Here is a 103,303-nt window from a genome sequence, read left to right as displayed (position 1 = left end):
CTCTTTACTGCTGTACTGCAAGTTGGAGTGATATCACCCCCTCCCTTTTTCCCCCCAGCAGCCAAACAAAAGAACAATGGGAAGGTAACCAGATAGCAGCTCCCTAACACAAGATAACAGCTGCCTGGTAGATCTAAGAACAACACTCAATAGTAAAAACCCATGTCCCACTAAGACACATTCAGTTACATTGAGAAGGAAAAACAGCAGCCTGCCAGAAAGCATTTCTCTCCTAAAGTGCAGGCACAAGTCACATGGCCAGGGGCAGCTGGGAAATTGACAAAATGTCTAGCCCCATGTCAGATTTCAAAATTGAATATAAAAAAATCTGTTTGCTCTTTTGAGAAATGGATTTCAGTGCAGAATTCTGCTGGAGCAGCACTATTAACTGATGTGTTTTGAAAAAAACATGTTTTCTAATGACAGGATCCCTTTAAGGCTGGTGACACACTCGAAGATTCGGGGAGATTAAGTCACCCAGCGACAAGTCGCTTCTTCTTTGGGCGACTAATCTCCTCTTCCTGCCAGCTAGAATCTAAATTGCTGGTGGAATGGCACTCAGAGCGCTTCATTTTCCGCACGAGGAAACTTCGAGTGTGGTCCCTTTTTCTATTTACAAAATGTTGGGAGGTATGTATATGTGTCCTGCTGTTATTCGTTTTGTTCTTTGGGGCCCAGTATAGCACAGAGGCTACACCTCCATTATAAAGAAGACCTGCAACTGCTCAGGGTGGCCTTAAAGGGATACTGTCATGGGAAAAAATGTTTTCAAAACACCAGTTAATAGTGCTGCTCCAGCAGAATTCTACACTGAAATCCATTTCTTAAAAGAACAAACAGAACTTTTTATATTTAATTTTAAAATCTGACATAGGGCTAGACATATTGTCAGTTTCTCAACTGCCCCTAGTCATGTGACTTGTGATAAACTTCAGTCACTCTTTACTGCTGTACTGCAAGTTGGAGTGATATCACCCCCTCCCTTTCCTCCCAGCAGCCTAACAACAGAACAATGGGAAGGTAACCAGATAACAGCTCCCTAACACAAGATAACAGCTGCCTGGTAGATCTAAGAACAGCACTCAATAGTAAAATCCAGGTCCCACTGAGACACATTCAGTTACATTGAGTAGGAGAAACAACAGCCTGCCAGAAAGCAGTTCCATCCTAAAGTGCTGGCTCTTTCTGAAACCACATGACCAGGCAAAATGACCTGAGATGCACCTACACACCAATATTACAACTAAATACACTTGCTGGTTCAGGAATGACATTTTATATTGTAGAGTGAATTATTTGCAGTGTAAACAGTGTCATTTAGAAATAAAATCTACACCATAAAAATCACTGCAGAATCCCTTTAAGTACTGATGCCCAGATTCCCAGATGGATCTTCAGCAATTCCTGGGGGGACTGTAAGTTGAACCCCTTTATTCATCAGTTATATGAGTAATAAAGATAATGAGGCACTTAGTCGTAATGAGGATAATTACTTCTGTCACGGTGCTTTAATTAAATGAGGGGGGGGGGTCATGAAGAACAACGTGGGCTCATCACAGAGAAGATACTGAAGAAAGTAAAGGTCACGGCACATTGCTGCTCCCACGGGCAAATCGTGACCTTATTTACTGCACAAAACTCCTTCGCTTTGTTTACAAAAAGGCCCGTTTTTGTCCCTTCCCAGAACATCTGGTGCTGCCCACGGTGAGGTCCAGACATGGTGAGCCCAGTCCAATGCACTTAGGCTGAATAGATAATTCATGGGAAATGCAAAACAAATTACACTATATATTGATAGTGATATATATTGATATATGTATGAAACCTGTTATCCTGAATGTTTGGGACTTGGGGTTTTCTGGATAAGGGATCTTTCTGTAATTTGGATCTCCATGCCTTAAAAGATAAGCTAACTTTTAACTTAATGAGGGGGCTATTCTAAGTACTTTTGTCATTTACATTGATTATTTTTTTTTTTTTTATTCCAAGATATTAAGGGATACGTGTGCTGTTAATATGAATGAATTGTGTTACAACAGCGCCACCTGCTGGTCAGTTTCCCACCAGTCTGACCAGCAAGTAGTCAAGGAAGTTGTCAGGAGAAAGAAAGAGGCTGATGTTCTTCTGCTTAGGAATAAAATTAGAAACCTTTCTCACATCTTTCCTAAGCAGAAGAACATCAGCCTCTTTCTGAAGTGTTCCATTAATACATGCTTCCCATGAACACAAAGACTCACTGATCTTAACATTCAAAGCTGTGCAGGACCATGTCCTTAAAATTACATATACTTTAAAACCGCATATTGTGTTCATGGGCAGCATGTATTAATGGAACACTTATTAAAGTTCATGTAGATGGGTGCAAGCAAATTTGCCCAGTGTTGATAAATAACCCCCTGTGTCTCTTGTACAATGATAAAGCTGCTCAGGGTGCTCATCAGAGACCTAACTACACAGGAAGCAGACCCTGAGGCTGCAGGGGGCCTAGGAGGTATAGGGGCCCCATGAGGCCCTACATAATGAGCAATCTCAACATATTTTGGTAAAAACAAGACAACCTCTGGTTTTGTTGGGGCCCTAAAATGAATTTGCTATGAGGCTCAGTTACATTTAGTTACACCACTGGTGCTCATGTAGATGGGTGCAAGCGTTACTCCTACTTTTCATAAATTAAACCAGTTATTGCTGCTACACCTCCCATGTCATTCTGGAGAATTTGGGGGGGGGGGTCATAGTGCAACGTGCTCAGTGCAAAGAATGGATGCAATCTGGTGAGTTTTGCACTTTGTGGATGTAACTTAGTAACATAGTAACTTAGGTTGAAAAAACACGCGCGTCCATCAAGTTCAACCTTAAGTCTATATATAACCTGCCTAACTGCCAGTTAATCCAGAGGAAGGCGAAAAACCCATATGAAGTCTCTCCAATTTGCCTCAGAGGGGGAAAAATTCCTTCCTGACTCCAAAATGCAATGGGACCAGTCCCTGGATCAACTTGTACTATGAGCTATCTCCCATATCCCTGTATTCCCTCACTTGCTAAACACCATCCAACCCCTTCTTATACCTATCTAATGTATCAGCCTGTACCACTGATTCACTTCCCAGCTCTCCCTGTAACACCCCTTTCCCTCCTCGAATCTCATTGGCTCCCTCCTGTCTGCTGGGAGGAGCTACTGGTGAATAAAGCATCCGACCCTTCCTTGTACCTATCTAATGTATCAGCCTGTACCCCTGATTCACTTCCCAGCTCTCCCTGTAACACCCCTTTCCCTCCTCTAATCTCATTGGCTCCCTCCTGTCTGCTGGGAGGAGCTACTGGTGAATAAAGCATCCGACCCTTCCTTGTACCTATCTAATGTATCAGCCTGTACCACTGATTCAGGGAGACAATTCCACATCTTCACAGCTCTCACTGTAACAAACCCCTTCCCAATATTTAGCTGGAACCTCTTTTCTTCTAATCGCAATGGGTGACCTTGTGTAAGCTGGAAAGACCTACTGGTAAATAAATCATTAGAGAGATTATTATATGATCCCCTTATATATTTATACATAGTTATCATATCTCCCCTTAAGCGCCTCTTCTCCAGAGTGAACATCCCCAATTTGGCCAGTCTTTCCTCATAGCTAAGATTTTCCCTTTACCAGCTTAGTTGCCCTTCTCTGTCCCCTCTCTAATACAATAATGTCCTGTTTGAGTGATGGAGACAAAACTGTACGGCATATTCTAGATGGGGCCTTACCAGTGCTCTATACAGTGGGACCCCCTCCTCCCGTTACTCTCTGCCCCATTTAATACAAGTCAAGACCTTATTTGCCCTTGATGCTGCTGACTGGCATTGCTTGCTACAGACAAGTTTATTATCTACAAGGTCTCCAAGCTCTGTCTCCATTATGGATTTGCCTAGTGCAGTCCCATTAAGGGTATAAGTGGATATTGTTACATCCCAGGTGCAGGACTTTACATTTATCAACATTGAATCTCATTTGCCACTTAGCTGCCCAGATTGCCAGTTAGTCAAGATCCTGTTGCAAGTGCCACATCCTGGATGGAATTAATTGGGCTGATAGTTTTGTGTCATCTGCAAACACTGATACATTACTTACAACACCCTCCCCTAACTCATTAATGAACAAGTTAAATAAAAGTGGATCCAATACCGAGCCCTGAGGGACCCCACTAAGAACCTTACTCCAAGTAGAGAATGTACCATATGTAGGGTTGCCACTTTTTCTTATATCTTTTACCGGCTGGTGGGGGGACAGACCCATGAAGTCTGGTTTGCCCTGTATATACTGGTCCTACAGACACCAGCAGACTACCCATAATTCCCAGCAAAACAGACAGTGCCGCTAGTATTGTGGCCCCAGTGGGGTTCCTGTTCCCTCTGTTGCTCCTTTTCAGCAGCCTGAAGAATCCTACAGATAAAAACACATTTTCCAGTTCAACCCACGGCGGGGAGCAGCCGGCCTCAAGCTGGAAATTTTGAGGCAAATGATTGAGAAAGAGGGAGTACTGGAATTTTTCTAACGGTGAGGGAACAAAGGGGTCATTTAAGTATGAAAGTAGCGAGTACAGCCAAGGAGATGGGCTCCAGGAATAACAATGTAATGGCTATCTGGTCCCATTACTACTTAGGCCTCATTCACAGCTGCCTAAACTAGTTCCACTGTAGCCTTATGCCTAAGCTTGGCCTGGGTGAAATGCTGAGATTTCTTTTACTAATTTAAAGGTGAACTAAATCCTAAAAATGAATGTGACTACAAATGTCCTATTTTATATAGTGAACTTATTGCACGAGGCTAAAGTTTGAGCTTGTCAATAGCAGCAATGATCCAGGACTTCAAACTTGTCACAGGGGGTCACCATCTTGGAAAGTGTCTGTGACACTCACATGCTCAGTGGGCTCTGATTGGCTGTTGAGAAGCTAAGCTTAGGGCTCGTCACTAATTATCCAGCAGAAAATGAGCTTCCCTGGCTGTTATATAAGCGGATGCTACAGGTTTGCTGATTATTCAATTCTGATGCTAATTGCACTGGTTTCTGTGCTGCCATGTAGTAATTATGTGTATTAATTACTAATCAGCCTTATATTGTGACATTTCTATTCTATGTGTACTGTATATTGTGAGTGGGTCCCTAAGCTCAGTAAGTGACAGCAGCACAGAGCATGTGCAGTGAATCAGCAGAAAAGAAGATGGGGAGCTACTGGGGCATCTTTGGAGACACAGATCTTTACTGCTAAAGGGCTGTGGTTGCCTTGGGCTGGTACAGAAGCACAAAACATCATGTACAACATTTCTACCTACTTCTTTAGTTAAGCTTTAGTTCTCTATTTTATATACTGTACTTATAGTACCTGCCCGAGGTTCAGCAGCCCCATAACAGTAATGAACGAGTCCTTCACATTTATCCCCAGCAGCCCTCCATCCTGGATCTCACTAGGCATCTTTTATGTGTCAGTGGCTCTGCACATGCTCAGTGGGCTCTGGGCAGCTGTTTAGAAATTATCAGAACATTAGCAAAACATGATTTAATATATTTCTTCTGTATTTAGCCATGGAGTAACTGTGGAGTATCTGTTGAGTATCCATGGAGTATAATTGTTATTATTGCTCTGTGGAAAACTGAGGAGGAGAGGAGGGACATAGAGGTCTAATTTGGGCCGCAAAAAAGGATCTGCAGGCTGTTGTAGTAGGGATACAGTAGAAACATGGTTTTGGTCCAGTGATTTGTAGTATGTTCCCATCAGATTAAGGACTCTATTTATTCCTTTGTCTTTAACAGGTTTATGTCTTTATGAAACATTTCTCCTCTGCAGCTCTCCACTTTGGAATTGAAGCTGCTATCTTGTTGCTAGGGTCCTACTTACACAAGTAACACATGATTTAAATAAACCGTCTGCCTTCTGGGTGCCGGGGTAACAAGGTCTAATGATCATTTGGGGTTTTACTTTGCACCAACAGAAGGGAAAGTAGAACCGAGTCTCTGAATAGAGCCGACAGCTTGTGAAATGATCAACTTCCCCTTTTAGTAGGTTTCCCATTGCAATTGGTCCTTATGTTTTTTCACCTACATCCTAGTGGAACCTAGAGATTCACACGCTAATTCTTTCTTCAATGTTACACTGGTTTCCCCTAAAATAATTAAAACCACGGAGAACTTTGAGCCTGGGCCTTTAATAGAGATTTGGGATCTGCCCCCCCTCCCTCCGTGCTGTTCCTGCCAGTCTGCCTGGGTCTGTGCCAGGGCTTCAGTGTAAATGTGCCGGGGGTCATATAAGAGCCTGGGGAGGGAACTGAGGGCTGAAAGGTTTTTGGGGCAGGATATGGGGGTGTGAAGTTGTAGGGAAAGGGGGTGAGGGCACATACAGAGGTCAGGGGGGAGCGATGGGAAGGGGAGAAGGATAAGAGACCCCTGGCTGGGAGGGGAAACAGGACAGATGGGGAGGAGGCAGTGAGATTACGGATAAGGGGGGGTGCCAGGGTCTGTGGGTGGGAGAGAACTGAGAGAGAAAGTGTAAACAGAGTCAGTAGTTTGGTGTTTCCTAATGTGCCCAGACAGACAGACAGACGAGCCCAGAGAACTCACCCAAGCGCCCGCTCACTGCTGAGAGACACCCCTCCGACACCCTCCTCTCCCAAAGACCCTGGTGAGATCCCTAAACTCGATCTGCTGTGTCTGTAAATATTGTCTGTCTGTAATGTATATATATACTGTATACTGCCTTACCCGTTATGTGTATATACTGCCTGTCTCTTACCCATTATGTATATATATCTATATATGTTGTTTGTCTCTTACCCGTTATGTTTATATACATATATATATATATTGTTTGTCTTATACCCGTTATGTATATATATATTTATTGTTTGTCTCTTACCCGTTATGTATATATATTTTGTCTTATACCCATTACGTATATATATATATATATATATATATACACATATACAGACATGAGCCAAACAAATGAGGTTATTGCTACGTCCTGTCCCTTTCAGCCGGGCGTTTATAGAGCAAACTGTCACTTTTTAGAAACGTTTAATTGATTATGATCTTTAAAAAAGTGCCTTTAATTCTGTAAGATAAACAAAATCAGAGATGAAAACTAAGAAAAGAGAATTCACCCGAGGGTGAGAGAGGTTCCTGCATGTTGCAAAGTTGATTTGGGGATAATATTGATGAAGTAACATGTGACCGGCCATGTGACCCATCATTCCCATATGGGGGTACAGAGGAAGAGCAGTTGATAAAAGACACATCTAGTTCAATGCATATGTTCAAGTGTCTGCGTTATGGCCTCGATGTTGCTGAACTACAACTTCCACACCACCAGACAGCCCAAGTCTGATAGCAGGACCCCCAAAGCTTCAGGTCAGTTGGTGTTCAGGGTTTAGAATCCACCATGAATATTATTCTTGTCATTTGCAATTGAGCAGCAGCAGCAGGACACAATTTCACACCGGCTTTTTAAAGTGAGGAGAACTTATAGTTTGCATATAATGTAATTTAACTGTTTGTGCTTCTGGTTGTTAAAAGGAGTTTAATGTTTAGCTTTCATTTCAGGATACAGTTCAACCCCTGTTTTACGTTTTTCAAGGGACCAGAAAAAAATTGGCGTAAAATCCAGGAAAATGTAAAATCAGGGAATGTCAAAAATCGTGTAAAATCCTGGAAAATGTATTATGCATACTATATAGGTGGGACCACAAAACAACAATGTAAAATGAGGGTAAACTTAAAATCAGGAGATGTAAAATTGAGGTTTCACTGTATATCCTGGTTATGCTTTGTTGCCATACTTGCTATGGCCAGTGAGCATGGCAACCAGCCACCGCAGACTGCTGTTTCAAATCCAAACCAGAGAGCAGCAACATAGAAATAAAGTTAGAGATGGTTGCTTCCTACATCAAACTTAAATGACATGGTAAATTTCCCCTTTAAAGTGAAGAAGTACGGGTGCTGCAGGGATACTATTCCCAGTGAGAGCACATTCCCCACTGGGAGAAGCTTCAGAAGGAATTCCATGTCTTTGCTTTATCAAAGTGCATGTAAATTCCATCTCCTGCTAGGGATGCAACTGCCAGTCTCCTCTTGCTATAACTGCCATCTGACCTCACACCTACTCCAGCTAAATGCCAATATCTGACCGCAGTCACATGCCAGACCTTGGCAAGCAGCGGCATTGTAATGAGGGCACTACTGCAAGTAAATAGAGTCCTGAAGGGGTGCTACTACATACAAACATACATATTTTGGTTGCCTCTTCTAATATAAGGAGCAAACACAGTTATTGTTTCATCATAGTGTTAATTCTTTATAGCTTTTCTAAATAAAGGGTCATTTAAGCTGCATACTTTCTAAATAAACCAAAGATAAAGGAGGTGGTACCGTTGGCATTCCTGGACATAGAGGACAGTCTGTGCTTTATTCAGAGCCTTTTCCATAGTAGACACATGGCTTCCTGAAGTTAAAAGTACTATGGGTGCATGGGTGCACTGAAATCCGTTTTTCAAAAGAGCAAACTGATTTTTTTATATTTAATTTTGACATCTGACATGGGGCTAAACATATCGTTAGTTTCCCAGGTATCCCCAGTCATGTGACTTGTGCTCTGATACACTTCAGTCACTCTTTACTGCTGTACTGCAAGTTGGAGTGATATCTGCCCCTCCCTTTCCCCCCCCCCAGCAGCCAATGGGAAGGTAACCAGATAGCAGCTCCCTAACACAAGATAACAGCTGCCTGGTAGATCTAAGAACAACACTCAATAGTAAAATCCAGGTCCCACTGAGACACATTCAGTTACATTGAGTAGGAGAAACAACAGCCTGCCAGAAAGCAGTTCCATCCTAAAGTGCTGGCTCTTTCTGAAATCACATGACCAGGCAAAATGACCTGAGATGCAGCTACACACCAATATTACAACTAAATACACTTGTTGGGTAAGGAATGAAATTTTACATTGTAGAGTGAATTATTTGCAGTGTAAACAGTGTCATTTAAATCTGTCCCTGTATAGCTGCCTTCCTTCAGTTACTTGCCTCCCATCTCTCACATAACCAGGAGAGTTAAGCTGGCCATTCATAGAGCGACCTTGCCAAATGAGTGGATCTCTCCCCAATATGCCCAGCTTGAGTTGGGAGATATGGGGTTGATCCAATCATGGGCCCCAACCATTGGATCACAACAACCAGAATATGGATGGTCAGATCGATGACGGCATCAACGAACCTTGATTCGATGGGATCTTTAAACCTGCCCGATCAACATCTGGTCAACTTTTGGCCCCATCTGCTGCCTGTGTCTCAGGGTTACAGATAAGGAGCAGTTCGTTATACAGTGGGGCTTAAACTTGAGTTGGAATGTGAGAGTGACTGCCTTCTTCATGAAAAAGGAGTTTGGATCAGGTGCAGAATTAAAGTACTTTCAGTTTCACTGTTCTGCACTTTTGGTGAAACATAAACCAGTAATATTTTAATTAACATACGGTATGGCCGCAGGACTCTTCTGCACAAGAAGCTGCTTATTGTGCGTATTGACACTGGGTCAGGTACAAATGCTTTGTGTATGGGGCCCCAAGGGGTTATAATTCTGGGCCCTACACTTGCACCGAGCCCTGGATAAATGTGTGTGTTCAGAGAGACGGCACGTATTTGTCTGCTCACTCCCAGCTCAGGGTGTTGCCTTTTACACTCACTTTTTCCATTTGGAGCGAATTCACTTGGCAGCTGGATCCGGCCCATTACTTCCATGCTGGGAATGTCATTGTGCAGCATCCATTGCACTGAACAGTGGAGCAGGGAAGATTTTCTGGTTTTCATTAGAGTATTGAGTGTTCTCGTTTAGATTTCAGCAGTGCATTTTAAGGGTTAGTCTGATGAGTAAGTGAGGCTCTGATTAATTGGAGATATTCCCAGTTCTAACTAAGTAACAATTGTACAGTATTTGTGCCTAAAATTTCTCTGATGGGTATGGCCTATGATTAAGTGTCCTGTTGATACGAAACGCGTTAGGCTGTGTCCTAGTGCACTTCAATAATCACTTTTTAATTGAAAAGTCTGCCTGGAAGATTGGTTCTTGGAAGTGCCTGCTCAATTTCTCCCTAAAATTTCTCTCTTTCTCTCTCTATTTCCCCCCTGCAGCTCAATGATGGAGGTTCAGCTGCTTGTCTTCTGCTGCTCTATTGCCATCTCCGCGGCTATCGGTATGTGCTAAATATTATGGTTGGATGGAATTTTATGGGTGGAATCAAGAGAATGCTTTATGGTTTGGAAAAGGTTTGGCCTTGGTTAAAGCACAGAGTATCATACATATTTTAGAACCTTACAAAATACATATTGTACAACAACAGAAACTGGCAAAAATTGCCCATTCATTGGATGATGGGATAGAGTGCAGGTAGAAAGGGCACAGGGATCATGTAAGGATTGGGGTGGAAGGGGAAAAGGACATGGAGACGAGGGTATAAGTGGGAGGAACAGGGCACATGGATTAAAGGACAAGTAGGTAGAAATGTTGTACATTATGTTTTGTGCTTCTGTACCAGCCCAAGGCAACCACAGCCCTTTAGCAGTAAAGATCTGTGTCTCCAAAGATGCCCCAGTAGCTCCCCATCTTCTTTTCTGCTGATTCACTGCACATGCTCTGCGCTGCTGTCACTTACTGAGCTTAGGGAGCCACTCACAATATACAGTACACATAGAATAGAAATGTCACAATATAAGGCTGATTAGTAATTAATACACATAATTACTACATGGCAGCACAGAAACCAGTGCAATTAGCATCAGAATTTAATAATAAGCAAACCTGTAGCATCAGCTTATATTACAGCCAGGGAAGCTCATTTTCTGCTGGATAATTAGTGACGAGCCCTAAGCTTAGCTTCTCAACAGCTGCTAAAATCTGGGCCCCAAGTGGTGGTTTTAAAAAGCCCTGCTATACTACAAGGGGGGCAATATTTTTAATGGTGGCCCTGATTAATAATGAGATCAGCACCGCCCTGTGTAGTCAAGGGATGTTTTTTTATGAATTATTGAGCCTTTCCACATTCTTCCTGGTGCCAATGACAAGGGTCCAAGGGAATTATCTTTGCTTTGTATCTTTATTGCTGCCGGCGTCCCCATAATCACTTTTCTATGCACCCCAAACCATAAATTCCTTTGCCCTTCCACACTGACCCCAGTGATACCCCCATTACATTTCCTCTCCCAGCCTCTTTCCTAACTGTTTCATTGAGATCCCAGAACGACTGACCTCTGACTTTATACACTGTGACCTCTCTAAAACAGAGCTAATTCTATTTCCGACCCCCTCCCCACACACCCAATGGGTCATGCACCTTCCATTATCAGGAATAATGATCCCATTCATGCAATTCTTAAAATATCGCTCACCCCCCCCATTTTTCCTCGAGTTCCTTCATCTTAAATTATATCACATTTCCAAAAATAAGATATCCCCACTTTAGCCCCCGCAATTGGTTTCTTGCCTTCACTGACGCAACTGCTTTTTTTTACTGGTCTTCCAATAATTAAATGAATTTGATTTTAGACATTTTTATCTTTTGTAATTATTATCCCTGTGTTCCATCACCAACCTAGAGTCATGAATCAGGTCAGGTGCCACCGGGTCCTACAGAAAACACAGAAAATAGATTAAAAATTCTCCAATGAGTCTCCAGTTAAAGTTTAGTCCCTAACCTGAGGAATTAGTCCCATACTCAGAAGAAAGAGAGGTAACATCTGTAACATCTATAATGATCAGGATAGCCACTTATGATCAAACAGAAGAAACCTCTACTTGCATCTCTGGGTTTCCCTCAAGTCTGTTTGGAGATAACCAGAGTCAGATGCTCTGCATTTAGCCAAACAGCTCTACAAAAATGCTACCAGTGTTTCATGAGCTCGTCCTGAGCAAATCCTGATGGAGTTTTATGACTGTTTATTACTTCACTTTTCTGCCCCCCCTGAGGCCCTTGCTGCTCTGCAAAAAGAATCCCAATTTTGACACTTATTTTTTGTTACCCCTATTGGTAGGAACTGTAAGGTATGACGACCCCCTCTGAATAACAGTAGCTACCTTCAGGCACAGGTTGTTAAACTGCAATTTCTGGCTTGATAACTAATGACAGGGAATGTTGATAGATGTTCCCTTTTATGGTTAGTGACTAGGGACGAATCTGTTAAGGAATCCGGAAGATGAGCGCAGGAAATATTCAATTAAGGATACATATTTATTACCCACCTATGATATGTCTGCTGAGAAAAAGCAGCAGCTCCTTGTGCCAAACTCATTCCAACCTCTCCGATCCAACCTTTTTTACCCGTGAGCAACATAAAAAGATTTTGGGAGCAACACAAGCATGAAAAAAGTCCCTGGGTGCCAAATAAGAGCTGTGACTATTTGGTAGCCCCTATGAGGACTGATAGCTACAGGTTCTGTTTGGCAGTACATCTGGTTTTTATGCACCGGAACTTGCCTCCAAGCCTGGAATTCAAAAATAAGCTCCTGCTTTGAGGCCACTGGGAGCAACATCCAAGGGGTCGGTGAGTAACATTTTCCTCACGTGTCACTGGTTAGGGATCACTGCTGTTATTCTTGGCAGTAAAGCTGGTCCTGATTAAAGCAATTCATATCCCAATTCATTGACCTCAAATTACTTTTTGCAGCATTGGGAATACTACAACGTAGTGGGGGAAAAGTTGTAATTACCCAGCCCCTACTCTGAGCGGAGAAGGTTTTTCTAGTGCAGTGCTGTCTTTGTCTTTGATATGTCTAGGTTCCGTTTTCAACTATACCTTATGGAATCTGGGGGTCTGGATTAATGAAACTTTGATATGCCCTTTATGTTTGTAAGTTTAGGAATTATTTGCCATGGTTGGGTTTCCTGTTTCTGGCTGGTGAACTGGTGAGTTGAGTCCATCCTTCTCCAGCCTTGAGCTGCGGTGGGCCTATGTTGAGATGGAGCAGTTTAGGAGAGGGCATTTCTTGACTGCTTGTTCATCTCTCCTGGATACAATTGATACAATTCACTCCCACCTCCCTCCACAATCTCAAGACTCCCCCAGTGTCAGGCTTCATTAGATAATTTAAGGAATCTTCAAGGCTTCAGGCTCACCAAGTTTATTGCAGTAACCGTGGGTTCCTCATTGATTGTGCTTCCATACATCTACTTCTAGAAAGAACTTATTTTCCAAAAAAAAACCCAAGCTGCAGGCGAGAACATTTTCTGAAGGAAAGTTACACTAATGTCAGTTTTTTGTGGGAACTGGGTAGCAAACTTCAACTCCATGCAATTTGTTTGGTCCAAAGAAATGATGTGAGTAATGGGAGTGATGAACTCTACACAAGACCAATGGCTCCTGTACTATACTTCCATACCACTAAGATATCATATAGAACCCCTGTATTGATGTGAGACTTAGAATGCTGAGTTGGGTGTCCATCTGATAGCAGGCAGGGGCTATTGGGAAAAGCCGTATCAGTGCAATGGGGGTTGGTAGTCCCAGTAGGGATGCACAGGTCCACACTCAGCAATTCTGGATCCTCCTGTTGACCTCTAGGTATTGATTCCACTCATGTGTCATTAACCCTGTGATACCAAGGAGAGAACTGCAGCTTTCACAGAAAGAGAAGACCAAAAGAATAGATAATGACCTGTCTGTAAGACTTGTTTGCTAAAGGGGAAGCAACAGAAGGAATGGTCTACTAGTGAACCCAAGGCAACATGTCACGTGTCGATGATTTCCACTAAATGCTCTAGGTTCATGGATCAATTCTGTCTTCAGGGCTCAGATAACCATTGCTTGTTCGAGGATAGAGAACCGAAGACAACATTTCTCCACAAACCCTAGTGGGCCAAAAGTTAAATACCTCCATCTTTCAGCTCTTTTGCAATGCACAGCCCCCCCCTGCTCTTCTCTAAAGGATAGACATCTTACCTTCTTGCTTAATCCAGCAGACACCCCACCACCACCACCATGTCATCATGTAGTCATTGGTGATGATCTTATAATGCTTATCTTCTGGGTCTGAACAAGAAATCACGAGGAGGGCAGATGTTTGTTGTGGTGGGTTAAGTTTTAAGTGCTCACCACCATGTTTCTTTTAAAGGGGAACTATCGCGAAAATTAAAATGTAATATAAGCTTTGTCTTACTGAAATAAGAAACTTTGTAAATACAATCGATTATATATTCTGCATTGTTTCTGAAATAATCACATTTCTCACTCTCTCAGCATCTGTTTCTCTTCATTCTGTCTTCATGCAGCAGTTGGGTGTCAGATATTCATTGATAGTTAGATCCAATATATAAGGGGGCTCCCTTTCCTAGCAGATGAATTAGAGCTCACTCAAATAACTGATTCCAGTCAGGGTCGGACTGGGGGGACCGGGGCCCACCGGGACTGCTGGTCCAGGGCCCCCGCCCCCCTACTGCGCGCATGCGCGAGCGCACTTCTCGGCGCGCAAGCGCCGATACGCATGCGCAAGCGCCGATGCGCATGCGCAAGCGGTGATGCGATGCGCATCGCCGAAAACTTTTTAAAATTTTTTTATACTGTTAGAGGGGGTCTGGCCCGGCGGGGGCCCACGAGGGTCGGGGCCCACCGGGTTTTTTCCCGGTGTCCCGCCGGGCCAGTCCGACACTGATTCCAGTACAAACAAAATCTAACAAAATAACTGCCTTTTGCACAAATCCTGCATGTAGAGAGACAGGATTTCTGGTGATTTTAATAGTGAGCTCTAATACATCTTCTAGGCAATATAAGATATATTGGATCTAATTGTCAATGATTATCTAACACCCAAAGAGAAACAGATGCTGAAAGAGGAATAGTGAAGACAAACATGATTATTTCAGAAACTGTACAGAATTTTTAATTGATTGTATTTAGAAAGTTTCTTATGTCAGTATGATGAAGCTTATATTGCATTTTATTTTTCACGATAGTTCCTTTTAATCTTCTCCAAAGTTTGCTGTGTCCATGCAATGTAGCTATGTCTGCAGAATGGATCAGACCTTGCAGGGGGAAATACAAGTGGCAGTGAAATCAGAACTTATAAAGCTGAGAAGAAATAGTGGCTATAGATGCGTCTGTCAGACACTCAGAAGAGACTGCCATGTTGCTTTTCTTGCACCTCCAATATGGAAGGTGCAAGAGAAATTATGGTCTACCAGCTGCCCACACTACCAGACATCCAGGTTTATGTCCACTCATCATTACAACTGTCCACTGCTGGAGATTGAAGTGAATGGTCCTATATATATATATATATATATATATATATATATATATATATATATATATATATATATATAAAAGAGGGGCCTCACACAAAGCACCGTCCCAACACCATGAAACACAGCTTTGTGCCTCTCCAGCTGTCACTGAACTAAAGTGCCGGCATCACCCAGCATCTCCCGTCTTCTGCAGATCACAGGGGCTTTGCTGTATGAGAAGAGATCTTCCCAAATAAGGTGATGTTCCCTGCCAGAGAGATTAGTGCCTGGGGGCTGCCAACAGCTCGGAAACAAAAGTCTGGCACCCAGACCAGGCCCCTCTGCTCAGCCAGCTTCCCCTGCCATTAATGTGGCTTTATTCAATATTCCCACTGCCGGAAGGTGCCACTGAGATCTTCATCAAAACAAGCGTCAGAGAACAGAGATAACGGCAAGGCCTCTTGTCTGTGTTTATTGTATGAAGTCTTTTAACCTAGATTTTAGAAAACGTCCATCCAGGATTCATGTAGCTGTAATTTTGCTAAATGCCCCAAATATCTGAACAAAAATAGTTTTTTGTTTATTGTACTGTTCCAATTATATCCGGGTGTCATATACAAGCTCTATCAGTACCATTGTGACCCCTCTCTCCCCATATACTGAGCCTTCTTTTGCCACTAGCAAGATCCAGAGGTTAAAGGGGTGACGCCATTAATTGTAACGCAAAGGAGTTTTGCTTTTGGGACGGTGTCAGTCCCTAACATTGTTGCATAGGACATTGTGGTACGGGGCTTCTGTACCAAACAGTACAAACTTTTTCTCAGCTTTTAATTGTATCAAACAGTACAAACCTTTCCTCTGCATTAAGCAGTACAGTTGAGTCTTGTGTATGAAATAGTACAAACTAGTAATGTGTGGGTCAAGAAAAACTTGACAAGCACCTGAATCTGCCCGCACCTGGCTTCCTGCCTCCATTTATAGACCTGCACCGCTAATGACATAACAAAAGAGGCGGGGTGGGGCAGGCATGCCTATAGAGCAGTGATCCCCAACCAGTAGCTCATGAGTAACATGTTGCTCTCCAACCTCTTGGATGTTACTCCCAGTGGCCTCAAAGCAGGTGATTATTTTTGAATTCCAGGCTTGGGGCCAAGTTTTGGTTGTATAAAAACCAGATGTACTGCCAAACAGAGCCTCAATGTAGGTTTACAATTCACATATAGGCTAAAAATGGCCAATCACAGCACTTATTTGGCACCCCAAGAACATTTTTCATGCTAGTGTTGCTCCCCAACTCCTTTTACTTCTTTATGTTGTTTACAGGTTCAAAAGGTTGGGGATACCTGCTATAGTGTAAAACTGGAATTTAGAAGCCGGCAATGTAAAGTCATGGGCGGGGAGAGTAGATGGGGCCATGACCCCCAAATGGAGCAGTGAGGTCGTCTGAAGCCAATAAACCTTACTTCAAATTTTCTTCTCTTTTTGTTAGACTCTGAAACTGAGAATAAACAAGCGGAGAAGGATCCTTTTCATTATGGTAAGACTCAATATAGTAAATTACAAATATCTGTTTTATAGAAAGTATTGGAAATAACTGACTTAAGTATTCCAGGCAACATATTATTTGTGCTTAGCTGGGCATTCTGAGAGTTCTGATCATAGGGCTTCAGGTTGATCTTTAAAGGGGTTGTTCATGACGTAGAGAGTGATATTCTGAGACAATTTGTAATTGTTTTTTATTATTTGTGATTTATGAATTATTTAGCTTTTTATTCAGCAGCTCTCCAGTTTGCTATCCAGGTCCCTAGCAACCATGCATTGATTTCAATAAGAGACTGAAATATGAATAGGAGAGGCCTGAATAAAAAGATGAGGAATAAAAAGTAACAATAACTATAAATGTGTGGCCTTACAGAGTATCTGGTTTTTAGATGGGGTCAGTGACCCTCATTTGAAAGCTGGAAAGAGTCAGAAGAAGAAGAAGGCAAATAATTCAAAAACTCTAAAAATAGAAAAAATGAAGGTCAATTGAAAAGTTGTTTAGAACTGGCCCCTTAGAGGAGAATTCAATTGTAAAGAAAAAAAAAACCCTACCCCCTCTACCCTACATAGACCCCCCTCATCCCCCCCATTGCCAGGCAATTGCCCCTAACTCTTCACTTACCCCTCAGTGCAGATTCTGTCCAGTGGAGTTCAAGGCAGCCATCTTCTTCTCTTTGGTAATGTTCGGGAAGTAAGTGCCGTTGGCGCATGCGCAGATGGAGCAATTATCTGTTTTGCAACAACTGCACAAGAGCTGAAAATCACAGATTCCGAAGATTACTGAAGAGCTGGAAGATGGCTGCCGTGAACTCCGCTAGACAGAATCTGCACCGAGTCGAGATTTGCACTCTGAGTAAAGAAGTTGGTGTCTCTACACCAGGAAGACAGAGTGTAATTTAATCCAGTAGGTCTTTCCAGCTGAACTGAAGTCACCCATTCCGATTAGAAGAAAAGAGGTTCCAGCTAAATATTGGGAAGGGGTTTGTTACAGTGAGAGCTGTGAAGATGTGGAATTGTCTCCCTGAATCAGGGGTACAGGCTGATACATTAGATAGGTACAAGGAAGGGTCGGATGCTTTATTCACCAGTAGCTCCTCCCAGCAGACAGGAGGGAGCCAATGAGATTAGAGGAGGGAAAGGGGTGTTACAGGGAGAGCTGGGAAGTGAATCAGTGGTACAGGCTGATACATTAGATAGGTACAAGGAAGGGTCGGATGCTTTATTCACCAGTAGCTCCTCCCAGCAGACAGGAGGGAGCCAATGAGATTAGAGGAGGGAAAGGGGTGTTACAGGGAGAGCTGGGAAGTGAATCAGGGGTACAGGCTGATACATTAGATAGGTATAAGAAGGGGTTGGATGGTGTTTAGCAAGTGAGGGAATACAGGGATATGAAATTGGAGAGGCTTCAGTTTTTTGCCTTTTTCTGGATCAACTAACAGTTAGGCAGGTTAAAATAGAGTTTAAAGGCTGAACTTGATGATCGCGTGTCTTTTTCCAACCTAACTTACTATGTTACTCTGTTACTACGTTACTACGTAATTTTGGCAATGTCTCTCTACTCTAATACTAATAAAACCTCTCTTCTCAATGCCAGATTACCACACTCTCCGGCTTGGCGGCCTTGCATTTGCTGGCATTCTCTTTATCCTGGGGATCCTTATCATTCTAAGTAAGTGCCTTATTGATATAGTACCCTGGAGTAAAACAATGCTGGGTTCCATGTGGCAGAGAACCATTTAAATATTAGCAGGGCAGAGACTCATACCATCTGTCCCTCTCTATGTTCCTCTCCTGCTCCTCAAGCTCAGACCTGTCCAACAAGTCCAGTTATCCCTTAGTTGACATGTTCAATGATTTATTGAGCCAGGAGCAGGCAATGCACCATGGGATTTCTGATGCATCTGGACTTCATTTGGACTCTGCCCTGCTCTCCACATTCTCATTAATTAAAATCCAAAGCAGGGCTGTATTTGGGTCCAATGCCACCCTAGGCACCGCACCTCAACACACCCCTATGCCGTGCGTGTGATGCCAGCAAATTGTGTGTGTGATGTCACAAGTGCTCATGCTGCAGAAGTGACGTCACAAACTGTGCACATGAAGTCACTTTCGCCAAACAACCCGACCCCCTACCCCTCACCCCCCCCCAAGCTCTGTCACCAGATTAAAAATACATTTATAGGCACCCCAAGAGCCGCCCCCAAAACCTGCTGCCTAGATACAGGCCCTGGGTGCCTTAATATAAATATGCCCCTGATCCAAAGTGTTTGTTGAGGAGGGGTAGTCTCTACAATAGAAGCGTTAGCATTTCTATTTCCTTATAATAACTACACCCCAGTGTACCCTAACTTCACTTCAATGTACAGTAATCACATTTCAATGTAAGTACATTAACATTTTTTTTTTTTGCATCTACAGGCAGAAAATGTCGCTGTAAATTCAACCAGCATCAAAGGTAATGCATAAACTCAATTACAAAAATTAATTGTCCCTGTATTTTTAAAGGAGAAGGAAAGGCTAAAGTGAAGTAAGCTTTATCAGAAAGGTCTATATAAATACACCAGTAAAGCCTCAAAGTAATGCTGCTCTGAGTCAAGGGTCAAAAGAAACACCACTTTTCTTTCCTTCTATTGTGTACTCATGGGCTTCTGTATCAGACTAACTGTTTTCAGCTTAAACCTCCAGGGCTAGGGCTTGAGCATGCTCAGTTTGCTCCTCTCTCCCTCCTCCCTCTCTGCTGTAATCTGAGCTCAGAGCTGTAAGTGAGGGAGAGACTCAAGCAGGAAGTGATGTCACACCAAGCTTATATGGCAGCTTCTATCCTAAACAAACAGAGACAGTGTCTAGAGCTGTTTAGTCAGGTATTGTAAAGCATTCTGCAGAATAAATAGCATTCTAGCTTGCACTTTTGTGGCTAATCTATAGGAAATAAACTGCCATGGTAGCTTTCCTTCTCCTTTAAAGCATGATAAAGCCCCTATGCCAATGCCAGGGGTCTCCATGAGGTCTTATGCAGGAGTCCCAAATCTTTTTACTTGTGAGCCACATTCAAATGTAAAAAGAGTAGGAGAACAACACAAGCATGAACAAAGTTCCTGGAAGTGCCGAATAAGGGCTGTGATTGGCTATTGGCAGTTCCTATGTGGACTGGCAGCTACAGGAGGTTGTGTTTGGCAATACACATGGTTATGAAACCAAAACTTGCCTCCAAGCCTGGAATTCAAAAATAAGCCCCTGCTTTGGGGTCACTGGGAGCAACATCCAAGGGGTTGGAGAGTAATATGTAGCTCACAAGCCACTGGTTGGGGACTCCAAAGACAGATAAAGTCAGTTGAAAAAAAAAAAACCCTGAATAGTGATGGGCGAACTTGCGCTGGCTTCTCGTTTTTGACAGGCGAATTTTCGTGGGTGTTTCACAAATTTTCGCAGGCGTTTTGCGCATTTATTCGCTGGTGGCAAATCGCGCAAATTCGCCCATCATTACCACTGAATAACCTGGTTGCTTTTAACATAGTCATCATAACACAATAGCTGTGTAAATGTTCCTTATAGCTCAAGCTGCGTGAGGGAACTCTTGGATGAGATCTTTTCCTGTACATCTAGGAGCTGGGCCTTGTAAAGTAGCAGCTAAGCATAGGAAGAGTAATGGCATAGAAAGTATGGCAGGGCGAGATGGTGAGAGTAGGGAAATATGGCAGCAGTTGCACAAGAAGGTGGCAGTATGACTAAATATTAGGGTTTCCCACCATGCAGCCCTTTGGGTGATTTTGAAGTGCAACTCCAGAATCCATGATAGTTTGATGTTGTAGCTCAACAAAGGGTTTTATATCATGGGGCCAGTGTCGGACTGGCTCTCCTTCCCAGCCACAAAGGCCTCACCAACCCCTCATCCCGAGTGGCAAACCTCTTTGGCACCCCCACACCTACCTTCTCCTTCTTTTGGCACGCGGAAGGCCAGAGAGAGAGGTCAGAAGCTTCACTAGCGGCTTTGCGCAGGGAACAGCTCTGGGCCCACCAGGTTTCTTCCCGGTGTCCTGCCGGCCCAGTCCGACCATGAATGGGGCACCACATAGTCTGTTTTGTCCACCACTGAACACAGTCCCAATAATACATTCAGGTCAATGGAAGGATCTTAATATTATTGATTGGAAGAGTTGCTATGGAGTAATGAAAGGTAAAACAAGGTCTATGATTTTGGTGGATTTCTGCTTTGTGTGTCAGTTACTGAAAGGGTAAAGGATTATATTTGTTTTTGTGTTGTTCCCTAGGACAGGGGAGCCACTTGAAGAAGAGGGAACTCTCCGGGCATCAATAAGACGTAAGTACTGTTCAGTGATAGGACTTATATTACGTGAAAACCATCAAGAGTTAACCAACTCTATTCAGCCCTTAGCTACAAGGCAGTTTATTGGGATTAACCATTTGGAAAAACACAGACCAAATATTCTGGATTCCTGGCCAGTTCCAAACTCCTGGCCTGTTCGCTGACAATCAGTCCATTGATGAGATTTAAATCAATTGCTTTGAAGGTATAAAGGGACACTATCCCTTTAATGAATATCCTTTATACAATTTGGAGTTATTTTTGAATGTCCATATTCCAGTGGCCAATATGGTTGTAAGGGCACAATTAACTTTCATCATGGAGTCTAGTATCTGCCAATGGACCATTCCAGGGCCCTCTGGGTAGTGAAGGTGAAGGAGAAGGGAAACATTGTAGAGAACATCAGGGGTTCCTTATGCTGCCCCAATTTTCTCTTTCAGGAATGTCTAGTAGAAGACTATAGGCTGGTCTCTGTGAGAACATGGTAAGTAACTGATAGGATCTTCTATACAGACTAACCAGTCATTAGCTGCCTGAATATTAGGAATTGTGTGTCTTTCACCAGAGCGGAACTGGGACCACCTAGAACTGTAACAGGAGGACTGTTAAAGGGGATTTAGCTGCTTGTTTTTCTTTTTAATCTGGCCACCCTTTTCCCCATCTCATTCCCAAACTCATGATCCCCACTGCCAGAAACTCAATGGTTGCACAATGGAGCAGAAACAATGGGTATGATCCTGAACCTCCATGGAGCCTGGAACAAAATTTAAAGGGATGGTTTACCTTTAAGTTAATGTTTAGCACATACCTCCCAACTGTCCAGTTATTCGCCGGACAGTCCCGATTTTGGCAGCTCAGCCCACAGATTGTTACTGAAATGTCCCGACTTTCTCTTTGATATCCTGCACTGAACAGCAAGAGATACAATGTTTCTAAAACGTAATTGGCTTTTGGCAGAGAGCACAGAATAGTGGCAGGTGCACTTAGATACATTTGTAACAATTTAAGATAAGCAAAGGAACAATTGTAAAAATGTAAGATAAGCAGGTCTCTTGGGGAAACTGTGACTTGCAGCTTAAAGGGCAATTCACCTTCATTAGCAAAACTGTTATAACACATAAAAACCACAGAAATGTGTTCAAAATTTCATAAACTGCCAAATTTTGTAAAATGAAAATGGTAATCAGGGGTCATAAAAATGGAAGTGCTCAAAAAATGTACACCTCGCTACGAGCGACAACTCTTTTTGGCTCTCTTTCTATTTCCAAAATGTTGGGAGGTATGGTTTGGTATGTTATAGAAAGGCTAATTCTAAGCAGCTTTTCGTTTACCTTTTTTATATTGTTTTTAATTATTTGCCTTCTTCTTCTGACTCTTTTCAGCTTTCAAATGGGGGGGGGTCACTGACCCCATCTAAATACAAATGCTCTGTAAGGCTACACATTTATTGTATATTACTTTTTATTACTTATCTTTCTTTTCAGGCCTTTCATATTCCAGTCTCTTATTCAAATTAATGCCTGGTTGCTAGGGTGATTTGGACCCTAGCAACCAGACGGCTGAAACTGCAAACTGGAGAGCTGCTGAATAAAAGCTAAATAACTCAAAAACCACAAATAATAAAAAATTAAATGAGCCCAATTTGAAAGTTGGGAAGAGTTAGAAGAAAAATATATTATCTAACTGCCTTTGCTTTGATTTTTAACAGTTCTGCGGTGAGGCCTCTGCCTGGAACATCACATTGACTCCCCTATGCAACTCTCTCACCTGCAGAGGAACAAGAAGAAAATTACACCAAAGTATTCAGTCTAAAGACAGCCAAAGTCATAAAGCCACTTTATATGTGTATATATATATTGTATTTTATTCAAATACCATATGCTGGTGTTAAATGAGCATTTGCACGCCTGATCTTACACACCGAATTCTATTGCAGTCTCCCTTAGAAGGGATTTTATTATAAGTTTACTAAAATGGGGGATTTTGCTGCACCTTTCAACTCAGTTCTTGACTTGGGGAGCCTGAAAGAATTTACTGTGTGCCACCATTTTGCACATGTGCATTTCCCTACCTTAAAGGGATTCTGTCATGATGTTTATGGTGTAGTTTTTATTTCTAAATGACACTGTTTACACTGCAAATAATTCACTGTTCAATATAAAATGTCATTCCCGAACCAGCAAGTGTATTTAGTTGTAATATTGGTGTGTAGGTGCATCTCAGGTCATTTTGCCTGGTCATGTGCTTTCAGAAAGAGCCAGCACTTTAGGATGGAACTGCTTTCTGGCAGGCTGTTGTTTCTCCTACTCAATGTAACTGAATGTGTCTCAGTGGGACCTGGATTTTACTATTAAGTGCTGTTCTTAGATCAGGGAACCCCAACCTTTTGAACCCGTGAGCAACATTCAGAAGTAAAAGGAGATGGGGAGCAACACATGCATGAAAAATGTTCTTGGGGTGCCAAATAAGGGCTGTGATTGGCCATTTGGTAGCCCCTATGTGGATTGTCAACCTACATTGAGGCTCTGTTTGGCAGTGCACCTGGTTTTTATACAACCAACACTTTACTCCAAGCCTGAAATTAAAAAATAAGCTCCTGCTTTGAGGCAACTGGGAGCAACATCCAAGGGGTTGGAGAGCAACATGTTACTCACGAGCTACTGGTTGGGGATCACTGTCTTAGGTCTACCAGGCAGCTGTTATCTTGTGTTAAGGTCACCAACGAACGACCGATTTTAGCGAAGTCCGACCAATCCTTCGAAATTATCGTGTGTTTAGTGGGATTTGAGCGATCATACATCTTACGATTTTTTGGCCGACATCTGTCAGAAAATTGATCAGCCAGGTTATAAATTCTCTATCAGTCCCAGTGCAATGTATCTATGTTTGCAGGGACAAGCAGGCAGCTCCTCTTTGTTTTCCTGGGCAAATGGTCTTTTTAGTTGATGGACAATTCGTACGATCGTCTTGAGATAATCGTGGTCTCACGATGACGATCGGATCTTTTAAAAATCTTTACATCTATGGCCAGCTTTAGGGAGCTGCTATGGTGGTTACCTTCCTATTGTTCTGTTGTTACGCTGCTGGGGGGAAGGGAGGGGGGTGATATCACTCCAACTTGCAGTACAGCAGTAAAGAGTGACTGAAGTTTATCAGAGCACAAGTCACATGACTGGGGGCATCCGGGAAACTGACAATATGTCTAGCCCCATGTCAGATTTCAATATTAAATATAAAAAAATGTTTTTCCCATGACAGTATCCCTTTAACTGACCTGCGATGGTGCCTACACACCAATATTACAACTAAAAAATATATACTTGTTGGGTTAGGACTGACATTGTAGAGTGAATTATTTGCAGTGTAAATAGTGTCATAAACTATAAAAATCATGACAGAATCCCTTTAACCTTTGTGCAAGTGAGTTAATTGTGGGAGGTGAGGAAGGGCAACAGCAGACAAAATCCACAATTGCCCAATGGGCGCTACGTTTGCTTGTCACTACTAGAATACCCTTCAAAAATATATTATTTTTACCATGGTCATTTTCTAACCAAGACTCTGAAGCAGGGAGTCATTGGCCAATGTCCCGTTGTGTAAAACATCACAACCATTTATGTGCGTGCGTTGGTCACGCATCACATTGTCGCAAGATCACACCTCCCGCCAGGCCACAAAAGGGTGGGGATTACTACATTTAACTGGGTGTAAATGGTTTGGGTAACCTGGGAGTAAACTGGCCATTCTGTATTCCCAAAGTCATGCTTTTTGGATCACATCAGTGCACTTTTGATACACTATTTCCTTTTTTTTATGTTTAAAAATACTATAAATATCAATTTGAGATAATATATAAATGTGATAAAAGTTATAAGACTTATATGTCAGTCCTGTGGCACTGCCGGGGGGATTTTCCCTGCAGAGATGCAATTGCACAGAACCCCTAATCACTTGGGAAAGGCTCTGCCTATGACACTGCTCAGAACCCTTTGCTGTGAGGCCTTCCCCACACTTTCCTAAAAGGGTTAGGGGCCCTAATGTTGCGATTTATTTTACGTTAGTGCCAAAGAAAAATACATTTTACCAATTAAACACGGTTTCTTTAAATTAGGGATGCATCAAACCTAGGATTCGGTTTGGGATTCGACCAGGATTTTGCCTTTTTCAGCAGGATTCGTATTCGGCTGAATCCTTGTGCCTGGCCGAACCGAATATGGATCCTAATTTGCATATGTAAATTAGGGGCAGGTAGGGAAATCACGTGACTTTTTGCCACGAAAGAAGAATTGTTTCCACTTTTTCCTTTCCTGGCCCTAATTTGCATATGCAAATTAGCATTCGGATTCAGCTCAGTATTCGGCCGAATTCCAAATAGTGTATTCGGTGCATCCCTACTTTGAATACTGGTATACGTTTGACGGCTGCCTTACTGACTCACATTCTCAATACTTGTAGTGCCTTATATTAAACATTTGTAATAACTTTTGACTTTGTGAGTGAGTATTATTTCTTTTTATTTCACTGGAAAAACTGAAGGAGAACTGTTGACACATACAATTAATATCCTAATAAATGACCAGAGAATCTTATCAAATATTAATACATTGACTACTCCCCCTTCACATCTTTTTCCTTGAGTCTCCATTTTGTGCTGTTCAGCTGTTCCCTCACTGACACCTGACAGGACAAAATGGAGCTTCTAACTGTAACAGGAAGTGTGGGAGGAAAAGACACAGCTCTGCCCACTCATTGGCTAACGGGAGCTAGCAAGTATGTGCGCCGTTGGTTTGTGTGAGAGCACAGTGCCTCATAACAACAATAGGAACTGACTTGACTGTAGTTTTTATAGTGACATTATGGCAGTTGCCCCCCACCTCTACTTTATTCCCAATTAACTATGAGCCAATCGATTCATTAAGGTTTAGATTTAGATAAATGATGGGGGTTTGTCACAAGTAATTTATTTAGCAATACACTCTTCCCCCAGTTGTTAATTTGGATTCATTTGCACCATAATTAACATAGATTTCTTTGTAATGATTCTCAAAATATGTTTCATGCTGAAGTGTAATTGTCTCATCAGTACCAATAGCTGACAATTATCCCACTGATTAAAGGGACACTGGCACCAAATAATTACCCACATTACCCATAATCCTATTTCTTATTTACACAAGATTTTCTTGCAATTTTATTTCTGTCCAGTAAAGGAAGATGTTGGGATCAGTTCAGCCTTAGATATTATCCTTGTGCCGTTATATGGTCACAGAACAACCCCTCGGTGACTTCTAATATCCTTATCATTTACAGTAGGGGGTACATTATCCCTTATAATACATGAGTGATACTCAGAGTTCCCTGTATAACTCAGCCTGCAGCCTTGTGCCTTTATATGGTCACAGAACAACCCCTCAGTGACTTCTAATATCCTTATCATTTACATTAGGGGGTACATTATCCCTTATAATACATGAGTGATACTCAGAGTTCCCTGTATAACTCAGCCTGCAGCCTTGTGCCTTTATATGGTCACAGAACAACCCCTCAGTGACTTCTAATATCCTTATCATTTACAGTAGGGGGTACATTATCCCTTATAATACATGAGTGATACTCAGAGTTCCCTGTATAACTCAGCCTGCAGCCTTGTGCCTTTATATGGTCACAGAACAACCCCTCAGTGACTTCTAATATCCTTATCATTTACAGTAGGGGGTACATTATCCCTTATAATACATGAGTGATACTCAGAGTTCCCTGTATAACTCAGCCTGCAGCCTTGTGCCTTTATATGGTCACAGAACAACCCCTCAGTGACTTCTAATATCCTTATCATTTACAGTAGGGGGTACATTATCCCTTATAATACATGAGTGATACTCAGAGTTCCCTGTATAACTCAGGCTGCAGCCTTGTGTCTTTATATGGTCACAGAACAACCCCTCAGTGACTTCTAATATCCTTATCATTTACAGTAGGGGGTACATTATCCCTTATAATACATGAGTGATACTCAGAGTTCCCTGTATAACTCAGCCTGCAGCCTTGTGCCTTTATATGGTCACAGAACAACTCCTCAGTGACTTCTAATATCCTTATCATTTACAGTAGGGGGTACATTATCCCTTACAATACATGAGTGATACTCAGAGTTCTGGGAACACAACAGGAAGAAAGAGCATGTTATTTGCTGCACAGTAAGTCTGACCCCGGTTCCCACTGATAATGAATAATCCCTTCCCTGCTGGTTCATACGTTCAGCGTCTTCCCCAAAACCAGATTCTGCAGGATGTGCAGCTGCCGCAGGGATTCCTTCTGCTGGGATTCCCCAATAAACTATTAGAGAAACTCCCTGCTAGTAAGTTGCCATCCTTGGATGAACTGATTTTCTTTTCTGTTTCATTATCTCCAGAAATAGTGAATGTGCTTATCTGCTTGGGAGTCACAGGGGAGACAGTAGGACTGAATATGGTATAACATATGATTTCTTTGCTGGCTAATACACTTTGCCCTTTCATTTAAACGGTAGATTCTCCATCTCTATGTTGTTGGCAAGGATATAATTGTTATATATATACATGCTGCAGACTGCTTTTCCTTCTGTGTAGCCATGCAGTTTGCACCTATACAACCTGGCACTGCCAACATATGACTCTGTAATGAGTGCTGCAAGATTGGTGGGCTGGGGTGCCTTGTTATGCCAAAAAAATCCCAGATATGTTGGTAGAAAAATTCTATCCCATGCAAACAAATGGCAGAGGGTTTTTTTTAATCTTGCAGCCTAGGGTCACCGGGCCCCACCCCACAACCAGCAGCCCTGCTCTATAGGGAACATTGCACATGACACATTCCCGTACAACATACAGCCGTCACCCACTGCTTACAGTTATACTGCAAGAGAGCAATCAGGGGATTCTGGGAGTTGCAGTTTAACAGCAGGAGAAGTGCAGGTTGGAGACCCAGACACAGACAGCGTATTTGCTTGCGTTCTGCCAACACTAAGGAAAGCCAGTGTGATTGCAAGATCTGCAGCCCCAGATCTGATGATTCAGCACAGAGCTTAGTCTCATTTTACACTGAGCCTGGGATCATCAAATAATCCATTTACTACTCCTACCCCAGGGAGCTGCACAAGGAATTTATTTGTCGTGAATAAAAGGGGGAAATGACCAACGTGGATAGAGAGGGGTATTGATTTTTTTTTTAATGTGATTTTTATAGCCCACGCTGCACAGCTGTACCTATCGACTGAATAATGGACAGAAAAATGAGGGATAACAGGTATAGTAGGGAGAGATGGTGCCTTTAGTAACAGTGGATAATAGTCTCTGGGAAGGGAGTGTGACTGTGGGATAGCAGGTATAGTAGGGAGAGATGGTGTCTATAGTAACAGTGGATAATAGTCTCTGGGAAGGGAGTGTGACTGTGGGATAGCAGGTATAGTAGGGAGAGATGGTGCCTATAGTAACAGTGGATAATAGTCTCTGGGAAGGGAGTGTGACTGTGGGATAGCAGGTATAGTAGGGAGAGATGGTGCCTATAGTAACAGTGGATAATAGTCTCTGGGAAGGGAGTGTGACTGTGGGATAGCAGGTATAGTAGGGAGAGATGGTGCCTATAGTAACAGTGGGATAATAGTCTCTGGGAAGGGAGTGTGACTGTGGGATAGCAGGTATAGTAGGGAGAGATGGTGTCTATAGTAACAGTGGATAATAGTCTCTGGGAAGGGAGTGTGGCTGTGGGATAGCAGGTATAGTAGGGAGAGATGGTGTCTATAGTAACAGTGGATAATAGTCTCTGGGAAGGGAGTGTGACTGTAGGATAGCAGGTATAGTAGGGAGAGATGGTGCTATAGCAACCAATCAGTGATTAGCTTTTTGAAGCCAGATGCAAGTAGAACAATGAATGCAGCAATTTGATTGGTTGCCATGGGTTACTGCCCATGGGCATTTTGCCCAGTGTTGATAAATGACCCTGAGTAAATCATATATATTTTCTTTTTCTCTATTTGGTTCTGGTTGGGAGCACATCCATGAATTAGTTCTGCAGAATTCCTACCACAGGAATTAGAAGTGTAAATGCAGTTGGCTGCCCCAGTGGTCTATACCATGCATGTAACCTATATATAATGTATCACAGGAATAAAGATACAGAGTTCTGAATATTTCAGCACCATTTATCAGCTGCACATTACCCAGTCATCTCTTTGATGTTCGAGTCCTACTATGTACGTAACTATGTCACTCCAAAATTTTTTTACATTCAGCTCATGTACCCTGGTTCTTTCCAAATTCCCTACTCATGATTTCCCACAGTTCTCTCCAGTGTTGGACTGGGTCTCTTAGAACCCAACAGAGAATATGATAAGACTGATAGGAATTCTCCCAGGCCTGGTCATACTATGACCTGGGCCCACTGAAAGATCCTCTGCTACTCTGTTAGGACAGTCTGACCCTTTCTCCACATTACTTACTCTCTCATTCTGCTCTCCATCTGTTTCACTATAGGGGATGTATCTTACACTTTGCGGCCCTTCTGGAAAATGAGCTAGCACTCAGGTTCGGGTGAGATTCATTCAGGAGTTGGGAGTATTTTCTAAGGAGGCCAATCCCATTGACCTGCTTACAAAAAAAGCAACTAATCATTGGAAATATTTGCACAAATTAATGTTGGTCAGGTATCAGTACAGATATATGACAGTTTCTCTATACTCTTCAGTGGCCTCCAGGCTTGGTACCTTCATAAGCAACATCCAGGTCTGCTGTGCCTTTGTTACTCCCTGACTAAACCAAATGTATCTGAGAAGATGTAGTCAACCAGAGTGATGTTCATCCTATTGTGCTGTATATCATTATCATCCAAAGAAAATCCATCTATTATATGTTCTTCCCTACCCATTGCACCATTGAGTACCCGTGTTGGTGGAAAGACTTTCTCCAGGCATTTACACAGACTGTAATGAGATGCTTTTAAAGAAATTGAGTGGGACACTAATGGAGATAGCATAAACAGATGCTTGTATTCACACTTCTGGAGACACTGGGGTCAGACATTTGCTATTGGAGTTCTGAAGACACTGAGCTGGGTATCTTGCTTCTGGAAATACTGGGAAGGGATGCTTGGTTTTAGAGATACCCCAGTGTGATTCTTCGTTCTGGAGATACTAGTGAGGCATACTTAATTCTGAAGGTAATAGATATCTTGTTTCTGGAGATACTAGTAAAATACAAGAGTGGAATTCTTGCTTCTAGTGTGGGATGCTTGATTCTGAAGATACATTGTTAGGAGGCTTGATTGAGACACATAAGTGGGACACATTTTTCTGGAGATACTGGGTTGGGATGCTTGCGTCTGGATATTATTTCTTCTAGAGTGGGAGGCTTGCTTCTGGAGAAATTTATGTGGGACACTGTTTTTTTCTGGAGATACTGGGGTGGGATGTTTGCTTCTGGAAATACTGCATAGTCCATCTGATTCTAGTGAAACATGGGTTGGATGCTTGGTTCTAGAGCAGTGATCCCCAACCAGTAGTTCGTGAGCACCATGTTGCTCTCCAACCCCTTGGATGTTTCTCTCAATGGCCTCAAAGCAGGAGCTTATTTTTGAATTCCAGGCTTGGAGGCAAGTTTTGGTTGCATAAAAACCAGATGACCACTGCCACCTGTACTCCTGTAGCTGCCAGTCCACATAGGGGCTTCCAAATAGCCAATCACAGCCCTTATTTGGCACCACCCAGGAACTTTTTTCATGCTTGTGTTGCTCCCCAACTTTTTATATCTGAATGTTGCTCATGGGTAAAAAAGGTTGGAGACCCCTGTTCTAGAGCTACCCCAATGGGATTCTTAGGTCTGGAGATACTAGTGAGGGATACTTACTAGTACTGGATATCTTGTTCCTGTAGATACTGGTAAAATACAATAGTGGAATTCTTGTTTCTGGTATGAGATGCTTGATTCTGAAGATACTTTGTTTGGAGACTTGCTTGAGACACATAAGTGGGACACTTTTTCTCTGGAGATACTGGGGATGGGATGCTTGCTTCTGGATATGTTTCTTCTACAGTGGAAGGCTTGCTTCTGGAAATACTGCAGAATACTAGTCCATCTGATTCTAGTAAAACATTGGTTGGATGCTTGGTTCTAGAGATACCCCAGTGGGATTCTTAGTTTTGGAGATACTAGTCTTCAGAAGGTACCGGATAACTTGTTTCTGGAGATACTGTTGAAATACAATAGTGGAATTCTTGCTTATAATGTGGGAGGTTTGATTCTGGAGACATTTGGGTGGACACTTGGTTCTGGGCATACGGGTATAATACACTTGCTTATTGAAGTTACTGGAATGGGATGTTCTTGGAGACAGTGGGGTGAGACAATTTCTTGATAATGAGGAGCTGGATATGTGAGTTGATGTAAAAGCAAGTAGTTGGCAGGGACGGGCATAGGTCAAACACGTTATAGACACCATTCAGAGGTGGGAGAACCTTTATAAGGTGTTGGTAGAGCAGAGACAGATGTACATGGGCAGGAGAATGAATGGAGAGGAAGAAATAACAAATAGAACTAATAGAGTAATATGTAAATGAAGAAGGGACAGGAGGAATGTGGAGCAGACAGCAGCACTTCCCCGCAGCCCCTCTGCACTCCTAGCACAAAATCAGCCGCAATAAGCCCAAAGCATCTCTCAGAGGGCCTGCACCAATCAGATGTCTGTCAGTGTCTGAGCCTGGCCGGGATTGGCTGCTCGGGAGAGCCCCCTGAGAGAGAGGGAGTGATGGAGAATAAATGAAGAACAGGCATCCCCCACTCATGCACCTCTCCCAGCTGTGAGAGCCCAGGTCTGCAGCAGCATCACCTGTATCACCCACATACACACACACATACACACTATCATCATACACACTATCATCACACACACACAGCATCACACAACTGTGCCCTCCAACCTGCATCCCTATACCTTCAACTCCAACTCCCAGCACCCTCCAGTACACACACACACACTATCCCACTAACACCACAGTCAACAGTGTCTGGCAAAAGCTGGGACACACAAAGTGCCACACAACTAAGTGCCACAGTTTGCTGCATTGTCCAGGATGGCAACACCAACTGAGCGAACTGAAGGTAGGGGGCAACGTGGGTGCTGTACTGGGTGGGGAGTGGATACAGTTTTTCATTTAACCCTTTCTGTTCTGCTGCATGCCGACACTCTCAGCTCAGCGGTACTCCATTGTCATTTTTTCCTCTTTAAGATGCAGCAGCCCCGCAGCACTGAATGGGTTAATTTAACTTGTCCATGGCAAAGGATTAATATTTCCCTGTGGCTGTTAAGGAATCCACTTAATCTCCAGCCTTATTGCCTATGTTGGGGGGGGGTGCATGCGGATCCCACATAAGTGCTTCACTGCAGCAAGCGCTAACATCTTCACTCCCACCACCCCTACTGCAGGTGCAATGCAGTGTCCCAGCTGAGTATCCGCTAAGCCCATCCCCACATACTTATAGGCAAGTGCACTCCGGCACTGAATGCAGGGGGTTAATAGAGCATGCAGCAGGCTGAACATGTGTCCTAAATATCTTCCATTCCTAAATGGCAATTAATGCATGTGTTCATGGGAGCCGCAATTATTGCAGGGGTAAGCGATCTGCAGCACTAAAACTCCCTGCATCCCAATCAAAGGCTTATAGAGAGGATGCTGGGAGATGTAGTACAAAACCACAACTGCATGCATGACATGAGTGCTAAAATAATGAATGGTAACCCATAATAAAAACCATTGCACTGGAATGGGGGAGGGGGTTTAGGGACTCAGGACCCACTTAGTGCAATGCCATGTACATTAATAAATGAAGCCAGTGACTCTGCCTCCGGGATATTAGGAGTTAAAATACATGCGGCCGGATGAGAGCAAAATTGTGCCATTTGAAGGCAGAAATGGGATTATCTGCAGAAACTGGGTCGATAGAATGAGAACCGAATTTATATCCATATTGAGAAAAAAAATCTAAATAAAAAGTGTCGGGTGCTTGCTGAACTGCAACTCCCAGGTTCCTCATTTCAATGTTTTAAGTATTTCACTGTGGGACATAGGAAACTGCTTGCCCTACACATCTCAAGGACACTGCCGCTATCTCTACGCTTTGTTTAGGAAACAGCTTTATCGAAACTTGATTTTTTAGGCAAGCGTTGATTGGCTACTGTGAAAAGCAGAGCTTAACTTATTAGGGATGGGGCGGGGGGCAAAAACTCTGTGCAGGGTTCCATTAATTATTATCCAAACTGTAGCGCTTGCGCTGTTACTGAACTACAACTTCCACAAATAAGAGGTGTAGGCAGTACATTGGCCTGCCCTGATATATAGTTTTACTCATACCTACCTGCCCTACTACAGACATTGGTATACAATCACACCCCCTCTCAGCAAAAGGCAGATACACCTGGGGAATATGAGATTCATAAGATTCCAATCCCAATGATGTGTTGAATGTATTCTAAGGATAAAGGGATAAGGTACTTAATCAATTCTCTACTACACCTGCTATCCCAGTCACATTCCCTTCCCAGAGACTATTATCCACTGAGAAAAAGAAAATATATATGATTTACTCAGGGTCATTTATCAACACTGGGCAAAATTGCCCATGGGCAGTAACCCATGGCAACCAATCAAATTGCTGCATTCATTGTTCTACTTGCATCTGGCTTCAAAAAGCTAATCACTGATTGGTTGCTATAGGCACCATCTCTCCCTACTATACCTGCTATCCCACAGTCACACTCCCTTCCCAGAGACTATTATCCCACTGTTACTATAGGCACCAACTCTCCCTACTATACCTGCTATCCCACAGTCACACTCCCTTCCCAGAGACTATTATCCACTGTTACTATAGGCACCATCTCTCCCTACTATACCTGCTATCCCACAGTCACACTCCCTTCCCAGAGACTATTATCCACTATTACTATAGGCACCATCCCTCCCTACTATACCTGCTATCCCACAGTCACACTCCCTTCCCAGAGACTATTATCCACTGTTACTATAGACACCATCTCTCCCTACTATACCTGCTATCCCACAGTCACACTCCCTTCCCAGAGACTATTATCCCACTGTTACTATAGACACCATCTCTCCCTACTATACCTGCTATCCCACAGTCACACTCCCTTCCCAGAGACTATTATCCACTGTTACTATAGGCACCATCTCTCCCTACTATACCTGCTATCCCACAGTCACACTCCCTTCCCATTGACTATTATTCCCACTACTACTATAGGCACCATCTCTGCCTATTACAGCTGCTATAACCACCCTTTTTGAATGACCATCTCTAATGGCCAGTCACCTAGCAACTGATTCTTCCCAGTTTATTGCATTGCTAATGTGCAATCCAATTAACTGGTCTAAACCAATATCTGCCTATTGATAGATTCTCTACAGCTTAATTTCCATAAATGGTTAAGGATGAATATTGACTTTCCGTAATTTGTGTCAGCGAGGGGGGAGGACTTATGACTTCATTAAGAAAGATGTGAGACTCAGTAATGAACACAAGCCTGTGGGTACAACAGAAGGATAAGATATTTATTCTGACTGAGTCTGCATCTGATTGGACACTGAGGGAGAAGCAGAGGGGGGTAATTATTTACAGTGGTCCAGATATACAGCTATTAATATGTGTCACACTTACACTCTAAAAGAAAGAAGTGCTGAGAAAAGAACCAGAAGAGAAAGCAACTGAGAGAAGGGAGAAGATACTGCTGATCATATATCAGAATCATCTAAAAGAACATAAGGAATTGAGGGAGTGGGGAACTTTATGGTGGAAATGAGAGGAAGAAGAGATGGAGTAGTTGAGTGAAAATGCCCTAGAAAGGGAAGAGGTTCAACAGGTGGAAGTAAAGATAGGGTAGAAATATGACAAAGAAGGAGAAAAACAATTTGAAATGAGAATGAAAGAATACAACAGTAGACAGAGAAAGGACAAAACTGGCCAACATCAGCTACCAACTCTGTCCTTCCAGACCCACTTAGGTGGCCGAATCAGGCAATGCATTAGCATCCACAGGTAGAACATTCCCTTGTGTTTCTTGAGTAATAGCATTAGGGACTGAGGGAGAGAAGTAGCAAGGAGAACAGTTGGGAAGAGAAGAGCAGGACATCACTGTAGTGGTTTCATGGAGAAAGTTGTAGGAGATGCAGAACAAGGAAGTAGGAAACAGAAGAGAGGGAAGGGTAGAATGGTCAATGTTAAAAGCCTTAATTTGCAAAGTATTAGAGGAAGAATATTTATTAGACAGACGTTTGGAAAGAGCTTAAGTGGATATATGGTAGAAGAATGGAGGTGACAATGATGGAAATGAACTAGTGAAGGAGCAGAGAGAAAGGGAAGGGCACAAGCCAGACATGAGCTGAGTAAGTGTCATAGACAGATAAGGAGGATCTATTTCTTCTGCTTTGGTTCACCAGGGACCATTTACTCCCGGAGGTTCCACTGGGTCACTTATAAAAGGATCTCTGTCTATCACTCAGAAGGCCTGATTACAATGGATAAATGAATCGCAAATATGATCTGTAGGATTCCCCCACACATTCATTCAGATATCCATTGTGGACAGATTATAAATTATATCCTTATAAACAGTGAATAAATAGTGATGTCATCAGCTATAACTGGAGCTTAGTGATGTCATTTTTGTCATATGACTCATTAAACCTTGTGTATTATACTATATAAAGTGCTCCTTGTTGGAAAATATGAGGATATTAGAAGTAACCTCTGAGTTTCATGACATGTATATGGTTATGGAACTCCTTGGTGGATTATAATATAGTGAATAAAGTACATCCTCTTGTAAATTATAAGGATATTATAAGTCACCGAGGAGTTTCATGGCCATATAAAAAATACGAGGCAGAAGGCCGAGTGTTTTTGTACAGGTCATGGAACTCCGAAGTAACTTCTAATATCCTTTTATTTTGCAACATGGGGTACTTTATTTATTATACACAAGTCTCAGTGAGTCATGTGACAGAAATTACATCACTACTCACTGTTTATAACTGATGACATCAGGACTCACCGTTTATAAGTATATAATACACAAAAGCCATGAATATCTTGTAAATTATATCCTTATAAACGGTGAGTTCTGATGTCATCAGTTATAAACGGTGAGTTCTGATGTCATCAGTTATAAACGGTGAGTTCTGATGTCATTTCTGTCACATGACTCACTGAAACTTGTGTATTATAATAAATAAAGTACCCCCAGTTGTAAAATATGAGGATATTAGAAGTTAGGGGTTAGGTAGGTGAGAAAGCCAATCCACACACTTTGGATAAAAATCACTGTCCAGCTTTATTGAAAAAAATTAAAACAACAGACAGGCATCTTTAGCAGTTGTACTCCTACCCTATGACATGTTGAATCACCTGGATATTAGAAGTTACCTCGGAGTTCCAAGACCTGTATAAAAACACTCGGCTTTTGGCCTCGTACTTTTATATGGTCATGAAACTCCTCGGTAACTTATAATATCCTTATATTTTATAAGAGGGGGTACTTTATTCACTATATAATTTACAAGATATTCATGGCTTTTTTGGATTATATCCTTATGATATACAAAAGCCATGAATATGTTATAAATTATATCCTTATAAACGGTGAGTTCTGATGTCATCAGTTATAAACGATGAGTTCTGATGTCATTTCTGTCACATGACTCTCTAAAACTTGTGTATTATAATAAATAAAGTACCCCCTGTTGCAAAATATGAGGCTATTAGAAGTTAACTTGCAGATCCATGACCTGTATAAAAACACTCGGCCTTCGGCCTTGTACTTTTATATGGTCATGAAACTCCTCGGTAACTTATAATATCCTTACATTTTACAAGAGGGGGTACTTTATTCACTATTTTATAAGCTACCTTATAAAAGCACTCGGCCTTCAGCCCCCTATTTTACAATAGGGGGTACATAATTCACTATATATTTTACAATAGGGGGTACATAATTCACTATATATTTTACAAAAGGGGGTACACAATTCACTATATATTTTACAATAAGGGTACATAATTCACTATATATTTTACAATAGGGGGTACATAATTCACTATATATTTTACAATAGGGGGTACACAATTCACTATATATTTTACAATAGGGGCTACTTTATTCACTATATATCAGAAGGCAACACCTGCCTCCTCCCAGGTCCCAGCTGGGGCTCTAATGCTCGGATTTATTTTTATGTCCCACCAAGCCCCACTAACGCCTATTGATTCCAGCAACCTTTAAGTGTGTTGAGCTAAAATAGATTCATTATTACTTTCTGGCTGCTGAATGCTCTTGGCAAACACAAGTGCAACGGAGATAGAAGATCTGATCCTGAGCCCTTCTAAATATAGACAGTGTTACCAGTGTGGTGCAGAATGGGTTGCTTGTCCCCTACTCCCCCAATCTTTCTTAGGACCATTATCAGAAATAAGGGGGCTAGAATCCATGTGGCCCTTCAGGGTTGTACTTGTACATATCATACCTCTTCTACTCTAAGCGTCCAAGCTATTCCTTTGGGGACCATTCCTGCTGAATTGCGCTTGGTATAGGGGAATACCTAAGCTGGAATGGGTTTATGTTACATCTCTGTATTTAAACTATAAGCAAATTCAGGAAATTGTTCTGCAGAATTTGTTTAGCTGAGATGGAATAGTTGTATAATATGAATCTGTACAGGCTATAAGCATACCTTGGGGGCTGTTCCTGCTGAACTGTGATTAGTACAGGGGAATACCAATGACTGGGCAAAACTGAACGTTACTAGGATAGTATTTTGGTGCACCTGGTTAAGTTCCTCCTGAGGCAGATCTGGCACTGGGCATAATATGATGATTTCTATACAGGCTGTTAGAAAAGGTGCATAAATGTTCATTGTGCCACCTGCCATTACATCGCAAGTGCTAGGATTTTGCCTTAGATTCCCATATCCATGCTCTGAGCCTTCGTGTAGGCCTTAGCCACCCATATTCATCCTCTGACCCTCCCTGCCAGCCTTCGTTTCCCATATCCATCCTCTGAGCCTCCCTATAGGCCTTAGTTTCCCATATCCATCTTCTGAGCCCCTCCTTATAGGCCTTAGATTCCCATATCCATCCTCTGAGCCTTCCTGCTAGCCTTAGTTTCCTATATCCATCTTCTGAGCCTCCCTTTAGGCCTTAGATTCCCATATCCATCCTCTGAGCCTCCCTGCCAACCTTAGTTTCCCATTTCCATCTTCTGAGCCTCCCTGTAGGCCTTAGTGTTCCATATCCATCAGCTGAGCCTTCTTGCTGGTCTTAGATTCCCATATCCATCCTCTGAGCCTCCCTGCTGGCATTACAGAACACGATTTCTCTCTCAGTCTCTAAGAGATCTAAGCCAGGCTCTTTCTTTGGTCCTTTCCCTGTTGCACAAACTTGTTTAGGAGGAGAACAGGAAAATGAGAGTAACATGAATATTTCATTGATACTTTGTTATAGTCGGTGCATTATCAATTTGAAAATCTCTTCAAAGACCTAATAAATATTTACTTGTGAAGGATGCAGATATTTTTTTCTTCCCACCCAGAGCCCTGAGGCATTCGCTAAGTCACTTTAATGTGACCTTGAAATAGTGTCCTTGTTATAAGGCTTAATGCTGAGCAATAGGAACCCGCGGGGGGGGGGCACATGGAAATGGACTGAGTCAGATTTTATAAAAAGCAACTTCCAACTCTGCTCTCACATCATGAAATCATTTCTCATTGATATTAATAGTAGGAGAGAGCCCCCCCCTCCATAAACACACACAAGCCCCACACTTTTATTGCTTGCTGTCACTGTGCCCCCCGCTCTATGAAGCAGTGGAACATTGTATCAGACTTAAATTAATTGTGTAATTTCTGTTTATTTCCCAGTGGGCCTCATATTACTTTGCAGGGTTCTGTGTCCTCAGCCAAACCTGAGATTTAACACTTCAAAGAGTTAAGGAAAACACTGACAAGTGCTACACACCCCAAGGGGGCAAGAATATTCTTAGATAAGACTGGTACCCCAATGTTTCTATATATCTGTAACCTTGTTATGAGCTAAGGGGGTCCAGTCTGAAGGTCAGTTAGGGGGAGATTTGGGGTGAGTGCTTATTTGTACCCTGGGTACCCCTGGAACTATAGCAGGGTGACACCCCAATGTTTCTATATATCTGTAACCTTGTTATGAGCTAAGGGGGCCCAGTCTTACGGTCAGTTAGGGGGAGATTTGGGGTGAGTGATTATTTGTACCCTGGGTACCCCTGGAACTATAGCAGGGTGACACCCCAATGTTTCTATATATCTGTAACCTTGTTATGAGCTAAGGGGGCCCAGTCTGAAGGTCAGTTAGGGGGAGATTTGGGGTGAGTGCTTATTTGTACCCTGGGTACCCCTGGAACTATAGCAGGGTGACACCCCAATGTTTCTATATATCTGTAACCTTGTTATGAGCTAAGGGGGCCCAGTCTGAAGGTCAGTTAGGGGGAGATTTGGGGTGAGTGTTTATTTGTACCCTGGGTACCCCTGGAACTATAGCAGGGTGACACCCCAATGTTTCTATATATCTGTAACCTTGTTATGAGCTAAGGGGGCCCAGTCTGAAGGTCAGTTAGGGGGAGATTTGGGGTTAGTGCTTATTTGTACCCTGGGTACCCCTGGAACTATAGCAGGGTGACTGTTACTCCAATGTTTCTATATATCTGTAACCTTGTTATGAGCTAAGGGGGCCCAGTCTGAAGGTCAGTTAGGGGGAGATTTGGGGTGAGTGTTTATTTGTACCCTGGGTACCCCTGGAACTATAGCAGGGTGACACCCCAATGTTTCTATATATCTGTAACCTTGTTATGAGCTAAGGGGGCCCAGTCTGAAGGTCAGTTAGGGTGAGATTTGGGGTGAGTGCTTATTTGTACCCTGGGTACCCCTGGAACTATAGCAGGGTGACACCCCAATGTTTCTATATATCTGTAACCTTGTTATGAGCTAAGGGACTATACCACTCCTTCTCAAAAATGTAATATATGATATGCCTTAGCATATGAGTGATGACAGCTTTATCTAATCGCCACAGCCACTGTTTTTTATATTTACCTCCCTCCCTCCAACCTGGAATTCATTATGAGACATGGATTGTGTCACTGACAACTAGTGATCAGATTTACCATTTCTATAATCATCGTTAGCCGTGCAGTCTGACACCTACTATAAAGCTGCCTGGTTGCTAGGATCTAACATCTAAGCAACCAGATTAAATAATATAGTTAAGTACCGCACAACAAGAAATAAGGCTGGGGGGGGGGGCGACACAGACTGAATTAGATAAAAGGTAAATTATAAATTGAGTTGTATTTATCGCTGACTTCAGAAGACCACCATTGCTGGATGTGATTGTATAGTATATACTGCCCAGTGGATCTCACACGGATATCCAGACAGTTGTTGCCACTGCAATTAAACAGGGAACATTCCAAATATTTCTCCAGGGCAAATAAGGGAAACGCTGGCACCTGACATAGGGCAGTTATACCCAGGCCGGGACTGGCAATCTGTGGTTTCTGGCAAATGCCAGAGGGGCTGCTGTATGGTTCCATAGAAAGTTACCAAATAGTGGGACTGGTAGGGGGCTGTTTGGGCCTCTTTGTACTTGGAATGGCAGGGCCTATTTTGAATCCCAGTCCAGGCCTGGTCATACCCAGGGGCATCTCCACTGACGCTGAATCTGAATCCAAATCTGCTTCACTGCCCTGAGCTGAATGTAATGTCACTGGGTCATCTGAACGGCATCCTGGGAGGAGCACTGCCCCCTACTGGCTGATCATAATTACAATTTTGATAACGAGAGATTCTACCGCTTTACTAGAAAAGAAATAGATTTTAGCCCATAATTGCTTTTAACCGCTTTTAAATATCATGTTGGCTGGGGGAATGTAGAATGGTGAGTACATGTATCTGACACTTTCTCTCTCTCTCTGTAGCCAGCGTATATGGAAGTAATGATCCCTTCCGCTATGGTAAGTTTTATTCTGATATAGCTTTCCCGTATCTCTATAGAGGGTAACAGCAAATATTGGGGTGATACCTTTTGTAGCTTTGCCTTTATAACTTTATTTCCAATAAATATAATAATAATAGTAATAATAATAATAATGAAGATATCATGAATCCTTAAGAAATGATATGGGGACCTCTAGTGGGAAATCCTGATGTAATCTTTATGTTGTAAAAGTCCAGTGGGAATTTCCTATTAGGATGTTAATTGTTATTTCGTAATACAGGAGAAACATTTTCACCATTGCAGAAACCAATAGCAACTATGTATTTAATTACTACTAACTAGACTGTAGACTGATTAAAGCATGCTAAACAGTTTACTGCACTGCCGCATTTGTCAATTAGGAAGAATAATTATATTTATATATACATTTATATATATATATATATATATATATATATATATATATATATATATATATATATATATATATATATAAAAATAAAAAAAGTATATATATATATATATATATATATATATATATATATACAGTATACACACACATATATATATATATATATATATATATATATATATATATATATATATATATATATATATATATATATATATATATATATACAAATACAAATATGGAATTCATTATTTGAAAACCTGTTATCCAGAAAGTTTCGAGTTATGGAAAGGCCGTCTCCCATAGACTCCATTTTAATTAAATAATCTAAATTGTTAAAAAATGATTTCCTTTTTCTGTGTAATAATAAAACAGTAACTTGTACTTGATCCCAACTAAGATATAATTAATCCTTATTGGGTTTATTTAATGTTTAAATGATTTTCTAGTATGACAATCCAAACTGCAAAAAGATCCGTTATCCATAAAGCCTCAGGTCCCGAGCATTCTAGATAACAGGTCCCATACTTATATAATATAACAAACATCTAAACAGGAGAGACTTGGCCTGAAGACAATGCCCCATGGAGAATTTCGGTATTTAATAAAATGACACCTTTTTTGCTTTGATTAAGATTACGATACAGTGCGGATGACTGGACTTATTCTCGCCGTTATCATGTTCAGTTTGGGAATCATCATTGCTCTGAGTAAGTTATTCCAGCATGTGGGCACTTTAACTCCACCCCCGAGGATCAGAACTGTCCCAATAAGTTGAGATGCTTTGAGTTTGTTTCTTATATCATGAGCCATGTACTGGTCACATGACTCCCAGTAATTGTTCTCTCTCATGTGCTTGTTCCATTGTAATCTAAACCCACCCCTGAAGAAGAGAATTGTGCCAAAACGTTCCAATTAAGAGTCCTCTCTCACAGTAAAGTTCCATTGTGATCTAAACCCCACCCCTGAGGAACAGTATTGTCCCAATAAGTTGAGATGCTTTGAGTTTGTTTCATATAGCATGAGCCAAACCTGTACTGGTCTTAATGTCACCCATGAATAAACAGAATTGGGCCAAAACTGTAAGCGACTCTCAGTAATTGTTCTCTCTCATGTGCATGTTCCATTGTAATCTATACCCCACCCCCGAGGAACAGTTTTGTCCCAATAAGTTGAGTTACTTTGAGTTAATCTCTTACAACATGCGCCAACTGTCTACTGGTCTTAATGCCACCCCTGAAGAACAGAATTATGCAAAAAACTACACATAAGTTTTCTCTCTCTCATGTCATGTTCTTCTGACCCAGAAGTGTGCCAGAAATTTTAGTCATTTCTGTGTATGTATGTATGTATAAATTTATTTGTAAAGCGCTGTTAAGGAGCCGCAGTGCTGTGCAGTACATAAAAGTACAATATATATATACACGGGGAAGACAAATCACATAATAAATATATACAGAATCATATCAGGACAAAGAGCTTGAGAGCTATGTGGTAAGAGACATAGTGGGAAGGAGGTCCCTGTCCCATAGAGCTTACAGTCTAAGTGGGTGGGTGGCTAACATACAGGCACAAATTGGAGATAAAAAAGTGCATAAGGTAAGGTATAGTCAGTAGACACAGGGCTAGGCTAATGTTCTAGTGCTCCAAAAGGGAGGCTCTTAGTTTTTTTCTTGAAGAGATTAAGAAAGGGTTCATTATGGAGGAAATCAGGGATGGAATTCCAGAGATAAGGAGCAGCAAAGAGCGGAGAAGAAGACCAGGAACTTATAGTGAGACAAATGTAGTGAGGATCAGAGGAGTGAAGGGCTTTGAATGTTATCAGAGGGGTTTTATATGCTATCTTTTACTTCACAGGCAGCCACAATAAGGATTTTAGTTTGGGTTGAGCAGGTTCCCTTTTAGGAGAGAGCAGAGGGATCCTGGTAGTAAAGTTTAAGATTGGAGGGGAGAGAGATGGAAGACCAGTTAGGAGGAGATTGCAATAGTCTAAATGGGATAAAATAAGGGCATGGATTAGTGTTTTAGTGAATAGTCCTCTCTCGCGTTAATGTTCTATTGTGATCTAAATTCCACCCCTAAAGAACAAAAAATGTACCATTCCCATTAGGTGTTCTCTTATGTCTATGTCCTTCTGATCGAATCCCCACACCTGAAGAACAGGAGGGTGGTAATGATTTTCGCTTTAGTATAATGTCTTTACACTTAAGGTTAATGGTGCTGCTCCAGCAGAATTCTGCACTGAAATCCATTTTTCAATAGAGCAAACCAATTTTTTTTAAATTACATTTTGAAATCTGACATGGGCTAGACATATTGTCAGTTTCCCAGCTGCCCCCAGTCATGTGACTTGTGCTCTAATAAACATCAGTCACTCTTTACTGCTGTACTGCAAGTTGGAGTCATATCAGTAGTAAAATCCAGGTCCCACTGAGACACATTCACTTACATTGAGTAGGAGAAACAACAGCCTGCCAGAAAGCAGTTCCATTCTAAAGTGCTGGCTCTTTCTGAAAGCAAAATGACCTGAGATTCGCCTACACACCAATATTACAACTAAAAACACTTGCTTGTTCAGGAATTAAATTTTATATTGTAGAGTGAATTATTTGCAGTGTAAACAGTGTCATTTAGAAATATAAACTACACCAAAAAAAATGACAGAATCTCTTTAAGCATAAAGACATTACTTGATCTGCTTGTATATACTGGAACATCCACAATGTGACTTATTGACCGATGTATCTTGTAGGCGAGATACAGAAGGGAATTGGTGCTGGAAGGGTTAAGTACGTGGTTCTGCTTCGCCTCCCTTTTTCTAACATGGAGGTACCCATATATAATACACATGATGCTAAAATGAGATGTTTTTTATTAAATCTTATTTATGCTAATATCTAATTAAAGCAATCAACCCACAATACACAATACTCCCAAATTAGTTTTCTGGTGTTTAATGTGATTCCCATTTGGACCCTTCTAATGATCAAACCTGTATCTCTGACTTTCTTCTCTTTATTTCCCAATGCAGGTAACAAATGTAAATGCAAAAAGAGGAATCCAGAGTAAGTTTATATCTTTTATTAGTGATCTGATCATTTCTTCTGCCTCCCTGACCCTCTTTTCTTCTATGTGACCCAAGACTATTGCAGTTCAGATCAGTAATAGCCCCATGCTCAGTGCCCGCTGTGCCAACTCAATGCCATGCCTGGGCTTTCTCTATTGAATGGTCTATGAGCATTGACAATATATAACAGGATTTTTCCAGCTTTGTTTGTTGCTCCTAGTGAGCTCTCGGCCCTGCGGGACTTCCTTCCATCCAGAGAGCTGGCGGTGAACTTATTCTTAAAATAGTCCCTCTTTATTACCAGCAACAAAATCACAGCGATGTGAACTTTATAGCTATAGAAAATGGCAAAAAAATACTATTATTTATATTATAGATACGGACCAGCTTGTCTCATTCACTGCTGTTTGGTGAAGAAAGAAAAAAACTTTATTATTTAAGTGATACTGAAGCTTTCCTATAATGATAGGATTGTGTTGTTATCTCTATTAATGCAGGGCTGCATTATTATTATTAGTTTAATTAATTCCCCTCCTATATACAGGGAACTCTGAGTATCACTCATGTATTATAAGGGATAATGTACCCCCTACTGTAAATGATAAGGATATTAGAAGTCACTGAGGGGTTGTTCTATGACCATATAAAGACACAAGGCTGCAGGCTGAGTTATACAGGGAACTCTGAGTATCACTCATGTATTATAAGGGATAATGTACCCCCTACTGTAAATGATAAGGATATTAGAAGTCACTGAGGGGTTGTTCTGTGACCATATAAAGGCACAAGGCTGCAGGCTGAGTTATACAGGGAACTCTGAGTATCACTCATGTATTATAAGGGATAATGTACCCCCTACTGTAAATGATAAGGATATTAGAAGTCACTGAGGGGTTGTTCTGTGACCATATAAAGGCACAAGGCTGCAGGCTGAGTTATACAGGGAACTCTGAGTATCACTCATGTATTATAAGGGATAATGTACCCCCTACTGTAAATGATAAGGATATTAGAAGTCACTGAGGGGTTGTTCTGTGACCATAGAAAGACACAAGGCTGCAGGCTGAGTTATACAGGGAACTCTGAGTATCACTCATGTATTATAAGGGATAATGTACCCCCTACTGTAAATGATAAGGATATTAGAAGTCACTGAAGGGTTCTGTGACCATATAAAGGCACAAGGCTGCAGGCTGAGTTATACAGGGAACTCTGAGTATCACTCATGTATTATAAGGGATAATGTACCCCCTACTGTAAATGATAAGGATATTAGAAGTCACTGAGGGGTTGTTCTGTGACCATATAAAGACACAAGGCTGCAGGCTGAGTTATACAGGGAACTCTGAGTATCACTCATGTATTATAAGAGATAATGTACCCCCTACTGTAAATGATAAGGATATTAGAAGTCACTGAGGGGTTCTGTGACCATATAAAGGCACAAGGCTGCAGGCTGAGTTATACAGGGAACTCTGAGTATCACTCATGTATTATAAGGGATAATGTACCCCCTACTGTAAATGATAAGGATATTAGAAGTCACTGAGGGCTTTTGTGACCATATAAAGACACAAGGCTGCAGGCTGAATATCTATGAGTATTGTTTGTTCCCTTACACTTTATCTTTCTCTCCCACAGTGGAGCTCAGGATAATGGACGACAATCCCACAGTAAGTAACTGTGTAGTAAAGCTATATTATTTGTGTACAATCTGGTTTTAGACCACAACACTCCACTGAAACTGTTCCTACCTGTCTAACTAACAACCTATTATCAGCTAAAGGCTGACTCTTCATTCTCTTGGCCCTCTTGACACTGCCTTATTCTGGTTTTCCTCTGACTTCTCATATTACACTTTCACTCTCTCCGACTACAGAGTGTCATATTCTCCCTTACCTCTCTCTGTTGGGGTCCCACAGGGCTCTGTCCTAGGTCCCTTAATATTTTCTCTCAACAGGGCCAGAACTGGGGTAGGCAGAAGAAGAACCTGCCTAGGGCACAATAATAGAGGGGTGCTCGACAGGTACCTGTTAAAGTGTCTTCTGTCTACCCCTAGTCCAGGTTTGCTGCCCTCTGTCGCTTTCTCCCCTCCATCCCCTCAGTCGTTCTCTCCCCTCCGTCCCCCTGTTGCTCTCCCTCCCTCCCCTCTGCTACGTCGCATGAACAGTCACATGAGCGCAGGCACAGGGGGCAGAGCAGTGGCCGGGGTTGTCTAGAGCGTCTGGTTGACTTGGCCCGGCCCTGTCTCTTTGCTTCCTTTCTTGTCCAATTAATCAATTCATATGGTTTCCAATACCACCTCTATACTCTATACTCAAATCTATCTTTCCTTTCCTGATCTCAACCCTGAGCTCTTAACTCATTTATTGTACGACACAAATATGTTGGCATTTTATAAATACATGTTATTATTAATAATAATAGTCCCTGATTGAGTCTTTCTCAATGTTTCACAGCCCCAGCTGGAAGTGTATAGTTCCTCGGTTCCTTAACCTTACCACGTGCTGCTCGATCCTGTCTCTGGACCTCCATGAAGAACTGAGGGGAGGGGATGGAAAGGAATCTGACCCCTTTTCACAACGTTGCAGATAGCGTGTTACATGCATGTATGACATTCCTGCGTGAACCCCCCCCCCTGTTTCCTACATGCACACAGAGCTTCCATCTCTGATCCCCCCAAAAGACTAATTCAGAAAACCACACAAACCCCAATATCCCCTTTTCAATAAACAAAAACGAGGATACACTGGAACAAAAAGCAGATAGAGAAGCAGAGAACGTCAGGCAGTGACCCCCTAAACAGACCACATCAGGTCTCCAACACAACAAGAAGTAACCAACAATTTAAAGATTCCACTGGTAATAATTCAGAAAAGAGTGCCCTTGTATTCCTTCAAAATATGTCCATCCTTTGTTCACTGAAATCCCATCATCCAGACAACTGGCCATAGGAAGTCCTTTACCATTGTCTGGTCTTTGTCTTTAATTAGGATATGGTAGGTACTACCAGGTGGTCTTAGAAGTCTGGTGGTCTCCATTGGTTTATATCACTATAATTTATAGTTTCTAATTGATGGCCATACAAAGACTTTATCAGTGTCCAGTGGCTTCCAAAGGTCTCGAGCAAATCACAAAATTGTAATTACTACTTAGTGACTATAGAAAGAATTTTTACGTGGCTTGTGGGCTACAAAATTCTTTGGCAAGGTTCAAAATATGTAGGAACTACTAGGTAGTCATTTCAACTTCAGTGTTTGGAAGGCTGTATCTTCTACCTGGTGGATATCGGAAGTCTTCCATTGGTTCCTAGTTTCCTCCCAAGTTCCAGATTCATGGTCAGGAAGTTTTACTTACCATTTTTAACATGGATGATGGCTCCCAAAGGTCTCTATCAAAGGTTCCTATCAGAATCTGGTAACATTTACAGCTCTATAACCTTGTTTAGGAAGTGGTGGCCATAACCATAGAATGTTCTTTACCGTTATCCAATACATTCCACAAGTGGTCAGGAGTCAGTAGTCAAAGAATTGTAGATCCTGCCACTGCCACGAATGAACTGTGCTTCAAACTACTAAATTACAGCATAAGGTGAGCTAAAGTTCAATAGAAACTGGTTATTCTACTTTCCAATGGTTGACCTATGCTATAAGGTCCCTTTATACTGAAATGTCAAAGTTGTGTTTTATGGTTTTCTCCTTGACTGGTCTCTAATTCTCTATAAAAGGCAGGTAGGGGGTGGATACTGGAAAGGTGTCCTCTTTTATTTTTTCTGTATATAGCATGTAAGAGAAATAGAAGTATATAGAGAGAGCAATTTATTAATATATGGTTGTCAAAGACTGATCTCTATAAGATATATGCACATGGGCAGATGCAACCAAATCCCTACCTTGAAGTTCTAATAAAATGACACAAATATCTTATATATTTCTTAGCATGGTGTCTTTTATATGAGCGGCTTCATATGTTCTACTTACGTTTTATGAACAATTGAAGATTGATTACCTCCAGGTTTGGATTGTGGGTACAATTTGCTTTCAACTGTGTGTAAACTGCACCAACAACAAAATGGCATTATGCCACAGGTGAGTGGGACTGGCATTGGATTGTGTACAATACTGCCCTCATCTCTGAACCTTGACCTGATCCTAGTGCTTCAGTCATACAATAGACTCAACGGGCACATTGTAAGTAAATGCAGGAATACATACAGTAGGTGGCGAGGTCCAGACATTTAAAGCAGATATTCTGAAACCATATTATATTAGATAATGTAGGACTCTCCAATCTATGGTCCTCAGCTGGTGTTGAGTTACAGCTACCTGTCCAGCCAGGGGCTGAGACTTAGTACTTGTACATCAACAAATACTAAAGGGAAACATTAACATAAGTGTCCCTTGCTATGCTCCTCTTGACCTTCTGTTTCCATCATCCCTTAATTTTGTCATTTTCCTACACTCCTTCTTTTAGTTTCACCATCTTGTCCTTCTACCTCCATCTTTCTCTACTTTCTCAATCTTCTCCTTTTGTCACCATCTTGTCCTACTGTCTTCATCTTTTTCTACGTTCTGGTCCTATTGTCATCATCTTGTCCTACTGTCTTCATCTACGCCCACTTTCTCCATCTTGCCCTACTGTCTCTATTTTCTACTACTTTCTCCATCTTGTCCTACTGTCTCCATCTTTTCCTACTTTCTCCATCTTGTCCTACTTTTTTTTTTTATAATTCTTTATTTATATAATTTTTGGGAATGGGGTACAGAAAATAAAAAGGGAAGGAAGTGGATAGAGGGGATAACTGAGCATAAGATTCACATAAAACTGATGATAACATCAAATTCCAATACAATTAGCAACAAGCTATTCCTCTAATTAAACGCACTCCAAACAACTTGTCATTGTGCCTTAAGGATTTAATGTTTTAATAAAATTTTCCCAAGGTGACAATATTTCCCAATAATTTTCCCTTTGGTTATGTAATAACAATGTGATCTCCTCCATCTGTCTTATTTCCTCTGTTTTTATCAGCCACTCTCTAAATGTTGGTGGATCTACTGATTTCTATCGTTTAGGGATTAGCGCCTTTGCAGATTGTAATAATTGCAGAGTAAGTGGATCTGTTATTACTTTCTTTGTGTCGTACTGTAAATTAAGAATTATCTCACTAGGATTATCTATCTTAGTCTTGTTCTTTGTTATCTTCCCTATGGCTTCGGTTATGTTTTCCCAATATTGCTGCAACATTGGGCATGTTAACCAAATATGCATATGGTTACCATCATCTCCCTGACATCTCCAGCATCCCCCTGAATTATTCGGATATAACCTTTTAAATTTCATTGGGGTATAGTGCCACCTTGTGAGCATTTTGGATGCTACTTCCCTTGTTTTAGCTGCTTTAAAGGTTCTATAAATTGTTTTAATGATGTCTTTCCATAGATCCTCTGAAATCTCAATCCTTAACTCTTTACCCCAATCTCTGTGTTGTGAATCAAAACTAGGATGGTAGGACTCGAGGAGTAGCTTGTAGATGTTAGATTACTAAATTCTTTCTGAGAAGTAATTATTGATTTCCAGGGCCTTTCTGTTCTCTCCCAATCTGTATTTAGACTAGAATGTATCAACCCTTGTAGTTAGATATAGCCCCATCTATCTCTGGGATGTGAACCCCATCTTTTTTCATTTATACCAGGGGGATCATTCTCTTATTTCTAATTAAATCTCTTATTTTGGTGGTTTTAGTTCCCCATTTCTCCCATCCACTGAAAGCCCTGTACTTGGTTGGAATTCTGGATTTTGTGTTAAAGTTTGTAATATATATGGGACTCTTGTCAACCCATATTCTACCTCTTGTCCTATTTTTTTGCAGATGATACTAAATTGTGCAGAACTATAGGTTCCATGCAGGATGCTGCCACTTTGCACAGTGATTTGGCTAAACTGGAAAACTGGGCAGCAAACTGGAAAATGAGGTTCAATGTTGAGAAATGCAGGTTATGCACTTTGGCAAAAATAATATAAATGCAAGTTATACACTAAATGGCAATGTGTTGGGAGTTTCCTTAAATGAGAAGGATCTTGGGGTCTTTGTAGATAACAAGTTGTCTAATTCTGGGCAGTGTCATTCTGTGGCTACTAAAGCAAATAAAGTTCTTGTATAAAAAAGGGCATTAACTCAAGGGATGAAACATAATTCTGTCTCTTTATAGGTCCCTGGTGAGGCCTCATCTGGAGTATGGGGGCAGTTTTGGACTCCAGGCCTTAAGAGGGATATAAATGAGCTGGAGAGAGTGCAGAGACTAAGTGCAACTAAACTGGTTAGAGGGAGGGAAGAGTTAAATTATGAGGGGAGACTGACAAGGTTGGGGTTGTTTTCTCTGGAAAAAAGGCGCTTGTGAGGGGACATGATTAGACTTTACAAGTACATTAGAGGACATTATAGACAAATAGCAGGGGACCTTTTTACCCATAAAGAGAATCACGTACCAGAGGCCTCCCCTTCAGACTAGAGGAAAAGAAGTTTCATTTAAAGGAACAGAGTAGGGGGTTCATCACAGTGAGGACAGTGAGGTTGGGGAATGCACTGCCGGGTGATGATTCAGTTAATGACTATAAGAGGGACTTGGATGATTTCTTGGACAGACATAATACAAAGGCTATTGTGATACTAAACTCTATAGTTAGTATAGATATGGGGATATATCATTTATGTGACAGTAGGGAGGGGTGTGTGTATTGTTGAAATTTTATTGCTATTACCTCGTTATATGGAAGGAAAAACATCGAGATAAGGCTATTTCAAATAAAATGAGGTTTATTGAGTTTAACAAAGAATTTTTAATGGTTTTGCCTTTGGAAAATGATCATGTTACACCGAAGTGTCCCACGAGCATTTTGCCAAAGACACTCCACTTTTCACAAGCTTTTATAGATTAAAATGGGAGTACACATACATACGTTATATAACTTGAACCCTCCCAAAATGTTGGAAGAGGACTGATGTTCTTAGCTACAGATATTGCACTGAAAATAGTTTCCCACTTACAACTGTCCCTCAGCCTTGCAGTTCTTTATCTGTTAAAAGCAGACACAGGGAGGAATCAACAAATGAAGAAAACACTTCTGTAAAAAGGGGCCTCATCTCGTATCTGCTGACACTCTGAATTCTGTCAGTAACTTACAAAGTGACCTCTCATCACTGGGTGTCATTAATAAGAGAATAAATAAATGGGGGAACATCACCCCTCCCTTCACCTTTCCTGCCTTGGGCATGTGGTTATTGCTGAGTCAGAATGATAGGGGCATTTGTTATTAGACTTTATTATTCTTACACTCTGACACATAACCATTTGTCCCTCATTGGAATAGGCTGTTCTCATATAAATGTGTTCATATAAAAAATATATTATCAGTATGGGGCTGGGTTTTCATTTGGAGGGATTGGAGTTGATGGACTTTGTCTTTTTTCAACCCGATTTAACTATGTAATTATGTAACAATTGTCACCATCTTGTCCTACTGTCTCCATCTTCTTCTCATTTCTCCATCTTGTCCTACTGTCTCCATCTTTTTCTACTTTCTCAATCTTGTCCTGTTTTCACCATCTTGTCCTACTGTCTCTCTCTCTACTTCTACTTTCTCCATCTTGTCCAACCGTCTAGATCTTCTTCTACTTTCTCCATCTTGTTCTACTGCCTCCATCTTTCTCTTCTTTCTCAATCATCTCCTGTCACCATCTTGTCCTACTGTCTCCATCTTTTACTACTCTCTCCATATTGCCCTTTCTCCAGCCTGTCCAACTGTCTCCATCTTCTTCTACTTTCTCCATCTTCTTCTACTTTCTCCATCTTCTTCTACTTTCTCCATCTTGTCCTACAGTCTTCATCTTGCTTTACCATTGTCAATGTGCTCTACTGTCAACATCTTTTCCTACTGCTGCCATCTTGTCCAGCTGTCACCATCTTGCCTTTTTTATCTCCAGCTTGCCCTGCTGTTTCAGTTTTCCTATACTGATGCCACATTACTCTTCTATACCCACTTTTCCAACTGAGGTTTGGCCCGACTATCTGAGGGTCCCAGAGCAGTACTGCTCTATTGCCAAATAACCTCTGATCATGCACAATCTAGTTCTGAGGTCACTTCTTCAGCCCTTAATTTTTAGTCCAGTATATGTCAATAGAAGAAAGAAGACTGTTGTAGAATGTTTCTGCAAGTAACAGATTCACTTAATTGCACAATTCTCTGGGGTCAGCCCAATGGCTTTTAGCAAGCATTCCTCAGTAGATGATCAGTGGGACCAGCTAGCTGCATGTCCATCATACCTGCCCAGACCATTTCTTTTGAATTGAGCAGATGAAATATTATTTGTGCTGGGTTGTCAATGAATTATTCATAAGTGTCTCCTGCAAGTCATTAGCAATCAGTCCTGGACCCCCTGCAGGCTAAACTGTTACTAGTGTCTCCTGGGATAGAAAGCAGATGATTACAGTGACCCTTAACTAAAGGCAAAGTTCACCTAAAATTTTATTTTACACACAGAATAAAGCTAAGCAGTTGCTCTCCTTGTTTGTGTTTTATAAAGTTATTTGCTTCTCTGTTTGTCCTTTGGAATTTAAGGAATTTCAAGCAACGATCCAAATTCATTCTGGAGTCTGAAGTGAAACTACTGAAACAAGATGGAGGCTTTATACAAGTTTGTAAATCATTATAAAATAAATGATAGAAAACCCCTATGCTACAGATCCTACTGCTCTTGCCAGGGTGCCTAAAGGTGCCTTGCTTGTATTTTAGAGGAGATACTTTTGTTTCCGAGTAAGTCCCCTTTTAATTTCCAAAGGAGCAGTGAAGAAACCACAAGAACAGAGGGCGGTTACTGAGTCGCTTGCTCAATAAATTACACAATCTCTTTTCATGTTACTTTGTTCTACACAACAATCCTCTTAATAATTCTCCACTAAATATATATTTAGTATTAGCCTGGAATCTGTGGGTAACAATCAGTTCGATGTTCCCCTTCCATAAGCACCTGTCTGCCCCCCACTATTATTACTCTGCAGATTTCCACGTACAATTTATATTTAAATAAGCAAAATATTCTGGGGAATCCAAAACATAAAAAACTAACAAGCGACTCGTTTCCCTTTGCACATTGCAGAGTAAATACAATTCATACTCTGTAACTGTAATAGTTCTAAATGATCCTGTGTCCTTGCCCTTTGTTTTCTGAATTTATATCCCAGGGGAAAGCTAGAACCCAATACAGGTATGGGACCTGTTATCCACAATGTTCGGGACATGGGGTTTTCCGGATCAGGCAACTTTCTGTAATTTGGATCTTCATACCTTAAAGGAGAAGGAAAGGCTAAAACTAAGTAAGCTGTATCAGAAAGGTCTATATAAATACACCAGTAAATCCTCAAAGTAATGCTGCTCTGAGTCCTCTGTCAAAAGAAACAGCACATTTCTTTCCTTCTATTGTGTACTCATGGGCTTCTGTATCAGACTTCCTGTTTTCAGCTTAAACCTCCAGGGCTAGGGCTTGAGCATGCTCAGTTTGCTCCTCCCTCCCCTCCCTGCTGTAATCTGAGCCCAGAGCTATGAGTGAGCAGGGAGAGACTCAGGCAGGAAGTGATGTCACAACAAGCTAATATGGCAGCTGCTATCCTAAACAAACAGAAAGCGCTTCTAGAGCTGTTTACTCAGGTATGGTAAAGCATTCTGCACAATAAATATAGTGTTCTAGCTTGTACTATTGGCAATAAACTGTCTGTAGCGTTCTTTCTCCTTTAAGTCTACTAAAAAATCATTTAAACATGAAATAAACCCAATAGGCTGGCTTTGCCTCCAATAAGGATTAATTATATCTTAGTTGGGATCAAGTACAAGCGACTGTTTTATTATAACACAGAAAAAAAGAAAATCAGTTTTATACATCTGGATTATATGATTATAATGGAGTCTATGTATAATTTTGATCTTTCTGGATAATGAGTTTCCGGATAACGGATTCTATACCTGTGTTGTATTATTACAGAGAAAAAAAGAAATCTTTTATTTTAAATTTGAATTATTTGGATAAATTGAAGTATGTATGTATATATAAAAGTATACACAGGGAAGACAAATCACATAATAAATATATACAGAATCATATCAGGACAAGGAGCTTAAGTGCTACGTGGTAAGAGACATGGTGGGAAGGAGGTCCCTGCTCTATAGAGCTTACAGTCTAAAATGGGGTCTAAAATGGAGACAGTCTTCTATTTATTTCAAAGCGTTCCGGATAACGGGTTTCTGGATAACCGATCCTATAACCGATTTGATTTCCCTCAGTAAGTGACAAAAGTCCTCCCTGACTTCAAAATGCCAGCGGGTCAGTTTGGTCTATTGAGCGAAACATAAACAACAAAGAACAACTACGGCTCCATCTGCTGACAGGTGTGAACATTGTCTGAGATGGAGCTGAGATGCTGATCTGTAGAAGAAATGTATAAATATATAAATGTATAAATACAGCCTTGCTATGGGCGGAGTGGGTCAGATAAAATCCAGAAGCAGTGGGTTCCACCCTGTCGTCTCTTTGGTTCTGTCACACACAGAGGATGTGGTCTGGGTAGGAAATGACACATAATTCTGTTACTTCCTCTGAATTCACCTTCTTGTGCTTCACATCTCACATCTCACATCTCACAGCCGTTCCCTCCTAAACCCTCAACAACACTTTGCTACAAACCCTACTGCTGAGCTGCGTGTCCTTTATCCCTGCCCAGGTAAGAAACCTCATTGTTCTTATAGTTTCCCCCCAATTGCTGCTCATTCTGGGGTCCCCCATACCTGCTGGTGAGGGTACAGCAATCCTCAATATGGGGCACCTGCAATGTCCATTGTAAGAATGGTCCGTCCCACTGGGATATCAATGGCCTCCCACCATCATCATCATCATCTCATACCTCCCAACTGTCCCGTTTTTAGAGGGACAGTTCCTCTTTTGACAGCTCAACCTGCAGTCCCTCCTTTGTCCCATTTTCTCTGCACTGAACAGCCAGAAAAAGAAACAAAGTTTCTAACTTAATTGGCTTGTGACAGAGAGCCCAGAACAGCCATAGCTTCAGATAAGATACTTTTGTAACAATTTCGAGATAAGCAAATAAGTAATTGTAACACTATAAGATAAGCAGGTCTCTTGGGAGAAGTTAGACTCACAGCTTAAAGGGCAATTCACCTTCATTAGCAAAACTATAATAACTGAAAATAAACCACAGAAATATGTCCAAACTTTACTAACCGACCAAATTTTGTAAATTAGGGGGTGTGGCCACAAAAATGGGCTGGGTCAAAAAATTCAGCGGCAACTTTTTTCCCCTCTTTTTATTTCCAAAATGTTGGGAGGTATGTCCTTGGATTTGTTGTTGTTAGTGCCATCATGCTCATGCCCAGGGCTTGACTGTGCTAGTGGGACAGTGGAAAAAAACCCAGTTGCATCCGAGTTTCGGGGCCCAGACCCGCTCCCCGCTTGAGGAACTGCCACTCTTCTGACCCCCCTTTCCTGGCCCCGGTCACTGCCGAGTAAAGGAAGAGGCGTGGGGGAGGGGAGAGGGGGCTTTATGTTGGGGGCCTAGGGGATGGTGTTGGGGACCCTGAGGCATCAGGCTCCTGAACCCCCATTCCGACGCTTCTTATGCCATAAGCTTAGGGGCTACAGGTTCTTTCCTTCCTTTCGGAGGTCTCTCAGCCTCCACCAACCCAATGGCACTTGAGCTTCACCCTCCTCCTCCTCATGTCTATTAAACTGATTGAGCAAGAGTGCGAGTCGCTCCCACTTACAAGTCAGCAGTTGGATTTTTCATGAATGATATAGTTTTGATACTATCATGCCATTGTCTCCTTTGCAACATATTTTCTTCATCTGCATAACATTTGTTGTCATTTTGATTTCATTTGTTTAATATGAAAATCAAATAAAATATTTTAAACAAGTCAGCAGTTGGTTTGGTGCAGGAACAATCGGCCCATGAGCGTGAACCAGACTGGCCTGTGTATGGGGCCTCGGGTCTTAAAATGTTACTACTTTAGGCTTTCAAGGCAACCACAGCCCTTTAGCAGCAAAGATCTGTCAAAGATGCCCCAGTAGCTCCCCATCTTCTTTTCTGCTGATTCACTGATTCACATGCTCTGTGCTGCTGTCACTTACTGAGCTTAGGGAGCCACTCACAATATACAGTACACATAGAATAGAAATGTCACAATATAAGGCTGATTAGTAATTAATACACATAATTACTACATGGCAGCACAGAAACCAGTGCAATTAGCATCAGAATTGAATAATCAGCAAACCTGTAGCATCAGCTTATATGACTGAGCCAGGCACCAGTAAGTAGGAGCTGCTATATACTGCAAATATCTATATATACAAAGAAAACACCCCTAGTCAGCCCTGCCCCTGGTCTGTGCCATGGGAAAGAGAACAGCCCGGGAGCTGGAAGTGCAGAGAATAAAAAGTTGGTACCAGGGAGGGGGATGGGTTGACATTAATATTAAAGAAATAGAAGTAACATTTACCAGTAGTAAAAACTACTCACAAGGATGAACCATCACCGACATAAGGTCAAAGCATGTGATACGCCAGTGGGGCAACACTTCTGCAATCACAATCCCTTAAGGACATGAGGGGTTTCCCTTTAAGTTAACATTTAGTAATGTTGTAGAATGACTAATTCTAAGCAACTTTTTAATTGGTCTTTTTTCTTCTTAATAGTTTTTTAATTATTTGCCTTTTTCTGACTCTTTGCAGCTTTCAGACAGGGTCACTGACCCCATCTAAAAAACAAATTCTCTGTAAGGGCAGAGACACACGCTCAGATTCTGGGAGATTAGCGCCCGGCAATAAATCGCCTCTTCTTTGGGGCGACTAATTTCCCCAAACTGCCTCCCGCCGGCTAGAATGTAAATTGCCGACTGGATGGCAATCGGTGCGATTTGCTTTCCGAACTCCTTCGAAGTTGCCTCACGAGGAAAATTTCGTAGACTTCAGAAAACGAAGCGCTCCAAGTGTCATCCCACCGGCGATTTTGATTCTAGCCGGCAGGAGGCAGTACGGGGTGATTAGTCCCCCCGAAGAAGAGATTTGTCGCTGGGCGACTAAATCTCCGCGAATCTGAGCGTGTGTCTCTGCCCTTAGGCTACAAATGTATTATTATTGCTACTTTTTATTCCTCATCTTTCTATTCAGGTCTCTCCTATTCATATTCCAGTCTCTAATTCAAATGGTTGCTAGGGTAATATGGACCCTAGCAACCAAATTGCTGAAACTGGAGAGCTGCTGAATAAAAGGCTAAATAAGTCAAAAACCACAAATAATAAAAAATGAAAACCAATTGCAAAGTGTCTCAGAATATCCCTCTCTATGTCATATTCGAAGTTAATTTAAAGGCGAACAACACATTGAATTCTAAAAGGGAACTTTAAAACTAAACCAGAAAGAAAGATCAATGAATTCAAACGTATGCAGTTATTTAACACATGAAGACAGGGCCTGAATTTAGGGTCAGGTTTCATGTGACACTTTGTGACCAGACTAAATCCAGACCCCTGGACTATTTACAACCCACCCTAATTCATTTTAGTATCTGTACAATTGATCTCTATCTGTAACTTCCTAATTTATTGCCCATTAATACCTTTCACTGATCTAACAGTAAATATGCTGTGCCTTTCCAGTTTCATTTGTATTTTGCCTGACAAAGGGGCCTTGGTGCTCTGAAAGCTTGCAATCTAATTTTATATACAGTAGGTACAGGTATGGGATCCATTGTCCTGAAACACATTATCCAGAAAGTTCCACATTACGGAATTGCCGTCTCCCATAGACTCCATTACAATGAAATAATCCAAATTTTTAAAAATAATTTCCTTTTTCTGTGTAATAATAAAACAGTCGCTTGTACTTGATCCCAACTAAGATATAATTAATCCTTATTGGAGGTAGAGTCCTGCACGGGTCCATTTTTTGCAACCCGTACCCGCAACCTGCAATCCGCAACCCGGACCCGCATTCTTACCCGCTTGGACCTGCTACCCGACCCACAAGTACCTTATCCCCAACCCGCAAACCGGAAGTGACATCATCGGAAGTAGGCGTGATCAGAAAAAAGGAGTAAAAATCGCCATTGAGAAGACCCGCGGGCCAACCAGAGACCACAAACCCGCAGAACAGCAGACCCACGTCTATACCTGCACCCGGAAATTCCACCAGCAACCCGCAGGGTACTGCAGGTTTTTGCGGCTAACCCGACTAATTGGAGGCAAAACCAGCCTATTGGGTTTATTTAATGTTTATGTGATTTTATAGTAGACTTAACGTATGAAGATCCATCTGTTATCTGGAAACCCCCAGGTCCTGAGCATTCTGGATAACAGGTCCCGTACCGGTATCACTTCTACAATAGTATTTGTGTTTTTTTTAATTTGTTACCTTTCCCATCAGGAATTAGACATTTATTGTCAGTATCTTTGTCTCTCCACAGAACATGCAGTCTCTGCTGCTGCTGTTTGTCACCCAGCTACTAATCCAAGGTAAGTTGGTAGATGGTGGGTATGTGGTAGTGATGGGTGAATTTCTCCCGTTTTGCCGAAAATGCCCTAATTTCCCGCAAAATTAGTAAAATGGCGAAAAATTCATGAAAAAATGGTGAAACTCTAAAATTGATACCCACGGCGATTTTGGACGTGCATCCGAAAAGTCGCTCGCGTCAATTTTAAAGCCGGCGTTAAAGTTAATGGGCGTCCAAATAGTGTTGCCGCGCAGCGATTTTGATGCAAGCGACTTTTCGGATGCGCGTCCAAAAATTTTTGACGCCGGCAAATCACTGGCGCTTTGCAAAATGCAGAAATTCAATGGGAATTTGCGAAAGTCGAATTTATTCACCCCATCACTTTATGTAGGTGCTGGGTTGCCCCAGGGCAAGACTATCCTGTAGCCAGTGGCATATCCCCAGGGCTCCATTACCCAAAGCTCGAGAGATTCACACAGTGTAGCGATGAGACTGTAAATGGAAGCGTTCATTAACTTGCTTCCACTCAAATCTTTCAGACTTAAATAATTATGGAATCCATTAAATCCATCCAGAAACTCGTTAGCCAGAAAGCTCTGAATTACGGGAAAGTCGCTCCCTTAGATGCCATTTTATCCAAATAATCCAGATTTTGCCTTTTTCTGTGTAATAATAAAACAGTCGCTTGTACTTGATCCCAACTATGATATAATTAATCCTTATTGGAGGCAAAACCAGCCTATTGGGTTTATTTAATGTTTACTTGATTTTCTAGTAGACTTAAGGTATGAAGATCCAAATTACAGAAAGATCCCTTATCAGGAAACCTCAGGTCCCGAGCATTCTAGATAATAGATCCCATACCTGTATATATAAATCTCTTCTATACTAACCCAAGTATATAAAATATCCAGTTTGTGTGCCTAATACTGGTACTGCCCACACTATCATGTTATCTCCTTGCCAAGCTATCTACAGGTTTTATGTATTTATAAGGTTTTTTATAAGGTTTTCTCACCCACAGGTCCACTTCCCACCCACTGTGTAACAGAATCCACACTCTCCTCTTCATGGACAGGTAAGTGTCATTTTGCCTGATCATGTGCTTTCAGAAAGAATGTGTCACAGTGGGACCTGGAATTTACTATTGAGTGTTGTTCTGAGATCTACCAGGGATGTATGGCTAGTCCCAGGACAGGTTTCTTTGGCTTTTTATAACTGGATTTTCTTACTTGATGATATCACTCCAACTTGCATTGTAGCAGTAAAGAGTGACTGAAAATTATCAGAGCACATGACTGGGGGCACCTGTGAAAGTGACGATATGTCTATCCCCATGTTAGATTTCAAAAGATTTCGAAAGTTTGAAAAAACAGATTTCAGTGCAGAACTTGAGCTGGAGCAGCTCTATTAACTGATGTGTTTTGAGAGAAGAAAAGAGTTTTCCCATGCCACTATCTCTTTAAGCATCTACCAGTAATTTCCATTAGAACGTTAGGGTTATAGTTCAGCAACACCCGGAAGGATGCACTTTGTGATTCCGCTAATTTCATGTCATTTTTAGAGACTCTGGCAACATCAGAACCAACTTTATCAAATGGATCAGAACCTAATGTACAAGAGAATGTTCCCGTGAGTGGTGAGTACTGGAAGTGTTAAAGGGCACCTATCACAGCTCACATTCCCGAAAACTGTGAATGCCATGACATTTATTCAAAAATCTAAACTGAAAAAGCACAAAGTTGCAAAAAAAATCCCAAAAACTGTGACTTTCTCAAGTTGTCGCACAATAACCTACGACTTTTTTTTTTGTATTGTCGCACAAAAATCAGTGTCAAAAACAGCCAAAAAAAAAAACCCATAGATAGATAGATAGATAGATAGATAGATAGATAGATAGATAATAGATAGATAGATAGATAGATAGATAGATAGATAGATAGATAGATAGATAGATAGATAGATAATAGATAGATAGATAGATAGACAGACAGATAGATAGATAGATAGATAGATAGATAGATAGATAGATAATAGATAGATAGATAGATAGATAGATAGATGATAGATAGATAGATGATAGATAGATAGATAGATGATAGATAGATAGATAGATAGATGATAGATAGATAGATAGATAGATAGATAGATAGATAGATAGATAATAGATAGATAGATAGATAGATAGATAGATGATAGATAGATAGATAGATAGATAGATAGATAGATAGATGATAGATAGATAGATAGATAGATAGATAGATAGATAGATGATAGATAGATAGATAGATAGATGATAGATAGATAGATAGATAGATAGATAGATAGATAGATAGATGATAGATAGATAGATAGATAGATGATAGATAGATAGATAGATAGATAGATAGATGATAGATAGATAGATAGATGATAGATAGACAGGTAAGTGTCATTTTGCCTGATCATGTGCTTTCAGAAAGAATGTGTCACAGTGGGACCTGGAATTTACTATTGAGTGTTGTTCTGAGATCTACCAGGGATGTATGGCTAGTCCCAGGACAGGTTTCTTTGGCTTTTTATAACTGGATTTTCTTACTTGATGATATCACTCCAACTTGCATTGTAGCAGTAAAGAGTGACTGAAAATTATCAGAGCACATGACTGGGGGCACCTGTGAAAGTGACGATATGTCTATCCCCATGTTAGATTTCAAAAGATTTCGAAAGTTTGAAAAAACGGATTTCAGTGCAGAACTTGAGCTGGAGCAGCTCTATTAACTGATGTGTTTTGAAAAAAAAAAAGAGTTTTCCCATGCCACTATCCCTTTAAGCATCTACCAGTAATTTCCATTAGAACGTTAGGTTTATAGTTCAGCAACACCTGGAAGGATGCACTTTGTGATTCCGCTAATTTCATGTCATTTTTAGAGACTCTGACAACATCAGAACCAACTTTATCAAATGGATCAGAACCTAATGTACAAGAGAATGTTCCCGTGAGTGGTGAGTACTGGAAGTGTTAAAGGGCACCTATCACAGCTCACATTCCCTAAAACTGTGAATGCCATGACATTTATTCAAAAATCTAAACTGAAAAAGCACAAAGTTGCAAAAAAAATCCCAAAAACTGTGACTTTCTCAAGTTGTCGCACAATAACCTACGACTTTTTTTTTTTGTATTGTCGCACAAAAATCAGTGTCAAAAACAGCCAAAAAAAACCCCATAGATAGATAGATAGATAGATAGATAGATGATAGATAGATAAATAGATAGATAGATAGATGATAGATAGATAGATAGATAGATAGATAGATAGATAGATAGATAGATAGATAGATAAATAGATAGATAGATAGATAGATAGATAATAGATAGATAGATAGATAGATAGATAGATAGATAGATAGATAGATAATAGATGATAAATAGATAGATAGATAGATGATAGATAGATAAATAGATAGATAGATAGATAGATAGATAGATGATAGATAGATAGATAGATAGATAGATAGATAGATAGATAGATAGATAGATGATAAATAGATAGATAGATAAATAGATAGATAGATAGATGATAGATAGATAGATAGATAATAGATGATAAACAGATAGATACAGTGTCGGACTGGCCCGGCGGGACACCGGGAAAAAACCCGGTGGGCCCCGACCCTCGTGGGCCCCCGCCGGGCCAGGCCCCCTCAACAGATATCTTGTTTTTTGAAATAAAAAAAAAAATCTTCGTCGATGCGCAGTGTGCGCATGCGTGCAGACGCAGCGCCGTGCGCGCGTACACACAGAGGGTGCCACCGTGTGCGCATGCACACTGAAGGGCGCCGCACGGCGTGTTGCAGCAGGGGGACGGGGGCCTGTAGGGGGGCCCTGGACTGGAGTCCCGGTGGGCCCCGGGGCCCCCAGTCCGACCCTGGATAGATAGATAGATAGATAGATAGATAGATAGATAGATAGATAGATAGATGATTGATAGATAGATAGATAGATAGATAGATAGATAGATAGATAATAGATGATAAATAGATAGATAGATAGATAGATAATAGATAGATAAATAGATAGATAGATAGATAGATAGATAGATAGATAGATAATAGATAGATAAATAGATAGATAGATAGATAGATAGATAGATAATAGATAGATAAATAGATAGATAGATAGATAGATAGATAGATAGATAGATGGATAGATAGATAATAGATAGATAGATAGATAAATAGATAGATAGATAGATAGATAGATAATAGATAGATAGATAGATAGATAGATAGATAGATAGATGATAGATAGATAGATAGATAGATAGATAGATAGATAGATAGATAGATAATAGATGATAAATAGATAGATAGATAGATGATAGATAGATAAATAGATAGATAGATAGATAGATAGATAGATAGATAGATAGATAGATAGATAGATAGATGATAGATAGATAGATAGATAGATAGATGATAAATAGATAGATAGATAAATAGATAGATAGATGATAGATAGATAGATAGATAGATAGATAGATGATAGATAGATAGATAAATAGATAATAGATGATAAATAGATAGATAGATAGATAGATAGATAGATAGATAGATAGATAGATAGATAGATAGATGATAGATAGATAAATAGATAGATAGATAGATAGATAGATAGATGATAGATAGATACATAGATAGATAGATAGATAGATGATAGATAGATAGATAGATAGATAGATAATAGATGATAAACAGATAGATAGATAGATAGATAGATAGATAGATAGATAGATAGATAGATAGATAGATAGATAGATGATTGATAGATAGATAGATAGATAGATAATAGATGATAAATAGATAGATAGATAGATAATAGATAGATAAATAGATAGATAGATAGATAGATAGATAATAGATAGATAAATAGATAGATAGATAGATAGATAGATAGATAGATAATAGATAGATAAATAGATAGATAGATAGATAGATAGATAGATGGATAGATAGATAATAGATAGATAGATAGATAAATAGATAGATAGATAATAGATAGATAAATAGATAATAGATAGACAGATAGATAGATAGATAATAGATGATAAATAGATAGATAGATAGATAGATAGATAGATAGATAGATAGATAATAGATAGATAGATAGATGATAGATGATAGATAGATAGATAGATAGATAGATAGATAGATAGATAATAGATAGATAAATAGATAGATAGTGGAGCTCCTTTTGCAAATGTAACAGCCTCTAGATGCCTCCTAAAGCCTTTGATGAGTGTCTGGATTCTGGATGTGGCTATTTGTGACCATTGGTCCATACAAAATCTCTCCAGTTCAGTTAAATGTGATGGCTGCTGAGCATGGACAGTCTGCTTCAATCATCCCATAGATTTTCCATGATATTCAAGTTGGGGGACTGTGACGGCCATCCCAAAATGTTTGTCTCCAAAATGACTGTGTCTTGTGTAAATGATCTTTTCCATACAACAAGCGAGTGTGTTTGTGCGAGTGCAGAAAGGGCTTCTCATCCCCCTGCCATACACATGTTCTTTGTGCAAATTGTGCTGAATTGTAGAACGATGTACAGATACACCTGCATCTGCAGCAAGATCTTCTTGCAGGTCTTTGGAGATGATCTTTGGCTTGTCTGTAACATTCTCACAATCCTCCGCATATGTCGCTCCTTTATTTTTCTTGGCCTGTCAGACCTGGGTTTTACAGCAACTGTGCCTGTGGCCTTCCATTTCCTCATTACATTCCTTACAGTTGAAACTGACAGTTTAAACCTCTGAGATAACTTTTTGTAGCCTTCCCCTAAACCCTGATACTGAATAATCTTTGTTTTCAGATCTTTTGAGAGTTGCTTTGAGGGTCCCATGCTGTCACTCTTCAGAGGAGAGTCAAACAGAAGCACAACTTGCAATTGGTCTCCTTAAATACCTTTTCTCATGATTGGACACACCTGCCTATGAAGTTCAAGGCTTAATGAGCTAATCCAACCAATTTGGTGTTGCCATTAATCACTATTGAGCAGTTACATGCATTCAAATTAGCAAAACTACAAGGGTACCCACATTTTTGCACAGCCAGTTTTTAACATTTGATATAATTTCATACAACTGAATACGTCTTCACTAAAAATCTTTGTTCAGAAAACACCCCAGTACTCAGATGGGAAATGAAAGACATACTGGGGCTCATTTATCAACACTGGGCAAATTTGCACATGGGCAGTTACCTATAGCAACCAATCAGCGATTAGCTTTTTAAAGCCAGCTGCAAGTAGAACAATGAAAGCAGCAATCTGATTGGTTGCTATGGGTTACTGCCCATGGGCTAATTTGCCCAGTGTTGATAAATGAGCCTCACTGTTATCTTTTTTGTTTAAAGTGGAGTAAATTATTTTGCAGGCTGAGTGGGGTTCCCAAACTTTATCATATGACTGTATATGTCTGATAGAGAAAATTAAATCAATGTAAATATTGTTTCTAGAGAATAAGGAAAACTCATCCATTGGATCAGAGAATGTAACAGCTGGAACCCAACCACAGGATCCTGTAGCAGAAGGTGAGTATCCCACTATGGAAATACTGTATATAATATAACTGATTATATTGCCAATTATGGTACAGGTATAGGATCCCTTATCCGGAAACCCGATATCCAGAAAGCTCCGAATTACGAAATGGCTGTCTCCCATAGACTCTATTTTATCCAAATAATCCACATTTTTAAAAATGATTTCCTTTTTCTGTGAAATAATAAAACAGTCGCTTGTACTTGATCCCAACTAAGATATAATTAATCCTTATTGGAAGCAAAACCAGCCTATTGGGGTTATTTAATGTTTAAATTAATTTCTATCAGACTTAAGGCATGAAGACCCAAATTACGGAAAGATCCATTATCCTGAAAACCCCAGGTCCCGAGCATTCTGGATAACAGGTCCCATACAGTAACATCCCTCCAGCTTTAACAGAAACTCTATACACAGACATTTAAATACTGTCACAGGAAAACATGTTTTTTTTCAAAACGCATCCGTTTATAATGCTGTGGTCCCTCTCTTCTCGACTATCTCACTCTTGCACTATTGTCTTCCCCTGTAGTCACCATTATGTTCGTGTTACCATCTTGCTCTACTAAACCTACTGACCTCTACTCTAAACACAGCTCTGCCTGAAGAGCTTACATTCTACCAGGGTCAAAGTTATTTGCTGTACTTGACACCTCTAGAACTATAACAGGGTCAATATATTTGTAATGAGTAAGTGTCATTTATATTAAAGGATAAGTAAACCTTAAAAATAATTTAATGTAAAATTAATGAGGATGCTATTCTCAGCACTGTACATAACACCACCTGCTGGTCAGTTTCCCACCAGTCTGACCAGCAAGTAGTCAAGGAAGTTGTCAGGAGAAAGAAAGAGGCTGATGTTCTTCTGCTTAGGAATAAAATTAGAAACCTTTCTCACATCTTTCCTAAGCAGAAGAACATCAGCCTCTTTCTTTCTCCTGACAACTTCCTTGACTACTTGCTGGTCAGACTGGTGGGAAACTGACCAGCAGGTGGCGCTGTTGTAACAAAATTCATTCATATTAACAGTACATGTATTCCTTAAAGGGTTACTGTCATGGAAAACATGTTTTTTTCATAACACACCAGTTAATAGTGCTACTCCAGCAGAATTCTGCACTGAAATCCATTTCTCAAAAGAGCAAACAGATTTTTGCCCCAAGTCACATGACTTGGGGCAGCTGGGAAATTGACAATATGTCTAGCCCCATGTCAGATTTCAAAATTGAATATACAAAAATCTGTTTGCTCTTTTGAGAAACGGATTTCATTGCAGAATTCTGCTGGAGCAGCACTATTAAATGATTCATTTTGAAAAAATGTTTTTTTCCCAGCCATGACACTATCCCTTTAATATCTTGGGATCTAAAAGGAATAACAAAAGTGCTTAGAATAGATTTTACATTCACTTATTTTTAAGGTTTACTTATCCTTTAAGTGAGTGTTGTTAATTCTAATTGGACACCAGGTGAAATTATGGGTAAGGGCAAGTCCCAGCCAGAGTTTAAGAGAGAGAGATCAGGAAGAAACTTCCACTTTTGGCTGACATGAAGATTAAGGGAATGACTCTGGATATCCTGAAGCCTACAATCTTAGAGGTGCTAAGGAGAGCAGTAGATTGGATATTTAGTGACAGGTTAGTTTGGTGGAGCTTGTTGTAGTCAGCGCGAGTCAGGGGTAGGTTATATAGAGGTTATAGAGTAGCAGAGGTCAAGCATGGAGAGAGAAAAGGACTAGTGTCATGGTGGTACCTTGGCCAGATTAGGGAGCCAGAGGAGAGGGAACTAGGGTAGACAGGGCCTAGTAACTCTGGCCAACATATACCCCGGTGCTGAAAGTATGTTATGATGCAGAGCATCCCTGACTCAAGGAGGAGACAGAGAAGGAAGGAGCTGATGGGACCTGGTGACCCAGGACTCCTAATTCTGGTTAAGACAATGTTGAAGCTTTGCTGGTGACCAATAAAGAGATGTTCTTCAGTTCAACTAAGAGACGTGCAGAACTTACTGTTTATTGGTTTAAGGGTTACTACAGTTTCCCAGGGAGTAGCGTGAGTGTGAGGATGTCGGCCACGGAAGAGGGGAAGCGACTTGACACCACATTTATAGGATTTGGTATCACCGTTGAGAGCTTTTTAAGGATCTGACCAAATAGTGGGCTGCAAAGTCTGAAATTCCCTATTCTCCTGTACTCAGACATTTAGAAATATACAGAAACCCCTACTAGCACCCAAACACGTCCTTTATTTGATAAAATGCTCGAAAGCACCAAGAATACCTTTCCTTCTTCATCAGAATTATTCATGGAGGAATTATCTTCTTCTACATTAATGCTTAGTGATAGAGCCCAAAATACAGCTCTTCCCTTTTCTTTACAAATTGGAGATAGAATGAAAACACCACCAAAATAAAGATGAGGTTACTGTTATGAGATACCGGTATATGATTTATTATCCAGAAACCTCAGAATCTCCCAAAGAATCAATTTTAATCAAATAATTACAATTTCTAAAAATGATTTCCTTTATTCTCTGTAATAATAAGACAGTGCCTTGTACTTGATGGTAAATAAGCTGCATGAATCCACATTGGTGGCAAAATAATCCTAATGTTTAAATGTTTTTTTAGTAGACTTATAGTTCGGAGATCCAAATAACAGAAAGACGCTTATCCAGAAAATCCCATCTCCAGAGCATTCTGGATAATATAAATGGATCCTATACCTGGATTACAAGGAAGCACTTGTACAGTAACATAATAGTTAAAAAGACAACTCTTCCCTACAGTACATCCCCAGAGGTTGACAGATATTTTGGGGTGCTAAGAAGGAAGCAACCCTATCTATATATCTGCCCTGTATAAATATATATGTGATGTTCTCACTCATTTAATACACTCTTATGTTCTAGGTGTCACAACAACCGAGCCAAGGATTGGTGTTACTGACCTTACAAATGAAGGTGGGTCAAAAATCAAATACTCTGAAGTAGGAATATCTTTATTGTAGTGATTGTATGTGTGTGCTCACAGATTGTGATGGTTCGGTAGTAAGGGAACATCATAGTATACAGTAAATCCAATCTATACCTTAAAGTGGTCATACACTATAAGATCTATTTGTTTGTAGAGTTCCCCAAATGAGCGATCTCCCACCAAAGGCAGGGCAATATCAGGCTAATACTCTCTATTGCCAAACGATCGGATTATAACGATGGGAGTGGGCGCCGAAGGAACGAGGACCCCATCAACTAGAAGATGGTGTCACGGCCGGCACCCAACACCAGAACAAGTGCCAAGTACCCTGGTCTCGGCTCGGCTTCACCAGTAGTGTGACCACCGTTGGGCTTCGGGAGGAGCCCTCAGCTTACTTGGGTGCCACCTGGACGAGATGTTCTGGCTGGCAGAGGGGCACGGCTGATGGTCACGGTACAAAAGGACTAGGCAAGCGGATGGTCAGACAGGCTGAGTCGAGGCAGGCGGATAACAGAATCATCAGGCAGGCAAGGGTCAAAACCGGGTATCAATCAGACAGATGGGATCAGGCAAGAGAGTGGTCAAGGTTCAGGCAGGGTCAAGATTCAGAGTTCAGAATAGTCAGGATACAGGCAGGGTCACAACAGGAGATCAATATCAACAAGAACAAACACACAAAGGCTCAGAGGCACCAGGAAAACACGTTCTATCACGGGCAAAGAATCCAATGTAATGGCCCTTTAAATACCCAGAATGCTTTGCGCCATTGCGCGCTGACGTCACGCGTGAGCGCGCCTATAAAAATAGCAGAGGCACGCCCCGTGCCTCCTTGGTTTACCGGTGCATCAGGGAGAGAAGACCGGCCCGCTACACCACCAGGGTATGTCGTTTTTATTACAGATGGCAGTCTGATGATACCTTCCCGTTCGACGTCTGCCCTATTTTTAGTCTCATACTGGATGTTCTGAAATTGTTGTTGTTTTTCTAGGTGTCACAACAAAACAGCCAAGAACTATGAAAACGAATCCTACCAGTAAAGGTGAGCCACTAATTACCTGATCTAGAAGAGATAAGTCTTTCGTTAAGTCTCACTATGGTGCAAGAACGGCATGTATATAGTGAATAAAGTACCCCCTATTGTAAAATATAAGGATATTATAAGTTACAGAGGAGTTTCATGACCATATAAAAGTACGAGGCCGAAGGCCGAGTGTTTTTATACAGGACATGGAACTCCAAGGTAACTTCTAATATCCTCATATTTTGCAACTGGGGGTACTTTATTTATTATAATACACAAATTTCAGTGAGTCATGTGACAGAAATGACATCAGAACTCACCGTTTATAACTGATGACATCAGAACTCACCGTTTATAAGGATATAATTTACAAGATATTCATGGCTTTTGTGTATTATAACCTAATATAGCTCGAACGGTGAAGAGCATGATCCAGTTTCTTTAGCTACAGCCAATCAGAAATCATAGTGTTGCTTCATTTTGGGCCTGGGACATACCTGTCCTATGAAACTTAATTTTAAAATTGTAACTTAAAAATGAATGTTGACCTCGTAATAAAAGTTAGTACTAGGGTTTTACTTTGCAAAGACTACCCTGGAGCATCTGGGGACAAAATGCCAATGGAAAATGTTGTATTTTTCAGATACAAGAAGACAAAAGGGCCATGATAAGACGCTATTCACTTATGGTAGGTGGGAAGAATTGTAGTTTCCATCCTTTAGTGGTGGATGTCCATTCATGCACTATATATATATATACACTTGCCCCTATTGCTGCTAAAACAATCTCCCTGGCAGCCCATGGTTTAATGTAGTAACAGTTTGCTCCATGTCCAGTAACCATTAGCAACCAGCAGGTAGAATTCACAGGTCTTCTCGAAAGGAGACACCAGGATGCTATGGCTTACTATACACTAAGAAGCCTATTTTTACCTTAATTCTATTATTCCATCTATTATTCCATTAATTCAATCAGAGTGTTGTGCAGCACAAGAAGACAAGCGTCAACATTAGATGACAGTTGATCTATTGAAGGCAAAATTCACCTAAACATTAAAGGGACAGTAACACCAAAAACATAAAAGTGTTTTAAAGTAATGGCAATATAATATAGTGTTGTGATGCACTGTTAAAACTGGCGTGTTTGCTTCAGAAACTCTACTATAGTTTATATAAATAAGCTGCTGTGTAGCCATGGGGGCAGCCATTCAAGCACAGGATACACAGTAGATAACAGATAAGTACTACTATAGTTTATATAAACAAGCTGCTGTGTAGCCATGGGGCAGCCATTCAAGCACAGGATACACAGTAGATAACAGATAAGTACTACTATAGTTTATATAAACAAGCTGCTGTGTAGCCATGGAGGCAGCCATTCAAGCACAGGATACACAGTAGATAACAGATAAGTACTACTATAGTTTATATAAACAAGCTGCTGTGTAGCCATGGGGGAAGCCATTCAATCACAGGACACACAGTAGATAACAGATTAGTACTACTATAGTTTATATAAACAAGCTGCTGTGTAGCCATGGGGGCAGCCATTCAAGCACAGGATACACAGTAGATAACAGATAAGTACTACTATAGTTTATATAAACAAGCTGCTGTGTAGCCATGGAGGCAGCCATTCAAGCACAGGATACACAATAGATAACAAGATAATTACTACTATAGTTTATATAAACAAGCTGCTGTTTAGCCATGGGGGCAGCCATTCAAGCACAGGATACACAGTAGATAACAGATAAGTACTACTATAGTTTATATAAACAACCTGCCGTGTAGCCATGGGGGCAGCCATTCAAGCACAGGATACACAGTAGATAACAGATAAGTACTACTATAGTTTATATAAACAAGCTGCTGTGTAGCCATGGAGGCAGCCATTCAAGCACAGGATACACAATAGATAACAAGATAATTACTACTATAGTTTATATAAACAAGCTGCTGTTTAGCCATGGGGGCAGCCATTCAAGCACAGGATACACAGTAGATAACAGATAAGTACTACTATAGTTTATATAAACAAGCTGCTGTGTAGCCATGGGGGCAGCCATTCAAGCACAGGATACACAGTAGATAACAGATAAGCTCTGTAGTATACAATGAGATTCTTCAGAGCTTATCTGTTATTTACTATGTATCCTGTGTTTAAAGAGCATAGAATGCCCAGGGCCTGTAAGCATATGGTGTGTGTTATTGTCATCAGATTCGGCCCTGGGATTTATTCCATTCCCACCATCCCTGGTTTCACAAAGCTGAAGAAATATTATACGAAAGTGAATATTAGCGGCACTTCCTTAGAATATATTGTGTTTATTACAGATTATTACTCCCTCAGGCAGTGGGGGCTGGTGTGTGCCCTCATCCTCTTTGTTCTTGGGATCCTGGTACTAGTGAGTAAGTATTGCCCTGTCTATTTCTATGTTGGGTGTAAAACAGTGTGATCAAGTGCTTAGTCCCGGTTATTGGGGTCTAACATGTTGCTCCGTTTGTAACTGAGGCCTGGGATCAGGTTGAGAGATTTGGGCTGATTTATTGATTCAGAAGAGTCTGAAGAGAGAAATAACTGGAAGTGACATCATATTCAGTCGCCCATGATCTGCAACTTCCTGTCCCGGGACACAACAGCCATTTACTGTATGCCTCAGAGTTAGGGAAAATGGCAGCCGCCCTGTTCTGGGCTGTTCTCTTAGCAAATCCTCTAAACTTGTGCTAGCCGAAATTCTCATGTCAGCAGCCATGTCTAGACAGGACTCTAGTGCAAAGTTTGTTACAGGTCTAGTCACCCTCTAGGTTCACCTTTAAGTGAACTTTTAGTATGTTATAGAATAGCCAATTGTAAGCAACTTTTCAACTGGTCTTCATTATCTATTTTTTATAGTTCTTTAATTATTTGCCTTCTTCTTCTGACTCTTTCCAGTTTTCAAATGGGGGTCACTGACCTCATGTAAAAATCGAATCCTCTGTAAGGCCACATTTCTATTGTTCTTGCTTCTTTTAAATTCCTCACCTTTCTAATCAGCCCATCTTCTATTCAGTCTCTTATTTAAATCAATGCATGGTTGCTAGGGGAATTTGGACTCTAGCAACCAGACTGCTGAAATTGCAAACTGGAGAGCTGCTGAATAAAAAGCTAAATAACTCAAAAACCCCAAATAATAAAAAACTTAAACCGGTTGCAAATAGTACCGAAATATCACTCTCTACATCATACTAACAGTTAACTCAAAGGTGACCAACCCCTCCCAGCTTTCTATATGAAATTTGCACCTTGTGCCAGTGATGTCATTGATTTTGCTGCAAAAAAATGTTGGGGGGCCCCTCCATGTCGTGTTACCCCAGGATGCATGACTTATTCTTACTGCACAAAGAACAATAATGTAACTATTAGCGCAGTCCGGATTCGCATAGACTCGAGCGTTTGGAGGGCCCCAAGGGGGTGCAGGATCTGGTGCATTTGCACTACCTGCACCTGCCCCTGACAAGGAAACTAAAGTCCCTGGGCCATGCCAAAAATAAGATTTGTATTTTCTTGTTTATAGAAAATAACCCAAGATCTTTATTGTGCAGGTGATAAATGTCCTCGATGTTCCTGCAGAAGGAGGCAAAAACGGTAAGTGTCGCTGTACTGGAAGGCTGGAGAACAAGGCTGTGTACTGCCCCCTACAGTTGATGTGATGTACTAGGTTGTTCCTGCCTATAAAAGCAGATTGGACTTCCATGTAGGTGTTGAAGTCAGCCCAGTAGAGACATGTGTCAATGGTAACAGAGGCCTTAAAGGAGAACTAAAGCCTAACTAAAGAAGTAGCTAGAAATGTTGTACATGATGTTTTGTGCTTCTGTACCAGCCCAAGGCAACCCCAGCCCTTTAGCAGTAAAGATCTGTGTCTCCAAAGATGCCCCAGTAGCTCCCCATCTTCTTTTCTGCTGGTTCACTGCACATGCTCTGTGCTGCTGTCACTTACTGAGCTTAGGGAGCCACTCACAATATACAGTACACATAGAATAGAAATGTCACAATATAAGGCTGATTAGTAATTAATACACATAATTACTACATGGCAGCACAGAAACCAGTGCAATTAGCATCATAATTGAATAATCAGCAAACCTGTAGCATCAGCTTATATTACAGCCAGGGAAGCTCATTTTCTGCTGGATAATTAGTGACGAGCCCTAAGCTTAGCTTCTCAACAGCCAATCAGAGCCCACTGAGCATGTGAGTGTCACAGACACTTTCCAAGATGGTGACCCCCTGTGACAAGTTTGAAGTCCTGGATCATTGCTGCTATTGACAAGCTCAAACTTTAGCCTCGTGCAATAAGTTCACTATATAAAATAGGACATTTTTAGCCATATAAATTTTTAGGGTTTAGTTCTCCTTTAATGTGACATGTGCCAATGGTAGTTATCTTAGAGCGGGGTATTAGGGGGCCTAGGGTGTATATTTCCCCCCTAATACCTGCACATAAGTGTTGGCAACTGTTCATAGCTGGAACAATTTCCCAAATTTAAGAATAAACCAAATTTTGGCACCCTAGAGTTCACAGTCATTTTCCAAACATCCAGAAAAGGGGAGGAGCTCAGAGCGAGAGGCTCAGGCTTTCACAGCCCCTTCTCCCAATTTAAGATGGAACACAACATTTAGGGCTCTTACACACGGCCGTTCCGACCTGCGCTCCCCTGTGTTCCGTTTGTTGGCGTTCAGCCGCAGGGGAGCGCAGGAATAGACGCAAGTAATGATTTGAAATGGGGCTGTACTCACTCAGGCGCGTGTAGGCGCCGAACGCAGGTTCAGACGCAACATGCTGCATTTTTCCTGCGTTCGGCGCCTACACGCGCCTGAGTGAGTACAGCCCCATTTCAAATCATTACTTGCGTCTATTCCTGCGCTCCCCTGCGGCTGAACGCCAACAAACGGAACGCAGGGGAGCGCAGGTCGGAACGGCCGTGTGTAAGAGCCCTTAGTGACATCATGTAGGAGTAATGATTTTGGCTGCTGAGAGTTGCTGGGAGTTGTTGTGTGACAGTTGCACAGATGCCAAATGAACATTCCAACCTTTTGTATTACCCGGGAATCCTCTTGCCCCTCCATAAACTGATTTCTTTTTCATTCTGCAGGAAATACAATGTCACATTTGAATAGAATCCCGATCGAGTTTGTTAAAATGAACATGAAAGCACAGATTGGTTTGCTGTAACATCTGTATCTGTACAATAAAACTGTCACTTTAAGGCTGGTTCCCAATTTGCTTGTGTTTTTTTTTTTCTATCCATGTTCTGCTAATGTCAGGCCGAATCTTTATTGCTAAATGAATAGTGCAACAGTTAAAAAAATAGAATGTTTTTCAATTTACATTATTTTTACAGTTTCAGGGCTACTTAAAGTGCATCTAAAGGCATAAAAAAGATCCCATTTTTACTTTAATGAAAAAGAATCCTATCTCCAATATACTTTAATTAAATATGTACTGTTTTTATAAGAAACCTGACTGTATTCAGTGAAATTCCCCCTTCATTTACTGCTGTGGATAGGAATTGTCAGACGGTCTCTAACTGCTCTGCAGGGAAACAATCATACTTATGTACAGCAGGGGGAGCCCCCGCCTTACTTCCCAGCCATGCAGAACTCAAGCAGCTTTGTTTGTTTCCCTGTAGAGCAGTCGGCGACTGTGTAGAGATTTGTATTGGATTTTATTTTTGCCTTTACATCCCCTTCAGCTGCAGGGACAAAGATCATGGAGCCAGATTTAAACAGATAAACTGGGACTTTATTTGGAGGATTATTTTGCTGCAGCCACTGGTTCTGCAGAGTTGGAGAAAGTTTGTATTAAACAATATAAAAACTATAAAATCCACATTAGATCACATGACAACACAGGACCCAGTGCAGTCTGTATATTCTGATTATTAATCAGTCTTGTTGTATCGGCTTCTGGCAGATATTATTTGACTTGTGCTGTTTTGATCATTTATGACGATCCCTAAGCAGCCCAGATCACACTGAGCATGTGTACAGTCTTGGTCTTGCAAAGATGTATAACAAAGTTACAAGATGGTGACCCCCTGTGGCCAACTTTGAAAACATAAATCATTTGTTTGATTAGGCTTGTGGTGCAGTAAGTTCATGTTTATGTTTAGTATACAAAATACAGCATTTCTAGCCTTATTCTATTTTAGACTTTACTTCAGCTTTAAGTCTTGCACCACAGAATCTCCCCATTGGCTTGGTGTTGGGCCCAAGTTGTTGCGTTAAGGGCATTGATGGCAGGGGATTTACTTTGGGCATCATAACCCAGTGGTGCTATTTATTTGGGGAAGATAAGTGTCTGAGGTCAAAAGGAATATTCTACTTTAATCTCTGGAGCACTTCCTCACACACCGAGGTGTTGCCCCACATGAGGAGAAGAGGTCTCATAATAAAGGCAGGGAGCTATGGTGGACCCCATCTACCTTACTTTCAGTACTAAACTCAAAAGTACTACGGCAATGATTCCTAATATAAGGGTCTGGCCCACTCAAATGGCTCTAGCTGTGGATGCTGAAGGTCAGTTAGGGGTTTTTTATGGCCATGAATTGTTCTTTAATGTCTTCAATATTGATGGATATGAATAAAATGGGAGTGGAGCTGGAACACAAAGAGTATGAAGAGCTCTGCTCTAAGGAGTTTGTGAGCACCTTCTGTTGGATCACTGGGCAATTTATTGTAACTGAAACAAAATGTTGCTATCCTGCACCCAAAAAAGGAATCCAAAGTCCAAAAAAAAAAAAATATATAAATATTTATTTGTAGCATTAAAACTTACACATCTACATAAGCCCTACGCATTTCGTGCCTTGCGTGTCGGATAGCCTCATTTTGATTCAGATTGCCGCTCCCTGTTTTAAATTAAAAACATATTGAAGAATTGAACACTCCTAGCCAGGACTCCAACCTAAAGGCATATACTGTACATACATACATTATACATACATATACACACACATAAGGTATATATTATTTGGTTGAACATAATGGTTTATCAGGGAACCCATTTTTGGTACCAGCCCATGGGCTACTGCTCCAAATAAAACTTTTCTCTATTACAGATGGGTAAAACCAAGACACTTTGCAGTTGGTCTCCATTCTAAACCCCAACTACTGGGAGGCACATTTATCAAAGGTCGAACTTTGAATTCATGTGAGTTTTTTAAAGCTACACTAAACTCGTGCAATCGAAATTTAAAATTAAATTCAAATTTTTTTACACTCGGATGAATTGAAACAACCCGAAAATTCAAATCGAATTCAATCAAACTCAATTCAAGTTTTTTCTCAGAAAAAAACTTGAATGTCAGGAAGGCTGCAAACATCTCCAAATTGATCCCTGGACCTCTCCCATTGACTTAAACAGCAATTCAGCAGGTTTTAGGTGGCGAATAGTCGAATTTGAATTCTTAAAAGGACAGATTATGATAAATCTCGAAAATCTAATTCAATTTTTTTTTTATAAAACAACTTGAAATCGAATTTGGACACTTTGCAGTTGGTCTCCATTATAAACCACAACTACTGGGAGGCACATTTATCAAAGGTCGAACTTTGAATTCATGTGAGTTTTCTAAAACTACACTAAACTCGATCGAAATTTATTATTGAAATCAAATTTTTCAAACTGGAACGAATTGAAACAACCCAAACATTCTAATCAAATTCGATCAAACTCAATTCAAGTTTTTTTCATGCCAGGAAGGCTGCAAACATCTCCAAATTAATCCCTGGACCTCTCCCATTGACTTAAACAGCAATTCAGCAGGTTTTAGGTGGCGAATAGTCAAATTTGAGTTCTTAACAGGCCAGATTATGATAAATCTCGAAAATCGAAATGAAAAAAAAAAAAACAAAAACTCAAAATCGAATTTGGATAACTCCCTAGTCAAATTTGACAGTATTGACCATAAAAGTAATTTTCAATGCAACTGTTGATAAATCTGCCCCAGAGTTTCTTACTTATCCCCCATATTTAATATAAGGCACTAAGCAGTAACCGGTAGTAACCAATAAGATGTTTGCTTTTAAACACTAGTAAATGCTACTTGCTGATTGGTTGCTATAGGTTACTGTACCTGGGCAAACTTAGTGTCTTTTATTACATAACCCCCCTATTTGTTACATGTGACAGTACAGAGCCTTCGCTACCTCTAAATATGTCCATGACCATCACTATATAAAAACAAGACCATTTTATTGAAACGCCTGGTCACAATGTACTTTAGGGAGACTAGGGATGCGCCGAATCCACTATTTTGGATTCGGCCGAACCCCCGGATCCTTTGTGAAAGATTTGTCCGAATACCGAACGGAATCCGGACATATGCAAATTAGGGGTGGGAAGGGGAAAACATTTTTTACTTTCTCGTTTTCTGACAAAAAGTCACGTGATTTCCCTCCCGCCCCTCATTTACATATGCAAATTAGGGTTCGGATTCGGTTTGGCCGGGCAAAGGATTCGGACGAATTCGGTGCATCCCTAAGGGAGACAATCAACGATGGGATGAGGGGGGCACAGGGAGGTAACGTTTATTTGTAGAACTCGTGCTCCTGTTCATCCTTCTTGATGACCGTCTTGTAGGCTTTTTCAAAGTCTTTGGCCAACACTATGTATCTGTTCTCCCGGACAGCAAGCATTCCAGCCTGAAAGAGCAGGAGAAAGGGCTCAGAATGGACAACATAGTGACCTGAAGAAGAATCCATTGGGCATCTCCAGCCTACTATCCCCTCATGAGTGCTGACATGAGCACTGGTCACATGATTGTCACATGATTAAAGGAGAAACAAACCATTAATAAAAAAAAAACCCTACCCTCCATAGACCAACCTCCCACCTCCCCCTCTCAGCCTAGCTGCCCCTAACTCTTTACTTACCCCTCCATACAGACTCTGTCCAGCGGAGTCCACGTCAACCATCTTCTTCTCTTCGGTAATCTTCACAATGAGACCCGCTTAGCAGCGTATGCGCAGTTGGAGAAATTTTCAGTTTTGCGACAACTGCGATTGCGCCGAAACTCACGAAAGTTGCCTAAGCGCCGGTCTCATTCCGAAGATTACCGAAGTGGCTGAAGATGGAGCAGTGTATAGAATAAAGAGAGAAGGTGCACACCCAATAAATTAAACTACGGGGTGCTAATCCATAGGTGACTCCCCATAAGGGTCTCCAGACAGAATTGCAAATATATAATATAGTAATGGATAGCACACCCGATTTGAAAAAATAAATAAATGTATTACAAAAAGAAGAATAAATAATATACAAAAAATAAATATAAGGAGGTGAGCTCACATCCTTATATTTATTTTTTGTATATTATTTTTTCTTCTTTTTGTAATAAATTTATTTAATTTTTCAATTTTTTTTATCCATTACTCTTAATATTTGAAGATGGCGCAGTGAACTGAAGGGATAAGTATCTTATCCCTTCACGAAGGGATAAGTAAAGACTTTCGGCATTTACCCAGGGGGCTGCTAGGATGGGGGAGGAGGGGGGGGGTCTATGTAGGGTAGGGTTTTTTTTAATTTAGGGTTTGTTTCGGCAGTATTCAGGACACTAAAAATGGCCGCACTTAAAGGAACAATTCAATATAAAAATAAAAACTGGGTAAATAAATAGACTGTGCAAAATAAAAAATGTATGTAATATAGTCAGTTAGCCAAAAATTTAATATATAAAGGCTGGAGTGAGTGGATGTGTAACATAATAGCCAGAACACTACTTCCTGCTTTTCAGCTCTCTAACTCTGAGTTAGTCAGTGACTATAAGGGGGGCCACATGGGACATTTCTGTTCAGTGAGTTTGTAATTGATCCTCAGCATTCAGCTCAGACTCAAAAGCAACATATGTCCCATGTGCCCCCCCCCGTCAAGTCACTGATTGGTTACTGCCAGGAAACCAATCAGTGGAAAGCAAGAGAGCTGAAAAGCAGGAAGTAGTGTTCTGGCTATTATGTTACACATCCAGTCACTCCAGCATTTATACATTACATTTTTGCCTAAATAACTATATTAGATACATTTTTTATTTTGCACAGCCTATTTATTTACCCCGTTTTTATTTTTACAACGAACTGTTCCTTTAAAGCCAGAGAGGGAATTGTGAAGCTCATATTTAAGCAGAAGCTGCTCATAGAATTAAACCACAAGGGGAGACTGTCAAGGTTGGGGTCGTTTCTCTGGAGAAAAGTCACTTGCGAGGAGACAGGATTACACTAGAGGACATTATAGGCAGATAGTGGGGGGATCTTTTTCCCAAAGAAAAACCAGAACCCCCTTCTCTTTTTAGATTTGAGGAAAAGAACTTTCATATGAAGCAGAGTCGGAGGTTCATCACAGTGAGGTTGTGGCAGTTACACTTACCTCCTGGCAGATAGAGTTAATGTCAGCGCCGGAAATCTTATCAGGACGAGCAACATCTGAGGTGTTTGTGAAGGAAAACAACTTGGAATAATCATCTGTCGCACACTCTGTTGGTACAAACCGGTCTCCTTTACCCCATCATTGAGAAGTCGCTGCTAAATCGATGTATTCCTAATTACTACTGAACTTTAAAGTTCCAAACACATCAGTTAATAGTGCTGCTCCAGCAGAATTCTGCGCTGAAATCCATTTCTCAAAAGAGCAAATTTTTTTTATATTTAATTTTGACATGGGGCTAGACATATTGTCAGTTTCCCAGCTGTCCCCAGTCATGTGACTCTGATAAACTTCAGTCACTCTTTACTGCTGTACTACTGTTGGAGTGATATCACCCCCCTCCCTTTCCCCCCAGCAGCCAAACAACAGAACAATGGGAAGGTAACCAGATAGCAGCTCCCTAACACAAGATAACAGCTGCCTGGTAGATCTAAGAACAACACTCAATAGTAAAATCCAGGTCCCACTGAGTCACATTCAGTTACATTGAGTAGAAGAAACAACAGCCTGCCAGAAAGCAGTTCCATCCTAAAGTGCTGGCTCTTTCTGAAATCACATGACCAGGCAAAATGAGCTGAGATGCACCTACACACCAATATTACAACTAAATACACTTGCTGGTTCACGAATGACATTTTATATTGTAGAGTGAATTATTTGCAGTGTATAAAAACTAAATCATAAAAATCATGACAGAATCCCTTTAACGTTAGCACTGACCTCTACTCGTTTAAATCCTTGATCTGCCCTTCAGCCAAAATGACACTGTTCTACATTCATATTTATCATAGAATTATACGACCAGGAGTGATGACCAAACTCCCAAAATGCATTGCAGTCAATGGGCATTCAGTGTTTTCTCCCGCACACAAAATGCATCAAAAATCAGTGGGTGTTTTTCCTAGGATGCACCGAATTCACTATTTTGGATTTGGCCAAACCCCTGAATCATTCACGAAAGATACGGCCAATACCAAACCGAATCCTAATTTGCATATGCATATATGCATATGCAAATTAGGGGTGGGAAGGGGAAAACATTTTTTACTTCCTTATTTTGTGACAAAAAGTCACGCTATTTCCCTTCCTGCCCCTCATTTCCATATGCAAATTAGGATTCGGATTTGGTACGGCCGAATCCTGCGGAAAGAGGCCGAATCCTTATCAAATCCCGAACCGAATCCTGGATTCGGTGCATCCCTAGTTTTTCCAATGTTTTTGGTGCACAATCATATGCCCTGAAATAAAGAGCAGCTCACTATTTGTTTCAGTCCTACTACTACTCCAGGCTCCTACAGGTTTAGGAAAGTGGTGAAATTGTTCCCACTGTCCAAGGCAAACCTCCCTGGATTTGTACTAGAGGAAAGTGATCTCCTTTCCAAGAGATCCCAATAACAGATCCCAATGAGTCTCTGTGTAACAGACATTAGGCACAAGGATACAGTCCTCCAGGTCCACCTCCTCAGACAAGTTCATGCTGCTGGTGATGGTGGAGAATACGAGGCGTTTTTGCCTGCGGTCGGGTAACGGAAATTCGATTTTCCTGTCGAGTCGCCCAGGACGCAGCAGTGCCGGATCTAATGTGTCTGCCCTGTTGGTGGCCATGATTACCTGATCCGGATGAACAAGAAACGTTTCGGATGTGAGACAATAATCATCAGCAATTTACAGTTAAACAATGGCAAGTGCTAATTTGAGCTGCATTTGAATTCAGTCAGTACCACTGGGTTCTGAACACTTTAGAGAAATATTTTTAGCAGAAAATTACCAAGGCCCGTGGGGGGACCCAGAAGCAAAAACAGTGCATACATACTTTTATTCCTGACTCTTTCGATGCTGCAAAACAAAGTGTACTGCCTATATTTTGGGGCAGATTTATCAAGGGTCGAATAGGAAATTCGAATTTTCAAATTTTTATTTTTTTTTGTCAAAACTCACGAAATCAAATTGGGAATAATCCAAACTCATTTGAATTTCGAGATTTATCAAACCTTTACCCTGGGAATAATTTGAATTTGACTATTCGCCACCTAAAACCTGCCGAGCTCATGAAGAAGTCAATGGCAGAGGTCCAGTGACCCATTTGAAGATGTTACTAGCCTTCCTGACATTTTTTTTCGGAGAAAAAATTCGATTCGAGTTTATGTGGAATTCGATTCAACTTTTATTCGAGTTTTCGTTCAAGTTTTAGGGGCCAATTCATTAACTTTGAGTGAAGGAATAGAAGTAAAAAACTTCGAATTTCGAAGTGTTTTTTGGCTACTTCGAGCATCGAATGGGCTACTTCGACTTTCGAATCGAAGGATTCGAACTAAAAATCGTTCGACTATTCGACCATTCGATAGTCGAAGTACCGTCTCTTTAATAAAAAACTTCGACCCCCTAGTTCGCCATCTAAAATCTACCGAACCCAATGTTAGCCTATGGGGAAGGTCCCCATAGGCTTGGCTAAGTTTTTTTGGTCGAAGGATAATCCTTTGATCGTTGGATTAAAATCCTTCGAATCGTTCGATTCGAAAGGATTTAATCGTTCAATCGAACGATTATTCCTTCGATCGTTGGAACGAAGTATTTGCGCAAAATCCTTCAACTTCAATATTCGAAGTCGAAGGATTTTCATTCCCAGTCGAATATCGAGGGTTAATTAACCCTCGATATTCGACCCTTGATGAATTTGCCCCTTAGATATTCATTTTTTTTCCTAAATAACCTCCCAATCGAATTTTGAGTATATTCGAATTTATTAGAGTAAAAAAAAAAAAAAAATTCACATGAATTTGAAATTCGACCTTTGATAAACGGGCCTCTTTGTGTCGGTAAAAGTAAAATGATCTCAGAAAAACATATATTGTTATTTCCTAGTTGACCATAGGTATTAAGCTCAGTAGTTTGTAGTAGTAGTAGTAGTTAATCAGCATAGGATTATTAAACAACATGTAGAAATCCTCCAGTTGAAACTTTTCTACAGGCAAAAACATGTACTCAAGAATAAATATGATTGTGCAGTCGTGTTATCCCATTTGCACTGGAAAGCCTGTTTAGCAAGTGCATGTTAGTCGCCCTGGGGGTGAGGACTTACCTTTACATTCACTGTCTGGTCAAATCCATCCATCTGGTTAAGAAGTTCCAGTAGAATTCGCTGAACCTCACGATCGGCTGCAGGAAGCAAAATTATGATACGGTGAGACGACTGCATTGTTTTAGTCAATGAGAGAGAAAACCTTCTTACTACATGTATTTACACCAACCCATCACCTGCAGAGGAGCAGCTCTTATTAGATTACCGTATATACTCGAGTATAAGCCGTCCCGAGTATAAGCCGAGGTACCTAATTTTACCTCCAAAAACTGGGAAAGCTTATTGACTCGAGTATAAGCCTAGGGTGAGAAATGCAGCAGCTTCTAGTAAGTTTCAATCAAAAAATTGAGGGTTTCTGCTCCCATTGGAGGTGCCGGCGTCTCGTTTTTGGATGCCGGCGACCATTCTTGGACGCCGGCGAATATTCTTGGCGACTATTCTTGGGCGCCGGTGACTGTTTTTGCACTTGTCCCGAGTATAAGCCGAGGTAGAGTTTTTCAGCATATTTTGGGGGCTGAAAAACTCGGCTTATACTCGAGTATATACGGTATTCTGTTTCTATTATACATAAAGTTGGGCCCATAATTCTTTAAACAGAGACAACTTTTTTCTAATTTTGGTTCTGTACGTCACCATAATGAACTTTAAATGAAACAACTCAGACGCAGTTAAACTTCAGACTTTCAGCTTTAATTAAGTGGGTTGAACAAAAAGATTTTATAAAAATGTGACGAACTAAAGCCTTTTTTTTTAACACAATCACTTCATTTCAGGGGCTCAAAAGTCATTGGACAAATGAAAAAAGTGAAAATGAAATGTTCATGTCTAATAGTTGGTTGAAAAGCCTTTGCTGCAATGACAGGCTGAAGTGTTGAACTCATGGACATCAGCAGATTGTGGGTTTGCTCCTGTTTAATGCTCTGCCAGGCCTTTACTGCAGCCGCTTCTTTCACTTGCTGTTTGTTTGTGGCCTTTCTGTCCCACGTTTAGTCTTCAACAAGTGAAATGCAGCTCAATTGCCTTCACATCAGGTGACTTGGCCATTCAACAATCTTCCACTTCTTTGCTTTAATAAACTCCTGGGTTGCTTTGGCTCTATGTTTTGGCTCATTATGAGACGCCTCCCAATCAATACGAGTGCATTTAGCTGGATTTGAGCAGAGAGTGTCTCTGAAGAGCTCACAATTCATTCTTGTGCTTCTGTGTCACATGATGGATAAACACTAGTGTCCCAGTGCCACTGGCAGCCAATCACGCCCAAGTCATCACACTGCCTCCCAAATGTTTTATACACAACTGTGCTATGCTTTGGATCATCAGCTCTTCCACTCCTTCTCCAGACTTATTTCTTGCCATCATTCTGCTAGAGCTTCATCTTGGTTTCATCCGTCCAAAGAATGTTTTTCTAGAACTGTGCGGCTTTTTTAGATGTTTTTTTTAGCAAAGTCCAATGTAGCCTTTGTATTGTTGATGCTTATGAGTGGCTTGTACCTTGCAGTGCAGCCTCTGTATTTACTTCATACAGTCTTCTCTTTATGGTAGACTTGGATATGGAGACTCTACCTCCTGGAGACTGTTGGTCACTTGTTTGGCTCTTGTGAAGGGCTTTCTCTTCCCCATGGAAATGATTCTGAGATCATCCACCACTGTCTTCCGTGGACGTCCAGGTCTTTTTGCGTTGCTGAGTTCACCAGTGATTTATTTCTTTCTCACCATGTACCAAACTGGAGATTTTGCCTCTCCTAATATTGGAGCAATTTCTGATTTTTTTTTTTTTTGCAGCTTAAGGACGACTTGTTTCACCTGCATGGAGAGCTCCTTTGTCCTCATGTTGTCTGTTCCACATACAAGCACCCCCCCCCTCAAATCAACTCCAGGGCTTTTATCTGCTTCATTGATAATGACATAACCAAGGAATTACCCCCACCTGCCCATGAAATGGCCTTTGACTCAATTGTCCAATTACTTTTGAGCCCCTGAAATGAAGTGATTGTGTTTAAAAAAGGCTTTAGTTCCCCACATTTTTATACAATCTTTTTGTTCAACCCATTGAATTAAAGCTGAAAGTCTGTAGTTCAACTGCATCTGAGTTGTTTCATTTAAACTTCATTGTGGTCATGTACAGAACCAAAATTAGAAAAAAACGTTGTCTCTGTCCAAAGATTTATGGGCCTAACTGTATATTCTATATAAAATTGTGATGACTAGTGTTTAAGACAATGTGAAACCCACAGCAATTTGGAGATGGGAAAGGTTCTTTATGCCACATAAATATTCATTTTCCAACAGCTGCAATGGACAGGGCTAGGCTCCAATAATACAGATTAAAGTGCATGTACACTCACCTCCTGTCTGGGCATCGAATCGCTTTGTGGCAATGGCATCAATCTCATCAATAAATATAATGGCGGGGGAATTCTCTTTGGCCAATCGGAAAACATCCCGCACCATTCGAGGGCCCTCGCCCAGGTACTTCTGTACAAACTCGGAGCCCACCACTCGGATAAAGGCGGCTGTGGGGCAGAAGCAGTGAAGAAGTTTAGTGAATAGATAAAGCAGAACAGCGATGGTTTCTATTCACTGTGTGTGGTGATAAGAAAGCAAAGCCAATCTTATTATATAATCACAAATAGGAATAAAGTATATATATATAGTATATAGTAGTAATAAAGATCTGGAATATAAAATGTCGTTTTTAGATTTATGGAGTGTGTGTGTCATGTTTTTTTCAAAATGAATCAGTTAATAGTGCTGCTCCAGCAGAATTCTACACTGAAATCCATTTCTCAAAAGAGCAAACAGATTTTTTTTTATATTTAATTTTGAAATCTGACATGGGGCTAGACATATTGTCAGTTTCCCAGCTGCCCCAAGTCACGTGACTTGTGCTCTGATAAACTTCAGTCACTCTTTACTGCTGTACTGATAGTTGGAGTGATATCACCCCCTCACTTTCCCCCCAGCAGCCAAACAACAGAACAATGGGAAGGTAACCAGATAGCAGCTCCCTAACACAAGATAACAGCTGCCTGGTAGATCTAAGAACAACACTCAATAGTAAAATCCAGGTCCCACTGAGACACTTTCAGTTACATTGAGTAGGAGAAACAACAGCCTGCCAGAAAGCAGTTCCATCCTAAAGTGTTGGCTCTTTCTAAAAGCACAAAGCAATAACCAATCAGTGACTTGGGGGGGGGGCACATGGGTCATAACTGTTGCTTTTGAATCTGAGCTAAATGCAGAGGATCAATTGCAAACTCACAGAGTTTTGTCCCATGTGGCCTCCCTTATAGTCAGTGACTAACTCAGAGTTAGAGAGCTGAAAAGCACGAAGTAGTGTTCTGGCTATTATGTTACACATCCACTCACTCCAGCCTTTATACATTACATTTTTGGCTAAATAACTAAATTAGATACATTTTTTATTTTGCACATCTATTTACCCAGTTTTTATTTTTACACTGAACTGTTCCTTTAAATCAGTTTTTTTCATTTATCTGCAATCTCTATTGTCCGTTCTACTGTATACACCACCAGAAGGAATTCTCACCTGTGGTGTGATGAGCCACAGCCTTAGCCAGCATAGTCTTCCCACACCCTGGGGGGCCGTACATCAAAACCCCTCTAGGTGGGTCAATCCCTATCTGCAATAGGAAAACCACAGTTATGTTAAATCAGGCAACAGGCTCAGGTTCCTAATGTCAGTCCTTTGTATCATCAGAAACCTCACGCCTGTCCCCCTCACCTGTTTATAAAGCTCAAAGTGCGTCAGCGGGAGTTCTACTGCCTCCCTCACTTCCTGCTTCTGGATGTCCATCCCTCCGATATCTGAAAATAGAACGTCCGGCTTCTGGTCTGTGGGAGGAGCAACAGGAACAGTGTCAGGACCAATGTAGAGATTTAACATTTATTTTGGTCTATTTCCTGCCACATCCCATTGCTTCTAACACAATTCTCACCTGAAACTATGGAGGCAAAACCTCCAAACATCAGTAAGAGGCAGATTAAATTTTCAAATTCAACTAGAGAGTTATTCAAATTCAATTAGAGTTTTTAAAAAAATCGATTTTCGAGATTTATCCTACTCTGGCCCTTTAAGAACTCGAATTTGACTTTTCGGCACCTAAAACCTGCCGAATTGCTGTTCAAGCCAATGGGAGACGTCCAGGGATCAATATGAAGTTGTTTGCAGCCTTCCTGACATACAAGGTTTTTGAAATTCAAACCGATTTAAAGGGGTGGTTCACCTGCAGGTTAACTTTTAGTACGTTGTAGAATGGCCAATTCTAACCAACTTCAATTGGTCTTCATTATTTATTTTTTTATAGTTTATGAATTATTTGCCTTTTTCTCCTGACTCTTTCCAGCTTTCAAAAGGGGGGTCACTGACCCCATCTAAAAACAAATGCTCTGTAAAGCTACAAATTTATTGTTATTGCTACTTTTTAGTACTCATCTTTCTGTTCAGACCCTCCCCTATTAATATTCCATATTCTCATTCAAATCAACGAATGGTTGCTAAGGTAATTTGGACCCTAGCAACCAGATGGCTGAAATTACAAAACTGAAGAGCTGCTGAATAAAAAGCTAAATAACTCAAAAACCACAAATAATAAAAAATGAAAACCAATTGCAAATTGTCTCAGTATATCACTTTCTACACCATAGTAAAACTTTACTCAAAGGTGAACAACCCCTTTAATTCGTCCGAGTTTGAAAATTTAGATTTTTTTTAATAAATTTCGATAAGTCTGATTTTGAATTTATGGGAGTTCAAATTCATTTGAGTATGAAAAATTTTAATTTTTAAAAACGCCCATAAATTCAAAATTTGACCTTTGATAAATGTGCCTCTTGGGGCAGATTTATCAAGGGTCGCAGTGAAAATTCAAAAGTTTTTTTTTTTTTGGTGGAATTCGACTAGGGAATAGTTAAAATTCAATTTGAGTTTTTAAAAAAAATTCTAATTTGATTTTCGAAATTTATCATGTACTGGTCGTTGAAGAATTCAAATTTGACTATTCGCCACCTTAAACCAGTGAATTGCTGTTTTAGTCTATGGGGGATGTCCAGGGATCAATTTGGAGTTGTTTGCGGCCTTCCTGAAAATCAAGTTTTTTTTGGAGAAAAAACTCCAATCGAATTTGATTCGAGTTTGCAGGTCGATCCCATTCACCCGAATTTTAATTTTTTTTATTTTTAAAATTTTAATTGGCCCCCCCCCCCAAATTCGAGTTCATGGGAGTTTCTACAAACTCCCATGAACTCGAAATTCGACCCTTGATAAATCTGCCCCTAAGTGTGTTAAAAGCCTATATTTATTACATTACTTGCAAATGGGGGATTCACTTTACTAAATGTTATGGCCTTTTAATGGAAACGTAAAATGCCCTGTAGGGACTCATAGGTTTACTAATGCCCTATGGCTTTAAATCCCAACACTTCCTAATCTCCCTAGTTGCTGGGCAGATGCCAATGTATCTAGTTGTAATTTACATATCCCAGTTATTGGCCAAGAGGCTTTATGACCACTTCCTGTCACACGTTGGTATAGTGAGTGAGAAGGGGTGGAGCTTCCTTTTTGGCTTCTGGTTGCTGATCCAGCTGGATGTTTCCAGGGAGCCTGGGTACAACAAGGCCCAGTAAAGCCAGTTTGCCCTAGAGGGACCTGAACCTCTAGTGTTAAAGGAGAAGGAAAGCTACCGAAGCAGTTTATTGCCAATAATACACAAAAGTGCAAGATATAACACTATATTTATTCTGTAGAAGCTCTGTTTGTTTAGGATAGCAGCTGCCATATTAGCTTGGTGTGACATCACTTCCTGCCTGAGTCTCTCCCTGCTCACTCATAGCTCTGAGATCAGATTACAGCAGTGATGGGAGGAGGGAGGGGGAGAGAAGAGCAAACTGAGCATGCTCAAGCCCTAGCCCTGGAGGTTTAAGCTGAAAACAGGAAGTCTGATACAGAAGCCCATGAGTACACAATAGAAGGAAAGAAATGTGGTGTTTCATTTGACAGAGGACTCAGAGCAGCATTACTTTGAGGGTTTACTGGTATATTTATATAGACCTTTCTGATAAAACTTACGTAATTCTGATAAAGCTTACTTAATTCACGGAGCCCCGTGAATGAAGCCAGTGAGTGGCAGGAATATAATTGTAGGAGAGTAAGACAGTGAGGGAAGAGAGAAAGAGCAGCTTTGTGCTCCATCAAGGAAGTGTAACAGGGAGTAGCTTCTCAGACTGTAAGATTTGCCTACAGTGAAGGGACACAGTGGATAGAGTGTCAGTCTTTAGCTTCTCGTCCCTGACCCCTCCACTGGGTGAGATCCAGACCACGTGTGAGCTATTTCTGCCTGGAGGTGCTGCACTGCCTTCACTACATCCTCCGGGATCCACATGCATCTACCTCTGATATACTGTCTGACACGTGTGCCTATATATTCTGCAAGTGTAAGTAACCTGTGGATCATTTGTCTCTGACAAATTAAGTTATTCTGCAACAATCTCCTGGCGCCCTTTTCTATATTTGTTTTATGCACAGTAGCCTGTGGGAGTTGTAGTTGCGTTACACCGCACCTTCATTTCTTCCACTTTGCGAAGGCCCTGCCTTAAGTGTTAGAGTCAAATACTCTAGTTTACTAGCTGGTTGTTAAGCCCGTTGGTTTAAATAGTCCAAAATCATGTTACAGCTCCTACATTGTATATTATGAAATAAAAGGGAAAAAAATAAAACACAGACACGTGTATCAAAAGTATTTGAAGAGACAGGAATAGTAGAGACAGGGGTCGGGCAGTGGGTACCTGAGGAGAGCATCATGATGCTGCTATCAGCCTCTGGGGGTAGGACATCCACTAAAGCGTTGCTGTGTTTGTGCAGAGCTACAGAGGCATTGGGTTTCAGCAGCTCCCTGTCAATGGTGCTCAGGATCCGGACATAGTAATTAGAGCCTGGAAACGATAAAAAGAAACAATAAAGATTGTAATTCAATTATATAGGTGTTATTTATATTATTGGAGCAGACACCAGTACATTTAGCAGTAAAGATCTGTGTCTCCAAAGATGCCCCAGTAGCTCCCCATCTTCTTTTCTGCTGATTCACTGCACATGCTCTGTGCTGCTGTCACTTACTGAGCTTAGGGACCCACTCACAATATACAGTACACATAGAATAGAAATGTCACAATATAAGGCTGATTAGTAATTAATGCACATAATTACTACATGGCAGCACAGAAACCAGTGCAATTAGCATCAGAATTTAATAATCAGCAAACCTGTAGCATCAGCTTATATTACAGCCAGGGAAGCTCATTTTCTGCTGGATAATTAGTGACGAGCCCTAAGCTTAGCTTCTCAACAGCCAATCAGAGCCCACTGAGCATGTGAGTGTCACAGACACTTTCCAAGATGGTGACCCCCTGTGACAAGTTTGAAGTCCTGGATCATTGCTGCTATTGAAAACCTGAAACTTTAGCCTCGTGCAATAAGTTCACTATATAAAATATGGTATTTTTAACCATATTCATTATTAGGGTTTAGTTCTCCTTTAAATCACCTTCCAGTCGAATTAAAGGAGACATAGGATAAATGAAAAAAAAACCCTAATTATTGTAGGCAATTATAAGTAATATATGGTGTTGCTTTTACATGGTGCTAAAAATTAATATTATCTTTAAAAATACATTTGTGTCCCTGTTACAAATGAGGGGTGGGCGTGTCCTAACGGTCCCTGCCACAAGCACAGTAGGAGGGGGACAGCCAATTACAGCCCTGCAGTCACACAGACAGGCTTCAGTTCCCTATCAGGCCCTGCTAGCTGCTGATTGGTTCCTGTCCTACAGTGCAGTGAGCTGAGAGCCTGGGAATTTAGGGAGCAGGAAGTGGAAGAGAAGGGAGGGATTATTAGGTTTTCACAGAAATATTCAATAAATCAGCCTGAAACACGACTTTTTTCTTCTATATCTAAATGAGTATAACGCACTGGTACATCCTTATTTTTTACACACAAGTCTCCTTTAAAAAAAAAATTCACATGAATTCGAAATTCAACCTTTGATAAATGTGCCTCCCTGTGTTGTCTAGAATACAGTGCCTCCTTATACATTCTCAGCAATCCAAAACCATTGCATATAAATCATCAGTATTTTTTTAGTACTCTATATCATTTCCACTTTCATTGCCCACGAGAATAAAAAGATAAGGTAAAACCTGTGGTGGATCCTACAATGGCCGTGTTCTGATCTACAGCCTCCAAGAACTGGCCAATCACCAGCGGGATGCTCTGTATTCGTTTCACTTCCTCCTGGGCATGGAGAAATTCCTTCTTTAGATTCTTCTGTTCATCCTTAATGTATTCCTCCTGCACCTCCAGGAATTCCAGCTCCTGCTGCAGTTTCTGTAACGCAAACACAGCTTTGTCATAGGCCACCCAATGCCCAATGCATGATAATGATTAATAATGAGATCCCGATTATTAAAGGGATACTGTCATGGGAAAACTTTTTTTTTTTTAGAGAACAAGTTAATAGTGCTGCTCCAGCAGAATTCTGCACTGAAATCCATTTCTCAAAAGAGCAAACAGATTTTTTTTTATATTTAATTTTGAAATCTGACATGGGGCTAGACATATTGTCAGTTTCCCAGCTGCCCCCAGCCATGTGACTTGTGCTCTGATAACCTTCAGTCACTCTTTACTGCTGTACTGCAAGTTGGAGTGATGCCACCACCTTCCCTTTCCCCTCAGCAGCCAAACAACAGAACAATGGGAAGGTAACCAGTAGTGATGTGCAGGCTGATCTCACATGCTTCTTTCTGGGTCGCGGGCGGGTGTGGGTTGAGCTCTTCTTACTGCTCTCCCCAACCGTGACCTTCCAAATGCCGCTTATGACTTCCGGGTTGAGTTTTTATAGACACACCTCTCGACCCACTCCTTTTGTGACATCATCAGTGGGCGGGGTGGCGCGGGTGTCTAAAAGAGACCTGGAAGTCTGGCTCGGGTGGTGGGAGGGCAGGTGGGTGCGGGTCAAGCCCGACCCACACATCACTAGTAACCAGATAGTCGCTCCCTAATAGCTGCCTGGTAGATCTAAGAACAGCACTCAATAGTAAAATCCAGGTCCCACTGAGACACATTCAGTTACATTGAGTAGGAGAAACAACAGCCTGCCAGAAAGCAATTCCATCCTAAAGTGCTGGCTCTTTCTGAAATCACATGACCAGGCAAAATGACGTGAGATGCACCTACACACCAATATTACAACTAAATACACTTGCTGCTTCAGGAATGACATTTTATATTGTACAGTAAATTATTTGCAGTGTAAACAGTGTCATTTAGAAATAAAATCCATAAAAATCATGACAGAATCCCTTTAACTAATAACCCACCTTATAGCGACTGTATAAATCTTCCAGATCTTCAGACTCAGGCCCAAGGAAGGAGAGGGCAGTTATTGGGCGCGATGAGGCCAGAGGAGGAGCTTCATCCTGACAAAGGGCAAGAGAACAAAATAAATGAAAAGGCTAAAGAGAATGAGTAAGGGGCCCACTGATTTAATTACCTTCACCTGCATCATCGGGAAAAGATTATAATACAGGTATAGGATGTATTATCCAGAATTCTCTGAATTACAGAATGGCCGTCTCTCATAGGCTCCATTTTATTCAAACTAGGAATGCACCAAATCCAGGATTCGGTTAATATTGGGCATTTTTCAACAGCATTCGGCCGAATCCTTGTCCTTGGACGAACTAAATCCAAATTTGCATATGTAAATTAGGGGCGGGAAAATAAATCACATGACTTTTCAACAAAATACAAGGAAGTAAAAAAAAGATTTTTCCACTTTTTCCTTTCCTGCCCATAATTTGCATATGCAAATTAGGATTCAGTTTGTTATTCGGTAAAATCTTTCAAGAAGGTTTCGGGGATTCGGCCAAATCCCAAATAGTGGATTCAGTGCATCACTAATCCAAACAAACCGCATTTTTTAAAAATGATTTCCTTTTTCTGTGTAATAATAAAACAGTAACTTGTACTTGATCCCAACTAAGATATAATTAATCCTTATTGGAGGCAAAACCAGCCTATTGGGTTTATTTAATGTTTACCGTATATACTCGAGTATAAGCCGTCCCGAGTATAAGCCGAGGTACCTAATTTTACCTCCAAAAACTGGGAAAGCTTATTGACTCGAGTATAAGCCTAGGGTGATAAATGCAGCAGCTTCTGGTAAGTTTCAATCAAAAAATTGAGGGTTTCTGCTCCCATTGGAGGGGCCGGCGTCTAGTTTTTGGATGCCAGCGACCAATCTTGGACGCCGGCGAATAATCTTGGAGACTATTCTTGGACGCCGGCAATTATTCTTAGGCGCCGGCGACTATATTTAGACGCCGGCGACCGTTTTTGCGCTTGACCCGAGTATAAGCCGAGGTAGAGTTTTTTAGCATATTTTGGGGGCTGAAAAACTCGGCTTATATTCGAGTATATACGGTATATGATTTTCTAGTAGACTTAAGGTATGAAGATCCAAATTACGGAAAGACATGTTATCCAGAAAACCCCAGGTATTCTGGATAACAGGTCCCATTCCTATAATATGTGGAATCAATAACTTTCTTCTGCAGTGAAATCAATATATCGCTTCCAATGAATGAGGGAAAATGGTTGTCCCCGGAGCACAAAATAAATAAGATAAAAACAGGTAAAGTTGGCCGCACACACAGATCTGCTCATTTAACGTAGCTGCCAAATAAACGTATCTCTGGCCCTTGATCACTAATATAATTACATGGGAAAACCATGGAGGACTATCAGGTAAAAAAAATCCCATCCTATTGGGAAAGTGTCTCTTTCCAGTCAATATGTGACTAAGCTCTTATCAGGTAAAAAATTCTGAACCCTGAAAATGGCCCATCACTAGTCAATATGAGCCTATTGCCGGCCCAAGTCTCAAACAACAACAAAAGTATTTCTTATTGGTGAGTTCACACAGCAGTCAGCTGACCTTAACCTGCTCATGTTCCCATCAGCAACCTGTGTTTGTACCAACAAAGCCACCGTAGGACTCACTTCCTCATTAAAGAACAGAATTACTTTTGTTTTGTAGCTACTAATAAGCCAATAATAAGGCTTAGGCCTGTGCAGGGAACCATTATAACCCATTCTTCATCTGTAGTTGCACTACAACTCCCAGCATCCTCAACAGCCTTCAGTGTCACAGCAACCTAGGAAGGACACATCAAACACATGTGGAGGTTGCAGCACGGACAGGCCTGATATAAATCTGCTGCTTTGTGGCATCCAGGGCTGAAAGTAGAAAGGGGACTCTGGCAATGTAAAATGATGGGGATAACTTAAAGGAACAGTAACACCAAGTAATGAAAGTGTTTTAAAGTAATGAAAATATAATGTAGTGTTGTCATGCACTGGTAAAACTGGTGTGTTTGCTTTAGAAAGACTACTATAGTTTATATAAACAAGCTGCTGTGTAGCCATGGGGGCAGCCATTCAAGCACAGGATACACAGTAGATAACAGATAAGTACTACTATAGTTTATATAAACAAGCTGCTGTGTAGCCAGAGGGGCAGCAATTCAAATCTGATAAAGGAGAAAAGATACAGGATACACAAAAGATAACTGATAGGCCCAACAGAATTCCATTGTATACTACAGAGCTTATCTGTTATCTGCTGTGTATCCTGTGCCTTTTCTCCTTTATCAGTTTGAATGGTTGCCCCCATGGCTACACAGCAGCTTGTTTATATAAACTATAGTAGTACTTATCTGTTATCTACTGTGTATCCTGTGCTTGAATGGCTGCCCCCATGGCTACACAGCAGCTTGTATATATAAACTATAGTAGTACTTATCTGTTATCTACTGTGTATCCTGTGCTTGAATGGCTGCCCCCATGGCTACACAGCAGCTTGTTTATATACTAACTAGTAGAGTACTTATCTTGTCTATCTGCTGTATCCTGTGCTTGAATGGCTGCCCCCATGGCTACAACAGCAGCTTGTTTACATAAACTATAGTAGTACTTATCTGTTATCTACTGGTGTCCTGTGCTTGATGGCTGCCCCCATGGCTACACAGCAGCTTATTTAATATAAACTATAGTAGTACTTATCTGTTATCTACTGTGTATCCTGTGCTTGAATGGCTGCCCCATGGCTACACAGCAGCTTGTTTATATAAACTATAGTAGTACTTATCTGTACCTATCTCGGGTGGCTTGTTTACATAAACTATATATAAAGACCAGCTGTACCAGTGCAGAGCCACAATACATTATAATTTTATTATTTTACAAACAAGGTCATATTTTGGCGTTACTGTTCCTTTAGGAATGCCCAATGTTCACAAGAAAAGCTCGACTCACTGGATGTGGCTACTGCCCAACAACTTGCCAGAACTCAAATGAATCTACTTGACCATTAAAACTCCCATAAGCCCCAGTGAAGCAGTAGAGGGATGTGATGTATATAATGTTATAAGACAAACAGAAACTAATCATTATAATATGTCCTTTGTGTCCCAGGCCAGTGAATGTCGTCCCTGCTCTATCCCCACACCTGACAGTCATGTCTGGGTTCCAGGGGAAGTCTGCTGAGCATGCTGGGAGCTGTAGTACAATAACAGCAGTCAGGTATCCGTGTAGCACAGTCAGCTCAGTGCCTCACACACTACTCAGTACCTGGCCGCTTCCCTTCTCTATAACAATCCCGATCTCCTCCATTATCTCTGATTTCCCTGTATCACCGCCGCGCACCGACTCAACTTCACTTCCGGTGCCGACAAAGGAGGTGACGTCAGGAAGAGGCTGAAGCAGGATGGGAGTTGTAGTTTTAAAACTATATACAAATATACAGTTACCCCGGCCAATGAAGGGCTAGCGCTGGGCAGAATGGGACTGCTGTTTCCCTTTCGCACCCCTCCCCCAGCAAACCCAAAATACACAAACACATCTTTCTGAGACAGCACCGCGCGTGCGCACAGAACTCTCCGTGCGACTACTATTCCTGTAGGTGTCGCGATCAGCGTTCGGCTAGAACACCCTGGTTCATCAGGCAGGAGCTACAGGAAGTTTACAGCGTCTCCTTTTTTTATTGGACGTCTGCTCGATATAGTTCCGCCTTTTCTTTTACGTTTGTCCAATCAGTGTAAGGGCAACACGGTGGCTCGTCGGGACCTGTGAGAGGGTAAAGTCGCTGCCAGGCTGAGGTGTCGGGATGGCGAGTCTGTGGATGGGCGATGTAAGTCTTTGGTACCACGTGATTCTACTCTTAGTCCTCTGCCTTATGTACCACGTGATTCTACTGCCTTATGTAGTGAGTGTAACTGAGTGCGTGTCTGTGAGAGAGAGAATGGGACACGCTCGTGTTGTGCAGTGATTTCATACAGACCATTATCTTGTTTATTACTGATCTGTCTCTCACTCTCTGTGTGTCTCTCTCTCTCCCCTTTCTCTTCTATTGGAGCAGCTGGAGCCCTTCATGGATGAGACTTTCATCACTCTCGCCTTTGCCTCTATGGGAGAAACCATCGCTGCTGTTAAAATCATTCGCAACAGGATGTCTGAGTGAGTACCCCCTGCTGTCACTTGTAAGGATATTACTACTCACTGAGTCTGTACAGGGAACTCTGAGTATCACTCATGTATTATAAGGGATAATGTACCCCCTACTGTAAATGATAAGGATATTAGAAGTCACTGAGGGGTTGTTCTGTGACCATAGAAAGACACAAGGCTGCAGGCTGAGTTATACAGGGAACTCTGAGTATCACTCATGTATTATAAGGGATAATGTACCCCCTACTGTAAATGATAAGGATATTAGAAGTCACTGAGGGGTTGTTCTGTGACCATATAAAGGCACAAGGCTGCAGGCTGAGTTATACAGGGAACTCTGAGTATCACTCATGTATTATAAGGGATAATGTACCCCCTACTGTAAATGATAAGGATATTAGAAGTCACTGAGGGGTTGTTCTGTGACCATATAAAGGCACAAGGCTGCAGGCTGAGTTATACAGGGAACTCTGAGTATCACTCATGTATTATAAGGGATAATGTACCCCCTACTGTAAATGATAAGGATATTAGAAGTCACTGAGGGGTTGTTCTGTGACCATATAAAGGCACAAGGCTGCAGGCTGAGTTATACAGGGAACTCTGAGTATCACTCATGTATTATAAGGGATAATGTACCCCCTACTGTAAATGATAAGGATATTAGAAGTCACTGAGGGGTTGTTCTGTGACCATATAAAGGACACAAGGCTGCAGGCTGAGTTATACAGGGAACTCTGAGTATCACTCATGTATTATAAGGGATAATGTACCCCCTACTGTAAATGATAAGGATATTAGAAGTCACTGAGGGGTTGTTCTGTGACCATATAAAGGCACCAGGGTCACATTTAGATTAATAAGACTTTATGATATAAAATCCCTGTTACAAAACCTGTTTAGAATGAATCGTGTGTATTGGGTGAGACTGATCTATAGATTTGATTCCTCTGCTTGTGGTTGTGACATTATCATTTCTCAGTGTAACCTCTTGTCCTTCTCTCCTGCTCATGTAGAGGTCTCCCCGGTTACTGTTTTGTACAATTTGCAGAACCAGAAGCTGCAGAGAGGTGTTTGCTGAAACTCAATGGGAAACCTTTGCCTGGCGCTTCCTATGTAAGTACCAGTGTGTCCCCTACATAATAACCAACGGATACAAATGTTTGACACAGAGTATTTATAAGTTCTATTAACATCTCCATGGCCTTGCACACTTACTTAGTCATTGAGAAATCATTCTTCTTTAAAGGGGTGGTTCACCTTTAAATTTACATTTAGCATGTTCTCGAATGGCCAATGCTAAGCAAAACTGGATGGACCAATTAATGGGTTTTGCAGTGTATTTTGGTCGTTTTTGTGTGTGGCAGAATTGTAGAAAGATGCATGGTGGGCCAAGCCCTAGGCAACCTAGCCGGCCACCTCGCCCCCCTGTGCACTCTCACACAAATGTACTCTCGTACACTTAGGGGCAAATTCCCTAACCGCCAAAAATTCGCCAGCGACGGCTTCGCAGCCATTGCAACACTTCGCCAGGCATAAATTCGCAAGGACCACGCCAGTTCCCTAAAGTGCGAAATCGCGTCCAGGGCGCCGAACGCTGGTGAATTTTCGCTAGCGTTACTTCAGCAATCAAAGCGAAGATGCGCTAGCGTTGCCTAATTTGCATACGGCGGGAATTGATAAAGTTACATGGCTGTATAATGTTGCAGCAAATACATTAAATTACACAAGCCCAGGGAACCTTAATAAATAAAATAAAGTTGTTATATTGCCCTACACATGAGCCCACTGTATAGTTTGTTTCATATGTAGGGGGGAACCCGGTTACCCAAAAAGATTTTACGGACCTTTGCAGGCTATCACTCTGAAAAAAGGAAAAGACGCCAGCATTTTTTGACTTAGAAAAATTTTGCACTAAAAATTGAGGAATCCTATGCACTCCATTGCACTTCACCTGGTCTGAGCATCTTAGTGAATTTGCGGAGTTATTTGCCAGAGCGAAAATTTGTCTGGCGTTCGAGTGCGAAGCAACGCTAGCGTCTATATCCTTCGCTAGCAAAGTGAAGCCTGTGTTCGTTGGAGAATCTGCGAAGTTCCGGAATTATCGCTAGCGTTGCTCACTTCGCCCTTTAGGGAATCTGCCCCTAAAACGTCACAAGGGGTAACAAGCGGAGATGAGGAAAGTCAGGGGCAGCAAAAAATCCAGGACTAGAGGAAGGCAGAAGGTTTTTCAAGAGGTACCTGCCCAGTGTCCCCCCAACCATTGCACCCTAGAGCAGGTGCCTCTCCTGTACCCCTAGTTCCGGCCCTAAGAAGACTTCTCAGTTCTAAGTACAATAATGGCTGCCTCCAGTTGTCTATATACTTAGTCTGTTGCCAACTACAACTCCATCTGTCCTGTCTGAGGCTGAGCAATGACGGGAGTTGCATTTTCACCATCTGTTGTTTGTATGTCCCCATCCTATTTAGTAAGATACTTTTATATTGATTAAACCCATTTTATTTTGAACCGTAATCATATGCTGTCAATCTGCTTTTTCAGAACAAGCGTTTTAAGCTCAACCGCGCATTCTATGCCAAACCGCTAGATCCCAGGTAAGTCAGGATTTCTTAGTGATTATATTTGGCTTATGTTTATCAAAACTTTTTTTTTTTTATTTTTTTTTTTTGTAGACCATATCTGTATCAAGAAGAGTCCTTGCTAGTGGGCATCTATATACTGGGCCCCAAATATTAACACTGGCCAAATCTGCACCACTGCAGTTAAACCATAACAACTGATGATCTTTTAAAGGGGAACTATAGCGAAAATGAAAATTCAATATAAGCTTCAGCACACTTAAATAAGAAACTTTCAAAATATAATCGGTTATATATTCAGTACCGTTTCTGAAATAATCAAGTTTATTTTCACAATTCCTATCTCTGCCTCTGTTTCTCTTCATTCTGTCTTCATGCAGCAGTTGGGTGTCAGATATTCATTAACAGTTAAATCCAATATATCTTCTAGGGCCTTTTGCCTAGAAGATGTATTAGAGCTCACTTTATTAAAATCACCAGACATCATGTCTCTCTACATGCAGAATTTGTTCAAAAGGCAGTTATTTTGTTTGCACTGGAATCGGTTATTTGAGTGAGCTCTAATACATCTGCTAGGAAAGGAGCCCCCCTATAAGATATATTGGATCTAACTGTCAGTGAATATCTGACACCCAACTGCTGCATGAAGAGAGAATGAAGAGAAACAGATGCTGAGAGAGGAATAGTGAAGATAAACTTGATTATTTTAGAAACAATGCAAAAGTTTCTTATTTCACTATGAGGAAGCTTATAATACATTTTCGTGATTGTTCCCCTTTAATATATTAAAGGAATGTCAGGCTTGTGTTGGCCTGCAGCTTACAATCAATTGACCCACGCTTACCAGTGCATGTTCAGAGAATGGTAACTGCTGTGTTGCTTCTGCTGATTTCACATACACTTCCAGCAAAACAGCAGCACTAGAATGCGCCACAACTCCTTTAATTGCTGCTGTTCTGATCATACTTGGAATTTGCACGAACAATCGGCACCATTTGGCCCTTTAGTCAAGCAAAGACCGTAGCCTGGTTATGGTGAAATGGGAGGAGCCAAAAAGCTCTGAATTATTAGGCTGTATCTGTGCTATAAAACCAGCGGTTCTGGATGCATATTTGGCCACAGGGACATAAAGTGATTTGCATGTCTCCACCCATAATGCCTTATGTAAGAGTTAAACTAATTTTTGGTATTCAGTGCTATGTATACGGTAGGAGTCTAGTAAATACCTTCTGTTTTCAGAGGGCTTTATGTTGCCTTTAGTCAAAAAAACTTACCAGATCTGCCTGAGTATGGCTGCCTTTACCCTTCCTTACTATCAGGCAGCAGCAGAGAAGTAACACTGGCAGATGAAATGGAAAGGCTTCACTAGAAATACTTTGATTATCTCCGGCTTTATTTACATTTTTTGCTTTTACTTCATTTTAATAAAGCCAAACCCCCAGATCACTGATGTCTCAAGCAAATGACTATACCCAGGCCTTTAACTACTACAGCCAGCAGTATCCACAGATGTATTCCAACTGGAACCAGAAAAGCGGAAATTACAATTATCAACAATATGGAGACAACTCCAGTACCTGGCAGGTAAGTGAGCTGTATAGAGGCCGGACTGTGTAAATGAAAAGCAGATTCTGCCACATCTATACAGTGGGTTTTATTTAAAGTGCAGCTGTTCTACTGCAGCTCAGGGAAAAGATTTACCCACAGTGGCATCACAGGTAACTGCAAGTGATCTAACTATCAATCAATTCACCTATTGAATCAAGGTGTAATGGCAGCACTATCCTCCCACCCCCCATTGAGTTACAGATAAATTGTGAGTTCTTGTGTTTTCAGGTCCCAGAGGAAACGGCAGAAACTGCAGATGAAGCTCTGGAAGGTGAGCCACTTAAAGGATACTTCACAATTAACATTAGGGCCTTAAAGGAGAACTAAAACTTAACTAAAGAAGTAGCTAGAAATGTTGTACATGATGTTTTGTGCTTCTGTACCAGCCCAAGGCAACCACAGCCCTTTAGCAGTAAAGATCTGTGTCTCCAAAGATGCCCCAGTAGCTCTTCTTTTCTGCTGATTCACTGCACATGCTCTGTGCTGCTGTCACTTACTGAGCTTATGGAACCACTCACAATATACAGTACACATAGAATAGAAATGTCACAATATAAGGCTGATTACATAGTAAAATAGTAACATAGTAAGTAAGGTTGAAAAAAGACACACGTCCATCAAGTTCAACCTTTTAGTTTTCTTTTTTTATTTGCCAAACTGCTAGTTGATCCAGAGGAAGGCAAAAAACCTGTCTGAAGCCTCTCCAATTTGCCTCAGAGGAGGAAAAACAATCCTTCCTGACTTCAAGATGTAATGGGACCAGTCCCTGGATCAACTTGTACTATGAGCTATCTCCCATATCCCTGTATTCCCTCACTTGCTAAACACCATCCAACCCCTTCTTATACCTATCTAATGTATCAGCCTGTACCCCTGATTCACTTCCCAGCTCTCCCTGTAACACCCCTTTCCCTCCTCTAATCTCATTGGCTCCCTCCTGTCTGCTGGGAGGAGCTACTGGTGAATAAAGCATCCGACCCTTCCTTGTACCTATCTAATGTATCAGCCTGTACCACTGATTCAGGGAGACAATTCCACATCTTCACAGCTCTCACTGTAACAAACCCCTTCACAATATTTAGCTGGAACCTCTTTTCTTCTAATCGGAATGGGTGACCTTGTGTCAGCTGGAAAGACCTACTGGTAAATAAATCATTAGAGAGATTATTATATGATCCCCTTATATATTTATTTATAGTTATCATATCACCCCTTAAGCGCCTCTTCTCCAGAGTGAACATCCCCAATTTGGCCAGTCTTTCCTCATAGCTAAGATTTTCCCTTTACCAGCTTAGTTGCCCTTCTCTGTCCCCTCTCTAATACAATAATGTCCTGTTTGAGTGATGGAGACCAAAACTGTACGGCATATTCTAGATGGGGCCTTACCAGTGCTCTATACAGTGGGACCCCCTCCTCCCGTGACTCTCTGCCCCATTTAATACAACTCAAGACCTTATTTGCCCTTGATGCTGCTGACTGGCATTGCTTGCTACAGACAAGTTTATTATCTACAAGGACTCCAAGTCCGTCTCCATTATGGATTTGCCTAGTGCAGTCCCATTAAGGGTATAAGTGGATATTGTTACATCCCAGGTGCAGGACTTTAAATTTATCAACATTGAATCTCATTTGCCACTCATTTGATTAGTAATACAGATAATTACTACATGGCAGCACAGAAACCAGTGCAATTAGCATCAGAATTGAATAATCAGCAAACCTGTAGCATCAGCTTATATTACAGCCAGGGAAGCTCATTTTCTGCTGGATAATTAGTGACGAGCCCTAAGCTTAGCTTCTCAACAGCCAATCAGAGCCCACTGAGCATGTGAGTGTCACAGACACTTTCCAAGCTGGTGACCCCCTGTGATAAGTTTGAAGTCCTGGATCATTGCTGCTATTGACAAGCTCAAACTTTAGCCTCGTGCAATAAGTTCACTATATAAAATATGGCATTTTTAACCATATTCATTTTTAGGGTTTAGTTCTCCTTTTAAAGCACTTGTATATTAGGTGTTAGTCTTGTAAGCCTTATGGGTAACTAGACCATACAAAGAATGTGACAAATGAACAGTATATCGGTTTGACTTATTAATTTACTCTCTTAATGAGCAGCCGTTAGTGCAGTACACTGTTTATAAAGTGAGTGCCTTGTGTATGAGGAGGGCACAATAATAACTTGTGTTTCTTGTCTCCACAGATCCAGTGCTCCAGCTGGACATTAAC

At 41.0% G+C, this 103,303-nt stretch overlaps 5 protein-coding genes across 7 annotated transcripts in view; 4 read left to right on the top strand and 1 right to left on the bottom strand.

Moving 5' to 3' along the window:
- Positions 1 to 6,627: 6,627 nt before the first annotated feature.
- On the top strand, positions 6,628 to 25,587 carry fxyd1.S (FXYD domain containing ion transport regulator 1 S homeolog). The gene is given in 8 exon segments (NM_001097896.1): positions 6,628 to 6,655; positions 10,155 to 10,216; positions 16,725 to 16,772; positions 18,372 to 18,446; positions 19,196 to 19,232; positions 21,046 to 21,095; positions 21,542 to 21,585; positions 22,810 to 25,587. Coding segments are annotated over 6 exon segments (288 nt in total). The 5' UTR covers positions 6,628 to 6,655; positions 10,155 to 10,161; the 3' UTR covers positions 21,565 to 21,585; positions 22,810 to 25,587.
- A 6,282-nt stretch (positions 25,588 to 31,869) lies between these two features.
- XB22063245.S (provisional ortholog of FXYD domain containing ion transport regulator 2 S homeolog) lies at positions 31,870 to 48,566 on the top strand. Its single transcript, XM_018228385.2, has 6 exons — positions 31,870 to 32,227; positions 41,142 to 41,177; positions 42,209 to 42,283; positions 44,605 to 44,638; positions 46,282 to 46,313; positions 47,100 to 48,566. The coding sequence occupies exons 1-6, from the start codon at positions 32,200 to 32,202 to the stop codon at positions 47,117 to 47,119; spliced, it is 225 nt and encodes a 74-aa protein (XP_018083874.1). The 5' UTR covers positions 31,870 to 32,199; the 3' UTR covers positions 47,120 to 48,566.
- A 6,671-nt stretch (positions 48,567 to 55,237) lies between these two features.
- On the top strand, positions 55,238 to 75,022 carry LOC108697900. Of its 2 annotated transcripts, XM_041571741.1 has the most exons (12): positions 55,238 to 55,412; positions 59,169 to 59,217; positions 60,220 to 60,273; positions 60,760 to 60,834; positions 62,106 to 62,180; positions 65,691 to 65,765; positions 68,684 to 68,734; positions 69,736 to 69,786; positions 70,412 to 70,456; positions 72,105 to 72,179; positions 73,353 to 73,395; positions 74,904 to 75,022. In XM_041571741.1, the coding sequence occupies exons 2-12, from the start codon at positions 59,172 to 59,174 to the stop codon at positions 74,926 to 74,928; spliced, it is 615 nt and encodes a 204-aa protein (XP_041427675.1). In that variant the 5' UTR covers positions 55,238 to 55,412; positions 59,169 to 59,171; the 3' UTR covers positions 74,929 to 75,022. The 2 variants fall into 2 exon arrangements, with proteins under 2 accessions (XP_041427675.1, XP_041427676.1); XM_041571742.1 differs by lacking the exon at positions 62,106 to 62,180 and having other exon boundaries at positions 55,278 to 55,412.
- A 2,968-nt stretch (positions 75,023 to 77,990) lies between these two features.
- psmc4.S (proteasome 26S subunit, ATPase 4 S homeolog) lies at positions 77,991 to 96,378 on the bottom strand. Of its 2 annotated transcripts, none has more exons than XM_041571731.1 (12): positions 96,014 to 96,378; positions 92,701 to 92,799; positions 91,522 to 91,708; positions 90,114 to 90,260; positions 87,055 to 87,164; positions 86,860 to 86,953; positions 85,655 to 85,822; positions 83,310 to 83,386; positions 81,673 to 81,841; positions 80,174 to 80,229; positions 78,304 to 78,456; positions 77,991 to 78,044 (listed from the first exon to the last, which is right to left on the bottom strand). In XM_041571731.1, exons 1-11 carry the CDS (start codon positions 96,053 to 96,055, stop codon positions 78,343 to 78,345), a joined length of 1,263 nt encoding a protein of 420 aa, XP_041427665.1. In that variant the 5' UTR covers positions 96,056 to 96,378; the 3' UTR covers positions 77,991 to 78,044; positions 78,304 to 78,342. The 2 variants fall into 2 exon arrangements, with proteins under 2 accessions (XP_041427665.1, XP_041427666.1); XM_041571732.1 differs by lacking the exon at positions 96,014 to 96,378 and adding an exon at positions 95,892 to 95,948.
- A 20-nt stretch (positions 96,379 to 96,398) lies between these two features.
- The window catches only part of LOC121393049 (tRNA selenocysteine 1-associated protein 1-like), a 7,339-nt gene continuing 434 nt past the window's right edge, over positions 96,399 to 103,303 (top strand). The window contains exons 1-7 of the mRNA XM_041571743.1: positions 96,399 to 96,572; positions 96,801 to 96,898; positions 97,906 to 98,005; positions 99,432 to 99,484; positions 100,900 to 101,053; positions 101,306 to 101,348; positions 103,278 to 103,303. The exon at positions 103,278 to 103,303 is cut by the window's right edge and continues 434 nt beyond it. Coding sequence (XP_041427677.1) covers positions 96,549 to 96,572; positions 96,801 to 96,898; positions 97,906 to 98,005; positions 99,432 to 99,484; positions 100,900 to 101,053; positions 101,306 to 101,348; positions 103,278 to 103,303 — 498 coding nt within the window. The 5' untranslated portion in view covers positions 96,399 to 96,548. The remainder of the gene's footprint in view (positions 96,573 to 96,800; positions 96,899 to 97,905; positions 98,006 to 99,431; positions 99,485 to 100,899; positions 101,054 to 101,305; positions 101,349 to 103,277) is intronic.

This window comes from Xenopus laevis, chromosome 7S (assembly GCF_017654675.1).
Source record: "Xenopus laevis strain J_2021 chromosome 7S, Xenopus_laevis_v10.1, whole genome shotgun sequence".
NCBI lineage: Eukaryota > Metazoa > Chordata > Amphibia > Anura > Pipidae > Xenopus > Xenopus laevis.
Note: the sequence above shows the minus strand (reverse complement) of the source record. Positions and strands in the feature narration are given on the sequence as shown.

Coding starts and splice junctions, on each gene's coding strand:
- XB22063245.S (XM_018228385.2), top strand. CDS start 32,200: ATGGCAACACCAACTGAGCGAACTGAAG. Junction 32,228..41,141: donor ACCAACTGAGCGAACTGAAG/GTAGGGGGCAAC, acceptor CTCTCTCTGTAG/CCAGCGTATATGGAAGTAAT. Junction 46,314..47,099: donor TAATGGACGACAATCCCACA/GTAAGTAACTGT, acceptor AATGTTTCACAG/CCCCAGCTGGAAGTGTATAG.
- LOC108697900 (XM_041571741.1), top strand. CDS start 59,172: ATGCAGTCTCTGCTGCTGCTGTTTGTCACCCAGCTACTAATCCAAG. Junction 59,218..60,219: donor CACCCAGCTACTAATCCAAG/GTAAGTTGGTAG, acceptor TCTCACCCACAG/GTCCACTTCCCACCCACTGT. Junction 69,787..70,411: donor AACGAATCCTACCAGTAAAG/GTGAGCCACTAA, acceptor TGTATTTTTCAG/ATACAAGAAGACAAAAGGGC.
- psmc4.S (XM_041571731.1), bottom strand. CDS start 96,055: ATGGAGGAGATCGGGATTGTTATAGAGAAGGGAAGCGGCCAG. Junction 90,261..91,521: donor CATTGTAGGATCCACCACAG/GTTTTACCTTAT, acceptor TATCGTTTCCAG/GCTCTAATTACTATGTCCGG. Junction 78,457..80,173: donor TTAACTCTATCTGCCAGGAG/GTAAGTGTAACT, acceptor CTGCTCTTTCAG/GCTGGAATGCTTGCTGTCCG.